Source organism: Octopus bimaculoides, chromosome 23 (assembly GCF_046866305.1).
Source record: "Octopus bimaculoides isolate indiv1 chromosome 23, ASM4686630v1, whole genome shotgun sequence".
NCBI lineage: Eukaryota > Metazoa > Mollusca > Cephalopoda > Octopoda > Octopodidae > Octopus > Octopus bimaculoides.
In genome coordinates, this window is record NC_142950.1 from 18010481 (window position 1) to 18128822 (window position 118342).

General features: G+C 37.2%; 3 protein-coding genes across 13 annotated transcripts in view; 1 reads left to right on the forward strand and 2 right to left on the reverse strand.

The window, feature by feature from the left end:
- Positions 1-18103: 18103 nt before the first annotated feature.
- Positions 18104-31951, forward strand: LOC106875849 (galactoside alpha-(1,2)-fucosyltransferase 2). Of its 6 annotated transcripts, none has more exons than XM_089340234.1 (4): positions 18104-18335; positions 25015-25118; positions 27037-27151; positions 30291-31951. In XM_089340234.1, the coding sequence occupies exons 3-4, from the start codon at positions 27076-27078 to the stop codon at positions 31241-31243; spliced, it is 1029 nt and encodes a 342-aa protein (XP_089196360.1). In that variant the 5' UTR covers positions 18104-18335; positions 25015-25118; positions 27037-27075; the 3' UTR covers positions 31244-31951. The 6 variants fall into 6 exon arrangements, with proteins under 6 accessions (XP_089196360.1, XP_089196359.1, XP_089196358.1 ...); XM_089340233.1 differs by having other exon boundaries at positions 25079-25118; XM_089340232.1 differs by lacking the exon at positions 25015-25118 and having other exon boundaries at positions 25349-27151.
- A 2100-nt stretch (positions 31952-34051) lies between these two features.
- On the reverse strand, positions 34052-86799 carry LOC106875851 (N-acetyltransferase ESCO1). Of its 6 annotated transcripts, XM_089340231.1 has the most exons (13): positions 86371-86799; positions 85765-85830; positions 80103-80147; positions 76215-76295; positions 61804-62822; positions 55041-55104; positions 54432-54504; positions 53872-54003; positions 51783-51878; positions 50360-50437; positions 41098-41163; positions 37961-38139; positions 34052-34560 (listed from the first exon to the last, which is right to left on the reverse strand). In XM_089340231.1, the coding sequence occupies exons 5-13, from the start codon at positions 62357-62359 to the stop codon at positions 34425-34427; spliced, it is 1380 nt and encodes a 459-aa protein (XP_089196357.1). In that variant the 5' UTR covers positions 62360-62822; positions 76215-76295; positions 80103-80147; positions 85765-85830; positions 86371-86799; the 3' UTR covers positions 34052-34424. The 6 variants fall into 6 exon arrangements, with proteins under 6 accessions (XP_089196357.1, XP_014779630.1, XP_014779628.1 ...); XM_014924144.3 differs by lacking the exon at positions 76215-76295 and having other exon boundaries at positions 85771-85830; XM_014924142.3 differs by lacking the exon at positions 76215-76295.
- A 15615-nt stretch (positions 86800-102414) lies between these two features.
- LOC106872262 (DNA helicase MCM9) overlaps positions 102415-118342 on the reverse strand; it is an 89397-nt gene continuing 73469 nt past the window's right edge. Inside the window, exon 12 of the mRNA XM_089340719.1 lies at positions 102415-105253. Within this exon, the coding sequence (XP_089196845.1) occupies positions 105053-105253 (201 nt within the window). The 3' untranslated portion in view covers positions 102415-105052. The remainder of the gene's footprint in view (positions 105254-118342) is intronic.

Consider the following 118342-nt stretch of genomic DNA (forward strand, 5'->3'; position numbering starts at 1 on the left):
TCAAACTCTTCTCCGCTGACATACTACGACGAAGTCTCCAAGATGCAGATAAGATAGAGATTTTTATTTATTTACGGCCTCAAACATCTCATACCTTCGCGATTTAGTCTGCCCTCTATTATTTATCTTGTTTCTCTCCATGAAATTCAATTGAATTCAGTTTTTGTCTTAAATTCATACTTATTCATTTTCTAAGCTTCCTAAATTCATGCTACGTATATATTCTATTCACCTAGATTTCATTGCTCTTTTAAAAATTACGATTTATGCATTGTTGTCTCTCAAATATTTAAAATCTACGATTAAGAGCCCTATCTCCTCGCTGATGGTACACCCGCCCTCCCACCCCCTCCACCGGAAGTGCAATCCTCTGTCATCCTGTCATCCTCGGCTGTCTCCCGGAACCCATCTAGTGGCCTTGGCCATCCTCTCCCCTACCTTTGGGTAGCGCATTAAATTTGAGTAATGTTTGAAGGTTGTAGGTACTGTTTTGCTTATGAATTCTTCCAATTGCAAGTTTTCTTTTCAGGTACACGACTCTGCTTTTCCCCTTCCCAGGCTACAGGCCCACACCCCCAACACCCATACTGTTAGGATTGGCACTCTCAACGTCGGCACGCTGAAAGGTAGATCTGGTGAAATTGTTGTGATGCTTGAACGGAGACGCGTAGATATGTGCTGCATCCAGGAAGTAAGATGGAGAGGAGGTTCTGCGAGGTTCCTCACAGGCAAAGAACACAGGTACAAGATTTTCTGGGCAGGGAACACTGACGGGGTCGGGGGCGTAGGAATACTTCTAGCGGAGAAATGGGTGGATAAGGTAATCGAGGTCGTTAGAGTAAGTGACAGAGTACTTAAGATCAGACAAGTGCTTCATCATAGATTAGCTACTGTCATCTCAGCCTATGCACCTCAACCGGGGCTACCAGATGGTCTGAAAGACCAATTCTATGACACCCTCTTGCAAACTACCTCGTCGACGAGTGACAGGGACCTTCTCTTTGTGGCTGGAGACTTCAACGGTCATGTCGGACGTCGTGCTGGAGGCTTCCATGGCATACATGGAGGCTATGGCTTCGGTTCCCGCAACGAGGAGGGAACCAGACTGCTGGAGTTCTGTGATGCAACCGATCTTATGGTCTGCAATACCAACTTCAGGAAACCTGCCTGTCACCTAGTCACCTACCGCTCCGGCAGACACTCTAGCCAAATCGACTACATCCTCGCCAGAAATAGGGAAAGAGGGCGGCTTATAAATGCCAAAACCTACCCTGGCGAAGAATGTACCCCACAACATAGATTAGTAGTTAGCGACTTTGGGATCAAGACAGAATGGGTGCCCAGAATTAGACAGGCTTGGAGGAGAAGGGTATGGAAACTTAAAGACCCTGCAAACGGACAGAGACTTAGAGACAAGTTACTTGAAGCATTTAACGAAATAGAAGGGGATATAGCATCATACAACGTGGAAGACAATTGGAGATTTCTGCGGGACAACCTGTTGAAAGCCACCGACCAGATTTGTGGGTGGTGTAAGGTCCCCTCCCGACCCAGAGTAACGTGGTGGTGGAACAAGGATGTAGACGGGGCTATTAGACAAAAGAAACAGGCTTGGAAGGACTGGAAGAACGGTGGTAGCAGGGAATTGTACCAATGTGCCAGAAGGGAGGCTAGGCGACAGGTTTATTTAGCCAGAGGGGAAGCAGATAAGGAAAGATTTGCCAATGTTCTGCGCCGTGAGGACCAAAGACTCGAGGTATTTCGTCTTGCAAGACAGTGTAGGAGAGAGAATAGTGATGTTGTAGGAGAGAAATGTGTTCGCATGGATGATGGTACGCTTGCACTAAATGAGGATGCAAAGAAAGAGGTCTGGAGATGCCACTACGATAGATTGCTTAATAAAGAGAATGAATGGGAGAAAGAGAGCCTGCCGTATGTCGACCCAATAGAGGGACCAGCTATCCGAGTTGATAGTACCAGGGTAGATAAAGCAATTAAGAGTATGAAGACCGGGAAAGCCCCCGGCCCATCAGGAATCACTGCAGAGATGCTCAAAATATCTGGCAGTGTTGGCTATAGCCTAGTCACCCGTATAACGAACCAGGTGATACACGAAGGAGTCATACCCAATGACTGGTGTAGCAGCATCATAGTCAACTGCTACAAAGGTAAAGGTGACGCTTTAGATACAAATAATTACAGAGGCATCAAGCTGTTAGATCAGGTTATGAAAGTTACAGAGAGGGTTATAGCCCAACTAATTAGGGAGCGAATCAATTTAGATGAGATGCAGTTTGGGTTCGTGCCCTGGCACTACTGATGCCTTATAGCTTGCACTACTGATGCCTTATTTCTAGTGAGACAGTTGCAGGAGAAATACCTAGCTAAGGATAAACCTCTGTACCTGGCTTTCGTTGACATGGAGAAAGCCTTTGACAGGGTCCCCCGATCCCTTATCTGGTGGTCAATGAGGAAACTTGGGATAGAAGAATGGTTAGTGAGTGCTGTGCGAGCCATGTACAGAGATGCTGCCAGTAAGGTGAGGGTTGGAAATGAGTACAGCAATGAATTCCGGGTAGAGGTAGGGGTCCACCAAGGTTCCGTCCTCAGCCCCCTCTTATTTATCATAGTCCTCCAGGCAATCACAGAGGAGTTCAAGACAGGTTGCCCCTGGGAGCTTCTCTATGCTGATGACCTTGCCCTAATTGCGGAGTCACTATCAGAACTAGAGGAGAAGTTTCAGGTGTGGAAGCAAGGTCTAGAATTGAAGGGCCTTAGAGTCAACCTAGCTAAAACCAAAATCCTAATAAGTAGGAAGGTAGATAAAACACAAACCCCTTCAGGTAGATGGCCCTGCTCAGTATGTAGAAAAGGAGTAGGTAGTAACTCTATAAGATGTACCCGGTGCAAGCTATGGACACATAAGAGGTGCAGCAACATCAAAGGCAGGTTAACTAGCAAGTTAGTTTTTGTTTGTGGCAGATGTTCAGGTGCAATAAAGACTGTAAACAAACAGGAAACAACTTCTATCTCATTCCAGGGTGAAAAACTAGAGGTAGTCGATAGCTTCCGCTATCTGGGCGACCAAGTTAGTAGTGGTGGTGGGTGCGCTGAAAGTGTAGCTGCTAGAATAAGAATAGCCTGGGCAAAGTTTAGAGAGCTCTTACCCCTGCTGGCGACAAAGGGACTCTCACTCAGAGTAAAAGGCAGACTGTATGACGCATGCGTACGAACAGCCATGCTACATGGCAGTGAAACATGGGCTGTAACTGCTGAGGACATACGTAAGCTCGCAAGGAATGAAGCCAGTATGCTCCGTTGGATGTGTAATGTCAATGTGAATACCCGTCAGAGTGTAAGTATCTTGAGAGAAAAGCTGAACATTAGAAGCATCAGTTGTGGTGTGCAAGAGAGACGATTGCGCTGGTATGGACATGTGGTGAGAATGGATGAGGATAGATGCGTGAAAAAGTGCCACACCCTAACAGTTGAGGGAACCCGTGGAAGAGGTAGGCCCAGGAAGACCTGGGCTGAGGTGGTGAGGCAAGACCTTCGTACATTGGGCCTCACCGAGGCGATGACTACTGACCGAGACCTTTGGAAATGTGCTGTGCGTGAGAAGACCCGGCAAGCCAAGTAAGATCGTTGCCAGTGCCCCTGGACTGGTTCTTGTGCGGGTGGCACATGAGATGCACCATTTTGAGCATGGCCGTTGCCAGTACCGCCTGACTGGCTTGTGCGGGTGGCACATAAAAGACACCATTTCGAGCGTGGCCGTTTTCGTGCGGGTGACACGTAAAAGCACCCACTACACTCTCTGAGTGGTTGGCGTTAGGAAGGGCATCCAGCTGTAGAAACTCTGCCAAATTAGACTGGAGCCTGGTGTTGCCATCCGGTTTCACCAGTCCTCAGTCAAATCGTCCAACCCATGCTAGCATGGAAAGCGGACGTTAAACGATGATGATGATGATGATGATGATGATGATGATGATGATGATGATGATGATGATATATATATATATATATATATATATATATATATAGATAGATAGATAGATAGATAGATAGATAAATAAATAGATAGATAGACAGATAGATAGATAGATAGATAGATAGATAGATAGATAGATAGATAGATAGATATACCCACCTTCTCTCTTCATTGAGTGTCAAACTAATACACCTGCTTGTTGTTCATACACCTGTCTTTATCTCTTGTTTTTCTGTAAATTTCAACTATATATATATATACATACATATATATATATATATATATATATATATATATATATATATATATATATATATATATATATATATATATATATATATATATATATATATATATATATATATATATATATCATCATCATCATCATCATCATCATTTAACGTCCATCATCCATGCATGCATGGGTAGGATGCTTGACAGGAGCTGGCTAGGTAGAAAATCTACCCTAGGCTACTGTGTCTGTTTTGGCAGGATTTTTACGGCTGGATGCCCTTCCTAACACCAACCACTCTGCAGAGTGGACTGAGTGCTTTTTATCTGGCACTAGCAAAGTGAAGTTAGTTTTGGCATGATATTTCACAGCTGGATGCCCTTCCAAATACCAACCACATTACAGTGTGGATTGGATGCTTTTAACATGGCACCAGCATTGTCGGGATAACCAAGTAACTCGCAAGACAAGGAATTATGAGAGAGGGGTAGGGCATTTGAGGAGGGGAACTTGTGTCGGAGGATGAAAGGTTAGAGTATGACAAAGAGACAGAGAGACAGAAGCAGGTGTTTTGCCACAACAGAGGGGGCATTAGAGAAGGTGATCCAGTATCAAATGATGAAATGTTAGAGTGTAACAGGGAAATAGAAAAACAGAAATAGATGTCTTGCTATAGAGGAGGTACATGGTTACCCAGTGAGAGAGAGAAAGAGAGGTAGAGAGTGAGAGAGAGGTAAAAGAAAGAGGCTAGAAACAAGTATGCTGATGTAAAGGAGATACTTGGTTACCTGGTCATAGGAAAACAAGAGAGAGAGAGTGACAAAAGAGAAACAGAGAGAGAGAGTAGAAAACAGTCAAAGTGTAAGAGGGAGCAGAAGAGAGATGGTGTAGTGCTAGGGTATACTCACAAGTAACAAGAACATGAGTGTAGAACCTGGTTAGAAAAATCGGGTGTAGGTGTTGGGGGGTGTTGGGGGAGCAGCGATACAGTGAGGGCAAGAAAGGGGATTGGAAAACAATCATAATTTATGAAGAGGAAATGTGAAGAAGAGAAAGATGCAGTTAGAAGAGGAGTTGTAGTTCAATTTCTTAGGGTAGAGTGGGTGGGACACAACTCTTGTAGCACTCAGTTTTGTGGATGGGTCATATCTCCAAATATTTCAGTCCACTGTCATTTCCTCAATGAGCCCCAACATTCTAAGATCAGTCCTCACCACTTCATCCCATGTCTTCCTGGGTTCCCCACTCCCACAGGTACCATCCACTTTCAGTGACAAGCACTTCTGTATACAGCTGTCTTTACTCCTACACATCACAAGTCCAAACCAATGCATTCTCCTCTCCTGCATACCACATTTAATTTCTCTTATGTTTTTTCTCTCAATACAGTTGTGCTCTGTCAGTCACATACATTGATGTTGCAAATCCAATTGAGCATACTACCTTGTCCTCTGTAGTCAGAGTCCCTGTCTTACTACCATGTAACATAGCCATTCTCTCACAAACATCATACAATCTACCTTTCACTCTGAGAGAGAGCCCTTTTGCTGCCAACAGAGGTAGCAGTTCTCTAAACTTCCTCTACCCTATTCTTATTCTAGAAACAATATTTTCAGATCATCCACTACAATGGTCACCTAAATAGTAGAAACTATCTACTACCTCAAAAGATCTTCCTGAGCATTTGAGAGAGTTTAAGTCCCTCATGCTCATAGTACTTACTGTTCCTGTGCATCTGCCACACATGAAAGTGACCTTATCTGATAACCTTCTCACAATTCCACTGCATCTCTTATGTGTTCATAGCTTACACTTAGTACAGCAAATTTAATTACATCCTACTTCTTTCCTACAGAGCCATTTGTCAGCTGGAATGAAAGAGTCTTATCTCCTTTCTTGTTAATAACAACATTAGTCTTAGCTAAGTTAATTTTAAGGCCCTTTCATTCCAGGTTTTGCTTCCAAATCTGGAACTTCTCCAATTCTGCAATAAGAGCAAGATCATCAGCATATAGAAGTTCCTATGAGCATCCAGTTTTGAAATCATCTGTTATGGCCTGGAGAACTATGCTGAATAAGAATTATGATGAATATATGCACACACGCATACATACATGCTCACGTTATATCACTAAAAATATACGAAACTTTGATGCTTTCTTTAAATACTCTCTGTTTTGTTCCACATACTTTATTCCTACAATTTAAAATTCTTTCTCTCTCTAAAAATTTTCCAAAAATTCTACTTGTATGGATGCCAAAATATAACTTTGCCAAAGTACTTGCATGTGTGAGGCCAAGGACAAACTCTTTTGTTGCCAATTTGCACTACAAATACGTATGTATATTCCTAGTGTTCATTTACAGAACATACTTGACGTAGACATACACATATACATATGTCTGCATAGACACATACATATGTACATAGGTAGACATATACACATACATATCTGCATAGCTATACATCTCCACACACATATATATCTGTATGTATGTATGTATATGTGTATGTATGTATGTATGTATGTATGTATGTCTCTTCTATTTTTTTATTATTATAATCTTCCACTTTGTTTCCAACAAAGATATAAGGCTCCATCTTTGGGATGTAGTTAATGTAGACAAATTCACGTTTGGAACTTGAGAAAAGTCTTGCATATTTTTACTGTTCCACTCACAGATTGCACTTGTAATGTATGAAACAGCCAGTCACTTTCTCTTTCTAAAAATCCCAGTTTATCCAGAATCTCCTTTTAGCATTTACTAAAAAAACCTAGTGCTCCAATTATTATTGGTATGACTATGAATTCATAGTCTGAATATAGAAGCTGGAGGTTTTGAAGCAGTTGTCCATAGATATCCTCTTTTTCTTTGATTTTCAAAGAGATATTTATATCTACAGAGCAGCTAACCTCTATGATGATACATGCCTTTGCCCCTCTATCCCAAACAACAATATCTAGCCTGTTATGTTTACATTTGACAAGTTTTGATGAGAATATTCTACCAGTATTCTTTGAGTTGGTGTTTATAAATGCATTCCATAACAGAGAGATTTTCTAAGTTTATTTCAGGATAGTCTTTTTTGCAGATGGTATTGTAAATTGTTTTAGCAACAACATCGTGCCCCATAGGGTGGTAGTACTGTGACAACAGTTTAGAACAGCTGCTAATCACATGCGTACATGCATAATGTCTTCCACGGAAACATGACATAGTCTATACAAGCGGTTGCAACTCGGGATTACAAGAGCATCACTGTCTCTCTTGTTCACCAGATACTTTGTGGCAATCTCCTGTTTCTGGATTGCAAATGCATAGCCTTCAAAGTGTGATGTGATGTAGTGGTCTTGTGTCCAAGAGAGGCTGCACTTCATGTCAATTCTATTGTCTTCTTCAAGCTTCCAGGCAACATACCCATGCATGGTCCTTTTTTATTTTGTATGCTGAGTGCTTTCCATCCAGGTCTTCTCTGAGGTAAGAGAGCCCAGCTGTTTTGTGGCTGTGTAGGAGATCATCAGGAAGAGAGTGTTTCTTCAGGAGTTCACTGCCAACTCATACAATGTGGCTCATTTCACTTTTCAGCTCTGCATTAATATATTTATTTTTGCTGCTGTTGTTTAGCAGGTGTTGCCAGGGGCCATTCAATCAATTTTTTTTAACAATCTAAGTATGTCACGAGGTTTCCAGATATGAGTTCTACTCACATGTCAAGTTTCATCAAAATCAATAAAACGATGTAGGAGGAGTTAGCTAACAACGCCACAAACAAACACGCACCAATTTACCACATATGTAGTAGATGTATGTATGTATGTATGTATGTATGTATATATGTATGTATGTATGTTCAAATTACATGGTTCATATCCTGCAGTCCAACAGCTTACAGTTCATTTACCCCAACAGCAATACATTTACTTTAATGATGATGATGATATTGAACATGTTATCCACACAAATGACAGGTCCACTCTCACTGAATGGATGAAACTTAACCGGGAATCACCAGCTAACTCACTTGCACGTACATTACACTATACTGATTTCCCTGAGTTTTACACATGGAATAATAGTGAGAAAATGTGGCATCTCAGAAAAAATAATATACACTCAATTGGGTGTGTCTCCTTTGGTTCACCAAAGGAACAAGAGTGATTCTAAGAGCTTTACTATATCATGGTATAGTTTGCCATAGTTATAAAGGAGCTGCAATGGAACTGGATTTAGCACATGATGACCATGAATACTATCAGACAATGGAGTTTGCAAATATTTCAGCTACTCCATATCAGATGCGAAAACTTTCCTGCTTCATTCTTAATTACTGCATTCTATATGTATACTTATGTATATATCTTACACAAATATATGATACAATGTAAAATATGCTATCTTGATATTTGTGAGTGTCTATTGAGCGAAAACACCCAAAGCTCCACGAGGCTCCGGCAGAGGAGTGGGGTAGTGAAGCCTGCTGTACACTTTCACCACAACTTTCTCTCACTCTTTCTTCCTGTTTCTGTTGTACCTGTATTTCAAAACACCAGCCTTGTCACACTCTGTGTCACGCTGAATCTCCCCGAGAACTACATTAAGGGTACACATGTCTGTGGAGTGCTCAGCCACTTGCACGTTAATTTCATGAGCAGGCTATTCTATTGATCAGATCAACTGGAACCGTCGTCATAACCAACAGATCATCACTTTGAGAAAGTATATGATATGATATGATATGATATGATATGTATGCATGCGTGTGCATGTATATGCACATGCATGTGTACATGTATGCACAATCATATAAACACATACATGCGCACACTAAAATACACATACATCTACACGTACGTACATACATATTAATCTATGTACACTCATACAATTATATATAGCTACATATATGTATTTTAGTATCATGCATCTCAACACCTATGCATAGATTTCTATATGTAAAGGGGTGATTATACTCCCAAGTGGAATCTGGGTGTTACCCCGTTCGGATTTACAGTTGAGAGTGGATTTGTATTCCTGTATACAGACAGCTTCAGTGACTTGTCTCAGTATTGCATCAGTGGGATGTGTAGATAGGATGTCTGACCTAAGTTTCCCTAAGGAGCCATTGTGACTGTCTACAGCATGCTGATAGAAGATGGAGTTTGGTTTTTTATCAATGTAGTTGTCCAGGTGTTCTTTGAACCTATCATTGATGCTCCAAGAAGTCTCACCAATATATGACTCTGAGATAATCGTGCAAGTCTCTTCTTGGCACTTAATCTGGTATACAGTGTTTTCCTTTTTGCAGTTCACATGTGGATTTGTAGAAAATACTGCACAATTATTCTGACACATGATTTTATCAAATGGGTATGACTTACTTAATACAGATTTGATAGTCCTACCTGTCTTTTCTACAACTTTGATGTTAAGGCCAGTTGTGCACAGGATAAATGCCCTACTTAATTCTATATATATATGCTTATGAATATAACAACATATAAGCATAAGGATCTAGTTTCTTTCATTCGCAAAATATGCATTTTTTAAAAAGAAGTAAAAAAATTTGAAAATCGGCTATAATAATGTAGCCTTCCAGTCTCATTGCTTTGAAGGTATGATATTGTGGAGAAAAAAATTGGAGAAAAAAGGTACAGAGGTTTAAAAATCGAAAAAACTGGGTATTTTTAGCCAATAGCGAGGCAGAAATTTTCTGCATTTAGGGAGCGGTGTCAACTTTAAGATTGTATCCTGTAAAATTTATAGTTTAGTGTCTAACCTGTTCATTGTAGGTTTCTAAATAAATAGAAATACCTAATTTCATTGTAGGTGTAGGTGCAGTTACTCCCCTTGACAGCGGGGTTAAACCAGTTGAACAATGGAGGGCATACGCTGCAACATTAAGGTTCAGAGACTCATCTCTTCCTCTTTCTGCATCGGAACATGAGACTGTGAAGATGTAACCTAACTGTCTCTTTCTCATACCACACGCCAGTAGCAAATAGGAGCTAATGCACAGAAGACCATGGCCTCCACGCATCAAACCATTTTCATTTATCATTCGGTTTGTGTATGTACGTGTGGCTACATTAAAGGTATATAAAGTCACAGCTTTGGTTTACGTATTCTTTATACCAGGTTTCCTGTCAAATAATATTACAGCCTTCTGAGTAGAGTCACATTAGATGGAATACAATCTATTCATGATGGAATACTTAGATGGAATAATGTGCATTAGCTCCTATCTGCTACACATTAGATGGAATACAATCTATAGGTTTCTAAATAAACAGAAATACCTAATAAAATCAACACATATCGTTTTACTGTTTCTTTTGTCTCTTCATTGATTTATGTTTTTATCATTTTTTAATATTTATTATATTAATATATTTGTCAGCATGTGTTTACTTTATGCATATTTCAGTATTATGTATACCTGTCATGTATTTGTGTACATCATTAATATGTAAGTGCGTGCATGTGTGTGTGTGTGTGTGTGTGTGTGTGTGTGTGTGTGTGTGTGTGTGTGTGTGCATATGTATGAAAAGGGGGTGTCTGTCTCCAAAACTCCAAAGTTGAGTAACGTTTTCATGCTTGGATTTGTAAACTATGATAAGAATAACACTGGTCAACAAAGAATTTGTCCCAAGGAAAAGAATACCTGTATCTTATATGTTTCTGCATGCAGAATTCAAAAATAATGTCAGATTATCTATATCACCCGTAGTTTCTCTGTTCCACGATATCTCTATTCCTAATTTAAATTTTTATGAATAGAATTAACCTCATGAAATCATAAATCCAGCTATCTGAGCCAATGAGTCCTAAAAATTTATGAAATGAAAGATATGTAAAAATACTAACACACAGAAAAAGTACAGAAAAATACTAACACACAGAAAAATATGTAATATACTAACACACAGAAAAATTAAAACAAAACATGCGGGTGAAATCAACATAGACAACAGCACTGACAACAGTGAACCACTAACAAGGTACTAATGCCACACTGTCTGTTGATTGGCTGAAATTACCTGAATTTCCCAACTTTAATTTCAAATAACATCAGATTCTTTACTTTGCGAGATAAAGTAATTGGTTGATTGTAATCAAAATTCAGAGTTGTATCGATACTCCAAAATTGAAAGCAATCTGAGCAAAATGAAGGGATGGCTCATTTTGCGAATGAGAAAGACTAGATCCAACCATAATACACACACACACACACACACACACACACAGACACATACACACACTCTCTCACTCTCTTTCTCTCTCTCTCTCTCTCTCTTTTTCCATGTGAACAAGCAAACCCCCACACACACACTCTACATTCTTTATTTCATGAATATATTACACACTCTCATAAACACATATACATATACATAGATGCACATATATACATACACATTAGCATATATCTCAGAAAAAACAACCTACATTAAAACTTGCCTGTTTATATAATTAAATTAATCACTCTCATCTTATTTAACAACTACAACAGTAACAACTAAAAAAAAAGAGAGAGAGGAGAGGGGGAGGAGGAGGAATGAAGGGTGTGTAAAAATGTAGGAAAAACCAGAAATTGAGAAAGATGGTAATAATGATGATGATGGTAAAGATAATGATGATAACAACGATGCTGTTGATGATGATGACAACAATGACAATGAAGAAGAAGAAGAAGAAGAGGTATGGTTGTGAAAAGAGAGAGGGTATCTTCCCCGGCTCCCACCCTCAGTTTGCTCCTCCTCTCTACCTGCATTTCACTCACCACCACCAGCCTGCACTTGAACTGCCGGAAACATCTCAATTAAGTCAATAAACATTGAGCTCTGGGTGGGGTGGAATAAGGGTGGTGTACTGATGCATATAACACATGGTGGTAGTGCTATATGTGTATGTGTTAGTGTGACAGTGTGTAGCTGTAGTGTATGGTGGTGGTGGCAGTGGCATTGGCTATAATGGTGGTGGTTGTAGGGAGGTGGTGATAGTGTGACAGCATGTATGATGTTGGTGTGGTACTGGTTTTGGTGGTGGAGGTGATGGTGATGTTAGCAATGGTGGGTAGTGGTGGTGATGGTAGTGATGATGATGATGGTGGAAGTTATAGTGACAAAGAAATCAATGAAATTTTCATTGAAACATAGAGAATGAGATTTGTAAAAGGATTATGTGAGGATGTGATGGGGTGATACACAATAGTGTATAGAGTTGTGGTGGAAGCAATAGTGGTAATGGTGATGGTAGTGTCAGCGGTGATGATGGTGTATAGCATGTACAGTGCTTGTGTTGGTGGTAGTACATAGTGTATGCTGTTGGTGGTAGTACATAGTATATAGTGTTGGTGGTAGTACATAGTATATAGTGTTGATGGTAATACATAGTGTATGGTGTTGGTGGCAGTACAAAGAGCATAATGTGATTGAGATAGATTATTTACTGGTTTGAACACTATTCAAACTTAAAAAAGACAGGCAAGCTGTTGAAATATTGTTCAAATCAATAAGCAATCGATTTCAATTGCTTAGTGAAATCACGAGTCAATCTTTCCAATCCCTAAGAGACAAACTTTCTGTTGGAGCTCTCCTTCAGTCATTTGTCTATATCTTGGCTTTCTATTCACAATGCACCAATTATTATAGGCATGACCCTTACTGTTCTCATGCTCCAAATTCTTCCTATTTCAAATTTCAAACGATTGTATTTTTTTTGTTTTTCTTCCACTTTCTTTACAATCCTTGAATCAAATGGGCATGACAGGTTGATAAGCAAGCAGCTTTGCTTTTCTTTATCTATAATCGTAATATCTCATCTATTGTTTTTGTTGTGGGGATAATAGTAATAATGGTACACCCCTCCCATGTGATAAGTGGTATATGCTATTCACTATAAATAAGGTGACGTTGGTCAGCGTAAGAGAGAGTACAAAGTAGAAGGTCTTAGACAGTCATGGTCTTTACTGGTCTAACAACTATATTGCTATGCCAAAGTGGGTGTTATAACAATCTAACATTTAAGGATTGCAACAGTGGCAATGAGAAATTAGCAAACTCACAAGGAATTAATAAACTCACAAGGAGTTACAAAATGCACAAAAGCTTTTTGTGCAAATTTTACGGTATAAAAAAATCATAAAATTATGGAAAATTTGTTAGCCAGTTTGCTTGAGTTGCAAAAACAGCAACAACAGCAACTGAAAGAAAAATAACAGAAGCAGCTACAATTGCAAGAACAACAACAACTGAAAGAACAATAACAGTGGCAGCTGCAACTGCAAGAACAACAGCAGAAACAACAACAATTACTATTACAGTAACAAATGTTACAATTAATGAATAGTCAGTTGTCAGGAAATGCTGAAAAAAATGTTCTTGCCAGATTATGTTGCGAACTCAATAACAGAGTTTTTTAAGTACGAACCAGAGGAAGGAGTTACCTTTGAGGCTTACCATAGAAGATAAGAACAAATCTCCAATAAAGCGTGCAAAGATTGGGGTGACGATATGAAAATGTGTTTAATCATAAGAAAACTGGCAGTAGGAGAACATGAGCATTACAGCAATTATGTACTTCTGAAAAACCTAGTGACATAAACTTTAAAGATACCATAGAAATATTGTGTAAAATTTTTAGTAAGAAAAGCTCGTTGTTCAATTCATGTTGGAAATGTTTGAATCTAGAAAAGAACAACGAGGAGGACTACATCACATATGCTGGTAGCGTTAACAGGGAATGTGAAAAGTTCAAGCTGGACAAATTAATGCCAGATATGTTCAAGTACCTGATATTAACTCAGGGACTAACTGCAGAGAAAGACAGCAGTTAGAACAAGAATTCTCACTAAGCTGGAACAAAACCAAGCTGTAAGCTTACAACAAATGTCAGAAGAGTGGGAAAGAATAGTAAATTTAAGACATGACACAGAGAAAATTGAACATAAAGATTGCTCCCAAGTAAAACAAGTGTAAAATAGAGAGCAAGTATGCACTAAAAAACAGTACAAACAACAAAAATCAAGAAATAAACCCATGATTTGCATGTGGAGGTCAACACCTGAGAAAAAACTGCCCATTTAAGAAAGCGAAATGTTTCCATTGTGTAAAAATTGGACATGTAAAAGCACACTCTAAAACAAAGATAACAAAACGTTGGAACAAAGAAAAAAGAATAAACAAGATGTCATCAAAATAAAATAGTAATATAACCAAGAAGAAATTTGTAAATGTGAAAATTAAAAATAGATTAAAAATACAGTTAGATACTATGAAAAAACTTGGAAATATATCGGTAAACCAAAATTAATTAAATCTACAAAAAGCTCACATGGTGTTCCAGGCAAAAGATTGTGTTTTGTCAGTGAATTTGTGTAATGTAGAATTTTATGACCAAATGAAAATGTCAAAAATATATGTACTAAAAAATTCAGTTAATCTATTTGGCACAGTGTAGATAGAATTGTTCAAATTGTGGAATATGCCCATAAGTGATTTTTATCAGTTCAGTTGAAGGTTCAAATGTGGCTGAGGAATTGAAACAAAACATTTCCAAATGTTTTCTCAAAGGAACTGGGCTGTTGCACGAAAACAAAGGCCAAAATTGCAATAAAACCAAGTGCAACACCAGTATTAAACCAAAAACGGAACATACCATGCGCAGAAAAATTACCAATGATAAAAAGTGAACCTTGGCCAAAAGTAGATGTTCTGTGGTCAAGACTACACATTAATTTTGCTGGTCCTTTAAATGGTTCTTACTTCTTAGAGGTAGTTGATAGTTTCTCTAAATGGCCAGAAATTTGTAAGTGTAAAAAACCAACCTCCTCAACTGTGACAAATTTTTTTACACAAGCTGTTTGTGAGATTTGGCATCCCAGACGCGATAGTGTCTGACGATGGAACAATTTGAAGCCACTTGATGCGACCCTCAGGCATCAGTATGTCGACCAGTGTCATCGAATATAGTCCTACTTCCACATGGTGCCTCTTTGCTTTGCTGTGCCTTTCCTCTGTTCGTTGATTTTTGCGATGGCAGAAATGAAACAACGCACTTCTGTGAAATTCTGTTTTCTGCTGGGGAAAACGGTGGCTGAAACAGTTGCCATGCTTCAAACAGCTTACAAGGACGCTGCAATGAGAAAAACACAAGTTTACAAGTGGTTTCCAAGCTTTAGGAATGGTCACTTCTCACTTGAAGACCAACCTCGTTCAGGGTGACCATTGACCTCCGGAATGAATGAAGACATCATGAAAATTCATGAACTTGTAGCGGAACCTTCTCTCTCGGGTATCTATTTACAAATGATAACGTAGCGGCTAACATCTAGCTTCGATGGTCCTGAGGTGGGAGCTGCATACCATCTAGCTTCTGTTTTGCGCCAGGGTGCATATCAACCAATCGTGGCCTTCTGTTAAGGTCACGTGAGAGAGTCTTTCTGCCTTTTCTGGTGAGCCCTTTTTTATCTATAAATAAGCCTTTTATCCACGCCAGTTTGTCGCGACTTCAAACCTTTTCAGGTCTAGTCGTAGACCATCTCACAGAACACAGCTCCAGCCAGTTTCCAGCGACAACGTCAACACCACCGATCTACTGTCTACTACAGTCCCGTCGCCAGCGCCAACACCACCACCAGAGTACACACCAACAACAGTAACCTCGGTTCCTTCTCAATACTGTGTGGATTGTTTCCACCATGACGATAACAGTCAGAACAACCTGCGAGAGCCTTCTGTACCAAGTGGCCAGCTCAGTATCGACGCTCAACTTCACACACAGCATGTGACACCAGCTCTGCTATTCGCCCACAACTTCTTGCATACGAACATTCTACCTAATGTGTAACTCTTCTATGAACTGGTACTTCTTATCTTTGTTCAGGACGCTTATCTACTGTGTTACAGACTCTCATTCCATGTTCTGTATTTCTCATTCACATATGCACACATTTATTGTATACATACTCTTGTACAAGAAGGCCTGTCTTATGCATTGTATTACTTATATTGCCGCATGCGCGCGCACACAGACACACAGTTGACTACCCTAATAAAACTTACTCTTTATATATCTAACGGTTGTCTCTCTCTTTCCTTACTGGCATTTCCTCGCATTACACATGTGAGCCCTCGCATGTCATATATTATGTTTTTGTGTCGACCGTGCAACACACTAAAAGGAGCCTCTTCCGTTCATCGCCATTCTCCTTTGGTTCGCACGGTCGTTCTCCACAAACTGATCATGGAGGACCATCACTGACGAACTTGTTGATATGACTGGTGTGTCTTGGAGCTCCTGCCAACGAATTTTGAGCGAGGAACTACGAATGAAAAGAGTTGTAGCAAACTTTGTGCCTCACTTGCTCACGGAAAATCAAAAGAGGTCACTACTGAATGCGTGTCGGGAACTGAAAGGACAGTTGGAAGTTAATCTGAACCTTTTTTCCGAAGTCATCACTGTTGACAAAAGCTGGTGCTACAAAAAACGATGGAGGCATTAAAAGGTTTCACTTCGCAAGAGTTCTAGGACTGTTTCGAATCATGGAAAACGTGCCTGGACCAATGTGTAGTGAAAAGGTGTATCAGAAGATGTTGGGGTAACAGATGCAATAGGCATGTGGATGCCTTCAAAGTAAACAATGGAATAACATCAGTCTGTAGTTTAAATAATTTATTTAAACGACACATGCATTTGCTTGTGGTATACACAAATTTTCTCAACATAAATTTGTTGCCAACTATTTTGAGCAGGCAAAGAAATCAACAGGATACATCTGTGGATATGATAGGGTAGAAATGAACATGTTGGTCATTCATACCGGTCGTTCATGTTGAATATTGGCCTTCTATCTCGTGCGCGTCTCTCTCCGTCCCTGACTTGACTGTCTGTCACTTTATCACTGTATTTATAGAAGGACAGACATACCACAGGAGAAATTGTGTCTCAATAGGTCAACTCCTGTCCATTTGAACTTCAACTGACATGACTGAGGTCAGACAATGAAATTTCTTTCGCGCCTATTTGGTCAGTGGTGAATCAGACGAGCGAGAATCCTTAGATTTGGTTTCGAATCTAAGCTCCGAGGGTCCAGATGGACTATATGTAATCTGAACCTTTCCCCACTTATTTTTTTTTTTTTTTTACGGAATCCCACGTTTTAGGCTATGGAGATTCCGATTCTGAAAAAAAAATTTCAAAAATCTCAATTTCAAAATTTCGATTCCACCCCCCCCCCCCCCCAGGTTTTTATATAGATCCACAGGGTAGACCTAACCCTAACTCAAACCCTAACCCTAACACTGCTTGGTGGGGGGGGGGGGGGAGAATTGAAATTTTTCAAACAATTTTTTTTCAGAATCGGAATCTCCATAGCCTAAAAAAAAAATTAATAAATAAGTGGGGAAAGGTTCAGATTACATATAGTCCGTCTCTACCCTGTAAACATATAAAACTAAATGAATAAACTAATGCAAAATTCTGGTTTCTTTTTGATACCCCCTAGCATACTGAGAGCGAAATGTTAAGTCGATAATGATGGTGATTGTAGAGGTGGTAGACATTGACTTCCTGGCGTTGATAGAGAACAGCAGTAAGCAGAGGAATAGAGAAAGACAGAGATAAGCAGATGATGGTGGGAGGGTGGTGGTGACGAAGATGTAGTAGTCTGCGTAGAGGAAGGAGAATAGTTATCCTAGATAGAAAGGAAAAGAAAACGAGTAATACAGAAGAGGAGAGAAAGATTGAAATGGACAGAAGAACAATAAACAGACAGAAAGACTGAAACAGAGGGAGAAGGGAGAGGACATGAATGTGTGAAATAAGTTGCGCGTGCGCTTATATATATATATAGAGAGAGAGAGAGAGAGAGTGAGAGATATAGACACGTAAAATGTTTACAGATAATAAAGAGAGAGGAATTGGTTGAGAGAGCTTTTAACTTGTGGGATGGCAGTACGCAGCTTCCGTTTTGTGGAATTTTATTTTCAAAATGTTGAGAAATGATTTGTAGATTGTTGAGGGTAATCATGACCCGAAGATCAATTTGGTTTGTTAGAGAAATCTCCTCTGGAAAAAGGTTTTTAATACGAACTGGCAAAATGCATCGCTTCGGTAAGATCTCTTCTGCTTGTATACAGATATAATTATACGCACACATATATACCCGCGCATGTTCATTATATATATATATATATATATATATATATATATATATATATATATATATATATATGTATGTATGTATATATGCGTGTGTATACATACACATGTGTGTATATATATATATATATATATATATATATATATATATATATATACACACACACATACACATGTATTATGTATGTATATATATATCCACCCCTAGGGGTCAGCCACGCTTAAGTGGCAATATACTACACTTTATCGTACAGTTACTGTTAATACTTCATTTAGAGAATTAACATTGCTTATATATATATATATATATACATATATATATATATATATATATATATATATACATATATATATATATATATATATATATATATATATATATATATATATATATATACTTTATTTAAAAGCAGCAGAAATATAACAAAAAAAACGTTACTCTGAGTTTCACGTTCCCGTTCATCGGACATACGTACCCACGCATATACAAATGTGTGCGTGTCCCCATATACACATATGTATCCATCTACATATACACACATGTATAAATAGAAATATATTCATGCACATACACATAGCTATACATCTACGCCTATTACCTAATCAAATAAACAGATTCGCATATACATATACATACATGAATACATACGCAAACACACGCATGCACATACATACATACATACAAATACATATACATATATACATATATATATACATATATACATGTGTATATATAAAAGAAAAATAACTCAAGTGTTTTATATATACATACATACACACACCCACATACATACATCCACATATCCATATATGTGTGTGTGTGTATGCATACATATACATATACACACACATACATATACATACATATATATTTTTTGTACACACACATACACATATATACACATACACACATGTGCACATACATATACATACATAAACACACATACACATATACATACATAAATACATACACACACATACATATAGAAATATGCACTTACATACAGAACTTAATAACGTATATATATATATATGGTTTTATACAAATACATACACAATTATACATACTTACATAGACGTAGATTTGTACACATATACACACACACACACATATATATATATATATATATATATATATATATATATATATATATATATATATATATATATATATATACTTTATTTAAAAGCAGCAGAAATATAACAAAAAAACCGTTACTCTGAGTTTCACGTTCCCGTTCATCGGACAGTTTTTCTAACAAAACTGTCCGATGAACGGGAACGTGAAACTCAGAGTAACGGTTTTTTTGTTATATTTCTGCTGCTTTTAAATAAAGCATATTACTCTACCTCTGGTATTTGAGTACTCTTTTTTCCACCTTGTTGCACATTTCATGTGCTTACTCCGGTATATATATATATATATATATATATACTTACAAACATACATACACCCCCACACACAGGTATACATGTATACATACATACATACCGATACACTCATCCACACACCTATATACCCATATACATATATATATATATATATACACATACACATACATACATACATATATATATATATATATATATATTCTTATACATATATATATATATATACATACACACATACACACAAATACATGTACATACACACACATATACACATGCATACATACACATACACACACATACAGATACATACACAGACACACACATATATATATACACACACATGTATATATATATATATATATATATATATATATATATATATATATATGCGAGTAAAAATAAATACAAAAAAGGTGGGTTTTTTTGTATGATTGTGTATAGAGGAATATATTATTTTGCTTAAAAGAGTTCCAACACTGTCTGTTTTTTATGTTTTATTTATATTCCTGCAGAACTAATGTGGGGTATAGAATATGGAATATACAATATATAATATACAATATAAAATAAAATAAAATAAAAATGGATGGCACCATGAAAGAAAGTATTGAATGTAGATGAAATATTGAGTGTTCAATATAAAGGATCAAATATATATATATATATATGTATATATATATATGTGTGTGTGTGTGTGTATATACACATGGATACACATGTGGACAGGCACATTCACATAAACTTGTATACGCAATCATATACACACATTTATATTTACACATACATAAACATCTAAACGTTTACTTATATTTTTAAAAAAATAAAAATAAAGATAAAAAATACATCTACACAAATATGCTCCCATACTTATTCACAACTACATTCAAATTTGAACATATAAACAAACCTATGTTTTAATAAATACATTTTTACACAAAAATATCCATACATCCAAAAATCATACGTAAATGCATATTTATATATTTTTAAAAAATAATATTGATAAGAGTCGGAACAAGGGTAAGAGTGAAATTATAAATGATAATGCGTATATGTACACAGAAAAATCAATTAAAAGGTACTACTCAAGCAGAGCGGACCCGAACGCGCAGTCGCGCGTCCGCGCTAGCTAGTCGTGAGTGGTCGATCCTACGAAAAGTGCGCACGGGCGCGCGCGCAAATGAATACATGTGTGCGCGTGCGCGCGTATGCAAATTAGTAAATAATTTCTTTTAAACAAAGTAAATAATTTTTTTAAAATTACTTTTTTCTTTTCTAAACAACGTAGATAGGTAGAAGGAATAAAAATAACACACTATCTATTTTTGTTAACTTCATACATTTCTTTTCTTTTAATTAAATTTTGTGAACAAAATAATTTTTATTTTCTAAACAACGTAAATAAATTTTAAAAAAAGGTGCACATTGGGATTAGACACTGAGGGAAACTTGATATGCTAGAAATAACAGCTAAACGCGGACAATCCAAATCTTGCATTTACTCAGAAAGTTGAACTGCGAATTTCACGCTTTTTACCAAAAATTTTTATTTCCCTAAAACTAATATATATATATATATATATATATATATACACATGTATTATGTATATATATATATATATAATATTAGGGATAAGATCCAAAATTACAGGTAAAATCTCAATTAAAATAAGTTCATGAACCTTGGTTCTTTTCCCTAAAACTTTGGGGATGGTCATATTGCCAGTTTAGCCAATAAAAACACACGCACTGTATATTTGGTGTTAATTTGCTTCAGCTTTATATTACATTAATCTTAATCTTATTTCGGCCAGAGTTCTTTCGTCACACTTCTGTGACCTCATCAGTGGTCCTTTGTTTCCTTCCTTCTTATGTGTGTCTCACCTTGCTAAATATATATATATATATATATATTAAATATATACTTTTATAAAACAAAATTTTACAAAATATATAGTATGTGTTAACAGTCTTAGCAAAAAGCTCACAGGTGAGTTTTTGTATATATATATATATATATATATATATATATATATATATATATATATATATATATATATATATATATATGTGTGTGTGTGTGTGTGTCGGCATAACTACAGGGTTTTATCCCCCAGCGGCATAACTATGTGTCTCTTAAAAGATAGAGCTCAAAATCGATGCAAATCAATATATATATACACACATACACATGTACTATGTATATTTATTATATGTCTATGTGTATAAAGAATTTTTCCTGGGGCTAAAACAGTAACAGGACTGCCATGTTATGTTGGCATATAAACATTACTATATATATGTAACGGTAAATGTTAATGTCGGGGGTTACCAATTGTAACGGTGAGGTTTTGTTTGTGTTGTCGATGTGTCACCAGTTGTACGATAATAATTTTGTGTTGTTACCAATTGTAACGGTTATAAGATGAACGATGAACAGTGATTGAAGTTGTAAAGAAATTTTGGTGGACATTGGAATTAGACACTGAGGGAAAATGGCTGTAACTTTTTTATTTTTTTATTTTCTAAAAAAATTTTGGTTTACCCTAACCCTAACCCCGTTTGCCAAAGCACATTTTTTCCTTCATATTTATTTACATATAGTCCATCTGGACCAATGCAAGATTTGGATTGTCCGCGTTTAGCTGTTATTTCTAGCATATCAAGTTTCGTGGTGGGGACTCCATATATGATCCTTTTTCTGTTTCAATATAAATGTAAGCCGTTCATTTTCACATCTAAGTTGCGAAAAGGCTATTCGTACGACCTGAACATGTAGAACACAATGTCAAAAATGACCCCCCCCCCCCGTGTGGGGGGGAGGGGAGGGGTGGTCCAAATTTCTTTTAGGAGGAATCGCATGACCGTGACATATAGAACACATTATCGAAAACGAAAATCATCAAAATTAAAAAATAAAAAAGTTACAGCCATTTTCCCTCAGTGTCTAATTCCAATGTCCACCGAAATTTTTATTTACCGTTACTTTAATAAATGCCATATCACGACGGGTCGGTTAGTGTAATAATATGTAACGGTTGAATGTTAGAGTCGGAGGTTACCATTTGTAACGGTTTTATGTTAGAGTCGGAGGACCAATTGTAATGGTTGTTTGTTAGAGTCGGAGGGTCACCAATTGTAACGATAAAGGTTTTTAGTTGTAGCGATGATAATTTTGTGTAGTTACCGATTGTAATAGGTTATATGATGAACAGTGATCGAAGTGGAAAAGAAATATTTATTTACCGTTACTTTAATAAATGCCATACCACGACGGGTAGGTTACTGTAATAGTATAACACAGTTCGTAAAGCATGCAAGGTAAAGAAAGTTAATTTCGGCCTGTATATGTGTGTACACGTTCTTGTAGTAGTAAACAGCTAAAGATGGGGTAATGTTACTGAGAAAAGGAACTTAGCTAGTGAAAGTTGTAGAGTGTGGGACGTTGTGTCTCATAGCTGCTGGCAGTAAACTTCATTTTTCTTTCTAGCCAAGGTTCTAGCTGGTCAGCCAGACTTCGTTCTCATTGAGTCGTCACCGACTGGTACTAAACTAAATTTTTCTTGGGGTTTCCTCGCTTTTATAACAATCCAGAAGGATAGATGTATTATTGAGAACAATAGATTTAGTTGGTGGTCTTGTTATCTCTATTCTAGATTTTGGTGATGTAGAAGAGGTTAGAAAGGGTCAAGTGGTGAAGACATTGTTTCGGCCTAGCTAAAGGCATCTGGAAAATATTAAACTGCTGTCAGAGAAAAACTTTTACAGAAAGGCCATTTATGGCATATGGTTGAAATATTAATAACAAGCTTATTGTCTCTGAAGTCAATTCCAACAGAATTAAGTTTATGTCTAGTAATTCTAATATTAAAAACAATATATACCAGTGTAAAATTACTTCAGGTACCAATGTCTTTTTTTTATATAGGTGGTTCTTCTTCTCAGTTATCGAAAAGAATTTCTAATCATTTCTCTACATTTAGGGATAGTAATAAACGCAACAGTTAATTTGGTATCTAAAAGACCATAATAAACAATTTAATTTAGATTGATTGATTCTCTCCATTTCATTCCCATATCATAAAGGAAAAGAATTCTGCCAACTCTGTAATTCTGAACTATTTTCTATTCTTTTTTCTAAGAATCCCCTTGTAAATATGGTTATAGAGCGTGCTTATCGATGTAAACATTGGCAGAAACATACCTTTAGTTCATATAAGTGATATCTACCATCTATATATATATAGCTGAGTTTGTGAGTGTGTGTATGTGTATCCAATTCATACATTTACACAATTCCAAATTTCTTGAATGAAACAATCGGAATTAATATTCTAAATACCATAACCTAGGTAACTGCATCATTTTTTTCCGTCAAAATCAATCACAGTTACCAATAAAATCCATTAAACTGCGCAAAATAACATTTCCCCCCTCTAATAAAACCTAAATTTCCTCTTCCTACGACCTTTACAAATCCTTTCAACTCCTACTTTCTCTTATGAACGTTTAAGAACGATAACTTTCTCTTATGCATACAATGTCATAGATTAAACTTTTGTTTTAGTTACGCTGTATGTAAACAAACAAGTTTGTTTTTCGAAGCGCTGAAATGTATGGTAGTACAAGTAGAAAGATATATTTTATTCAACGCATAGATACTGAACAGTATACATATAAGGGATAAAATCCTTTTTTTCTTTTTAAAAGCATTTATTACACTATTTTCCTTTTGTTTCTTGACTCCCGTAAGGCGTCTCAGAACATTCACGCTTTAGTTTGACCGACAGGACAACACATTGCAAAATCACTGAACTTCATTACAAATGTGGGTAATTTTTCAGATTAACACCCGCACGATTTTCACTAGGGTGTTAGGGAGTAGTCTTCAAATTTAGGGATAAAAAAAAAAGTAAATAAAAATAAATCACACACGTGATTTGATTGAAGTTAACTGAGAGGTCGAAAATGCCTCGTGGAAGACCGGAATATTTTTATTTACTTTTTTTTACCTCCCTAAACTTGAAGATTACCTTATTTTCATCTTATCTACATGAATTTTTATGGCGGAATTCAACCCCAAAAGAAAAAAACATTCGTTTATTTTTTGGCTGCCATTTCTGACGTTTATAATGTTGAGTAAGTTAATTTCTAGAACTGCATGCTGACCCTTGAATAAATATCTAATATCTGTTGAATTTCATTATCATTTCTCTCCTTCTGTCGCATGCTGTTTTAGAAAAAAAAAATCCGTGTGTAAAAAAAACAACAAAAAAACACGTGTGTGATTTATTTATAAACAGCTAAAAGAAAACACATTTCAGAGTAGTACGGACAATACTGGTAAGTCGTTCAGTTATTTCCCTTGAATATTTTTTGTTTTCTTTTTTTAACTCCCTAAACTTGAAGATTACCGGGTTAGGCTTAGTGTTACGGTTACAATTTTAGGGTCAGGGTTAGTGTTAGGGTTAAGTAATTTGTGCGGATGTTAATCTGCAAAATTACCGAAATGTGAAAACTACCGACCCTGCCATCTATTATAAATTTTGTTGTTCTGTTTAATATATACATAGATTATGCCTCCAAAGAAGAGAGCTTGCTGGAGAAAGAAAGCAACCGGTTTAAAATGACAGCAACAGACTGCAGCAATTCACCACATTCCAGAAGCTACTTTGAACATAATGCAAAATGGTGCATCAACATCTTCTGCTCAATCTGTTAGAATTCTGGCAAAAATGTGTAGCAACAGATCGCCAGCAATTGCTTCATCAGAAATTGCCGTCCTAGCTCCTGCGAAAAAGGATTACCCTGCTATGTATAATCAGGGCAGTGCAAAAAGTTGTTTTGCACATATCATTTGTATAGCCAATTAGACGGATGAAATTTACGTACAATTAATAATGTTACGCAAAACAGCCTTCAAACTTGCCCTTTTCATTTCATCGTCTTTTGAATTACGAACATATTTACATCATAAGGGTTTTTTTCGTTGTAAGTTTTTCTTTTTTAGTTGATTTTCACCTAGCAAGACTTATCGTAGATGGCGTAATAAGTCACACCCGGACAACGTCGGGTTATACTGCTAGTTATATATAATTTGAACATTGATTTTCTTCTTACATTTGACTTCCACTAGATATATCTTTTTCCAAGCCTTTAAGCTTTTATTTAATTCACATATCGCTCTATATTTCTCATTTATTAGTTTTCTGCTTATTTCTTTCCTTTACCCCTCCTCTTTCTATAGGCTACTTTTGATGTTATATCCTCTAATGGTTTTTAAAAAAACTTAATAGCGTTCCGTTCATCATTATACACATCCATCACATTCTGTTAAAATGTCTTGTTGATGAGTTTGGTTTATTTCTTTCTTTCCCTGATGAGATTAAATTGTTTTACACTATTTTATTCCTTTGGAATAATACCAATGTTGTCTTTGAAACATGTGTCAGAAGTAAAAGAATTTGAATAACACCTGCGTTTAACTCCATTTATTTATTTATATATATTATACAAAATATTTCACATCAACCCGGAGTTTCTACCTTTACAAACAGGGTGTTACGCCCTCATTACTTGTGTGATTTTTTCCTGCCCTGGTAACTGTTTATTCTTAACGTGTTAATTGTAAACAATGGAAAAATACACACATCTATTTATATGTATATATATAACCTCACTTAGGTTCTATGGCATATGTACACTTACTCATACAAACTTACATGAAGATATAAGCATGCACACACACACACACACATGCTCACACAGCAAATTAAACAGATGCTTTGTCTTTATGAAAAAGGTGAGGTTGCAGTTAATTCATGCATGCCTTAAAGTAAATTATGATTATCAATTTGCTTAAAGATTACTCAAATTCATCGCCACTGCATTGTTGAAAGCTCATTTGTAAGCATCTTGACAGTCTTTCAGGAATCTTATTAATGATCTTCTTATTGGTCCACAAAGTAGACAGGGATTCTTCAGAGCTGAGTCTACATCTACTGGAATGGATATTATACAGTTGTTGCTGCTTTACTATGGACGAAGTTATATCATATTTAATTTTATCCTCCTTAAATCACCACAAAATCAGTCAGTTGAATGCCTTTTGTTGACTTTCTTGAATGAATCAGCTGTTATCCCAATGTAAACATACAGTCCCCCACCCCCGTGTGTACAGTACATTTATATACAAGATTCTTGCACGTAGAGAGGTTCATTAACAAGCATTTTGTTTTTTCTCTGCATGAGTATTTTTTAGATTTAGTTGCATTTGTAGCAGTGCTGACTTCATTTTCTGATGCTGTTACCATGTTGGCTCTATCACTGTTATTGCTTCTATCATGATGTGGCTGCAGTGGGTGTTTTTCATTCTGGTTAGTATTTCCTTTCTTGACATTTTAATGTATATGATTGTCTTTTCTATTTGTTGAGCCAGAAGTAGTTCGCTCGTCATAAGTCATAGTTCCAGTAGGTGGGTTATTCAACAGTTGGTTCATTTTACTATTATTAATGCAGTGCATATGGTGCTCTAAATTCATAGTTAACATATGATACTGTGTGTCTATTAAAAATAGCATGGTATTTATTTGATTTGGGGAAACATCTGTCTAAAGCAGCCAAAAATATCATAACTGTCTTCATTGAAACATGTAAACCTTGGATTGGGTTGTACCAGTGTACATCATGATTTTTATATTTGTTGGCTTATTTGTTCTGGTGTGTTGCACAGGGTTGAGACAATTTATTGTTACGAGCAGTAGTATGATTGTGTTGTGTGTCTGAGTTTTGGTTTGTAGTTTATTGCCTTGGTTAATTCTTTTTTGAGTGTTTGTTTACTGTAACATTGTGTTGATGTTTAATGTGTATTATTAGTGGAGGAATTGGCAGAGTTGTACAGGGTGTCCACAAAAATACTCCCTGATTTCAAACAGGTATAACATATAACTTTATTGTAATAATCTTTCACAATAAGTAGCTTCAGATGCAAGATTTCATTCAGATTCATGTGGTATAGGGTAGCATTAAAGGCACTCAATATGCGTCCCTCTGGTTGCTCAGCAAACATCAATGCAATAGTCCAGTCCAGTCCAGTCCAGATGCTCTGCAGCATATTTGGAGTTATGCGAACTGCTACAGTGATCGAAATTTTCACCTTTCCAAGGTTACAGGTAGCAGTGGTACCCCTAAAAAAAAAAAAAGTCACAAACAGATCCAGTGACCTCGCAGGCTGCTTGCAGAACACCTGATCATCTTGTCCAGCATGACCAATCCATCTGTTTGGCAGCGATATGCCAGTGCGGTGGAGCACAATCTTGCTGGAAAAGGTAGTTATCACCCTCAGCAGTTAGTTGTGGAAACATCCAATTGGTCAGCATCTCCAGGTAACTTTGACCAGTAACAGCAGTTCCTCCTTCAAAGAAGAAAGGGACCATACACTGCCCTCTCTGATACGGTGCAAAACATTAAATTTTGGTGAATCTCACTCAATTTCCTGGGTAGTGTGCAGATTTTCAAGCCCCCATATCCACATGTTATGCCTATTGACTTTGCTGTTCAAGTAAAATGTCACCCCATCACTGAAAATGATTTTTGACAGCAGGTTATCATTATCCTCCATTAATTGCTGGATATTCTCACAAAATTCAAATCATGTTCCATTAACTTTCGGGTGGAGTTTTTGGATTAATTGCAGCTTAGGTGCTTATGTAGGATCTTACAAACTGTGCTTTTGGTGGGGTGTAACTCTTGGCTAGCTCTTCGTATTGACTCTTTGGCTCTGTGCATGAATTTTCTTGTAACTCGATCAATCATTTCCTCTGAGACTGATGGTCAGCCAGAATGTCCCTTTCTTTGATCACAGATACACCCTTTCTGACTAAAATCCTTGTACCATTGACTTTGGTATAAGTGGAGTCATGATACTTGAATCTGAAAGCACGTTGCCTGATACCAGCTGTGTTGCTGTGGGGTGGCGGCCATTTTTAGATTTCCTTGCACCCCTGTGGTTTTCAGGTCAAAGATGCCTTATCACCTGAAAAAAAAAAAAAAAAGGAAATAATTGTTGTTAGAGAATCGATTCACAACATGTTTATCAATATATTTGAATTGGTTTAAATATAACACCGTGAAATCAGGGAGTGTTTTTGTGGACACCCTGTATATATCTCTGTCTTGTATATATTGAATTTTCTCTCAGTAACCAGCGCTATTGTAATAGGGTGCATATGATGCAAACATTTCTTTATTAGCAGATAACCTAGATATTATTGAGGGTGGATGCTACATTTATATACTTAATATGATCATTTGGTTTATGAAAGGGTTCATATAATCCAGTATCAAGACAGAAGGTAACACTACGGTAATTTTTCTCTGTAGTCATGTTGAGTCCTAAGTTCTTAAATAGTCTAAAGAATTGTCTCTTATGTCTTAGTAGTTGTATTTTTTGTCCAGGAAAAATAGAGCGTCATCTCTTTATAGACATCCTGCGACTTCCGGAAAGGAAGACTGGATTAAAGAAAGGATATGTGACTTATGCAGAGTTGGATGATGCCATCGCAATATCAAAAGTATTCTCTAATCTACCATCAGAATCTACTAAAGTGGCTTGTACTGCAAGTATTATATCTATTTTGTGTTGGGACATATCTGAATTTTTTATACTATAAATCAGAGTTTTATTGAGGATGATCAGGGTAACAGTGGCATAGTAACTATCTATGTCTAGTTGTAAGAATTTACTGGTTTTGTTAATTTCTAGATGCTTAAACCATCCAATTACCTCTTGGGTATCCAATCAGAGGGCTAATTTAATTTTAGACTTAAGGGTGGGTAATACTCTATCAATGATCTTCTTACTAAATAATCCCTATATCTAATTTAGATGGACAAAATTATCTGAGGGGTCATTCAGAAAGTTAGGTTTATGGTCTTTAAGCATAACCCAGGGTTTTCTAGGTTTTCAGTTCTCTTATCTCTATCTAAATCTCTGGCAATTTGTAATCTTCTACTGTCTATTCCTTTTAATGTCATTAGATATATTTGTAGGCATGTTTGTCTTTGCTTGACAACTGGGGTTGGTTTGTTTACATCCCCCACAAAAGAGACTGATCGAATAAGTACTAGAGTTGATTTGTTTGACTAAACCCTTCAAGGTAGTGCCCCAGCATGGCTGCAGTCCAGTGACTGGAACAAAAGATAAAAAGAAATACTTCTACTGATACAGTAGAAAGACATGTATTATTTAGTTATAAAAATATATATTGGGTCAGTCCTAAATATTGCTTTCATATCTCCACCCCCAAATCTAACAGGAAATGTCGAATAAAAAAAAAAAAAAGAATTCCTCACATGGTTTGTCAAAAGAAACCCTTCAAGGCAGTGCTTCAGCATGACTGAAACAAGTAAAAGATAGTTAAAAAGAAATGAGTTAAATAACATTTTTGAGTAGAAAAATTGATTTCCTAATATTTTTTTCCTTCTGTAAATTTAATTTTCTCTTGTCTTTTCCAGCATTCTGTGTCAAATTGCTAATTTTCTTCATCGTTTTCTTCCTTGGAGTGATTATATTCCATTACCTGGATATCCTTGGTGTTATCTATACCATCAACTACTTAGTGCACAGGCAACAAGATGACACTAAAGTACTGTGCCCAAAATTTGTTGGTGGCCTCGGTAACCAAATGTTTCAGTATGCATCTCTTTATGGAATAGCAAAGAGTAAAAACATGACACTACTGATTGATGCCGAGTGTGAACTCAACCAGTTGTTTAGCATATCAGCAGTGACACTGCCTCACGTTGCATGTTGGTTCTTAAAAACACGCACTGATTACAGACCCTGTGCCTTCAACAAAGACACCATGAATTTTTCTGCTGACCAGAACTACCAGATGCAAGGTTACTTACAATCTTGGCAATATTTCCATCGTGCTGAGCCAGCTCTGCGCCAGATCTTCAAGTTTAAAGCTGCAATCAGAGAAAAAGCAGAAAGCATTTTAAAACAAGCTATTGAGGTTCACCAGAAGCAAGTCAGAAATCAAGCTCTTACTTTCATAGCAATCCACATCCGTCGAGGTGACATAACAAAAGACAATTTCAAGACCTACGGCTATAATACAGCTTCACTGGATTATATCCGTAGAGCGATGCAGTACTTTAGTGAACGTTATCACAGAATCCTCTTCTTAGTTTGCACCAATGACATGGAGTGGGCTAAGAGGTACTTGCATAAAAAGAACGTTTACTTTGTCGAGAACCAGCCACGAGAAGTGGACATGGCATTGATGGCTAGCTGCAACCACACCATCATGACGGTTGGCAGCTTTGGTTGGTGGTCAGCATGGTTAGCCAATGGAGAAGTAGTTTATTACAGATACCCAGCTTCTCGGGGATCAAAACTGCGCAAGGCCTTCAGCAAAGAAATGACTGATTATTATTACCCCAAATGGAAACCAATGTTGTGAACCCCAGTGCACACTCACATTGGACAAGACTTTCCAGTCTTTTTACAAATGTTATTTTTACCAATGTATTGCTCATATTTTCTCCACAGCACAACTCTATCCAATAGATTATAACTGGCAAATTGAACATAATTATTATTAAGGCAGTGAGTTGGCAGAATTCTTAGCACAAATTCTAAGTGGCATTTCATTAATCCTTACGTTCTGAGTTCATATTCTGCCAAGATCGACTTTGCCTTTCATCCTTTCAGGGTCAATAAAACAAGTAACGTAAAGACGAATACCACAAAGCATTGTGCTAACGATTCTGCCAGCTTGCTGCATAATAATAATAATAATTATAATAAACAAATTTGCCAAAAGTTTCTAAAAATGAAAGTTATGAGGTCATGGGGTGGTTAAACCAGAATTCTGCCATCACATTTCCCCCCACAAACTTTTAAACAGGTGCTATAAGGTTAACTATCGCTCTCCTGTGAAGCATGACAATCATCACTTCACAGATACTTTTCCTATTACTGAGGGCATTCATTACAGAAACATCCCATGCAACACATTGTGTAACTTCATCACTGTTGAAACAAGATAATCACTGGGTCAGCATGAATCTGGCTCATATATATATATTACCATGTTGCTGTGGACAAGAATGATTGACACCACATCACATGGCAATCATAAAATCCAATAAAAAGATTGTTACAAAAAGTTTACGTTTATTTTTATTTAGCTCCAGGTCGGCTATGATCCAGTTGATCTCGGATCAATCATTCCACTTATGCTGACATAGATTTTTTTTTATTGCAGATGCAGTGAGACATTATCCAATTGCCCTTTCCCTTCTTTTTAAAGCCAGGTGGGATTTAGTCGCTATTTCTAACCTTGTTTTTTCCAGTTTCATGTCTAAGACCATATTACATAATCTGCTTGTTTTTAAGATACTATGATGTGATTTTGCTATTTCCAGCATAGAATATTTTCAAGGGAGATAATTCATTCAGCAATTTAATTCCAAAATATGGTTATCATGATGACCACAATTTGATTGTAGTCATTACTCAAAGCAAACCTGGGGTTAATCAAACATATATTGAAACAGATATGTACTCAGATACAGAGGTAGAAAGGTTGACTCTACATTATCACCCTAGTTACTGGAAATAGCAGCCAAATCTCAACCTGTTAGCATTCAGATTACTTCATGAAATGCAACATTCAGTTTTCAGTTAATCATGCATCATCTCATAGCTTTGAGATTTTAATGGCATAATTGTTTATTTTTAGAATGACATTGTAGAATATTTGAGCCTGATACAGCTGGTTTAATTCATAAAGTAGTTCCCAACTTTTTCATAAACAAGAATTCCTTGGATCCCAGGCTTTTTGAAAGGCCTCTACTACATAAGCTTATTGACAAGTCGTGCTTTTGAATTAGAGGTACAATGCATTTGATGGCCTACACCATGGGTTCTCAACCAATCCATATTGACGGATCTCTTTGATGTTAAAAATAGTTTTCTAGAAACTTTTTTTCAAAATTCCTATTTTGCTTTACACACATTGACTTGTGTAAGTTGAACTGTGTAAAATATTATAGAAAGAAACTGAGCTGTTCCTTGCAACACATCTAAAGCCAAACTTTTTCAGGGGGCCTCAAAATACTATTGTGGATGCCCAGTTTACTATTTCATTATGTGGACCCTAGTTGAGAACCACTGGCCTATACAGTTCCTGTTGAATCAATTTCACACACAGGGCTCGACTCAACCGAAGGGTATACAAAATGACATTTGCACAAGATGTCACACAGGAGGATTGAACTTGGAATTTTGTGGATGCAGTAGGACAAACATTTAGCCACACTGAGCTTCCTTATCTCTCTCCCTCTTTATATATAAACCAAAGTCTTAATAAGTAGAACCTTCCCTCATTGGACACTAAACTCAGCTTGCAAAGACCTGTTGGGGCGAGATCGAAACTGAACCAAATTCAATGACTGGCACCTGTGCCAGTGGAGCGTTAACTGCACCATCAGAGCAGCGGTCTCATTTCCGTGCCAGTGGTACGTAAAAAGCACCATTTGAGCACGATCGTTTCCAGCTTTGTCTTACTGGCACTTGTGCCGGTGGCGTGTGAACAAAACATTGGACTGACTCCTGTGCAGGTGGCACGTAAAAAACACTATTTGAGCATGGCCGTTGCCAGTACCGCCTGACTGGCCCTTGTGCCGGTAGCACATAAAAAGCACCCGCTACACTCTGGGAGTGGTTAGTGTTAGGAAGGGCATCCAGCTGTAGAAACTCTGCCTGATCAGATTGGAGCTTGGTGCAGACATCTGGTTTGTCAGTCCTCAGTCAAATCGTCCAACCCATGCTAGCATGGTAAGCAGACGTTAAATGATGATATATATATATACATACACACACACTAGGCACTGCAAACAGGTGCAGGCATAGCTGTGTGGGTAACAAGATTGCTTCTCAACCATGTGGTCTCCTTTTCAATTCCATAGAACACCTTGGGCAAGTGTCTTCTATTATAGCCATGGGCCAACTAAACCTTGTGAGTGGATATGGTAGATGAAAACTATGTAAAAGCCCATATCCTATGTATGTGGGTCTGTAGCCCATCCCCCTTCACAACCAGTACACTAACAAAAGGGTTACAATGACCTAAATTAAAACCTTACATCAAGGAGTTCTGAACATGAACTTAATGACAAAATTATTTTTTTTAAATTCTTCAGTATTTTCCAAACTAATTGAAACAAAGGCAGAGTATTTCAAAAGAAATGTGGCAACAAAAAAGGATTGAAGAAAAAATTTATTTTACAACCAGGAGAAAAAAAGAAAGGAACTTGAAGCTGTAACTGTGGTCCTACAACAAAGATTGAAAAGTCAGTTCATGCCCAGTTGGTGGTGATTGTAATAAACCAGTGAGTGCACAGGTCCACAACCATTTGGTGGGGAGGAGGTGATGATACGGCAGCAACAAACTCAGGATACAAGTAAATACCATGACCACTTAGGTCTTCATGTAGAGAACGGTGGTGGCAGTAGTAGTATATACATGCTACAAAGACAGATTCTGTATTCAGTTGGTAGAAGCATTTGCAGCAACCCCATGTGCTGCAGAAATGGTCCAAAACACCTAGCTCCAACGTAGCAGTTTATTGTTGATTTTAATTAGTTTTGCATTTATAGACAAGGAATGACATTGATCCTGTATATTTGGTGGCTAACAACATCCCCTCAGGAGTTGGATCAGAGAAAGCCAGCTGGTTTCTTGGCACAGGCACGCCATATTGGAACCAGTGTCTGAAATAAAAAAGAAAACAATTCAATGAGTATCTTGAGGCTGTATTCATGAGTGATGGAAAGTCAGAGGCTGAATTAGATGTTAGAGTTGCAGGTTCTGACACAATATGCACCAGCTTGCAATCTTCAGTTCAGTTTTCAAGACCTAGAGTCATTAAATATTGGGGAATGACCAACAGAGTATGACTATGCAAACAAGTGCATGAAATGGGATTTCTCTGAAGTATCTCAGGAGAAATGTTACTTGACAGGGTGTATAACTCAGAATTGTTGTTTTTGAGTCAAGATGGGAATTTAAGGAAGATCTGGAGTCCGTTTAACTGCTTGGTTACACATTTTTAGAAAAGTAGATATTTTTTCTAATTCCTAATAATAATTAGTAATTATTTATTAATCAATAAAGGCAGTGAGTTGGCAGGCTCATTAGCATGTCGAACGAAATGTTTAGTGCTATTTCTGGCTCTTTAGGTTCTGAGTTCAAGTTCTGTTGAGGTTGACCTTTCATCCGTTTTGGGGTCAGTTAAGTACTAGTTGGGCACTGGGACTTGATCTCTCCAGATCAAGCCACTACTACTCATTCAGGTCAGTTTCGGTAACACAGACATATGATTAGAATGTTGCATGAAATGATCACAAGATAGATTCTTCAAGCTGAGCCAACCAACAGGAGACCTAGGGAGAGATCAAGAACAAGATGGTTGAATTATACCATCCACAGTTTCAGTTGGTCATGCTTGGGAATCCAGCTGGATGGTTGCTTCTGACAGAACCCCATGGGGAAGGTCCTTAGGACTACCTCCAGGAATAGAATGCAGAGAAGTATGACTGGAAACAATTCTTTCTATAGGCATAAGACCTAAAATTTTAGTGTCTTTACACCTTTTACAGAAAGAATACTTCTCCACAACAAACTGCAGTGAATAGCCTTCTTACAGGTTCAAATATTCCCCCAAACATTTGAACTGGTGCCAAGTTTAATATAAGGTTGCAACTGTTACATAATAAATTACGTTGATGGAGGACATAAGAAGCATCAGATGTGGCATGCAAGAGAGAGGACTGCATTGGTATGGTCATGTGATGTGTATGGACAAGGACAGCCAATCTCTAACTGTGGAGGGGGTAGACCCAAGGAGACATGGGACAAGGTGGTGAAGCATGATCTTTGAATGTTGGGCCTCAAGGAGGCAATGACAAGTGACAGAGACCTTTGACGATATGCCACGTTTGAGAAGACCTGTGAAATTGTAGTCATGGCAAAAGTCACCCATTACACTCTTGGAGTGGTTGGCATTAGGAAGCCAAATCAGATTGGAACCTGGTACAGTTTACCAGCTTCAGTCAAGCCATCTAACACATACCAGCATGGAAAGTAGACATTAAATGATGATGAGGGGAAAGGAGAGATGATACATGAAAATAGTGAAAGAACACAGGTTATTGCAATGGACTGACCCCCCCCCCCCAAATTTTAGTCTTTGTGCCTATAAGGTAGCAAGCAGGCAGAATTATTTGTGCGTGTCAAGCAAAATGCTTAACAGCATTTTGACCAAGTTCAACTTTGCCTTTTGTCCTTTCAGGCTCGATAAAATAAAGCCCCAGAGAAGTACTGGGGGTTGATGTAATTGACTCACCCACTAAAATTGTTGGCCTTGTATCAAAATTAGAAAGAACAATTAAGATGGCAGGCTGGCAAAATTGCTTGCACAGTAGATTTACATTATCTTTTCATACCTTTGGGATTGCTAACATTAGTAAGGCAGAGAGCAGGCAGAAATGTTAGCTTGCCAAACAAAAGTCATTGCAGCATTTTGTCCTCCTTTATGTTCAGAATTTAAATTCTGCCAAGGATGACTTTGCTTTTCATAGTTTCAAGGTCAATGAAATAAGTACCATTTGAGTACCAGGGGTCATTCTAATCAACTAGCCCCCTCCCCTAAGGCCTGTAGTAAAAAAGATTATTATTATACAAAAGCTGACATAATTGTTAACATGCCAGGCAAAATGCTTCATGGCATTTTGTCCATCTCTATGTTCTGAGTTCAAATTTTGCTAAAATCGACTTTGCCTTTCATCTTTTTGGGGTCAATAAAATAAGTACCAGTTGAGCACTAGGGTTGATTTAATAAACCTATCCCTTCCCCCAAAATTGCTGGCCTTGTGCCAAAACTCGAAAGCATTATTATAATACAAGCCTTGCCATGCATGAGTCCTTGTTTTTTCAACCACAAACAAATATTATTTCAATTGTGATTAGCACTTTAGCATTCAGATTTTTCAGTCAAATGTAATACTCTGTTTCAAATTAATCACACATTATCTTGTAGCTTAGAGATTTTGATCATGTGAATGTTTATATTTAGAATGACATTGTAGGATAGGTATGAGAATGCAGACTTGGCTCGTTGAGCATAATTCAAGAATATTTGGGCTGGATATGGCTGGTTTGGGATTCTGCAGTTGTGGTCCAGCATTTAACATAATGATTCTTGTAAGTTTATCCCTCTAGCATTCAGATTAATGCATCAACTGTAATGCTTATTTTTTCACATTGTTTTGAATTATCATGCATTATGTCATAGCTTTGAGATTTTGATGTGACTTTGGTTTTAGGATATTATAGGGTAGGTGTGTGAAGCAGAATCTGGTTTGAATATGCTCAGAATTGTTGAAGCATAGAATAAAATAACTCCATCAGTTGTTAGCTCTCAAGACATGACATTCTGCAAAACCTCGAGAAATTTGCCAACAGTACAACCGATGCCCCACACCCTTTTATTTTTTATAAATCAGGTAGAATATTTGGGCTGGTTATGGCTGATTCAAATTTTGTTAAAGCTTTGATCAATAACTAATATCCCCAATACAATCAGTTTGTTGAGGAGGATGTGTACAAACAGTGAAATAGTTCAGACATGAGGTCTGTGGCTCAATCACACTGCTTGGCAACTTGAGCTAGTCACCTTCTGTCATAACCTCATGTCAGCTTGAACTTAGCGAAATTCGGTAAACAGGAAATGCTTATTTATTCACATTGTCTCAAATTAATCAGGAATTATCTCAAAGCTTTGAGATTTTGATGACATAATTATTTTTAGAATGACATTGCAGGGTAGGTGAGAGAGGCCAGATCTGACTGGTTTGAACATACAACAGGTAGAATATTTGGGCCAGATATAGCTGGTTTAAATGCTAAAGGACTAAAGAGACGTTGCAATATGTAAAGAATCTTTCCCTACAAAGATTTGTAGAAGACCTATCCATCTACAGTAAGTAACAGATTTTGATGTGATTGCTTATTTTTAGTATGACATTGCAAGGTAAGTGTGAGAGGCCAGATCTGGCTAGTTTAAACAAGAATATTCTATCTCCACCTTTTGGTTATGTCTCCATTACTCACCGTACACAGTCAAGCAGTTTACTAGCAATACCAGTCCGTCGGCTTGGACCATACACCCAGATTTTACTGATTCCAATGGGACAGGCTTCTGGCTCAGTGCGGCAGCAACAGGGTCGACGCCCCTGCTTCATCTGGGTTTGACTCTGCTCGTTGGGACTATTTGGTACAACTCGGAAACCCTGGCAACAGAAAGAAAAAAGATCCAACTTCATTACTCTTACTACCATCACCATTTTGAAGAAAGAGGCAGCCTCAGTATGGTCACTCAGACCATGTCTACCTTTCCGTCTTGCACAAGTCAGATGGAATTTATTGAGGCAGATTTTCTATGGCTGGATGCCCTTCCTGTCACCAACCCTCACCTATTTCCAAGCAAGATAATATTTCCCCATGGCTGGACAAAGTTTTACAGAAAATTGAAAAACACCTCTTTGATAGTTTACCACTATCATATGATGTCAAGACGATGATGGAATCACACACATCATTTCAACACCCACTTTTCCATGCTTGCATGAGACCAAATTTTGTTGAGGCAGATTTTCTATAGCAAGTTGCCCTTCCTGTCACCAAGCCGTACCGGTTTCCAAGTAAGGTAATATTTCCCTGTGACTAGACACGACTTTATGGGAAGAGTGGAAATAAAGAACACTGCTTTCATGACAGACATCCATTTACAGCTATCCTGTAATGTTGAGGCAAGGAGACAATAGACACACACACACATACAACAGGCTTCTTTCAGTTTCCGTCTACCAAATCTACTCACAAAGTGTTGGTCAGCCAGGGATTATGGTAGAAGACACTTGCACAAGATGATACACAGTAGGATTGAACACAAAACCATGTGGTTGGGAAGCTTATTAACCACAAAGCAATGCCAACAACTATGCATTACACACACAGATATGTGTGTGTGTGTACTTATATACATACACCATACACACACACTTTATAATTCCCAGTAGGTTATCATTGTCCAGTTTACTTCAGTACAATGATTAAGCAAAACTATGTCTAGTAATACTAGTTATAATATACACCCAAAACCACGATAATAGTTTAGGAGTGAAATTTAGGATTTCTCAGTGTTCTGTGAATCAATTTTGATAAAACCTTTTCCAGCTGGTTTGCATCCTATGGCAACACCATTGTTATGTTTTCATTATTCTGTTTTATTTTATTTTTATTTCAAATTCTTCAGTTTTTTTAATGAAAATAGCCCATCTAGATATTTTTTTTCAGCATACATTGAGTATATATTTAACAGAAAACCATAATAATATTATAACATTTACTAACATGATAAATTATTTAGCCACATGAGCACCAAGAAAGAAACGATCTGATTGTGGGACCTCCAAGACTATGACAGCTAGGATTTAAGGAATATTGGCTCCAAGTTATGTGGGAAACCTGGAGAAACAAGCAAAGTTATTTTCATTGCCTCCAGACTTCATGTACCAAACACCAACAGAAATCGCATTTTGGGACCATTGTGCAAGGACCCCTGAAACTGCCTCCTCATAGGAGTTTGAGGCTTCAGTGAACCCAAAATTACATGATGTTAGACACGAGTTGTGTTCTGTTCAAACAAAACCAGGATAGCCCTTGACAAACCTGATGGTTGGGTCTATTTTGGAGATGAGTATCACCATCATTTACGTCAACAACAGGGTGGTCGTGGGCTGGTGTCATTGGGGACAGACTTGTTGACCCAGTCAGGGTGCCTGAAGAGGTTAAAGTGACTACAGCCACCTACCGCAATCTCCTGAAGGTCTTGGATCACTGGCTAGATGACATACTGCTGTCACTTCTAAGGAATCTCGTATTCATGCATGACCATATTCCCTCCCACTCTGCTAGGACCACCCAAATATTCGCAGTCTTACAGCATACAAGGTAAAAGGTTGATGGTGTGGCCACTAGCATCTCTGGATCTCAACACTATCAAAAATCTTTGGTCCCTCATTAAATAAGATGTTTATGCTGATGGACTCCAACGTGCTACTATCAAGAAATTGACAGATTCCATGACTAACAGGGTTTTTGAAGTTATCCGTCGAAATGGCACTCATGTGGCTAAATAATCATTATGTCAATAAATGTTATCATATCGTTATGGTTTTGTTAAATATATACTCAATGTATGCTTAATATGTATCATTACCCTTCATTTTCTGAAAAAAATGTCTAGATGGGCTATTTTCATTCAAAAGCTACTGGTGTGGTTCACCCAAAAACTGAAGAATCTGAAATAAAAAGGAAAGGACGTTACACAGAATAATAAAAACATAACAATGATGTTGCCATAGGGTGCAAACCAGCTGGGAAAAGTTTTATCAAAATCAATTCACAGAAAACAGAGAAATCTTAAAATTTCACTCCTAGGCTATTAGCATGGTTCTGGGTGCAGAACAAATGTAGAAATTATTCCTTTTACAGTTGTCCAACTTAGTTTTCCTTCTTCCCTTTCCTCAATTACAATCTTGATTTGTTCTCTTTTTTCTCTATTGTTGTCATTATTTTTAGCCCTTTTTAACTTTCCTCGCTAATTGCTTGCTTTCTACTTTCCTCACATAATACAAATTGTCTTGACATCTAGTCAATTCTAGACAATCTTTGTAGCAGAATGTAATAAAGTATTCCTGGTGATCTATTGTAATTAAGCATGTAATGCAGACTTCCTAACAATCACAATGATGAAACATATAAAGCAGTGGTTCTGAACCATTTTTTACCTTATGGACTCCTTTGATTTGTTTTACTCTTGTGGCCCTTTATGTTAAGAAAATGTCTATTGTATTCTTATAATTAAATATTATAAAGAATTGTATAAAAACAATAAAATATTTCGAGTATAGTAGAAGCATAACCAATTTATTGTTAGAATTTAACAATAAAATCTTGTATGGACCTTTGTTGAGAACCACAGATATAAAAGAACAAATAATATAAACTTGTGTTTATTGCAATTTCTCCTATACACACGCTTTTCAGACTGAACACTAGCCACATCAATGCCAACTGCACCACTAATGGGAAAAGAGAGTGAGTGGGAGAATAGCCTAAAAATATATCACGACTCCCTCTCATTCCCTACAAAACTTCCTTAACACACACTGATCCTGACATACCTCTTTAATTGCTTCAGCAATACAACAACCATCAATTCTTTTCTCATCAGAGATATACAGGAAGATCTGCAAGTAGAGAGTGAGAGAGACTTGAAAATATTAAAATATTTTTTTTTTAATCTGCCAATTCATGTAATATAAAAAGACAAAAAGCTGGTTCTGAAAGGGGCTACTCTATCAATTGGAATTAACCGTTTTCATTAACAGTTTTTTTTCAACCACCAGTGTAACTTGGAGTTTATGTAAAGGAAAGCTTTCTATTACTCAGAACGTATGAAACAAGAGTTAACTAACAGTCAAAATAAACATTGATGTTTAGGACAAATTTATGAAAATGATTTGGACAGGAAAAATGTTAAAAACAATGTGCTCCAGTACTCAACATCTCATTAGGGGCCACCACCACCATCATCATCCAGCAACAAGAGGATATCTTAATAAAGAGGAACATTATTATTAATTAACCCTTTGCTTGTCCAGAGCATTTTCATGAGCATTCTAAATGCCCATGCTTGTTTCCAGACTTTTATTCAGCCCTTGTTTCTAAGTAATATAAAGCTCTCCTTTCCTAAGTTACTCTGGTGATGGAAAAAATTGGAAATGTATCATATATGAAACATGGGCACCAAGGAAGTATGTTTTGTGTATTATGTGATACACAGGACAGGCAAGCTCCTAATCCACAGCCAAGTAGTAAGGTGCCCTGCCCCCATGAAGACAGCATAAAAAAATGAGGACTTGTCAGCTCAAAAAAACACCAACCCCATCAAAACTTTTTGTAAAATGAAGAACAAGCATTCTTTTTAGTAACAAAGGCAAAGAGTACAATTGTGAATATAAGTGGCCAAAATAGGGTTGCTGTGAAAGATTTCTGGAATAATGTCATCATTCAACAGTGTGTGTAACTAAGGGATGAGAGTCTCTCCTATTCAACCTTTAACCTATCCATATTGAAAAGTCCCAGTTCCAGTACTACAGATGTGAGTAGCATAAAGTAGAAAAGAATCACAAGATAGAATTTCAAACTGAGCCAATTGGCAAGTGATTTAGGGGTAGACCAGAACAAGATGGTTGGGTAATATTTGTAGTCTTAGTTGGTCATGCTTGGGAATCCATCTAAAAAGAGTAATGATGGTTGCTTCTGATAGGGCCATATGGAAGAGTCATCTAAAGACTCTACAACTTGCAGAAGACTGATAAGATGATTTTGGATAATGACCATAGTTTTTGATGGCTAAAATTGACGATGAAAGTTGCTCTCTGGAGAAGGTGCCTAAGAACTATCCGCATGTCTGCTATAAGAATAGTGAGCAGAGAAGATGAATCGACAAATCATTAAGATGTGTTTAACTTTATTAATAAACTAGCAGTATAGCCCGGCTTTACCCGGGATTAAGCTAGGATTATTAAGGTAATCAAGTTCTTTATTTGAAACCAACTAAGTAACATCGATGTCAAATTTGGGCAAAATGTGTTGAAATTGGTAAACTTTTGGCTGAAAATGAGTTGCAGACAAGTTGATTGGGTTATCCCATAAAGAATTGGTTTATCGATTTTTTCCAGTCATCGATTTTTTTTTTTTTTTTCATTTTTGGAGAACTTAAAGCATTGAAAGATCTCATGAGTCCTAAGTAATGCTGGCATCAAGTTTGAACAAAAAACATCAAAATTTGGTAAAAGTTATGATTGAAAATGGGGTGTAGGCAATTTTATTGGGAAATCCTATAAGGAATCGGTTTATTGATTCAAATTTTATCCTGATTAAATGGAAAACTCCATAAGGAATCAATTTATTGATTTTTCACCCCAAATAGGACTTAACCGAACACAATATTGCTGATTCAAAAACATCTAAATTTACACTTTAAAGTTTGTTTTCACACTCAACCCTGTTCTGCAGAATCAGTGTCGCGACGGGAGGTTTGTGCCCATCTCTACGTTCTGAGTTCAAATTCCGCCGAAGTCAACTTTGCCTTTCATCTTTTCAGGGTCTAAAAAATAAGTACCAGTTGGACACAGGGGTCGATATAATCGACTATTCTCCACCTTCCCCAAGCCGCCCTTGTGGAAAAAAAATTCAAATAATAATAATGACCTCTGCCAATGAAATAATAATAATGACCGCATGGGTTGGGAGTTTGATCAGATTGCACATGCCAGCCCTTTGAAAACACCACCCCCATCATCAATCCCCCTTTGCCTATGGGTCGGGAATCCTTCTAGCAAGGAAAATTAGATGCCCAAAAGGGCTCCTGATCATCTGTGTCAGAAGCGGTTATGTTCAGATCACAACTAAGTCTTAAGTGTATTGTGTTTTTGAACTATATGACGTACACTCACACGGACCCTGGCCTTTCAACTGGATTTTATGTACCCAACCGCCGGATTACCTTGGATTACTGTTCCCGTTGGATCTGCCTTTCCTGAACCTTGATTGAACATCAGCAAAATTTGTCCGTGACTCTTACACTTTTTTCGACTTGTTTCACCTTTATCTGTTCTCCTTCTACCTTTCTCGTCCTTCCCTTGTCTCACCACTAATAACACCCACACCGACATTCACATCCTCTCACCATGCCTGACCTTCACTCCTTCACCCAACATCTTCAGTCCCTTCTTCGCCGTTTTCTTTCTTTTTTTCCCCCACAATGCTTGCAACCCACAAAAAACCTCTCTTACTTGCTCTTCAAAAAGACCCGCCACACTAGCCATCTCAACTTTCTCAGCCGCTGTCTCCGCCATCACGTCATACCCCGTGGCTTCCTCTTGAAATTCCACGCTCCCCCTTCATCGAGCCCACCCTTGCCCGCACCTCCCGCCTCATCATCCGTGCCACCATCCGTTCCCTCCTCCACTCCATTGACCACCAACTCTCCCAAGCTTACCTCCTCCTCTCCTCCCTCTGCCCTCAACCCTTCACCCAACCTATCCTCCGCTTCCTCCTCAATCTCAATCACCAACTCCACAATTTCCTCACACACACAAAAAATAAAAAACTCCACAACCTCCACCCTTCCGCACCCCTGACACCCTCCCCTTCAGCTCCCCCTCCCGATTCCATGCCCCCCTCCACCGCCCATTCCACACACTCACACTCCTCCCACCCGGACATCCTAACCCCCACGCCATCACCTCCCCACACCTCCAACAACCCCAACCCCACCCCACCTCTTCTCCCCCTCCTCCTCCTCCCCCCGCCTCTACACCTCCTCCTCCCGACCCTACTCACCCTACCACCTCGCTTCCTCACACGGTTGTGACTATACCACCCAATCTCCCCCTGTCCGCCGCTGAGCGCTCGCTCCTTGGTAGGGGCCTCCGCTTCACGCCTCTCACGCCCCATTGTGACGAATTCGGGACTCGCACTGATGTCAGCCAGTTCCTGCGCCGCATCAAACTGTGCGCGTTCTTCCATACGTCAACACAGCGTCCCGACAATCGGGACTACTTCTCGGACCTGGGACGCCGCCTCCAGGCCAATTCAGTAGCCTAGACTTGTTCGTGGATGACTGTAAGGCGTTGGTCGAGCGTTTCGACTTTAAAAAAAGACCCCTCCGGGCCAATCTCACCCGGGCCGAATCGGTCGCTCTCCGCAATCTCCGCCGCCGTGACGACATCGTCATCAAGCCGGCGGACAAAGGTGGAGCAGTGGTGGTGTGGCGCACGGACCTTTACAGGAGGGAAGCGCTCAGCCAGCTTCACAATCCCCTATTCTACCGCCTCCTCCCCTCCGACCCCACCCCCTCCTACCAACGGCTTGTGTCCTCCACAATCCATGACCTCATCTCCTCCTCTGCTCTCCCCGCTACCGCCACCAACCTCATCGTCCGCACACCTCGCACCTCCTCCATCTACTTCCTTCCCAAGATCCACAAACCTAACAACCCTGGCCGCCCCATTGTCTCTGCTTGCAATTGCCCCACCGAACTCATTTCAAAATACCTCGACCATATCCTATCCCCGTTAGTTGCTGCCCTCCCATCCCACATACACGACACCAACCACGCCCTTCGCCTCTTCAATTCCTTTTCCTTCCCTCCCGGCCCCTCACACCTCCTCTTCACCCTGGACATCAAATCCCTATACACGGTGATTCCACACAACGATGGTCTCTCAGCCCTCCAATACTTCCTTGACCGCCGCCCTGACCCCACACCTAGCACCCCTACCCTGCTTCGTCTGGCAGAACTCGTCCTCACCCTCAACTGCTTCACGTTCGCCGGAGATACCTACCAACAGGAATCTGGGGTCGCGATGGGGCCCAATTACGCCAACCTCTTTGTTGGTTACATTGAGGCCCAAGTATTCTCCCAATTCTCCGGTCCGACCCCGGAACTATACGGTCGCTACATAGATGACTGTATAGGAGCCACCTCCCTCTCCCGCGAACAGCTCTGCCTTTTCATCTCCTTCCTCTCCAACTTCCACCCCGCTCTTGACTTTACTTCCACCATCTCTGACACCTCTGTCAACTTCCTCGACATCTCTCTTTCCATCAACCCCCCCTCCAACTCTCTCACTACCTCCGCCTTCTTCAAACCCACTGACTCCCACCTCTACCTCAACTTCTCCTCCTCCCATCCATACCACACCAAACGAGCCATCCCCTACTCCCAGTTCCTCCGCCTCCGACGTTTGTGCAGCCTGGACCAGGATTTCGAGACCCAGTCCCAGTATCTTGCTCGTCTGTTCATGCATCGAGGATACCCCTCCCACCTTGTCCAATCCGCCCTCGCCCGCACCGCCGCCCTCTCTCCTCCCCCACACCAATCCCCTAACCGTACCCCCTTCCCACTCCGTTTCCACCCTGCCACCCTACCCCTTCGTCGGAGGATCCTACGGGCCTTCCGTCGCCTCCAGCTCGATCCCACTACCCACCCCATTTTCCCCAACCCACCCCTATCCGCTTTCAAACGCGCCCGCAACCTACGCGATCTACTGGTCCACAGTACCTTCTCCTCTTCCTCCCCACCCGGCTCCTTCCCGTGCTCCAGATCCCGCTGTCACACCTGCCCCTTCATCACCAACACTACCTCTGTCACCGGATCGAACCTACAAACACTTCACATTCCACACAGTTTCACCTGCACCTCCTCCAACCTTATTTACTGCATCAAATGTACCCTATGCAACCAACTCTACGTGGGGCAGACGGGCCGCCGGCTGGCCGACCGTTTCACCGAACACCTAAGGGACGTTCGGCTAGGTTCGGACTCCCCTGTCGGCCGTCACTTCCAACTGCCCAACCACTCTCCCTCTAACATCTCCGTTTTTGGCCTCGCCCTGCACCATGGGTCCACTCCCTCGCGACTCCACTTGGAGCAACGCTACATTTTCAACCTTAATTCTTCTTTCCCCTTCGGACTCAACACAGCCTTCTCTTCCTTATGACTCTCCCCTTTACGTCCCCGCAACACTTTACATAATTTTTTTTTTTTTAACCCCCCCCTCGTCCCCCTTACATTATATCCATTATTCTCTTGTTATTAGACTTACTTTTTTCTACTTTTTATCTCACCACTACTTACACGCACAAATACCCACACACCTTACATATATACCGCCCACATACATATACCGCCAACATACATGACAAACATACATACGCGCCCTCACACACACATAGCCGAACGCACATATATACACACACACACCCATATATACGCGCACGCCTACATACACATGCACACACATACACACAGGAGTGCACACACAAAATAACACACATACGCACGCACACACATAAACACACACATACACACCCCTCACATACATAAAACCACACACACACACACACATACACACAGGCACACATACACATATACACACATGCACACACACACAATACTCACTCATATACATAACACATACGCACGCACGAAAACATACACAATATACACATACACGCACGCACAAAAAATATACACACACGCGCACACGGAAACACATACAGACATACATAAACACACACACACCCGTTCCTAACACTCACTATCCCACACACACACGCACATCCACACATATACACACACACGCACACACCCACATACACACACACTTCTCACCAACACTACACACTCACACAGACACGCATACAATCATACACACATGGGCATAAACAACACACGCATATACAATAGCAAACGCACGCACACACACGTACACAGCAACGCACATACACACAAACACACACGCACGCACAGAAAACATACACATACACACACGCGCACATACAAAATACACACACACACGTACACGTACCTAACACCGACAACCCCACACAAACACGAACACACACACCCAAACAACCACCTGCTGACCTTCTACCTACACTGTCTACAGCGTCCACTAACCAGTCCTGCTACTAATTTCTTCCACTACGTCATACACACACACACACACACACACACATACATACGCACACACACGTTCTGTTATCACACACACACTCGCAGACTTTCGCACGCGCACCGATATTCATCTCCCTTTTTCACTCTCCTATCTTAGAAAGAACTTTTCCCCCACCACCTCCTCTTCCGGTCTTTTCATCATGTAACCTCGTGGGCATCGGTACCATTTTCCTCTTTCTCCGTTCTTCCATTCTCCGAACTTTCCATCTTTCCGACGAAGGGCTACGCCCGAAACATCATACACTCTCTCTTTCCTTTCCTGAGCGTCCAATAATACTATCCATATCACGTCCTCACTTTGTTGTTTTTTTCTTATTGTGTTTCTGAACTATATATATATATATATATATATATATATGGGCAACACACACACACACTAAAAAAAAAAAAAAAGACAGGTATTTGTATGTATGTGTGTATTAATGTGTATTCTGTCTCTCTCTATATATATATGGTAGTAAGTAAATGCATTTTTAAGAAAGATATTAAAAAAATTCAGTTTGTAGAGAATAAATGTTTGACTGTTGATCGTATTTGGAAGAGAATGACAGGTATTTGTATGTATGTATGTATGTATGAGTGTGTATTCAAAAACATCTATATTTACACTTTAAATACTCACTCATATACATAACACATACGCACGCACGAAAACATACACAATATACACATACACGCACGCACAAAAAATATACACACACGCGCACACGGAAACACATACAGACATACATAAACACACACACACCCGTTCCTAACACTCACTATCCCACACACACACGCACATCCACACATATACACACACACGCACACACACACACACACACACTTCTCACCAACACTACACACTCACACAGACACGCATACAATCATACACACATGGGCATAAACAACACACGCATATACAATAGCAAACGCACGCACACACACGTACACAGCAACGCACATACACACAAACACACACGCACGCACAATAAAACATACACATACACACACGCGCACATACAAAATACACACACACACGTACACGTACCTAACACCGACAACCCCACACAAACACGAACACACACACACCCAAACAACCACCTGCTGACCTTCTACCTACACTATCTACAGCGTCCACTAACCAGTCCTGCTACTAATTTCTTCCACTACGTCATACACACACACACACACACACACACAAACACACTAACAGATAAACCACCAAACCATGCACACACACACACACACACACACATACGCACACACACGTTCTGTTATCACACACACACTCGCAGACTTTCGCACGCGCACCGATATTCATCTCCCTTTTTCACTCTCCTATCTTAGAAAGAACTTTTCCCCCACCACCTCCTCTTCCGGTCTTTTCATCATGTAACCTCGTGGGCATCGGTACCATTTTCCTCTTTCTCCGTTCTTCCATTCTCCGAACTTTCCATCTTTCCGACGAAGGGCTACGCCCGAAACATCATACACTCTCTCTTTCCTTTCCTGAGCGTCCAATAATACTATCCATATCACGTCCTCACTTTGTTGTTTTTTTGTTTCTTTGTTATTGTGTTTTTGAACTATATATATATATATATATATATGGGCAACACACACACACACTAAAAAAAAAAAAAAAAGACAGGTATTTGTATGTATGTGTGTATTAATGTGTATTCTGTCTCTCTCTATATATATATGGTAGTAAGTAAATGCATTTTTAAGAAAGATATTAAAAAAATTCAGTTTGTAGAGAATAAATGTTTGACTGTTGATCGTATTTGGAAGAGAATGACAGGTATTTGTATGTATGTATGTATGTATGAGTGTGTATTCAAAAACATCTATATTTACACTTTAAAAGTTGGTTTTCACACTCAACCCTGTTCTGCAGAATCAGTGTTGCGACGGGAGGTTTGTGCCCATCTCTACGTTCTGAGTTCAAATTCCACCGAAGTCAACTTTGCCTTTCATCCTTTCGGGGTCTAAAAAATAAGTACCAGTTGAACACAGGGGTCGATATAATTGACTATTCTCCACCTGCCACAAGCCGCCCTTGTGGGAAAAATTTCAAATAATAACAATAATAATGACCTCTGCCAATCAAACTCCCAACCCACAACTAAGTGTTAAGTGTATATATATAAATATGGGCAACACACATACACACACACATATACACTAAATAAAAAAATGTTAGTAAGTAAATGTGTTTTAAAAAAGATCGGTAAATTGTAAGATTAACACCCGCACATTTTCATTAGTGTTAGGGTTAGGTAAGTAATTGTGCGGGTGTTAATGTCAAGATTTACGAAAAGATTTTCAAAAAAACTCAGTTTGTAGGGAATAAATGTTTGTTGATCGTATTTGAAAAAGATGTCTCGCTATTTTTTTTGTTGTTATCATGGAAAAGGATGGAATTAGAAATAACAATTCCCGCCAATTAGATTGAGGTCATTGGTAACCATAGGTACATATATATGTGTGTATTTACGTATGATTGGTAGTGTGTCTGTTTATTTGGTCTCTCACTCTTTTTCCTTCGTTTCTTCGTCTTTTTTCTTGGATCGTTCGTAAGTGTTCATAAGAGAAAGTAGCAATTGAAATGATTTGTAAGAGGAATAGAAATAGTTAAGTAGATTGTTTTAGAGGGGCAAAGTAATTTTGTATGTAGTTTTATGGATTTTATTCGTAATTAGGAGTTATTTTGACTGAAAAAATGACGCTGTGACCTAACTTATTGTATTTAGAATATTGATTCTGATTCTTTCATTCAAGAAATTTGGAATTGTGTGAATGTATGAATTTTAATAATATACACACACACAGAGAAAATCTGCCTTTTATAGATAAGATAAATGTACCTTGTAGTTACATTGGAATGATAAAGTGCTATCAGGAAACCCAAGTTCTTGGCCCATTACTTCATTGAGGTCTTCCACCTGAAAGAAAGTAACATATATCATCATAATTATAACAAGCGATCAGCTTTACAACTCACCACGCACTGCAAGAAATAAACGCTAAAGCCCCTATTACCAGTTTTAAATCTCCAAGAATAACACACTATATTGTAGGTGAGCAAAAGAAAAATAATGAATCAACAAGGTTTGGTTAACTGCGTACAAGATCGTGTTTCAAGCTTAAAGTAAAAAATATTTTACCTTTTGCTCTCATCAGCGACAGAATTCCATAGCATAAATTTACGAGTATCTGAAAATATGCATGCGATCAGCAACATCGTATGACCAATATTCATCCACACTCGTAAAAATATACTGCAAAGTAGAATTCACATCTTTCTTTTAAGGTAGTAATAAAAGCTTTAGCATCTATTTCTTGCAGTGCATGGTGAGGCATAAAGCCAATCCCTTGTTATAATTATGTATATAATTATAAAATATTTTGTAAAATTTACCTATGAGGTTTTTATTTCTGCACTGACCACCTGGTAAAATTGTTGATTTTACCCTTTTATTACAATTAATATTTGAATTATATATATAAATGAATATACATCTTTAATATATTCCTGACGTGTGGGTAAGGGGATGTCTTTAAGAGATGCTTCCAGATTTATCTTCTCCATTTTTAAATATTTTATTAGAAATCCACTTCTACTATGTCTCTCGAATCATGACCTCAACAACATACAATTCTTGCTGGTAAGAACAAAACTTTTAAAATGGTTAGAGAAATTCAAAGGATTGCTTTGACCAAATGGTAGAACAGCTGTCATATTTATAGAAAATCTGTGTCTGGATCCCAGGGGCAGCCTTCAACTTTATTTATTTTTTTTAACCCAAGCTATTATTTATAGCTTTATCTAATTCAAGCTTCACCATTCTGAAAAAGACGTTTATATAAAATCATTTCAATATCTATTTTCCCATGCTTGCACAGATCACAACACCACATAAAAAGATCCTGTACTCTGTAAAGTGGTTGATGTTAGGAAGAGCATCTAGCTCCTGTCAAACTGACTCATGCCAGCATAAAAAACGTATGTTCAGTGATGATTACAATGACGATGATGCAAATTTTCTACAGCTAGACACCCTTCCTGTTGCCTTACTTTCTTTTAAAGATGGTCAGATGTGATTCGAGTGAATTTGGTTACCACCTGTAGCAGGTTAAACATTCACAGAAGATCCCAAGATTGGCCTATACCATAGAGTTAAGTACATTTTAAGGGTGACAGTTTGTGGTGAAAAATTTCTGATTTACAACAACAAAAAACTAAGAAAAATACCCAAAATAGTTTCTGACAGCACAACCACAACTTACCTTGCGGATAACATATTTTGGGTCATCGGGGAGAACAAGTATGATGCGACATCCTGTTTCAGAATATTCTTGGACAACTCTTTCTTTCTTCCAACCCTGAAATTAGTAGGAAGAAAATCAATAAATAAATAAAAACAAAACAGAATTACAAGTAAATATGAAGATTGTGGGAAGGAGGGGTATCATCATCATCATCATCATCATCATCAATACACTGTAGATAATCTGCTTCACAGCCACATGGTTCCAGATTCAGTCTGTATGGCACCTCAGGCAAGTGTCTTCTATTATAGCCTTGAGCTGACCAACACCTTGTGAGTGATTTGATAGGTGAAAACTGAAAGAAGTTTGTTACATATAACATACATACACAAACACATATACATGTGTCCATCCCGTTACCTTTTGACAACCAGTATTTGTTCATTTACGTCACAGAAACTTAGTGGATCAGCAAAAAGAGACTGACAGAATAAGTAGCAGACTTAAAAAAAAATAAGTATTGGAGGCAATTTGTACAACCAAACTTTTCAAGGGAGTGCCCAAGCATGGCCACAGTCGAATGACTGAAACAAATAAAAGATAATCCTTTTATTGGACAGTGGATCTCAAAATGCATAAAACTATAAATAATGACGTAAATATCGAATCCACATCTCCTGTAGACATGACAGGCATAGGGCAGTCATTAACTTTTCCTAGCCAAAAGAGTCTTTCAACCCAATATTTACATGGTATTAGACATAGCTTTATGCACTTTAAAATCTATTTAAAAAAAAATTTTAACGTGTTCTTTGTCAGCAATCATCTGCAAAAACATGTCTAGTCATGAGGAAATATCTTACTTGGAAACAGGTGAGGGTTGGTGACAGGAAGGGCATCTGATGTAGAAAATCCACTCCAACAAAATCCCATGCATGAAAAAGTGGATGTAAAACCAAGGATGATATCTAGCCTTGGTCTCTGTTAAAGAAGCATCTACATCTGTACTTCTCAAACTTTCAACTGTTGTCTCCTTTCTTTTACTAACCGATTTTTAAACTACATCAATTCATCTTCCTCACTCTTCCATGCTTGCATGAGCTGCACAAAATTTGTTGAAATGGAATTTTTAAGGCCAATACTTGTTTACAACCCTCACTAGTTTATGAGTTGGATGGAATTTATTGAGGCAGATTTTTCTAAAGCAGGTTGCACTTCCTGTCACCAACCCTCACCCATTTTTAAACAAGGTAATACTTGTCTCTGTCCAGACATGTTCTCACAGGATATTTGAAATGAATGAGTGCTTGCATGAGAGACACTTATTCACAAGCATATGATATTAAAACAAGACTCACACATTTGATGAACTTCTTCAGTTTCTATCTACTAAGTCCACTCAAGGCTTTGGTCAGCCCAAGGTACCATACAGTGGGACTCCATTTGGTTGGGAAGCAACCACATTATTATTGTGGCTAGTAAGCTGTTTATCATAAAATTGCATTAAATATATTTTTTTAAATTAATATGAATGGTTAAGTCAAGATGTGAACAAGTGAAGGTTGGGACATGAACAAGTGTAAGTTGGAGTGCAAATGACTCAGCATGTAAATGAACATAGTTTAGGGTGTGAATGAGTGAGAATGTGGATCACAGTGTGGACAAATGTGAGTGCAGAGCAAGATGTGAATGAATGTGACAAGATTGTAACAACACGGATCAAAGTGTAAAAAAAAAAATGTGATAAGGTATCAATGTGTTAAACGTAAAAAGGTGGATCTAAGCTTGATTAAATGTGAAAGGGTGGATCAAAGCCAGATTAAGTACGAAAAGGTGAATCAAAGTGTGAACATGGATGAAAATATGCAGAGCTTAACTCATGAATTACATGTGAATGCATGGTTATCATATGAAGGTTTGAAAATCAATCAAAAATGTTGGTGTGAATAAATACAACATATATTAGTCCATTCTGAATATAAGTACATACAAGTATTTATGTGAATAACATCTGAACATCCTAGAATATGTAAGTGAACTAACCATGTGAACATGTTGCATAGACAAAAAAACCACAAGTCAACAATATAAGTCAAACCAGACTGACCGTAAACTTGAGAGTGGTCAACAGTGAGTAGTGGAATTTGGCATGTGTTGTTTCATCAATAGGGTCAGCTCTTGTATAAAACATGCTGCATTGAGGACACTGTACGGCACCAAACCTTTTCTGTCCGGCATCCTGTAGAGAGATAAAAAGACGTGTGAGCCTGTCCCTCCAATGTACTTTAACCACTACAACTACCCCACAAAGAAAAACAGCCTTTGCCTTTCCCTTAGATAACATTGGTGTGGAAAGGGGAGGCTGGTATGCATGAGTAACTGCTGGTCTTACATAAGGAACTTTCTAGTTTGTAATCCCATGGTCATTCATGACCAAAGGTGGTCTTTTTTTGTAAATCTAACCCAAATATTTGTTTTATGTTTAAACCAGCCAGGTCTGACCTTTTACACCTATTTTAGAATGCCATTCTAAAAATAAATCATCACATCATCAAAATCTATGAAATAATGCATGATTAATTCAAAGCATTGTGAATAAATAAAACATTGCATTTGACAAAGTAATTTGAATGTTAAATGGTTAAGGTATATGAAAATGACACTTACCAAAGTCAACTGTTTAGCATCAGCACTGTCTTTAATGAATTTCGGCAACAGAATGCTACTCTCAGAAGCAGCCCTAAATTTGGCACCAGATGGGAAACAAGTTAGTTTGGTGGCAGTGGTGGTGGAGAAAGAAAATTTAAAATTAAATGAAAGAATTTAGTAAATACTAACATCTGCACAGAAACTTGAACAGGTATGTGAGTGAGTGTGTACGTATGAGTACCCAGCTCTAGTAGACAATTTTCCAGCCTTTGAGAAAATGAGAGAGCCTGAGTGCAGGAAATAAACTGGCTAGAAATAATAGCTAAACCATTCAATAATGTAGTCTTTCACAGATATCCATAAAAAGCAGAATGGTCATGGAAGGAATATATTTCCTGAGTCTGCTGACTCAGGACCAGCCTGGGGTTATGTATCAACATGCATTGTCATTCGTACTATTCAAAAGACTTAACAAACAAAAGGTTGATAGTTCACAGACTGAAATATGTACTTTAAAAAGGTGGTGTTCCAGCATGGCTACAGCTCAATGGCTGACTAGCAAAAGAATAAAGCAATATGAAGGACAAGAGAAAGTAGGAACAAAAGCTGTGGTTATTAAAAACTCACTTTAAAGAAGCTTGACGTAGCATGTTCCTTCTGTTGGAAAAGATTGGAAATAGGCGAGGCTTTTCTGCAAAAGAAAAAAAGCATGTTCCTGCATTAATATTATTACAACTATATGCCCTGGAGGTATTTGATCAGAACTTAAGGACAGATGAGAATTAATTCTATAATGCAATCATTCTATTGTTCCAGTCCCAATTTGAATTCCAACTGTTGGTCAATTTTCCCAAAGTTCTTATCTCAACATAAAAATTAATAAAGTTAATGTCCTTTATCTCCCCCTTGATCTCTGATATCATCTGACAAATGCCAACCAAGATGGCATGAATCAGCCAAGCTTTACCTGCTAAAAATAGCAACCCAAATGCTTTTAAATCAGATCTCATTGCTGGATGTTCAAGAACCAAATGAAGAGCAGATTTTCAATCCCGGGATCATGCTAACTCCCAAAAGGTATAATATGTCTATGTAGAGCAAATGTGGACTGAGATACAGGGGCCCCGGACAGACAGAATTTTGCTGGTAAGACAGCTGCAGGAGAAATACCTAGCCAAAGATAAACCTCTGTACCTGGCTTTCGTTGACATGGAGAAAGCCTTTGACAGGGTCCCCTGCTCCCTTATCTGGTGGTCAATGAGGAAACTAGGGATAGATGAGTGGTTAGTGAGAGCTGTGCAAGCCATGTACAGTTTAGAGAGCTCTAACCTCTGCTGGTGACAAAGGGCCTCTCACTCAGAGTAAAAGGCAGACTGTATGACGCATGTGTACGAACAGCCATGCTACATGGCAGTGAAACATGGGCCGTGACTGCTGAGGACATGCATAAGCTTGCAAGAAACAAAGCCAGTATGCTCTGATGGATGTGTAATGTAAGTGTGCATATTCGACAGAGTGTAAGTACCTTGAGAGAAAAGTTAGACCTAAGAATCATCAGTTGTGGTGTGCAAGAGAGACGATTGCGCTGGTATGGACATGTGGCAAGAATAGATGAGGATAGCTGTGTGAAAAGTGCCACAGCCTAGCAGTTGAGGGAACCTGTGGCAGAGGTAGATCCAGGAAGACCTGGGATGAGGTGGTGAAGCACGACCTTCGAACTTTAGGCCTCACCGAGGCAATGACCAGTGACCGGAACCTTTGGAAATATGCAGTAACGAAAAGACCCGGCAAGGCAAGTGAGAACATAATCTGTGATCTCTGCCAGAAGTGTAGCCAGCTCACTAATCCATATCTTTACTTCATTGGACACTAAAAACCCTGCTTGCGAAGACCTGTTGAGACAAGTCAATTTGGAATTTGAAATTTAAAATCTGAAATCAAAATCAAACTAAATTCGACGACTGGCACCCATGCCAACCTCTCCTTCATTGGACACTAAACTCTGCTTGCGAAGACCTGTTGGGGCAAGTGAATCATAATTGAACCACACTCGATGACTGGTCACCGTGCCAGTGGAGCACTAACAGCACTGTCGAGTGTGTTCATTGCCAAAGCAGCTGTCTGGCTTCCGTGCTAGTGGCCTGTAAATAGCACCATTAGAGAGTAATTGTTACTAGCGTTGCCTTCTAGCACTTGTGCTGGTGGCACGTTAGAAAATCATTCGAGCTAGGTCGTTGCCAGTGCCGCTGGACTGGCTCCCGTGCAGGTGGCACGTAAAAAACACCTCTTTGAGTGTGGCCGTTGCCAGTACCGTGTGACTGGCCCTCGTGCCGGTGGCACGTAAAAGCACCCACTACACTCTCGGAGTGGTTGGCGTTAGGAAGGGCATCCAGCTGTAGAAACTCTGAGAGATCAGATTGGAGCATGGTGCAGCCTTCTGGGTTGCCAGTCCTCAGTCAAATCGTCCAACCCATGCTAACATGGAAAGTGGACATTAAACGATGATGATGATGATGAAAAGCTATAATTAAGAATTGAAATATTTGAATGCCTTTCAAAATTTATGGCAACATCTTAATTAATTTAGAAGTAATTATATGATACATTTCTTTGGGGCAAAGATCACATGGAGAATTACCAATATTTTACAATGGTGCATAACTAATAATGGATCACTTTAAATCATGCTTAAAGTTCCTATCTTTTAAATCCCAAATGCATTTACTAAGATACCTAGAATTACATTTTCTTCTATACTTAAATGAATGAGAATGATTATGAAATCTAGATTTCCAAATTGTAGCAGATGAACCAATGTAATAATACTTACGATTCCCTGTTATTTCCTTACATTGATAGACTATATTTTTCCTTAAAAACAGATTTCCTAAATGGCGTACAATTTTGTTTTTACAATTGATTTATTCACTTGAATGTGGTACTCATATTTAAAAGAATTTCTATAAGGTCACTTCAAATTAGGCTTTAAGGTGGGATTATTATTATTATTATTATTATTATTATTATTATTAATACAATTAATATCAAAATAAGGTGATGACCTAACTGCATGATCCAAGTCATAATTACTTCTAGAAGGTTGAATACTTTATACTACTTGTTTTAATCATTAGACTGAAGGTAAACTTCAGGAAGACAAAGGTGACAGTGAGTGGGTTAGAAGAAGTGTTAGTAAGGTTGATCCATGTGGTGTATATGGGAGGAGGATAACGGCAAATGCGGTGTTGTGTACGAGGCACATGTGTTTGAGGGATGTAAAGAGTATGTTCTTTACTTGTTTTAGTCATTAGACTGTGGTCATGCCAGGGCACTGCCTTGATGAATTCTTAGTTGAATGAATTGACTGCAGTACATTTTTTTTTTTTATAAAGGCTGGTACTTATTTATTAATATCTTTTGCCAAACTACTAGGTTACTGGGATGTAAATACACCAACACCAGTTGTCAAGTGGTAGTGGGGGACAAACACACATGCACAAACATAAAAGCCCATCGTATATATATATATATATATATATATATATATATATATATACACATATGACAGGCTTCATGCAGTTTCTGTCTACTAAATCCATTCACAAGGCTTTGGTCAGCCCAGGACTGTAGAAGACATTTGCCCAAAGTGCCATGTAGTGGGAAGCAAGCTTTATACCAAACAACCACGCTTGCGCCTAGTATGACGATTAAATAATTTCCCATTTTTACTTGAAGGTGGAAAATACTGATCTAGTGCAGCAAAGAATTTTCGAGGGATATTGGTAGCTATTGAATGAGAATGGAACATTACACCAAATAATATTTATTGATCTATTTTTTCTATTATCTATATCATCATCTAGTGTTTTAAATCCAGGTTTTGTCCCCATTAACAGAGATGGCCAGATCTACCTCAATGCCATAGCAACCGCCCTCACACCATCTCACCGTTTTGAGCGTCCTCCCTTCTCAAGCCAACCCTCCCAATCTCTATATGTCCCCTCCACGTTTTCCTCAGTCTACCTCATTTTCTCAGTCCATTTATCTCAAACACAAGCACCGTCCTCAGAACATGCTCTTCATCCCTCAAACACATGCGCCTCGTAAATAACACCACATGGATCAACCTTACTCATTAACACTTCTAACCCACTCACCATCACCTTCGTCTTCCCAAAGTTTACCTTCAAATGCTTTCTTCCATTTCCAAAACTACACCCTCAATCCCTCCGTCGTCTCATTCATCAGAACAAGGTAATCTGCATACAGTATCTCCATTATCAATTCCTCTCTTGCACTCTCCATTATTGCAAACAACAACGGTGACAACAAAGATCCCTGATGCACACCAACTTTCACCGCAAACACCTCTGATCCAATTCTAACTCGTCTTTACCCACCTCATATAAACTCATCACTGCCTTCATTATTACCTCTAGTACACCTCTCTTCCTCAATCACCTTCCTTGGAACCCTATCAAATGCCTTCTTCAGACCAACGAAGCACATGTACAACTTCTCCTTATCTCAGTATTCCTCTTGCAATCTCCTTACAATGAACACTGCATCTATTGTCCCCCTACCTGGCATAAAACCAAACTGCATCTCATCCACGTCCACCCACTTCCGAATTCTCTCCAACACCCTTTCCACTATCTTCATTGCATGCTCCAATAGCTTCATTCCTTATACACCCTACAACTCATCGCATTCTCTTCCCCTTGAAGATCGGTACCACCATACTTAGTGCCCAATCATCTGGCATTCCTCTTCCATCCAGCACACCATGGCAGAGCTCCATAATCACAATCCCTATCTCACCACTTGCAGTTATCATTTCCACACTTACTTCTGATGGACCAGCTGCCTTTCCTGTTTTCATTGCCTCCACTACTTCTTCCCAACTAACCCTCTCCACTGGCCCCTTCACCACAACTTCCGCCCCCTGATCCCATTCATTCTCCTCGTTCATAATTCCCTCCATATGCTCCTTTCAAACTCTTACCCTGTCCTTCTCACTAAAATTCAACCTTCCATTGTTCCCTCTCATGCACCTTCCTCCCTCAAAATCCTTTCCATCTTTTTTCATTGATTTAATAAACCTAAACACTATCTGGGCTCTCATCCAGCCTGCTCAACCTCTCTTCAGCTTCCTTCCTGATAGATCTCGCAACCACTCTCTTTGCATGATTCTTCATGTTATTATACCTGGCTTTCATTTGCTCAGTCCCTTTATTACATAAAGCTTTGTGTGCCTCCTTCCTCACTATCACAGACTTAACCTCCTCTTTCCATCACCACGTATCTCCTCAACCACTCCTATCTTTCGTCCTTCCACACACTTCATCACATGCCTTTAGTACCCTTTCTTTAAAAGACTTCCACAAATCCGGTGCATCAATGCTTACCAACTCTCTCTCCTCAAACCCTGCTCTTGTTTCTTCTTCCTTCAGTTTCCAGACCTTTCTCCTCTCAAATGTTCTCTTTCACACATTTTCGTCTTATCCAAGTCAGCAACCACCAACCTGTGCTGCAACTCCCCTGGTATTGTCTTCACATCTCTCAGATATTTTCTGTTTTTCCTGCCAACCAATATAAAATCAATCTATGTCTCATTCCCTCCTGTGCTGAAAGTCACCTTCCTTTTCTGTTTTCCTAAACCACGTGTTTGCCACACACAACCCTTTCTCATCACAAAAAACTCCAACAGCATCCTTCCTTCCACGTTTCTCTCCTCATATCTATTTCCCCTATGCACACCCTCAAAGCTCTGGATCCATTTCCCAACATCTCCATTAAAATCACCCATGCCCAAAACCAATTTATCTACCTTATGTAAGTCCCATTCATTCACCATTTCATCAAAGAACCGCAGCCACAAATCACCCGCTTCCTCAAATGCTAACACTACTGTCACTTTCTCCTGACCTCCACCACCTCACTTTATACACTCTTTTTATTAGTATTAACTTCATTAATATTGGATTTTTTCCCTACCATAATTTTTATTCTTAATTTTATAATAATAATGACTATTCTTATTATTCATACCAACTACATATTCAGTATTTACAGATTCAGACCTATATTTATTAATATGTTCATCTTCAATACTTAAATTTTTGCCTATCACATTTGTATCGTTATTGATCTTTCTTTTATTTAGCTTAATTAAGAAAGATTGCTTAACCTTAATGAACCAATCAAAAACCCCCAAGGAATTGGACCATAAAAATAAATTAATATATTAAGCCTAGGAATATGTTTATCAATAATAAACCTAGAAATCTTACCTATATCTGATTTCAATGGGCAAATCAGCCTTGTGGATGAGTATTAAAATTAGGTTTGTGGTCCTTAAAATTTATTCTAGATGTTTTGAAAGTGTAAAGTTCAGTTCAATCTCTAACTATGTCTTTCACAATTAGGTTAATGTTAAGTAAATTTTCTTTGGAGGTAATTTTATAATCCTTTGTAATTTGTTTTTCAATTAAAGATGAATCTTTTTCATAATCATTTTCATTTATTTAAGTAATAGTCTGCCGAATGTTGACCCAACAGAGGGACCAGCTATCCAAATTGATGATGATGACGATAGAAAAATTAATCTACAAATTTTAGTAAATGCATTTGGGATTTAAAAGATAGGAACATTAAGCATGATTTAAAGTGATCCATTATTAGTTATGCACCATCATACAATATTAGTAATTCTCCATGTGATCTTTGCCCTGAAAAAATGTATTATATAATTACTTCTAAATAAATTTTATTTATTTTTAATAAGAACTTTACAATAAGATGTTGCCATAAATTTCTGAAGCCATTCAAATAGCTTTTCATATTATATAACAAGGTTAATTCTTCTAAAAGGTTTAATACATTTAATAAATAGATAACTAATAGTTGTGACGTAAAATCTGTTTCTAATAATCATAATGTAGAATTCTTGTTTATTTTTGTTTAGTTATCCAATTATGTTCTCAATAGTTGAATACAAAAAATGACTTTTCTTAAATGTTTATTTTTTATCTTTATAATTTTTTCATTATCCACCATTAGTTGAATACAGCAATGTCTTGGATAGAATTGCCTTAAGCATTCTTTTTGTAGGGGTTCATGTACTGTATTCAATATTTCATATGATCAATTCAAATTTCATTAATTTTGAATCGCATTGATAACGGCTTAACAAAAATTTTTGGAAATATTACTTTTAATATTTTTGGAGTGTATGTGTTAATGCAATAGAAACAATTGTCATCTTTATAAGGTGAGATCTATAATAAAGATGTAATTTTCTCTATATGTACTTTTTATTGTCATACACACGCACACACACACACACACTCTCATCATGAAACCAGAGAATATATTCAAGAGAACTCACCTGGGGGGATTGAGCTTTCTGAGCTGTTAGAGTCAGATGAAAAGAGAACCAAGGAAGAACTAGAACCACCGCAAGAATTGGAATAAGTATAATCATCTTCAGCCATAGATAATTGGTCGTCATGTTGTTGTTGAGGATTTATGAGGTGATCACAGGTGTTTGTGGGAAGGGGTGCAACAGTCACAGGAGAAGAAAGAGGCTGAAGATCAAGTTCGGGAAATATATTTGAAAGTGGTGGTAGTGGTTTCTCATCCTTGACACAGCCATTGCTGTTGCTTTTTTTCCGTTGTGGACGACGAAGATTACGTGACTTCCTCTCTTTCCGCCTCCCCCTTTTCTCAAAACTAGCACTGAGTCGACGAGGTACAAAATTCAAGCTGAATCCTCGACAAACAACAGTGGTGCTACCAGCTCCACCAAGTTTTGTCAACATCGGGGACTGAGAAGTGATAACTGAGGACGGACGATTCTTAAAGAACTTGCGCTCACTGCCACAGCCACCACTGTTATCTGCAGTGGTAGGGCTATCTGTGACAATACTCGGAGTGCGTGGCATTACAACACTAATGTTCTCTACTCCTATACTCCTTATGATGTCTTCACTTACAACTTTGGTTGATGACTCTTGTTGTGCTGAATGGATGAATTTTAATCGTTTACTTGGTTCAATGTAATAGCATGGTCGGCGTCGATGTTGAACTCCAGATGCAAGTCTTGAACCTTCGGGATGACAAGAAGTTGATGCAGCAGAAGAATGCGGAGGAGTTACTGTATCAACCTCCCAGTGACCTTCAGGAACTGAATGTAAACCTGTCTCCACATCTGCCAAGTGAGATGTTTCACTGTGATTCCCTAAGTTGCTTTCACCAAGAGAGTAGCGGAGGTAAAATGGTAACTTAACCCTGGGCTTTGGTGTTGTGCAGCTGTTCCCATAGAAAGACTTAGCAGTGAATGATGGTTTATTATTCACTTCATCAATGCTGCTACTTAGCAATGGTTCTTCATTAGTATCAACATTGCTGAAATGAGAAAAATATAAATATAAAATATCACAGACAAAGGCTCTCATTGACTAAATCGACGACAGCATTTACTATCCCACCAAGGTCTTCATTATCATCACACCTGTGTGTATGTTAACATCACTACTTGCATCTACACTAATATAGATGCAGGAATGGCTGAGGTTAACAAGACAGAGTATGGAAGATGACTTTTGTCTAATGTGCCATGCAATAGGATAAAAGTGGGGATAGTGATTTCTTATCTTCAACAGAACCAAAGGGTTATGAATAAAACATGCATGCAACTCAATATTTATTTCATTGAGCCCCAAAGAGACAGAGACCTGCATGCTAATTTCACGAGCAGGCTTTGCATTGGAAAACTCATCATCATAACCGATGGAAAGTCAGTTCATAAAAACAGAGCATTGAAAGTGACCACGCTTACCCATAAATAAAGACGAAACTGAAACAAAGCCAACATTTTATTATATTTTAAAGTAATTTGCAAGTAATGACACTAGTCATGTTACACTCTTAAATAGAAACAAAGTTCAGATCTTGTAAAAAAAAAAAAACTGTGTTGTACTCAATGTAAAAAAAAAATCACTGCTTAACAAAACACACAAGTCATATGGCACACAACAGCTGTACTTGGTGGAATTTTCCTGGCATTTTGTGGAAATTACTATTTGTGATGCACAGAGTCAGCATTCACAAGTCTTTTTTGGAAGAAAGATTTTCAGCTATATTACTAATAATATACCTCAGAAGTAATTGAAAAAAAACAACATACAAACAAATACATAACAACCCTTAGATTTATAAAAAAATATTCATAACATACAAAAAGTAAATCTGCTATGCAGTGCATGGGTACTTTCAAAACAAAAACACCAAAACAAAACACAGCACATACCCAATGAACAGAGTTGTGCCTGGCACTGCAGTGTAAACAATAACAATAAGACAACTAAAAAATATTAATAACTAACAGAGATACCCAGCATTCGACACAATTAAAATGGCATACTTTTTTATTCTTTGAATTGTCTCAGTCATGTGACTGCGGCCACGCTGCAGCACCACCATGTTATGGGGGGGGGGGGGAGACACACACACACACATTATATATAAACAATGGGCTTCCTTCAGTTTCCGCCTACCAAATCTACCCACAAGGCTGTGGTTGGCTCTAGGCTATGGAAGACACTTGTCCAAGGTGTCACACAGTAGGATTGAACCCGGAATTATGTGACTGGTAAGGAAGCTACTTACCACACATATATATAATATATATATATAATACACATATATGTAACATAAAAAACATATCTAACATATCATACATATATAATACATGTATAATAAATTAGACATATATAATATACAATACATATATACATATAATGCATAAATAAAATATAATATATATTTATAATCTATAATATATATAATACATATATAAAATATAATATATAATACACGATATATAGCATATATAATTTACATATACACATATATATAAATAGTATATAATACATGGCAGACTGTATGACGCATGTGTACGAACAGCCATACTACATGGCAGTGAAACATGGGCCGTGACTGCTGAGAACATGCATAAGCTTGCAAGGAATGAAGCTAGTATGCTCCGATGGATGTGCAATGTCAGTGTGCATATTCAACAGAGTGTAAGTACCTTGAGAGAAAAGTTGAACCTAAGAAGCATCACTTATGGTGTGCAAGAGAGATGATTGCGCTGGTATGGACATGTGGCAAGAATGGATGAGGATAGCTGTGTAAAAAAGTGCCACAGCCTAGCGGTTGAGAGTACATGTGGAAGAGGTAGACCCAGGATGAGGTGGTGAAGCACGACCTTCGAACATTAGGCCTCACTGAGGTAATGACTTGTGACCCAGACCCTTGGAAATATGCTGTGCATGAGAAGACCCGGCAAGACAAGTGGGACCAGAAGCCGTACCTTTCCTTCTTTGGACACAAAACCCTGCTTGCTAAGACCTGTTGAGGCAAATGAAATTGAACCAAATTTGATGACCGGCACCCATGCCAACCTTCCTTCATTGGACACTAAACTCAGCTTGCGAAGACCTGTTGGGGCAAGTGAGATCGAAACTGAATCAAATTCAATGACTGGCACCCGTGCCAGTGGAGTGCTAACAGCACCATCCTAGCCGGATCACTGCCAGAGCCGCAGCCTCGCTCCCATGCCGGTGGCACGTAAAAAGCACCATTTGAGCGCGATCATTTCCAGCTTCGCCTTGTGCTGGTGACATGTGAACAAAACATTGGACTGACTCTTGTGTAGATGGCACGTAAAAAACACCATTTGAGCATGGCCGTTGCCAGTACTGCCGGACTGGCCCTCGTGCCAGTGACATGTAAAAAGCACCCACTTCACTCTCGGAATGGTTGGCGTTAGGAAGGGCATCCAGCTGTAGAAACTCTGCCAGATCAGATTGGAGTCTGGTATAGCCATCTGGTTTGCCAGTCCCCAGTCACATTGTCCAACCCATGCTAGCATGGAAAGCGGACGTTAAATGATGATGATATATATATATCTTTTTCTCTTTACTCTTTTACTTGTTTCAGTCATTTGATTGTGGCCATGCTGGCGCACCGCCTTTAGTCGAGCAAATCGGCCCCAGGACTTATTCTATCAGAATCTTTTGCCGAACTGCTAAGTTACGGAGACTTAAACACACCAGCATCGATTGTCAAGTGATGTTGGGGGACAAACACAGACACATAAACATACACACACACATACATATATACAACGGGCTTCTTTCAGTTTCCGTCTACCAAATCCACTCACAAGGCTTTGGTCAGCCCAAGGCTATAGTAGAAGACACTTGCCCAAGGTGCCACGCAGTGGGACTGAACCCGGAACCATGTGGTTGGTAAGCAAGCTATATATATATATATATATATATATATATATATATATATATATATATATAAATATAAATATATATAATAATATGAATACTATATAAATATATGCATATATCCATACATATCTACATCTGTAGGTATGTATGGATATATGAACTTTTTTTGAACAACAAAAAAAAAACAAACAGAGAAACAAGACATGCAATATAAAGAGTGTATCACTTCGTCAGTTGTCCGTGTTTCAAAGGCAAGGACAATATACGACTTCGTTGAAACAGTCCTTCCCACAAAGCAGGATTAAATAAAATTTGGGATTTTTGCGGAGGGTGAAAGTGTTAACAAGAACAGGACAGTGAGAACAAACGGTGAGGGCTGTTGAGCCAAGACGATAGAAAAATTATTATGAATGTTAGGTAGACAAGCCATGAGGAGACAGGAAAAGGCACGTCTTTTCTTTAGCAAGGAGGTAGACAGAAAGAGAGATCCCCCTTTGTTATGTGTCAGCGACGAGAGATCCTTTTCCAAGTAAGTTTTATCTTAATAATTACGATGCGCACTCTTCTACTATCTCTCTCCCTCTCTTGTTCTTCATCCTTTCTGTTTTTCTCTCCCATCCTTTTTCTATTCTCTCCCTTTCACCGTTCCCTCTCTCACTCTTCTTCCTTGACTCTTTCGTCGCTGACACATAACAAAAGGGGATCTCTCTTTCTGTCCACCTCCTTGCTAAGGAAAAGACGTGCCTTTTCTTGTCTCCGCATGGCTCGTCTACCTAGCGTTCATAATAATATTTCTATCATCTTGGCTCAACAGCCCTCACCGTTTGTTTTTACTGTCTTGTTCTTGTTAACACTTTCACCCTCCGCAAAAAATCCCAAATTTTATTTAATTTGCTTCGCAGGAAGGACTGTTTCAATGAAGTCACATATTGTCCTTGCCTTCAAAACGCGGAGTAGATGAAACAGACAACTGACGAAGGGGTACACTCCTTATGTTGCATGTCTCGTTTCTCTGTTGTTCGAAAAACTTTGTTTTCTATGTTTTCGTCTCATTATGTTTAACATTTTTTTGATGTCCTGTACCCATATATGCATGCATGTATACATATAGATGTAGGTATGTACACATATGTATGGATATATGCATATATTTACATATTATTTATATTATATGATCGAATGCCACAAATTCTTTTCCAAGTAAGTTTGATCTTAATATATCATCATCATTGTTTAACGTCCGCTTCCCATGCTAGCATGGGTTGGACGGTTTGACTGAGGATTGGTGAAACCAGATGGCTACACCAGGCTCCAATCTGATTTGGCAGACTTTCTGCAGCTGGATGCCCTTCCTAACACCAACCACTCAGAGAGTGTAGTGGGTGTTTTTATATGCCATCTGCACGAAGGCCAGTCAGGCGGTACTGGCAACGGCCATGCTCAAAATGGTGTATTTTATGTGCCACCCACACAAGAGCCAGTCCAGGGGCACTGGCAACGATCTTGCTCGAAAGTCCTTACACACATCGCGGGCACAAGTGCCAGAAAGGCGACGCTGGGCACAGGTGCCATCACAATTTCGCTTTTGCTTGCCCCAATAAGTCTTCGCAAGCTGAGTTTTGTGTCCAATGAAGGAGACGACGTTGGCATGGGTGCCAGTCTTCGAATTTAACTCGATTTCGATTTCACTTGCCTCAACAGGTCTTCGCAAGTGGAGTTTAGTGTCCAATTTAACTCGATTTCTGTTTCACTTGCCTCAACAGGTCTTCGCAAGTGGAGTTTAGTGTCCAATGAAGGAAGGTACGCATAAGTCGACAGGCTGAGGCCTTAGATTTAGGTCTCACTTGGCTTGCCGGGTCTTCTCACGTACAGCATATTTCCAAATTGGCAGAATTTCTACAGCTGGATGCCCTTCCTAGCACCAACCACTCAGAGAGTGTAGTGGGTGCTTTTACATGCCACCGGCATGAAGGCCAGTCAGGCGGTACTGGCAACGGCCATGCTCAAAATGGTGTATTTTATGTCCCACCCGCACAAGAGCCAGTCCAGGGGCACTGGCAACGATCTTTCTCGAAAGTCCTTACACATGCCGCAGGCACATATATATATATGTGTATAAATAATATAGAATGGGACAAGGACACAAAACATCCAGACAATTAAGTGATATAAGAAAGGGACAAAACATACAGATAGACGATACAAAGGAAACACGGACAGGTCATTCGGAGTTTTCTCTCTTCGGTCGAGATATATATATATATATATATATATATATATATATACATACACATATACACAGGGCACCTATTCACCTTCAATTAACAAAAATTTTAATTTTAAATTTAAAAGTATCGCTCTCTTAGGCTTAAATGAAATAAAAATGCATGAGTAATTCAGAATCACTAGTCGCATTGAACAAAATTTAGTAGAAGAAAAGTTATGAGGTAAAATGTTACGAAATTTCATGTCAGTAAGAGAGTAAGGAAATATCACCTCAACTCTAAGAATAAAATCAATGTTTACTTTCTAATGCGGCGAGCTAGCAGAAACATTAGCACACCAGGTGAAATGCTTAATGGTATTTCGGCTGTCTTTACGTTTTTGAGTTCAAATTTCTCTGAGGTTGACTTTGACGTACAGATTATTTAACTAAACAGTTTCAAACTTCCGATACTGGTAGAATGTGTCACATAGAACAGGGTTTACTCTCAATGTTTTTGACAAAGCTTTGTATTTCGTCAGAAGTTACAGAGTAACAATGGACAAATTCATGTCTGATAAGTGCCAATACATGAAACTCTCAGCTTTTGATTTACTCTCTAACTTCTGCCAATGATATATATATACACATTACATACATGTGTAAAAAGTCTCACCATCCAAGCGAACCAATCTGGTCGCTTGACACGCTAAAAATAGCAGCCAAAGTATCCCTCTACCTAAATCACACGCCCATTGTATGTAATGTCCTAGATTATCCCTAAAAAGACGGTTTGCTGAAGGTTGGAATGCCTTTGATAATACGTTTGCAGTATCAGGGTTGATTTGAGGCTAAATAACATTATGGTCAATTTCTATATTAACACCCACACGATTTTCACTAAGTAAAAAAAGAACAAAAAATGATTTTTTTGACCTCCTAATATGCTGCAAATGCTAAATTTTGGTTCGGAAAAAATTAGCCCCTCACAACCACCAATCCCAGAATCAATGGAAATTTTTTTTTCATTGAATGAATTTCTGTGACCTCCTAATATTGCAAAATTAGGTTACTTAAGGTGAGCCTGGTAACTGATGGGTTTTGGGATTTCATTGTTTGTAACTTTTGGTGAGCCATGGTGCAACCAACATGATAAAAACCCCTGCTATTAATTCAATCACAACATATATTTAAATTAAACACAAAAAAAAAAAATGAAATATTATCATCACTTACATGGAAAACTCGAAATATTACCTTTCAGTATTTTATAAGGAAAAAATCTTAAATTATTGACACATTATTAATTATCTTATAACAGCAATGCCTGGAAAAATGCAAGCATGGAAAGTAATATTCTTAAGATTATAAACCTGGAAAAGTACAGGACAAGCTATAACTTCTAGTAAAGAACAAGAAACTTTTTACTTAAAATATTGCAGCTAAAATTAAAATTTGAATATTAAAAATTATTTTATTCTAGTTTACAAATAACACTATACTTATATAAGTAGAATTTGGCTAATTTACTACCTTAAATACAGAAAAAAGTGACTAATTAGACAAAGCTGAACAGTTTTATACAATAAATTTTAAAGATGAGAACTGTAAAGAGTAATAAATTAGAAGAACTGGTATTCTTTGCTGCAATATTTTAAGTAAAAAGTATCTTATTCTTTACTTTACTAGAAGTAATAGCTTGTCCTATACTTTTTGTAGGTATAATAACCTGTCTTGTACTTTTCCAGGTTTATAATCTTAAGAATGACTTTCATGCTCAAGTTTTTCCATCTAATACACACACACACATATATATATATATATATATATATATATATATATACATACACACATGAATTCATATACATACATATATGCATATATACAGGGGTTGGACAAAATAATAGAAACACCAAGCATCATAATTTTGAAATATCTATAAAACCGTCAAAAGCTTGTTTATTTTTGTTTTTTCATTTATTTATTAGTCCTGCTTAATATGTTTTGCTAAAATTGCTGTTTCTTTTCAGATATCATCAGAAAAAGGTAATTAAAATTCATTTAATGACAGATCTATCGGACTTTCAATGAGGTCAAATTGTTGGTGCTTGTATGGCAGGCACTAGCGTAATGAAAACAGCTGAAATGTTTGGTATATCAAGAAGTACTGTCTCAAAAGTAATGACAGCCTTTGAGAAAGAGGAAAAAACCTCCTTGTCGAAACAAAACTCCGAAAGAAAACCAAAACTTTCAGACAGGGGCCGTCAGACTCTTACATGAATTGTTAGAAAGGATCACAAAAGTACAGCTCCCAAAATCACTTCAGAGCTTAATGACCAGCTCGAGAACCCAGTTTCCACAAAAACTGTTCTCCAGGAGCTGCACAGGAAAACTTTCAAAAACAAATGTTGTGAAGCAATTGGTCCCTAGAACAGTGGAAGAATGTTATTTTCTCGGACGAGTCATCCTTTACATTACCTCCAACCACTGGCCGAGTATATGTGTGGAGACAGCCAAAAGAAGCATTTGACCCAGACTGCCCTCTTCCAACTGTTAAACATGGCAGAGGACCTGTGATGATCTGGGAGGCTATATCTTGGAAATCCACCAGCCCAATGGCTTCCCTTCATGGCAGAATTAATAGACAAGACCATTTAAGCATTTTATCTTATCAAATTCAACGTATGATTGCACAACTGTTTCCGGAGAGAAATGCAATCTTTCAGGATAATGCACCAACTCACATAGCGAAAGTTGTTACTGAATGGTATTAGGAACATTCTAGGGAAGTTGAACATCTTTTCTGGCCACCACAGTCCTCAGATCTCAATATTATTGAACATTTATGGCGCATTTTAGAAAAACAAGTAAGGAGTCGATATCCTCCACCATCACCACTACAAGTACTGGAGACTGTTTTAGCTGAAGAATGGACAAAAATTCCTTTGGAAACAATTGAAACTTTGTATGAGTTCATACCTCATAGAATTCAAGCTGTAATTACTGCCAAAGGCAGTCCTATCCCATATTAAAATAAATTTGTTTGAAATTTTAAGGTGTTTCAATTATTTTGTCCAACCCCTGTATATGTGTGTGTATATATATATATATATATATATATATATACATACATACATATACATAAGGCAAATAAGAAAATGGAGATGATATAAAATCGACAAACATTCCTTTATATGTATTTATTAAATAATAAGCATGTTTTAGTGGTACAAATAAGCGAATGAGATCAGCCAATAAATACGTAAACAGATAGAGATGAATGAATAACAGATGAGTGTACACAAGATGGAATACCATGGATTATAATAACACCCTAAGATGAAGTTCTTACTTTTCCTTACCACGTCTATTACATTACATTATTTTTACCTATTTTACTCTCTTATTTACCCTACTCTATTATTCTAACTGAACTTCCCACATGTTAGTTTCCTAATATTTGTACTCTCTGAAGAAGCCTTGAGGCTCAACCATTACCCAGTCTCTGTCCACTGTTTGTTCATCTCTGTATATCACTGATGTCATGAAGAGGACTTGGAAGGGATTTGTATCTGTACACTCATCTATTGTGGAGGTGCAATGGCCCACTGGTTAAGGCAGCGGACTCGTGGTCATAGGATCGCGATTTCGATTCCCAGACCGGGCATTGTGAGTGTTTATTGAGCGAAAACACCTAAAGCTCCACGAGGCTCCGGCAGGGGATGGTGGTGAACCCTGCTGTACTCTTTCACCACAACTTTCTCTTACTTCCTGTTTCTGTTGTACCTGTAATTCAAAGGGTCAGCCTTGTCACACTGTGTCACTCTGAATCTCCCTGAGAACTATGTTAAGGGTACACGTGTCTGTGGAGTGGTCAACCACTTGCACGTTAATTTCACGAGCAGGCTGTTCCATTGATCGAATCAACTGGAACCCTTGACGTCGTAAGCGACGGAGTGCCAACAACAACTCGTCTATTATTATTCATCTCTCTCTATATACACCTGATTACGTATTTATTGGCTGATCTAATTTGTTTACTTGTACTACTTATACACATTTGTTTCATTTAATAAATATAATGTTTACTGGCTGATGTTTATCTATTCTATATCCTCTCCATTTTCTTATTTGCCTTATAAATCCTGGGTAAATTTCCAACTTATTTGAACCCATACCCAGTATTCAATTGCAATATTGCCATGTAATCGTAAGCACTTGATTAAAAATACGTAGGCACACATCCAGTAGTATATTGGATATTTAATGTTCCTTAGATGGTTTATTAACCTCTAACTCAGACATATATATAAAATACACTATAATTGACACAAAGTTTCCTCAAAATTAAATATACCTAATATAATAAATCCTTTCTACTGGAAGCATAAGGCCTCAAATTATGGGGGAAAGGATTAAGTCGATTACATAGACCCCAGTATGTAACTGGTACTAATTTTATTGACCCCGAAAGAACGAAAGGCAAAGTCAACCCCGGCAGAATTCAAACTCTGCCCAGCACGCTAACGACCGCCAGCTCGCTGCCTTAATATAACAGAAATGTAAATGTCAGTGAGTCACAATTTTTCAACTGTACTCCTAGAAGCCATAGCCTAACATATACCATTTTGGAATCAGGCTGGCTCCATGAGTAAATCAAAAACATTCTGGATCTACAATCCTGAAATTTTGGATTCCAAAGTTTTCATTATTGTGATTGTTCTTGGCAATTTTTTTACATGACTTTTTGCGACAAATTTTTTTGTATGATAATAATTCTTATAATCTAAAGGTCAAATCCATGACTAAATTAAAAACATTCTGGGCCAAATCTGAACCTGCAATCCTGAAATTTTGGATACTTATGCTTTCATTACTGCAGTTGTTTGCGGCGATGTGGTTAACATGATTTTTTGCAACAAATATGATCGTCATTGGGATAGGACTCTGGAGTAAGCAATTGCAACAAATTCTCCAAAACACATAAGTACTGGTGATGATTAAATTTGATTATGTGATTAAAAATTCTTCAAGGTGGCGCTCCAACATGGCTGAAACAAGATATGTGTGTGGGTATATACACACACATACATCTACCCATATAAAAACTTAGTGAATAATGTCACAGTGAAACATGACATGCCACCAAAGACCATGTCTCATAATGGATTCAATACCACACGCCACTACCCAGTGTAGTATGATGCAGGGCTAGTGTTCAAAATACAAGCCCAGGAATAAAAATAACATACAGATATGGTATTCAATTGAATATGTTCTAGAAACCATTAAACACCACACCAGTTTTCTTTATACAGGGTGTGGTGAATAAAATTATGCAAAAATATAAATAACACTGACATCTCATTTTGACAGATATATTTACCAAAATTACATAATTTCTTGAAATACAAATGAGTAAATTTATTCAATAAAATCGCCATTGGCTTCAACTATAGCCTAAACACAACTTCGTAATCTGCAACTCTTCTGGACGATTTCAACTACAGCCTCCAGACGACTTCGGAATTTCCTGCAAGTCTCCTGGATGGTCTCCCTGTTTAAGTTGGTGAATGCTGCCATAATCCTTGCTTTCAGTTCATCTTTAGTATTACAAGGAGTTTTCTTGGTTTCTTGCTCAACTACACCCCACACATAAGGAAGGGGTCTGCAGTCTGGGAAGTTAGGTGACCAGATGTTAGGGGTGATGTGGTCGCAGAAATTGTCTGACAGCCATGACTGGGTTCTCCTGCTTGTGTGACATGGTGCAGACTCCTCTTGCCAGACATAAGGTCTTCCAGCAGCCACCCTCTTCACCCAGAGCAGCACCACCTCCTCCAGGCACTTGATGTAGGTCTCCGTGTTGAGTGTGAAGTCGTGAGGGAAGGTGAGTGGAGGCATAACATTGCCATCACTAGTGATCACTCCAAACACCATGATGTTGACTGGATGTTTGATTCTTATCACTCTCAGTACATGTTATGGGAAGACAGCAAGCCAATGGTTGTTCTGTGTGTTCACCATCTGATTCTGGAAGAAATTTTTCTCATCAGTTGGAGGGGGATGCTTGAGTTTGTTCAAAAGCTTCATAGCGTGGTCCTTGATGGCCTGGGATAAAAACTGGCCCTTTCTTGTCCTTGATGGCTTGGGATAAAAACTGGCCCTTTCTCATCTTATATGAGGAATACCAAATGTCTTCAAGCACTACCTGCCTGATAAGAAAATCATACACTCCCATATCCCCAGCTATGGACCTGATTGACTCGCAGGGATCATTGTCAATCATGGCCTGGATCTCGCCAACAAATTTAGGAGTTCTTTTCTTATCAGAACAATCAGTGTGAGTTTTCTGAGCTGCTGTACCTTCGCAATCACCATTAGACTCATCCAACTCTTTCCAAATCCTCTGCACTCTCCTCAGATTGACATCCAAACTCTGAAATGTTCATATTGGAGCTTCCAGCAGTACAGCATGTCAATTGCAAATTTCTGGCAGAAGGAATTGCGTCTTGATGCTGCTTTTCTCAGACAATGCTCAACTGACACTACTACAGTGTGTAGTTAACAAAAAAAAAAAAAAAAATGTGCATGTGCAAAATTAAAAATATAAAATAGCAATTTACCCATCACACCTATATGTGTACATATGTGTGTGTTGGCACTCCGTCGCTTGCGACGTCGAGGGTTCCAGTTGATCCAATCATCAGAACAGCTTGCTCATGAAATTAACGTGCAAGTGGCTGAGCACTCCACAGACACATGTACCCTTAACGTAGTTCTCGGGGATATTCAGCGTGACACTGTGTGACAAGGCTGACCCTTTGAATTACAGGTACAACAGAAGCAGGAAGAAAGAGTGAGAGAAAGTTGTGGTGAAAGAGTGCAGCAGGATTCGCCACCATCCCCTACTGGAGCCTCGTGGAGCTTTAGGTGTTTTCGCTCACAACGCCCGGTCTGGGAATCGAAACTGCGATCCTATGACTGGGCCATTGCGCCTCCACGTGTACACACATATATATATATATATATATACACACACACACACCATATGATGGATGGAATACCAGATGGGGCTCCACTGCATCTTGCTTGTGCACTGTTTGGCTTGAAAAAACATCTGCGCGAAATGCCAGTGCTCTGAATATAAGCTGACTAACCCATACTGGCATGGAAAGCAAGCATAAAAACAATGATTTTTTTACATATAAAATCAATGATCTTACACACACACAAAAAATGGCGGCGAGCTGGCAGAACCGTTAGCACACCGGGCGAAATGCTTAGCGGTATTTCGTCTGCCCGCTACGTTCTGAGTTCAAATTCCGCCGAGGTCGACTTTGCCTTTCATCCTTTCGGGGTCGATTAAATAAGTACCAGTTACGCACTGGGATCGATATAATCCGTTTGTCTGTCCTTGTTTGTCCCCTCTGTGTGTAGCCCCTTGTGGGTAGTAAAGAAACAACACACAAAAAATTTCTAGTTATGTGTCCCAATTACGTGTTAATTAGCATGTCATGGGATTGCTTCCAGAAATATGTCGCTCACAGACACACCAGCAGACTCAGCACAGATGAGACCCTTCAGCTCTAGCTCCTCAGCTCAGATGAAGGTTAACTCCATACACATCCTGCATACTAATAACTACTGGGCTCATGGTACTTGTTGCCCAAGACCAATACAAGATTAAATGATGAAAAAGTGGCACTGGCTCTGCACAAACCAAAACCCTTATACTGTGTTGTCCCCTATATGTCAGTCCTGGTGCCAATAAATGAAAGAATTATTATTATTATTATTAAGGCGGCTAGCTGGCAGAATGTCCTGCTGTGTCCTGGCGTAATTTTCAGAGCTTTTAGCACAAGCTAGGGGAGTAAATCTCTACAAAAAATCCAGCAGAAGGGATCCTTTGATGGGTATCCATTAGTGGAGAGGTGTACTTGGGACTAGGAAACTTGCACCTGGAAACAGCCTAGGTACAGCAGAGGTGGTTAAGTTACCATCTCAGCAATACCATCAATAAAAATGGTGAAACCAACCATATATATTCCAGAGGAATTTGAAATCAATTTCTTGATTTGTTAGCAGGAAATGTGAAACAAATAATGCCAGTTACAAGAGATCTAATGTCAACAAGTATTGCAAACTACAATCAGTAAATTTAGGAAATTAGTAAAAATGGAACAGAATAAAGAAATGTTTCCAACAGGTTCACCAGAATTGGTGTCAAAATGAAAAACAAGAACCAGAAAAACCAACAATGAACATACAAAATTTCATATTAAATCTCACTTTTACAATTTTTGGTCAAATTTCTTAAGGCCAACAATGTTTCCTCCAGAATCCTTTTCAAGTTAGATTGTAGAAAGAAAACTAGATGTTATAAACGGACGATAAATGTGGAGACAATATTAGAATACATAAAAATATTGTAAATTTCATGGATGTATTCAATTATGTAACATTTAAATTATATTTTCTTATATGGAGGAAAGGAAAATGATAAATAAAGCCTCTGAGTCATGATAAATATTCTAGTTGGGTGATCATCAACAGAACTACCTAATCATTGTATTCCAAAGATACTACTATTCTTAATTGTGAAGCTAGACCTATGAATTTCAAATACAGTTTACCCTGCATTTATAACATAAGTGGCTGAATATATTACACTTCCCCTTTCACCCTTTAGTGTTTTGATTTATTCAGGTTCAAGTGGGGTGTCCACAATATTTGCTTGTAACTTTGTTAATCTTCTACATACAGATTTGAAATTTTGTAAATGGGTGTTTATATGCCAGTGGTTCATAGTTACGAAATTTTAGCTGATTATTATGATTAAATTTGACTTTTATGGGCAGGTAAATTTAATTAACAGGTGTAAAAACAGTAACATTATGAATAAGCACTAAAATTCATATTAATACATCTTACCTGTTTGATTTGTTACTAAAATTATCCCAGATGTCAACCACCAACAATTTTACATTTTTCAAGATGAGGTACATTAATTTGAATTAAAATACAGGTGTAACTTGTACAAGATTTTATTCTTTCTCTATAAAACTCTTTTACTAGTCAATTGGCGATGTACTCTTATACAATTTAATGAATTCATTTATGTAACAGAATGCATCTGATAAAAAAAGCTCATTAACAAGGGAGACTAAGGTAATACAGGTGTGTAACATACTGAAAATTGATATGTATTTCTCACTTTCACATAATTTATAATAAAATGAAAAGGAATAGATGATAAAATAATATACTTATGACATACTTCTGTCTTGAAACTGTCCAAAGCACCTTTACACAAGGACACTTTGCAAAAGGAACACATTTACGAAGTCTCAATCTGATACCCTTTTGCAGTTTTTCTTTGTTTCAGTGAATACAGTCTGCAAACTTTTTTCTTCCATTTATCTTTTTGACTTCAGGTAAGTCAGTATTTTTCTGTTGACATCCACCTCAGTTAATTTTGCTTTTCTCCCAGTTCTGTGCTTTCTAGAAGAAAAGCCCTCATGTAACTGAGATGTGATGTCAACCCGAAATTTCAAATGGTCATAGTCCTTTGGTGGCAGATGTACCTTGTGGCTTTTTACATATACAATATATGAATTAACTATAGTTAAATTAACTAAAATCCACAAAAATGTACCTCCTCCATTTCTTCCCAGGTCGATCAACTGTGTAATATGCCCAATATTGGTCAGATTTTTCAACCCCACCTATACATTTGTTCTATCAAATATTCATTTAGCACCAACACCAGGTTGTTCATTAGTAGGCAGAAATAAAATCTGTCTTTTGTCAGGATAAATTACAGGTCCAGTCCATCTTCGCTCCATACAATTTCTTGTTTACCCAATTTCATTCATTAAGTTCAGGGCTGATGTGAGGTTATGATAGGTGATTTGCTCAAGTTGCCATGCAGTGGGAGTGAACTAGGGACCTTCTGATTGAACTATTCCACTATGTCTGTACATCCTCAATACATTGATTGTATTGAGACAGGTTATTGATCAAAACTACTCCTTTAGCATTTAAACCATCCATTGCCGGCCCATATACTTCTTTAATATACCTGAATTTGTCAATGTTGTTCAAATCCATGCCAGAGTTATTTCTCTTGGCTCATTTCTGTTCACAACGATCAGTCCTCAGCCCACTCAGAGTGAAAGATAGACTGTATGATGCATGTGTATGAACAGCTATGCTAAACGGCAGTGAAACATGGGCCATAACTACTGAGGACATGCATAGGCTTGAAAGAAATGAAGCTAGTATGCTCTGCTGGATGTGTAATTGTCAGTGTGCATGCATGACAGAGTGTCCTGAGAGAAAAGTTGGACATAAGAACCATCAGATGTGGTGTGCAAGGTTCATGTGCTGCATATGGATGAGGGCAGCTATGTGAAGTGTCACACCCTAACAGTGGAAGGAACCTGTGGAAGAGGTGGACCCAAGAAGACATTGGATGAGGTGGTGAAGCACAACCTTCGAACATTGTGTCTCACAGAGGCAATGACAAGAGACCAAGACCTTTGGAAATATGCTATGCTTGAGAAGACCCAGCAAGTAAAGTGAGATCGCAGCCATGGCCAATAAATGTCACATAACCAGCCCATTTAAAAGTACCCTTGAATCATCAGGCGATACGCTGTGCTTGAGAAGACTTGTTGAGTCAAGTAACATCATAGTGATGGCTGATACCAGTGCCGCCTGACTAGCACCTGTGCTGGTGGCACATAAAAAGCACCATCTGAGCGTGGTTGATGCCAGTGCCCCAACTGGCTCCAGTGCTGGTGACATGTAAAAATACCCACTACACTTTTAGAGTGATTGGCATTAGGAAGGGCATCCAGCTGTAGAAACCTTGCCAGATCAGAGTGGAGCCTGGTGCAGCCTACTGGCTTGCCAGTTCTCAGTTATACTGTCCAATCCATGCCAGCATGGAAAACGGATGTTAAACGATGATTCTACTTGCTTAAGGTGAAACCAGCCAGATCCAGCCTTTCAAACCTACCTTACAATGCCATTTTAAAAATAAACAATCACATCAAAATCTCGAAGACATGAGACAATGCATGATTAATTCAAAACAATGTGAATAAATGAACATAACATAGGACAGAGTAATGGGCTAAACTAACTGCTTAGTGATCAGGACTGCCAAGTTTGTGTAACTATAGCAGTGCAGAATAGAAGAGGAAACAATGGGCAGTAAATACCAGTCTTGGAAAATGAGTTCCTTACCCATGAATCCATCAACTACTGATCACCACATACATCTATTCCACTCCTTTAGGACCTAAAAATACCTTAGCTCACAACAGTTTTCAGCCCTCTTACAAAGCTCACTTAAGATCTGCAATGGGATGTTGCATACACACCTAGGACATTGTTGCTGCAAAGAGACGTCCAAGACTGTACCCAGAAAAAGGTAACGTAGCTAGTTGGCATTGTCAACATTGAATTTCTACTTTTTCATGTTGGCATGGGTTGGATGAAATTTATTGAGATGAATTTTCTATGGTCAGTCACCAAACCTCACCTGCTTCCAAATAAGATCGTATTTCCCCATGGCCAGATGTTTCTATGGAAGATTGGAAATAAAGAACATTTGCATGGTGGTGACACTTGCTTACAACTATCATGTTATATCAAAGAAAGGAAGCAGCATCACACAAACATATACATAACAGGCTTCTTTCAGTTTCCATCTACCAAACCTACTCACATAGCTTTGGTCAACCCAGGGATATAGTAGAAGACACTTGCCCAAAGTGATAGGCATAGGGACTGAACCCAAAACCATGTGGTTGAGAAGCAAACTTACCACATAACGTCTGCAGGTATTAAGTCCCTAACACATTCAACCTCTACCCCACATACTTTATCCTCATCCATATTGTAACCCTCTCTCCAGACTGCAAAAAGCCACTGTACTTCAACCATGAAAATCAAACACTCTGGAATGTCCTTCACTGCAGGTTTTCTAGGAATTATTGGATTCCATTTGTCCAAAAACCAATTGTAATAATCTCAGTGAACCCATGATAGTCAGAGGTGGTGGTGTTTCCTTCTCTCAGACCAAGTTATGAAATAAAAGGGTTGGCAAAGACTAATAATCCTGTGATTTATAAGCTAACGAAGAAAATTAATTGGCTCTTCACTCACCTAATTAAACTGGCTTCCATGATGCTGGATATGACAGGCAGGATGCTGTAAAGAGACAGAGAACATATATTCTTTTGTTTGTCATTTGACTGTGGCCATGCTGGAGCACTGTATTTAGTCAAACAAAATCGACTCAAGGACATTCTTTGTAAGCCTAGTACTTATTCTATTGTTCTCTTTGCCGAACCACTAAGATACAGGGAGATAAACACACCAACATCGGTTATCAAGCGATGGTGGGGGACAAATACAGACTCATAAATACACACACACAAATATATGGCACGTAAAAAGCACCCACTACACTCTCGGAGTGGTTGGCGTTAGGAAGGGCATCCAGCTGTAGAAACTCTGCCGAATCAGATTGGAGTCTGGTGTAGCCGTCTGGTTCGCCAGTCCCCAGTCAAATCGTCCAACCCATGCTAGCATGGAAAGCAAACGTTAAATGATGATGATGATATATATACTAGCAGTATAACCCGACGTTGTCCGGGTGTGACTTATTACGCCATCTACAATAAGTCTTGCTAGGTGAAAATCAACTAAAAAAGAAAGCCTTACAACGAAAAAACCCTTATGGTGTAAATATGTTCATAATTCAAAAGATGATGAAATTAATAGGGAAAGTCTGAAGGCTGTTTTGCGTAACATTATTAAGCATACGTAAATTTCATCCGTCTAATTGGCTATAGAAATGCTTGTGCAAAACAACTATTAGCGCTGGGTAATTCCTTTTCGCAGGAGCTAGGACGGCAATTTCTGATGAAGCAATTGCTGGTGATCTGTTGCTACACAGTTCTGCCAGAATTGTATTAGGCAGTAGATGTTGATGCACCATTTTGCATTATGTTCAAAGTAACTTCTGGAATGTGTTGAATTGATGCAATCTGTTGTTGTCTTTTTAAACCGGTTGCTTTCTTTCCCCAGCAAGTTGTCTTGTTTGGAGGCATAATCTATGTACATATTAAAGAGAACAACAAAAGTTATAACAGTTGGCAGGGTCAGTAGTTTTCACATTTCGGTAATTTTTCAGATTAACACCCACACAATTACGTAACCGTAATCCTTAGACCCTAAAACCGTAACCATAACACTAACCCTCATCGTAACCCTAAAACCCTAACCCTGACCCAAAAACTGTAACCCTAACACCCTAGTGAAAATCGTGCGGGTGTTAATCTGAAAAATTACCCAGATTTGTAATGAAGTTCACTGATTTGCAATGTGTTGTCCATAAGCTCCGTAGTTTGTATGTATGAGTGTGTATTCAAAAACATCTATATTTACACTTTAAAGTTGGTTTTCACACTCAACCCTGTTCTGCAGAATCAGTGTTGCGACGGGAGGTTTGTACCCATCTCTACATTCTGAGTTCAAATTCCGCCGAAGTCGACTTTGCTTTTCATCCGTTCGGGGTCTAAAAAATAAGTACCAGTTGGACACAGGGGTCGATATAATCGACTATTCTCCACCTGCCCGAAGCCGCCCTTGGGGGAAAAATTTAAAATAATAATAATAATAATAATAATAATGACGTCTGCCGATCAAACTCCCAACCCACAACTAAGTCTTAAGTGTATATATATATATGGGCAACACACACACACTAAATAAAAAAATGTTAGTAAGTAAAAGTGTTTTAAAAAAGATTAAGTTTTCAGATTAACACCCATACGATTTTCACTACAGTGTTAGGACGAAAAAGTGGAAAATGTGGATTTCTATAAACTTTTAAAAAGGCTTCACACACACTAAATAAAAAAATGCTAGTAAGTAAAAGTGTTTTAAAAAAGATTGTTAAATTTTCAGATTAACACCAGCACGATTTTCACTAGTGTTAGGGTGAGGACGAAAAAGTGGAAAATGTGGATTTCTATAAATTTTTAAAAAGGTTTCACACACACTAAATAAAAAAATTAGTAAGTAAAAGTGTTTTAAAAAAGATTGTTAAATTTTCAGATTAACACCAGCACGATTTTCACTAGTGTTAGGACGAAAAAGTGGAAAATGTGGATTTCTATAAACTTTTAAAAAGGCTTCACACACACTAAATAAAAAAATGTTAGTAAGTAAAAGTGTTTTAAAAAAGATTGTTAAATTTTCAGATTAACACCCACATGATTTTCACAACAGTGTTAGAGTTGGGGTTTTAGGGTTAGGTAGGTAATCGTGCGGGTGTTAATCTCAAGATTTACGAAAAGATTTTCCAAAAAACTCAGTTTGTAGGGAATAAATGTTTGTCGATCGTATTTGAAAAAGATGTGTGACTATTTTTTTTCTGTTGTTATCATGGTGAAGGACGAGTTAGAAATAACTTACAATTCCCGCCAATTAGAATGAGGTATGTATGTATGTATATATGTATGTAGTATTAAAATGAAACCATTAAAGTGAAATTGTCATTACAGTATCGAAATGTGATTGTTTCAGTTTTGATACTGAAATAGTTTTCTTTTACTGTCAGTGTTTCTCCTTCCTTTCTTTTTGTATTTGTTGTTGGATTGTTCGTAAAGGTTCATAAGAGAAAGTAGGAGTTGAAAGGATTTGGATTCGTTATTAGGAAATTTTTGGAGTGAAAAATGACGCAGTGACCTAACAAATTGTATTTAGAATATTAATTGCGATTGTTTAATCCAAGAAATTTGGAATTGTGTAAATGTATGAATGTTAAACATACACACACACAGAGAACATCTGCCTTTTATAGTATAGATACACATACATACACGACGGGCTCCTCTTTGTTTCTGTCTACTAAATCCATTAACAAGGCTTTGGTTGGCCAGAGGCTATAGTAGAAGAGACATGCCCAAGGTGCCACGCAGTGGGACTGAACCCGGAACCATGTAGTTGGGAAGCACAATGAGAAATTACTTGATGTAGAAATTGCGACTGTTAGAACAACAGTCACTATATGTGGACAGTCGAAAGTGGGATGGGAGTGTAATAACATCAAAGAGAAAAATAATATTCACAAATTTTATTCGCCAGCACTGGTTAGTAATACAAACTTAGTAGTAATTGTAGTAAATGACAATGGCAACAATTTGTGCTGCTCACACACTTTCAGTGTGTTGGAAGCCAAGTTAACGGTCTGTTGTCAGAGAGTAAGAAAGAATAAGAATTGCGTTGTCCCTTTCCATTTGGCCAAAACATGCTCTCAGTTAGCAGGCAGTAACCAGAGAGAGAGGAAAATGCAAACTTTTAATTCAGTTATATAAGGTTTGTCCAAGAAGTAGATCAAACCTAAAACAAAGGATTGACCTTTCCACAACCACTGAAGGTCTCGCAGAACACATTCTCATTAATCTCTAAGCATAGAGATAAGACAGAAAATATCAGACAGTCGTCTGACAAGCAACAGGTACATGGATTCAGTTACAAACATGTTCTAATTGATGTGCAATGCTGCATAAATTAGCTGAAGTAGAAAATGGATTTTTAAGAGGAACTGATTGTGGTGTGGAAGATTTGGGTTAATGTTTACTTTAACATCCGGTCACCAAAACAAAAAAAAAAATGTGTATTAAACGAATATGAAGACAAATATTTGCGCCAATGAACCAGGCAATGGGGAGAGGACTTTCAGAAAATTCACATCTAATTTTTTCTCTCATAACTTTTAAGAAAATGGATATCTTTCGGTGAAATTTCAAACGGCATAGATTATAATTATAAAGAAATTTGTGGGGAAATTTTTTTACTGAAGGGATGGAAAAAAAACTCAATATGTTAGCGTTCCGAAACTTTTTTTTCAATCTTGCAAAAACACGAAGATTAAGAATAAACAGAAAAAGTACACAAATATATTTTACATACCTGTCGTATACGTCGGTTTTGTTTTTTTTCACTTTAAAGGTGGATTAATCCCAACAAAATAACAATCACCTTTAAAGTGAAAAAAACAAAACCGACGTATACGACAGGTATGTAAAATATATTTGTGTACTTTTTCTGTTTATTCTTAATCTTCGTGTTTTTGCAAGATTGAAAAAAAAAGTTTCGGAAAGCTAACATTTAAAAATTCTTCGGGAAGCGACACTGTGATAGTTTCTATATTTAACCGTGCGTGTATATTCCTATTTTTGCTACTGTTCTCTTCTACTTCTCTACTAGAAACGTTTACTTTGGAATTTACTTCTATTGAGAAAAAAAAATCGTGTGCATGTTATTTTTAACGAAAGTTTTCTTATGACGGCTTCTCTTCACTGTCTAGAAATCTACGGATGCACATACGCACATAATAGAGAAAAATTAAACAAACATGGACGACTTGCTCCGAAACACCACCGAGTGGGGAACGCTTCTCAAAAATAACCTGCAGTTGTTTCCTTCCTTCAAAATTCCTACATGCTCGAAATGTACATACATCAAGGTATATTTGTAGAAAATTTCCCGAAAAAATATTAATTTTCCTGGAAGTTAAGAAGAATTTAAGTGGACTCTGTTGGAATTTCCGAAAATTGTCCCCCATCCCCATTCCAAAACATTTCACCGGAAATTTTTGTATATTCGGATTCTACATAGTAAATACTATATGCATAGAAAATTTCTTTAAAAAATATTCATTTTTCTGAAAGTTATGACCTCCCAAAGTCTGGGGGGTAAAACCCTGTAGTTATGCCCCGTTTTCTTCTAGCTGTTTATAAATAAATCACACCCTAACCCTAACGTCAATCAAATCACGTGTATTTATAAACAGAGATGTACGGAGAATACTGGTAAGACGTTCAGTTACTTCCCTTGAATATTTTTTTTTTGGCACTATCATGATATCTCTATCATGATAGTGACTTTTTTTTTATCCCCCTAAACAAGATTACCTACTCATATATACAGTTATGAGGGAAAAACGGTAGTGATGGCCTATATGTAATCTGAACCTCCCCCCCCCCTTATTTATTAATTTTTTTAACGGAATCCCACGTTTTAGGCTATGGAGATTCCGATTCTGAAAAAAAAAATTTTGAAAAATTTCAATTCCCCCCCCCACCAAGCAGGCTATTTACATGCTAGAAATAACAGCCAAATCTCACAAAACTAGTGTTAGGGTTTGAGTTAGGTTTACCCTGTGGATCTATATAAAAACCGGGGTGGGGGATCGAAATTTTGAAAATTTTTTCCCAGAATCGGATTCTCCATGGTCTGAAACAGGATTCTGTAAAAAAAACAAAATTTAAAAGGGGGGGGGTATACCCAGATTACATATACTCCATCTCCACCGGAAAAACTTTATCTTGTGAGTTTTCCAAAGTCCTCTCCTCACCCCTTGGAAAAGATTTCCCCCACAAATTACTTTATAATCGTAATGTATGCCGTTTCAAAGGTATTTCTATAAAATTTCGTTGAAAAAAACCCCATTTTCCTAAAAGTTATGAAGGAAAAGCTCGGATCTTGTAAATTTTCCGAAGTCCTTTTAAATTTAATTTTGTTGTGCGTGTATGCCAAAAAAACTCATTTAAAAATGGATCCTTCTATCCTTTATGGCGCTTCTTTAGAAACGCACCTCTCCAAGAAAATGACACTTAATCGTAAAAAAAGGTTAAGAAAATGGGAAATATATCCAAAATAAATGAAGCAAGCAAAAAATTAGGAAATGAAAAAAAAACGGACACTCGCGAATATAAACAAGCATGAGAAGATACAAAGGGCAGTAACTTACTTTTACCTGTCAGATATTGTTCATGATATGAGGGGCCAAATAGCCATAATTTATTTTCTCTGTGAACTGAAAACAAAAATTAAAAAAAAAAACTTGCATACGTCTTAAACATATTTACTGTATTGTTTTATAATTATTTCTGTCGTATATCACAAAATCATAAAATGGGCGAATGTAAAGCGAGTGCACCTTAACCAGTGTGCGCAGTAAAAACAATCAAGAGTTTGCAAACGATATTGTCGAGATCCACGCGTATCATTGACTGGTAAAAGTTTCCGCCCAGTTTATATTTGCCAGTGTCCGTTTCCAGTTTTACTTTTTAGTATAAAATATTCAAAAATAGAGAATCTTCCGAATGTTTTGCATACTTCATTTAATTTGGATATATTTCCCATTTTCCTAACTTTTTTTTTACTGTTCAGCGTCATTTTCTTGGAGAACTGCGTTTCTAGAGAAGCGCCTCATTTATTTTGTATATATTTTCCATTTTCATAACTTTTAAAAAATTGGGCGCCATTTTCTTGGAGAGGTGCGTTTCTTAAGGAGCGCCGAAAAAATATTCTAAAAATATATTAAGAAAAAAAACAAAATGATTAAAATACTTACCTTAACTGTTGATTAACTTAAATGGAAACTACACAACAAACAAGACAGCATCAACAGACGTAAATACTTCCTCTCTCTAAAGTATGTCGGTATTATAATTAATAACTGCCCAGGGCCCTTTTAAAAACTTATTTCAAATTCAGTCATTATCGGTTCAGTTATTTGAAGAGAGCATACGTTGCGAAACAAACAGCTCCCTAAAGGAGTGCATTAAGTCGGTGGTGATGGTAATTAAATGTTTACTGTCTTTAAAATATATGTGTGTTATAATAACTAGCTATTTAACAAACACAACTGCCCATGCCATTATATCGAATTATACAAATAAGCTTCAATTTCAGTCATTATCCATTTACTATTAACATTAATATTTTAAAGAGACGATACATTCATAAACACGATTTTCTCTCAGCCACAACAGTCCTTAGTGACGCGGGCTTTCTCTTGAATCAAGCGCCTTGCAAATTGATTGGTGCTTTTGGTTGTAGTAACAGTTAGTGCCACCTAACGGTATTTGTTGTAAGAAAAGTTTTCTTTTGATGGTGAATGTAAGTTATCTTTCCTTGAATACTGGCGCCGATAGTGTTTGCTCACGCGTACACATATACATACAAGGATGTATATATACGCCATATATATATAAACACACCAAAACAATATGAACATGTATATATGTGTGTGTATGTATACCAATGTCTGTGTATATACACAGACATTGGTATACATATATATATAGAGAGAGAGAGAATAGAAAAACCTCTGACACATTCAACCAGTATCCGAAGTTTCAAACTGTTTAGTTAAAAAAAAATTAATTAAGCTGTTTCATCATTCAGTGATGAATATTGTTTTAACCACAGGATAGCTCTGATTGTAAAGGATCTGTAAGAAAAGGCGTTCCAGCTATGACCATTTCGTCTTATTCTTTTCTAGAAATAATGAATTCCTATGCGAACATTATAAAATAATATAAACTTGAATTATTTTTTTTCTTTTCGTCCGGAAGATTTGGTTGCTCTTTCTAGCAACTCGAGCGACCAGGTAAAGGCTCTCTCGTTCCCTTGGTCACCTGTTGTTTAGTCCCGAGTTAGAGCTGATTGAAAAGATATGATCAAAGACGTCCCAACTGTGACCATTCCGTCTTTCTTCCCAGACATAATGAACTCTACGTGGAAAGACTCCTCCCCCCCAATCAACTACGATAAATTATTGAAAGAACTATTTACGAAGTTCACAAAGATCTGATCAATTTGGCTCACAGATTTTTTTAATTATTTTTTTTAACTAAACAGTTTGAAACTTCGTACACTGTTCTAATGTGAAGTGGTATTCTACACCTTCGAATACCTATCGTGGATTACCCACACAAATGTGCTCCACCACCAACTTTTTTACTCATAACTTTAAAGAAATGGATATCTTTCTAATGAAATTTTTTTACAAATGCCGTTCAGATGGTGTAAATTACTATTTTATCAGAATTTAATGTGAAAAACGAAAAGAATAAAATAAAATTGGTTGGCACGCACACAGACGTACTGACTCAGACCACATTTGTTCAAATTTTCAAGTTTCATTTTTTCGACATCGATTTTTCTGAAAGTTATGAGGAAACAAAGTGGGGGGGGGGGGAACACTTATATAGGTATGGTCATATCTGCCAAATTTAATTAAATAACATGAATGTTATATGAAATTAGGATATATTCCATCTCATGCACAGATTTATTAATTATATTTTTTTAACTTAACACTGGTAGAATGTGTCACGTAGAACAGGGTTTTAAAGTTGTCGTATTGGTAATTTTAACTAATCAATGACATGTATTCAGGCTGAAGAAAATTACTGCTGCTGTTTGCGAACACCAACTTCCGGGTCCATTGACAAAGCGATGAATCTTCGACAACAAAAAAATTTAAACTGAAAATCTCCCTTAACAAAACCTTTCTTTAATAACCAGAGATGTTTTTATAGCAACATATATGAGAATGTGTCTGTCTGTCTGTCTGTCTCTCTCTCTCTCTCTCTCTCTATATATATATATATATATATAATACAAATAATAAATGAGTACATGCATATATACGTACATGTATGTACATACTTACATCTACCTGTATATATAGATGCATATCTGGGTACAGGGCATTGTAAACAAAGCGTAGACAAAATGATAAACGAGTACAGAAAACACAAAGGCCACATAGAGAACATCTCCTTCATCAGCTGCTCCCATTCTAACACAGGCGTTTCGAAGAGTAGGGCAGGATGCATCGTTAAAATGGCTCTTCCCACGGACCACAAATTAAATTTAATTCAAATTAAACTTGTAACGTGGAGGGATGTCGTAGCGGACAAAACAAAACAGTGAGAACAAACAAGAAGGCTATACGGCCAGACGTGAAAAAAATATATGTGCTGAACGCTGTGAAGCAATGAACTGGAAACGAGACGAAGAATTGCTCGTGCTAGCTTCGTGAAAGCGAAGATATGAAAGAAAGATGAGTAGTCAGACACGTGACCAGGGAAGGGTAGGAGAAAGCGTGGGTGCTCCAACATGGCCACAGCCATTGGACTGAAACATATAAAAGAATATATATATATACACACGCACACATTAATAATAGGTAGAAGTTACAGAGTGACAACTCGTCTAGTCGCTAGACGCGCTAAAAGATAGCAGCCAAAGTATCCCTCTACCTAAATCACACGCCCATTGTACGCAATGTCCTAGATTATCCCTAAAAAAACAGTTTCCTGAAGGCTGGAATGTCTTTGATGACAGGTTTGCTTATCAGGATTGACAAGACTTCCGCCCCTCCCAAAACCACCCTTAAAAATTTTTTTTTTTTTTTCGGCTACGGGGAATATGAATCTGCAAAAAAATTGGCAAAAATCGACATTTCTAAATTACCCCTCACCCCACCCCCACTTCCATCATTTTTAACTTTTCCCAGAATTTTTTTTTTTTTTCAAAATATGCAGAAAAATACGGAGATTATGATTCTGAAAAAAAATTTCCAAAAAGTCTTTCTAAATTATTTTTTAAGAATTTTTTTTTTCTAAATATGCCAAAAAATATGGACATCATGATTCAGACAAAAATTTCAAAACATTTCTGTACTTACGGTTTTAGGGGTTAGGGTTAGGGTTTTAGGGTTAGTATTGGGGAAAAGGTCAAAATTGAAGAAGTTATGAGGGGGGGATTTCACAATGCCAATTTTTGACAATTTCCCGGAACCTCTGTATCCGAAAACAGAGATTTTTGGCAAAAGAAAATTACAAAAATAAACAAATTTGGGAGAAAATAGGTGGGGACAGGTGGAAGTCTTTCCGAAACCTTTTTAAAGGTATGAATTATAAATATAAAGCAATATATTCTTTTTTTTTTTTTTAATGAAATGAAGACCCTATTATATGTCCGAAGTAGCAGAGGTAAAGGACATGGACTGCACCCTCCTTTCAGTTATTTTTTTTCTACAGAAACCCAACTTTTCGACTGCGGAGATTTTGAATGTGCGAGAAAAATCAGCATTTCAAAAAGTTTTTTTGCCCACACAATAAAATGAAATTTGAAAAAAATTTTTCTTTTTTGGTAATTCGTATTAAGAAAGTGGATCTTCGGTTTAGCTGTTGTTTTTAGCTTGTCGGGCTTTCCAGTTGGAGCATACTTAGAAATTGAAGATTTTGAAAACCCCAAAAACGTTTTCAAAATTTTAATTTTTTTCTTCTCTGGCAAAGAAGAAAAAAAGGGTGGAATTAAAATTTTGAAAACGTAATTCGTTGTTTAGCTGCTGTATGTCAAGTTTTTTGTTTAGATACATTTTACACCAAGTATTTTAGTAGGAGGGGAGGGGTGTTTATTTATTTACTATTTTTTTTTTGGAAAAATTGAAATTTTACAAAATTTTTTTTTCGGAATTATAATTTCTGTATTTTTCTACGCATTTTGCAAAAAAAAAAACCAAAATTCTAAAAAAAGTGAAAAATTGGGGGGTAGGGGGAGTAAAATTTGGAAATGCCAATTTTTTTTTTTTTTTTTTTTTGTATATTCGGAATCATGTAATGTAGAAATCGCCTATAAAAATGGCAAATTTTCGTCTTGAGTATAACCAGCTGAAATTGCAAGGATAATCTGAAAACTCCAAATGACCCGTCCTTGTTTTCTTTGTATCGTCTATCTGGATGTTTTGTTGTTCCTTTTTTGTATCACCTAACTGTCTGGATGTTTTGTGTTCTTGTCCCATTTTGTATTTTTTATATATAAATATATATATATCATGGGGGAGAATGTACGAAAAAAAACAACAACGGACGAGGACAGGTGGTGTAAACAACAAAAGGATGTATTAGTTTGACACTCGGGAATATAGAAAGTCTTTAACGTTTTGAGCTATGCTCTTCAACAGAAAGAATACGGAGAAAACAAGGAGAAGAAAAATTGAATGGTGTTTGGTCAACAATCTATCATCATCATCATCGTTTAACATCTGCTTTCTACGCTAGCATGGGTTGGACGATTTGACTGAGGACTGGCGAACTAGATGGCTGCACCAGGCTCCAATCTGATCTGGCAGAGTTTCTACGGCTGGATGCCCTTCCCAACGCCAACCACTCCGAGAGTGTAGTGGGTGCTTTTACATGCCACTTGCACGAGGGCCAGTCAAGCGGTACTGGCAACGGCCACGTTCAAATGGTGCTTTTTACGTGCCACCTGCACAGGAGCTAGTCCAGTGGCACTGACAACGACCTCACTCAAATGTTTTTTCACGTGCCAGTAAGGCAACGCTGGTAACGATCACGCTCAAATGGTGCTTTTTACATGCCAGACAGATGCTCTGGCAATGATCAAGCTCGGATGGTGCTGTTAGCCCTCCACTAGCACAGGTTAGACATACATGCAGGAAGAGTGAAGCTGCTTGGCAAAGATTGACCTTGAACCCTGCTGTGCATGTGCACTAACTTTTAACATTCTGGCTCACTTCCACTGTTTGCAGCAGTGCTTGGAGGAAAGTGTGTAGCATGTGGTCGTCGTATTGACTATGACAGAGTAAGTTGTCATGGTAATACCAACTCAGAGGGCTACACAAAGTTGCAGAAAGTGTATGGAGAGAAGTGTATGAGTGGTTGAGATGTTTCCAAGATGGCCGAAAAATGTCAATATTGACGAACATTCTGGGAGAACCGCAACCAGCAGAGCTGAGAAAAGCATCACAGATGTGCGTGCAGCTGAGAGAGTAAATCATTGCATCACCATCCATGAGTTATCAGAGGATGTGCAGATTAGTTACAGTTCACTTCAGTCCATTATCACTGAAGATTTGGGTATGAGACAGGTGTCTGCCAAAACTGCTTTCAGCTGACCAAAGAGACACTCAGGTTTCAGTTGTACAAGATCTTGATTGTGTTGAGAACAATGAAAACTCTTTGAAAACTTTGCAGAGGTCTCTGAGCAGGTATTGCCAAGATTTTGGCAAAATTTGATGCAAATTCTCTGCTCAACTTACCCTTTCATGGTCAATATGTCGATCACACACTACACACCTTCCTTCCAAGCACTGCTGCAAATAGCTGAAGTGAGCTTGAACATTAAAATTTAGTGGGCATGCATGGTAGAGTTCAAGGTCAATCTGTGTCAAGTGGCTTCTCTCTGTGTACTTTAGCTTCGTTACTATGGCAACAGTCCAGATACTTATTGATCAGACCGCATATATTATAATGGAGAGAGCTGCTTATTAATTAAGTATGTCATAGTTACTAAAAGAAGGCAACTATTAAAGGCTTGAGGATCTGGAAATATTTTTATAAGAAATTTTCTGTAATTTCTGAAAAACTTGTACTTCAAATATTCAGTAGAATATTGGAAGTACAAGTTTTTAACAAATTATTCTTTGCATTCACTGTGAAGTAGATTTTAATGTTTAATATTAATTCATTGCAGGCAAAATTTTCCTTTTTCATTTGCAAGTTTCTCATTCTCTCTTGCCTCTGTTTTCATTAATGATAATTCAATATATATTCATTTCAATGTTTTCATTTCAAGTCTTAATTCACTACTTGAAAAACCCACAGTTTATTCTATATATGTAATGTAAAAAAATTATTTATTCAATGAATGCTATTAGACAAAATAGCTGTATAACTTTGATATGAGGCACAATTTCATGAATAATATGTTTCCGGAGTTTGTTAAATGAATATTTTTGATAAAATGAAAATTTTTTAATATACTGGTTTATTTAAAAAAAAAAAAAAATTATGAAGTGGTTTTATTGGTATGGCTGTTAGGAATACTATAAGCCTTACAACAATAACTATGTGATCACTGCTATTTGTAGCATGCTAAATGTGGTGCAGTTACCTTGAAGTTTGTTTAAATTAGTGACATATTACAACTACAATAAATTACTGAAAGAAATATTTATTAAGCAAGTGAGATTTTTTATAAATTGAAGTTTTCAGGAAAATTTACTTTCTGAACTTCCTTTTATTGTTGACTATTTCATGTTCACAAATTCAAATATTTGGTACAATATAGTTTTAAATGAGCTTTTATTAATATGACTTTTTCATTTCGTGTTTACTTCATTCATTGTTTGTAAGTTTGTAATGTTCTCTCTCCCACACACACATGTGACTTATTTCCTTTCTGTTGTTATTTTAGAATTATCAAGTGAATTTGTTGCTATGGCTACTTGATACGCTATAGGTATTAAAATATCTCGATGTGATCACTGCTATTTTTTGGCAGGGCATCTTTTGGTTGTTGACTCAGAAATATCAAAATGAACAGTTGGTTTTTATTTATCCACATTTGTTTTAATGGGAAAGAGAGGAGAAAGTGAAAGATGTATGTGTATATGAAATGGACGTGTGTGTGTGTGTGTTGTGTGTACGAGAGAGTGAGCGAAGAGGTGTGTTATCATATATACATACATGAATATGCATACAGCTTTTTGCATGTGTGCGTATGTGTATGAGAGAAAGAGAGTGAGTGCCACTTAGACATCACTCTCTCTCTCTCTCTGTCTCACACACACATACATACATACATACAAAAAAGATGTATGCATATGTATTTATGAATGTATGTATACATGACAAAACATCCCTTCACTCACTCTCTCTCTCTCTCTCTCTCTCTCTCTCTCTCTCACACACACACACACACAAGTCCATTTCATATACATGTACATTCATCTTGCACTTTCTCCTCTCTTTCACTTTAAAACAAAAGTAAATAAAAAAAAAAAATATGGAAATTAACGAACAACAATGACATACAAGTCAAAATGAAAGATTTGCTTCCTGCACACTATATGTACTTGGACTACTTTGATGATTGTTTAAAAAAAAGAGAGATTATGACTGTTATAAAATAATGAAAGCAATATTTACTAAGCAAGAGAGCACTATTATACAAAGAAATAATGAGAAGTAAAATATCATAAAAATTATTAGAATTGGGAATCAAATGTGAAAATATTATCAAGTGGCTTGCACAAGCTGCCTAGAGGGTGGTCTTTCTGCTAGTATATATAATGTACTTTCCATTTTCCCTCATTTTAGTCCATTTTTCCATGCTTGCCTTTTCTTAGTCAATCCCTTATTTCCATTTCCAAGTAAAGGATAACATATTTTACTGATTTCATCTATATAAAAAACGTAAAGAAATATATGCATGCACTCACACATGTGTGTATATATGTACATGCATAGGTGTATAAACATGTATGCATATGTGTGTGTGTGTGTGTGCCTATATATATATATATATATATATATATATATATATTATTATTAATATTATTATATAGTGGTCATCCCTTATACACGTGTAATACAATTTTTTCTGAATTTTCAGATTTTTTATATGCCAGGCCTCTTGGTTTTAGATTGAGTTAATATGCATTTTATCACCCTATCTATATAAATAATTTAAATAGTTATGTTCTCCAACCGGCAACATATACTGCAGTGAATTATTCTCTGCAGAATTGTTTCCGGAATTTTGCAGAGTTGTTTCCGGAATATACGCACATATATCCAATGTAATCGGTAGAACTATATGCAAGTCTTGTTTCATGAAGACAATTTGTGTATAGTTCTGCAAATTATATTGATTCTAGAACGTCTATGCTGATGAGAACACGGATGTTGTTACGTAAGTAAAACGTTAATGTTCGAAACTGCAGTCCATAGATAATTCTTTATTCTGTATATTTCTCATTTTGTCCTGTTCTGGCGTTTTGCGAAATTTTTCTGGAGAACATTATTTTTCTTTGTGGCTGGGTCGTTGATGACCACTTTCTAGCATATTGGATGTCCACCTAGTGGTCATCCCTTATACACGTGTAATACAATTTTTTCTAAATTTTCAGATTTTTTTTATATGCTAGGCCACTTGGTTTTAAATTGAATTAATATTCATTTTATCACCATATATATATATATATATATATATGGAGAGGAAGATCCTCATGAGACGACGGACAAAAGTTGCAAATCGACTCAACCAGCATCCCAAGAATGGCCAAAGGTCCCGCCTAAAAACGACACTGATGGAGATCGAAAAAAGGCTGCAACAATCCTATGTGAAGGAGAGAGCAGACAAAGAAGCCTGGGTTATAAAAAACATTAAGTCAAACCCAAAGGCCTTCTTTCATTACGCAAAAGAAACAGCCTCAGTACGCTGCAAGATTGGACCCCTCTTCGAAAAGGATGGCTCCCTCACAAACAGTCCAACTAGGATCAGTGAGGTACTGAATGAGCAATTCAAAAGTATCTTCACCACTCCATTGGAGCACAGACAAGTGAACAAACCAGTGGACTTCTTTGCTACCTCCCCTATAACCAGTGAGGCAGTTACGATGGAATACATCAACATTAGCGAAGAATATGTACTACTAGCTATACATGAAGTGGACACAAACTCAACTGCTGGCCCTGATGGTTTCCCAGCAATCCTCCTTAAATCGTGTAAGCATGCCCTGGCAAAATCCCTCCAGATCCTCTTCCAGAGCTTTCTCGCAAATGGAAGACTGCCAAGCAAGCTGAAGGAGGGAATAGTATGCCCAATCCATAAAGGGGGAAGCAGAGCAGATGCCAAAAACTATAGGCCTATCTCTCTGACTTCACACATCAGCAAAGTCATGGAAAGGATAATCAGAGGAAAACTGATCGCATTCCTTGAAGAAAATAAATTGCTGAGTGATACCCAACATGGCTTTCGACCAGGTAGGAGCTGCCTGACCCAGCTCGTACAACATTACGACTGGGTGTTGAGGCAGTTACTCAACAACTCAAATGTGGACGTAATATACCTTGATTTTGCAAAAGCTTTTGACAAAGTGGATCATGGTGTGATATGCCACAAACTGCGTGATCTTGGCATAGCTGGAAAACTTGGAGAGTGGTTACATGACTTTCTGAAAGATAGAAGTCAGGCAGTAGTGGCTAATGGAGCCACCTCTATGAAAACACAAATAATGAGCGGTGTTCCACAGGGCACTGTCTTGGGACCATTGCTTTTTATAGTCGCTCTCTCAGATATGCCTTCGCTCAATAAACACTCACAACGCCCGGTCTGGGAATTGAAACCGCGATCCTATGACCGCGAGTCCGCTGCCCTAACCATATACATACACACACACATATATACATACACACACATATGTAGAGATAGATAGATAGATAAGAGTACACATACATCTAAAAAAACATTTTAATGAATAAATAAATAAGCAAATAAATACATGTACTAACATATATACAAATAAATACATACATAACTACCTACATACATAAATTTAAAAAAATTAGATATACGCACATATATATATATTTTTCACTCACACATATTATCATATATTCGAATAATTAATTAGAAAAAGAAATAAAATATAATCAAAATAGTTAAAATAAGTTATCATATGTTAGTATATAATTTATAAATATATAAACCTAATAAATAACATTACATATTTATAGCAATTAATGTCCATTAAGTAAACTAGCAATGTCTGCCGGCGTTGGCCGGGTATTATGACCTAGAAGCACGTTGTATTATTTGGTCCTTTCTTATGAGCAGAATCGGCACAACTGATATATAGTTAATGGAAGAATGGAAGTTATTTTTTGTTTAATAGTGAAGGGCGAGGGTACAATTTGCATGGGTGTGCATGAAAGTGCTTTCTGTTCTTAAGAACGATCAGAAACTATGTATTGTTTCATTGTATAAAAGAGGGTTAATACGATTTTGTCCAGAAATCACATTTTCAAAATTTTAATTTCCCTCTATCCCCATGGCAATTTCTTAATTTGTAACTTTTTACAATGTTTTTTTTTTTTGTTATCTACATAGAAAAATACAGAAATTACGAATGTGGAAATATATATATATTCTTTTACTTGATTCAGTCATTTGACTGCGGCCATGCTGGAGCACTGCCTTTAGTCGAGCAATTCGATCCCAGGACTTATTCTTTGTAAGCCTAGTACTTATTCTATCGGACTCTTTTGCTGAACTGCTAAGTTACGGGGACGTAAACACACCAACATTGGTTGTCAAGCAATGTTGTGGGGACAAACACAGACACACAAACGTATATACACACACGTATACATACAATGGGCTTCTTTTGGTTTCCATCTACCAAATTCACTCACAAGACTTTGGTCAGCCTGAGACTATAGGAGAAAATACTTGCCCAAGGTGCCACGTAGTGGGACTGAACCCGAAACGATGTGGTTGGTAAGCTAGCTACTTACCACACAGCCATATTTTTTATAGTTTAATTTTTCTTAAAGAAACACTCAATGCCCCTTCCTCCACCTTGCCCACCCATCACACCTACCAGCTTTCAAAAAGCTAAAATCTCCCAATCTTTCACTTTTGTCTGATGTTTCTTGCAGGCGTACAATTCTACTAAAACAGTAGACTTAAAAAATACCATCCCACCACCAGAAAACCTGACATGCTAGAAACAACAGGTAAATGGCATTATTTCTGAAGAAACTTCCCTGCTTTCCAAAAAGCTAAAAGTGAACATTGGGAGTGTGTAGCTTTTTAAGTGGTGAGGCAATGGGTAAAATTCTGAAAGATTTGTACTGTTTTTTTTCCATGGGTTACCAAGAATAAAAATTTGAAAAAAGTAAAACATTAATTTGGTGTGGGGAGGAAGAAAATTAAAATATTGAGAATGTTTTGTGGGTGAAATCCTAATCTCATGTATCGCAAACACCGGAATCAGAAGAAATTTCGGAAAAAAATAAGGGGAGTGGGGCGGAGATGTCACTTCAGACATGCTAGAAAGGACAGGATTTTGGGGAAAACTTCCTTTTAAGTCTATATCAAAGATCTGGTTTTTAAATACGCTCATCACAAACACAAACTACACAGAAAAAGATCATTTTAATTGGGTTTGAGCTGTAAATTTGCATGTGCACACTGCAAGAATTAACATAATTCGCACAGAAGTTTTACCTAGAGTGTGTGTATGTCAAATGAAGTTATTTTATGGCATTCTTTCATTTGAAGAAGCAAAGTTGTCAACTCAACATATTTGGGATCATATGGTTGTTTGTTAATTTCTCTAAAATTGTTTTAATTTTTGTATGCTTTGAAGAAAGCAGAAATTGAGGGAGAGGATAAAGTGAAAAGGCAACATTTGCTTTGAAGTGAGAGGAAAAGTAAAAGAGAGGAGAAAGTCTAAGATGTACATGTATATGAAATGGACGTGAGAGAGAGAGAGAGAAAGAGAGAGTGACTGAAGGTGTGTGTTGTGATGCATGAAATTCTTTGCATGTATGTGCAAGTGGCACTTACTCTTTCTCTCTCTCTCACACACACATTATCTTTCATATACACATACATAAATAGGCAGAGGTGAAGAATATGAACACCACCCATTTTTGGTGTAACCCTAATCCTACATACTGAGAGTGTGTATTCTTGACATTTGCCCATAAATACATATGCAAACATCTTTTTTATGTGTGTGTGAGAAAGAGAGAGAGAGAGAGAGAAATAGAGATGGAGAGTGAGGCTGTATTTCCTCATAACATATAGAGAAATGGATGTCTTTTAGTGCAATTTTTTTGGTTGGGGCTTATTTCAATACAATATTTATGTGTACACTTTCATAAATGTTTGAGTAGAATTCTACATATGTGTGAAACATCGGACGAAAATGATACGTTAGAAGCAAATCAAAATATTGTCTGAAAATGAACTCAAAATTGTGTAACCCAACCTAGTTGCCGAGGTTATTTTAGTTGTAAAAAAGAGTTGTTGAGTCAAAAAAATAGTTTATTTGGTAGATAGATAATAAGCAGCTTTCTTTATTATAATACACATGTGACTAATTCGGAGAAACATTACTTTCATTATTCACACATCGTCACTCTCGTAATGCAACACTTTTTAATTTTGGTTCAAATTGAAAGTGTGAAACTATTTTCATTTTCTAATGAAACCTGGTCATTGTAGAGAAGTGTATTTGAATTAACTATAGCTGGTTATTGAGATAACATAGAAAATATGTAAATGAAAATAAAGTTTATTTGACAATTGTAACTGATTTGATTGTTCTGGAAGGTGGCAAGCTGGCAGAATTGTTAGCATGCTGGGCAAAATACTTGAGCGGTATTTCACCTGTTCAAATGCCGCCGGGGTCAACTTTACCTTTCATCCTTTCACGGTCAATAAATTAAGTACCAGTAAGACTGGGGTCGATGTAATCGACTGGCCCCCTCCCCCGAAATTTCAGGCCTTGTGCCTATAGTAGAAAGGATTTGATTGTTCTGGTCTTAACATCAGATGGTAAGAATAGAAGTCATTTGATGACACCCTTTTGTTTGTAATTGGCTATCCTGTTGCAGGTTCAATCCATGGAATATTGAAATGACACCCATCTTGTCCATTCCACAGAATAAGAATATACAGGAGAGCAAGATAAGAGGGAGTAGTCTGTGAAACATGTTTAAGGTTGTTATCTCGAACATGAATGAGAATATCATGATTTTCATGGGGATCACCAACCATAAGGATGGCTACTTCATTAGATGTGAGCTCATTAAAACAGTGTAAAATGTACAATTGCAGATATACACACACACTCATAGAATTGATAATATTGAAAACAGCAAAACGTACACACATGAAGTTCAAGTGAAATGAAATGTAGTCAATATAGGTGCAAAACATACTTTCTGTAGCATAGTTATGCTATAAAAAAAATAGAAAGTCAACATTTATTTGAAACATGCATTAAATGTTATAAAATTCACAACTGAATGAATGTCATGGTGAAGAAAGTGAAAGTCTAATAAAATTCAGAAGGCATAATTCAATATTACATACAAAAATAATTTATTTTGCAATTTGAAACGAACGCTGAACCAAGTGTATAGAAAGGAAGATGCTGTTGTTGTAACGTTAATTTAAAGTATTTGCTGAAGGATGTATGTAGCAAGATATAAATTAATTTGACATTACATATTTTTTTTAACTGTGTAATGTTAGAATAAATACTGTAGAATAAATACTGATTAACGCAGTAAAAAGGTTGTGTGACGTTGATACTCACAGTGATGAAGAATACAAGGACTGTTAAAAAAACATTATCTTGAAACTGGTTAGAAGGAGTGGAATAACATTTCTGTAATTATATTGAAAGAGCTGTGGTTTTCTACTTCGCCAAGTTTCTGAATTTGCTATAACCAGAATGATTTTTTTTTTCAGATATATTTGCGAGTATTGTGAGAGGTGTTAAATCAGGCAAATCTTCATGTTGGTAGTATTTGAAAGTGAACGTTTGTTTAAAGTCCAAGCCACAAGTAAACTTTCAATATCCGCATGGGGGAGGGGAAGTTACATATGCAAACTGTTGCGGGGAGAGGAAGTTACATATGCAAACTAAGAGACACACACACGTGAAGCCTATCTGTGCCTGTATGTGTCTGTCTCTGTCTTTAGATGCATCTGTGTATGTGTGAGTCATCACAAAAATGTATGTATACTGACAGACATATACTTGTCAATCATCGGCCTAATATAGGTAACAAACGTGCGAATACATGCATAAAGAAAATATGACGTCATCGTCATTATGGTGGTGATATAAAATGTTGATAGATGACTAAAAGAAAAATGATAATGTTAAATTTTTGTAATGCACATATGTGAATGAAAATATAGTTTGGTTGGTAGCCAAAAGCTTACGGAATCTTTTGATACTCCTTACTTGAAAATCGGCAAACTCGGTTTTGGAATGCATAAGGAACATACGCACACACACAAACTCTCTTTTATAGTTATAGATAATTAACAATAATTTATTCCATAAAATGACTATTCTGTATCTGAGTTATATCATCTGTATAAATATTAATACTGAAGATATATTAATGATATATCAACTTAATAAAAAGATTACAAATTCAGTCAAATTTATTATTTATTAATGCTAATGAAATATTAGAAAACTATTTATATTTTGCAAAAAGAAATTTATCATATTTTTGCTTGGGTACTTCTGTGTTAACATTATTGTTATCTAATTAATTCATGACAATAACTATTTTTATAACTGTATATTTTTTTTAATATTATGTATTCATTATTTTTCTTGTTTGATTGTTTAATGTTTTCGTCCTGTTTTCAATATGATATATATGAATTTCTTTGTACATTCTTCCCTGATGATATTCTGGCTTGTAATAATTAACCAAATTGATTTAATTAAATTAAATTTGATTGATTTCATACTATAAGAGATGAATTGAAACAATTATAAGTCTTGTGAACATATTAATAAATTTTTATTAATCTTATCTCCATCTTTCTTGGTTTTTATAGTAATAATATACATATGTGTGCCTATATTATAAGTATTCAACCAGGCTAATCTTGGACATTTCTATCCTTCTGAGGTTTTTATATCCCATTCAAGCATGGTCGTTGCCAGTGTTGCCTGACTGGCCCTCATGCTTGTGGCACATAAAAAGCACTCACTACACTCATGGAGTGGCTGGCTTTAGGAAGGGCATCCAGCTGTAGAAACTTTGCCAGATCAGACTGGAGCCTGGTGCAACCTTCTGGCTTGCCAGCCCTCAGTCAAACCATCCAACCCATGTCAGTATGGAAAGCAGACATTAAACGATGATGATGATGAAATATATATATATATCATCATCATCGTTTAACATCCATTTTCGATGCTAGCATGGGTTGGATGGTTTGACTGGGGTCTGGGAAGCCAGGAGGCTGCACCAGGCCCCAATCTGATCTGACAGTGTTTCTACAGCTGGATGCCCTTCCTAACACCAACCACTTCTAGAGTGTAGTGGGTTGCTTTTAACGTGCCACCAGCACAAAGGGCCAGAGGAGTTGGCATTGACCATGATCAGATGGTGCTTTTTATGTGCCACCGGCATGGAAGCCAGTCAAGGCGGTACTGGCATCGGCCACGTTCAAATGATGCTTTTTACATGGTACTAGCATGGGGCTCACAACTACAATTTCCATTTGATTTGATAATGATATTGCTGATGTTGATGTACTTGACTCGGCATCAACCATGTTCGGATGGTTCTTTTTACTAGCACGGGGCTCACAACTACAATTTCCATTTGATTTTGACATTGCTGATGGTGATGTACTTGACTCAATAGGTCTCCTCAAGTATGACATGTCGTCTTACAATCCAAGGTACTTTTGAGTGGGCTGGTTATGCGACACTGGTGTAGGTTACAGCTGTGGGCTCACTTTATTTGTCGGGTTTTCTCAGTCACAGCATACCTCCAGAAGTCTCGGTCTTTTGTCATTGCCTCTGTTATATATATATGTATATACACATATAGAATATGAGGGGTTTACTTCACTGGTCATCTAAACGAATAGGTACGCTGTGTAAGTGCTATAATTGGTTATCCATTAGGTTCCAAGTTCACGGCTGAGGCTGGATCTGTAGTAGGTTTTTGAGTTAGCAGGCATATATTAGAGTAAAAAAGACAACAAAAATGAAGGCAGGATGAGTATCTCAAGTCATTTAGAATATTTAATTAGAGTAAGATGAATTTGAGGTAAATAATCAATTAATTATTGGATGTCTTACAGCTGTTTCTGGAATATTCCAAGTGATAGGTTAGCATCTCCATACACTGGGTATTCCCTCATCAGATGCAAGGTGTGTATGAAATTTCTAGACAGAGAATTCACAGTTTATAAAGGAATAAAATAGTAGATAGAAGAATACAGACAGGAGAATAAAGTTCACAGCTCATCTTCCAGAGGGTATGGAGGTTGGTTCATACTTCCATGTTACTGGGGCCACAATTTAATGCACCTAGTACACTCTGTGCAGTGAGTGGAGGACAAGCATCGACAACATATGTTGAAAGAATTGTTTAACTTGTTGAAAATATGCCATGATAATATAGTGTCTAGTATTTTGTGAAATAGATGGTGATAGCATGGACATCCAGCCATGGGAAACAAACCAAAAACTAACGTATGAGTGATATATAGGCCTCTAGCTCATCCAGCAGGGCAATTACTCTGAATAACAACTGACTTGGACTTTAACAATCTAATCAACCCATGGTAACATAGAAGGCAGACATAAAATGATATGATGAATATTATCATCATCAGCAGCAGCAGCATAGTTTAAAAGTTTGTTTCACAACCAGATGGTTCTAAATTCAATAGTACAGCACCTTAGGCAAGTTTTGTTTTTCCACCATAGTCTTGGATTGACCAATAATACTTAAGGAATATAAATTTGGCAGACAATTACTGTATGGAAGATCCTCCTGTGTTTGTCTTTTGGCAAAAGATGTATATAACAGCAAGAAAGCTCAATAAACCTGGCCATTCAAACATCAATACCTTGTGATATTTATTCCGCTCAACTTATACAAACACTCTTTTGTCACTAAGGTATTGTCAGAAATGCAATGGGATATCTACAACCAATGGCATTTATTGCTTACATGAGACAAAATATGAGTTCCGTAACAGAACCTATGACATTTTTAAAGGAATCAACTAAAACTATTTCTGTATCAAAGAAACTCCACAGAATATCATTTCATGCTTGAGTAACTTTAGTGGAGTGGATTTTGTTGGAAGCATTCAGACTTGACCTCTAGTTTAAAAAGAACTGCCTTCTTGCCATTAGTTTTTGATGCTTTGGAAAATAAAGAGCCATGGGTACCTGCCCCTTTACTTTCTGACTAACCCCACCAAAAGACCATTAGCAACCATACTTTTGTATTGTTATTCCAACCACTTAAATAGCATCTAAAGAATGACAACACAAAAAAAGAAAAAAAAACAAACTCAGAGCAACAAGTGAAGTTTTTAAACTTCCAATAAAACTACATCATCTTTTAATGCCTGTCTTTCATGCTGGCTCTGAGCTCCAACATCTGATTTACCAACTACTTTACAGAGTGTGTTGGGTGCATTCTTTGTAGCAAGATTTCCATGTAACTGGCAAGACAAAAGTATTGATCTCTCAACAGACTGGAGTGTGTGTGTGTGTGTATTCAATAACAAATTAAAAGCAGTGCTAGTGTTGTAAACATTATTGACCACACATACTCAATGTATGTGTTTTGCTTGTTCACTACAGTAAAGCACCTAAAGGGTGACTCCCTCATTGCACTGGGTGTCAAAACACCTGAAAGTCATAGAAAGACAAGACAACTCACCCCAGATCATATTCAGGAGTGATGGATACTGATATTTCACTCTTTTTGTAGGTTATCAACACCATCATGTACCTGAATCAAACTGGAGACAAACAGAATCACCAGATCATCACTCCTGAATGGGATCTGGAGCAAGTTGTCTTGCCTGTCTATGACTTTCAGATGTTTTAACACTCAGTGTAATGGGGGGGGGGGGGGTTAATCTTTTAGGCACTTTACTGCAGTGAACCAGCAAACAAGCAAAACATACAGAATATGTGCAGTCAATAATATATACACATACAAACACCATTTTAATATCCATTTTTCCATGCATGCATGGGTTAAATGCAACATATTGACTGGATGCCCTTCCCGTCACCAATCTGCATCTGTTTCCAAACAGACATGATTTTCATGGAAGACAGAGAACAAATACCATTTATATGATAGTGATGCTTCTTTATAATCATCACAAGACAAAGGTAAACAAACATGTAGACACAGACATATACAGCAAGCTTCTTTTATTTGCTGACACTAAATCTACTCACAATCCTTTGGTCAGCCCAGTAAAAGACACTTGCCCAAAGTGCTGTGAAGTGGGACTAAACCCAAGACCACATGATTGGATAACAAGCTTAACTAGCTAGCCATGCCTGTACCATGCAAAAATTTCAGAGAAGGAAGTAAGTCAATTACATCAACCTTGGTGCTCAACTAGTACATATTTTATCAACCACAAAAGGATGAAAGGCAAAGGTGACTTTGGCAGAATTTGAACTCAAAACAAAGACGGGCAAAATGCCACTAAGCACTTTGTGCTTAGGAGTGCTAACGATTCTACCGGCTTGTTGCCTTACCTCTAAATATATTAAAATATGTACCTATAAATTTATTAAAATATGTCCAAATGTTTTGCTAACTCATGTTCGAAGCTTGAGAAGAATTACCAAGAAAACTATGTCTCCTGTTTGAGTTTCAACTTGTGCCTGCTTCATTTTCAATGACACTTGTATTAGAGAGGTTGAATGGGGTCTCACTTGCCAAAGACTGGAATGTCGTGTTGTTTTTCATCAAGTAAGAACCAGCTTCCACTTCAGTCAAATGGTCCATCAATTCTTCTATTTGAAGTAATTTCAACACCATTTGGGCTGCAAAGAACAAACAAAATTTTTTAAAAATTCAAGTACATGTATGACAATGTTTTGGTTGTTTTAAATCTAAAACAACAAAGAAATAACAGTAACCATTGACAAAACTAACGAACTTATGAAGGAAGCCTCTACATGCTTGCTTGAAATGTTAGAAACAGAAGCCAAATCTGTCAAATTACACCCTACCATCTTAGAAAGGAACTCATTTGATAATGAACTCTTAATGCCTGGCTTGAGAAAGAGAGAGAATGGTCACAGCTCGAATGTCTTTGATCGTAGATTTACTTTGTCAAGGCTGACCTGGAGAATCAAGAAATTTAAAATTCTAGTAATGTCTGTCCATATGGATAAATGAAAGTGAAGTTAAAGTTTCAATTCTTCATTTGGTATTTATTAACCCTTTTGTTACTATTTTTCTGTTGAAATACACAGCCTTTATTCCAATTAATTATGAAAATAATGAAAAATTTAGTAAAATAACAGTCATAAGCTGGTGTTTTGAAAAATAAATTTTGAAATTTTAATGATATATTTTAATTTACATTACTTTAAAAGGGGTAGTTTGTGTAATACAACCTGAACAAGTTTCAGGTGAGTTGGTATCAAAAGGGTTAAAAGATGAAAATTAGCCATGACAGTCAGACAGAGAAGCAGGAAAAGAGAGTGCGAGAGTTGTAATTGTCTAACAAATAATTTGATCTGAGACTGTATATTCAAGCTAAAACAACTGCAGCTATTTGAAAAACACACAAAAACTGTCAACTCTTAAACATTTATTACTTGGTGTCAAAGGTTTTGCTGCACTAACAGTGACAAAGTCAGTGACACGATTCCACTGCACTGCATCTTGCTGAAAATTTACTCAAACAGGAAAAACTTGAAAGCCTACATAAACAGATTAACAGTTGCAATGGAATTGCATCAAAGACCAGATTGCAGAGAGTGCAATGAAAATTTCTACATCAAATAATAAATGTGCAAATGAAGTTATGAGGCAAAAACATGGCTGTGTAGTAAGAAGCTTGCTTCTAGGTTCAATCACAGAAGCAAACTTCTTGCCACCTAGGGCAAATGTTTTCTACTACAGTCCTGGGCTGACCAAATCTGTATGAGTGGATTTAGTAGGTAGAAACTGAAAGAACCCATTCTATGTGTGTGTATGTGTGTATATATACACACACACACATATACATACATATATACATACACATATGCACACATATATATATACATACATATGTATATACACACAGACACACACACATATATACACAGTAAATTCCGCTTTATAAATCCACTGATAATAAATCCAACTGCTTAATGTATCCAAAATGGGTTGAGATGGAATTTTTACACATAAAATCTATTGATTAATAAATCCAAACCATCGCTTAATAAATTCAATTGTCACTGCTTCTTCCTAAAGTGTCAACAAGTGGCAGTGAACGAATGGAGTGAATTTTTCGCTCTTAAATACTAACAGGTAGGCACCAGCAGCCATAGCCAGCCAGCCATGTGGTACACTCCATCATCCCAAAATAGATCAATGAATATGTAATAGCTGGTGGTGGCTGCTGGAGCCTACCACACAACCCTGTCATTCAAGTGAAAAAGTAGGCTCTGGGACACCTCTTGTCAAAATTATGTATCCTTGTCATTCATTGGATGATGGAGTGTACCACATGACAGCTGGATCCTACCTGTCAGTATTTAAGGGCAAAAAATACATGTTGGTCACGCAGAGAGGCAGACACACAAACAAGTTGTTCAAAATGAAAATAGAGAGGCAGTACAAATCCATGACAGAAAAAGAGAGTTGGTATCAAAAGGGTTAAAAGATGAAAATTAGCCATGACAGTCAGACAGAGAAGCAGGAAAAGAGAGTGCGAGAGTTGTAATTGTCTCACAAATTATTTGATCTGAGACGGGCATATGGCGTAGTGGTTAAGAGCATGGGCTACTAACTCCAAGATTCCGAGTTTGATTCCAGGCAGTGACCTGAATAATAATAATAATAACATCAAAAGATACCTTAGGAATGAGAACCCAGGTTCGAAATTTCCTCAAGACACCTCATGAAGGCTGGAAGGTATATCAGCCGAAACGTGTTAACAACAAACAAGATGAGGACAAATATCTGTCAAATGTAAATAATGTACACTTTAGGCGTGGGAGTGGCTGTGGTAAGTAGCTTGCTTACGAACCATATGGTTCTGGGTTCAGTCTCACTGCATGGCACCTTAGGCAAGTGTCTTCTACTATAGCCTCAGGCTGACCAAAGCCTTGCGAGAGGATTTGGTAGACAGAAACTGAAAGAAGCCTGTTATATATATGTACATATATATATATATGTGTGAGTGTGTGTATATGTTTGTGTGTCTGTGTTTGTCCCGCAACATCGCTTGACAACCGATGTTGGTGTTTACATCCCTGTAACTTAGCGGTTCAGCAAAAGAGACTGATAGAATAAGTACTAGGCTTACAAAGAATAAGTCCTGGGGTCAATTTGCTAGACTAAAGGCAGTGCTCCAGCATGGCCACAGTCAAATGACTGAAACAAGTAAAAGAGAAAGAGAAAAGAGAGAATTCATCATCTCTTAAATGTAGAACTGAAAGATTCAATTGTTAGAACATTGAAGAGCTCTTGGGAAAACAACTCAGTGGGAAGCAGCACAGAGTTGGGGAATTTCAAGAGGTCTGCGCCAGAATTTGCAAAAGAATGAAGCTGACCTTTGTGCCAAAGAACATGATGGCTGTTCATCAAAAAGAAAGCATCAATGAGAGGGAAAGGGCCATCTACGATTGGTTTCAATTTATTCACTTGAGAAATGTCTCCATCAACGGCCCGATCCCAATGCAGAAAGCCAACACTATTGCTCAAGCTGCTGGACATGATTTTAAGGCATCCGAAGGTTGGTTTTACCATTGGCAAAAAAGACATGGAATCTCTTTTATGGTTCTAAAAGGTAAGCTTTGTAGTTCACTAGTTCACATTTTTCTCTTTAGAGAACACAAACTAAACATTTCATAATTTGCAGGTGATGCAGCTGAAGCTGGCATCAATGGAGCCCATCAATTTCATGAGACAACCATGCAGCTTCTACTGAAATCGTATCAGCCACAGGACATCTACAACGCCAATGAAACTGGGATCTACTTTTGTGCATTACCAGGGAACACACATGTCAATGAGAGTTGCAAGAAATCTGTGAGGGGCTTTAAGATGGCAAAGGACCGTGTGATGGTAGTCTGCAACATGAATGGAGACCAAGAAGACTTGCTCTTAATTGGAAAGGCTGGTTCAGCAAAATGCTTCAAAAATGTCAAAATGCTCAAAAAGAAATTGAAGAACTTGTTGTCCATAGGTGATGATGGTGTTGTTACTCCAGAGATCATCACTGAAGAAGAAAAACTAGATGAGATCATCCATGACATTCAGCAATCTGAGAAGGAAACCAAAGGAGATGAAGATGGCGATTCTGATGTTGATGAAAGAGTTCTGGAGCCTCCAACACCAGCTGAAATGAGACACTATCTCACTCGATTAGAAAGTGGCCTTGAAAGTTTTGATTTCAGTGACACAACTCTTTTTAGAACTCTTAAGGAAAAAAAAAATCAATGCAGAGCCGCAAACAAAGCATCCAGCAAAGCAAACAACACTTGACAAATTTTTCATTCAATGACATTATTTATAATGTTTTTGTGTATTTGCATATCTATGTATTTTAATAAATACACATGTTTAATCAATTGGCGAGTTTTGTTCCCTTGGTTAATAAATCCCCCATTTAATTAATTCGAAATAGGCAGTCCCAAGATGGATTTATAAAGTGGGGTCTACTGTATGTGTATATATATAATTAATAAGTTTGAAAATGGAGAGATTTAATGGATATAAATTAATTTATTAATTATTGTTTCACATCGTACCCAATTTAAATTACAAATCATATATAATAATATAAGTTTGCATTTTGAGTACCCTGGGTGGAAAATGGGTATTACAGAGTTTACATTTTGATCAGTTGAAATACTCCAACAGATTAAGCTTATGAAAATATGTTTATTGTGTGCATATGCAAATCTGCACATGCGTTAACATTTTTATTTTTATTTAAATACCATAATAATAATAATGAATTTAAAATATATAAGAATAAAGATAAAGGATAAAAATAAAGATTAATAATAGATAATGAAAATAATGAAATATTAATAATAAAATAAAATGAAATAAAAGTTTGTCCATGGTCAATTTTGGTTTATGTGTGAGTGTATGTTCATGCATTTATATGTGTACTTGTATGAGTATACACGTATGTTTACTTCCTAAGTTAATTTATGTGTGTGTATGTGTGTCAGCATAAGGCTACTGAATACAAGTATGAATGTCATCGTTTATGCATGAGTATGTGTGTGTGTGTGATTATGGATCCTTATTACTTAAGTTACTTTATTAGTGTCTATGCAGATTAGTAAAAGGTTATCGAATATTTCTATAACTATATATGCATTTATATGTATGGATATTTATAGCCCATTTCAGTTTATGTATGATTGTTTATATGTGTGCATATATAGGTGTTTATTGTCTATGTTGATTTATGTGTGCGTAAGTGTGTATGTATGTTAGTAACATGTTATGAAGTCAAATCAGTTTGATAATATATATATATATATATATATATATATATATATATATTACGTTTGAGAATTTAAAAATCACTTCTTTAACTTTCTAAGACATCTCAACAGTTATAAAAGCAAATTTCGTTTGTTTGTTTACGTTTATCGTAATTTGAATTTATATATATATATATGTATATATATATATATATATATATATATATATATATATATATATATATATATATATATATATTCCCTTATATGCTTGAGTCTAATTCATGAAACAGTAAGATAATTAGTAAAGTAATTATATTTGTATTTAGTTACTGATTCATAGTTTATTCTATATAACATTATATATTTAAGTGTGTGTGAAAGAGAACACATATAAATGCGGCTGATGATACACATATTTAAAATTAATATGTAGATATATTAAGTGCATTATGTCATCAAGATTAGTATTATTGATAGATTTATAATATTTTCATCTAAAATAAGATGTATTATATTATCTGATTAATTAATAAAGATCAATACTCACTATTATTATTAAACTGATATTTAAGTATTACATAATATATAGTATATATTATTTATATCATTTTTATCCAATGTTTGATCTGTAAATTATATTATACTTATTCTGTGGGTGTGTTTGTGGAGTTGTTAGTTAACTCCTCCTACATCATTTTATTGATTTTGATGAAACTTGACACGTGAGTAGAACATATGTCTGGAAACCTCATGGCATACTTAGATTGTTGAAAAAAAATCGATAATAGGGCACCTGGAAGGGATCCTTATATATATCTAATATATTTCATTTTAACAGTCAAGGGAAATAACCCATTCACCCAGATTTTAACAGCCAAGGGAAACAACCCATTCATTTTCCTAAATCATTTAGTATACATCAAATTGAGTATGCTTATTTCTTAGTATTTGAACTGTTAGAGTTATTTTCGCAATTTACCCAGTACAACCCCTAAACAAGTAAATAGTATTTTCCTAAATAATAGATCCACTTATTTCAGTTAGCGACTTATTCACGAATATACAAACATTAGCGCAGCTGAGGGTATTATTCTCTGGGAACACACAAAAGCCCTTTTCAGAGTTATTCATTTTGAATTGTTATCTCATATCTGATTAGCCTGTTATTATGTAACATGCTTCATGATTTTAGTATACATACCTTATTAACATTTCTTCCTAAGTTCTATATACTCTGGGAATGCATTAAAACCTTTTTCAGGGCTACTTTATTTGAATTTTAGTATCGGGTAACTAATTTCATGTTATTACATAACTAACTTCACACTTTGGGTTTTCGTAACTTATTGGGAATTCCTAAAAACAAGATCCTGTGTAAGACAGTTCGCTGTTCTCTGTAAATGCACAAAAACCATTTTAAGGGCTACATACTTTGTATTGCTGTTATTGGATTAGCGAAACAATTATGAGAACAGAACCAAGGGATAAGCACCGCTTTCCTGGGAATTACTGGGTACGTCAGCTAATTTTCTAAAATATACCTAAGTAGGGAGTTCCGAAAGGGGTCTCAGGGAGTAGCGTCCCTGCCTTCCTGAGCTAGGTTTCCACCACATTTCTTCAAATTCGTGGTCGAGGCCTTAGTCTCAAGAGCACTCATGTCTAGAAACTGGGTTTGGAGGTAAGCAAAGGCATGTTCCCCATAGAAAATCCAGCTCCAAAAAAGCCTCATGATAGCAAAGGAGAATGGACACCAGCCAGCCCAAAGGTTGGGGAGGGCTGCACCTGCCTATCTCAGTTGCTATGGCATTGAGGTAGATCTGGCCACCCCCGTTAATGGGGACAAAACCAGGATTTAAAACACTGGATGATGATAATGATGATGATGATGATGACGTAGTTTAATTCCAACAAGTTAAAATATTCACTCTTCCTGAGTTAATTGAGTTTAGATATATATTTTATGCTTATTATACATTATGCTTACATTTCTAATGTTCAGTTTTGTTATTTATTATTCATTTATCAATTAAATTTTTTAAAAACATACTTTGAGTAGTGACACCAAGCTAAAATATTTTCTTTCTTAGAGTTAATCAATCTTTGTTTAGATTTTATTATTTGAAAAATTTCTTCAGTAGATAATTTACATTTACTACCTGAAATTTGATAAGCTCTGGCACGACTTACAACCTCCCATTTAATCTTATACTTTTCCCATCATCTTTTAACATCCATATAAATTTGCTGAGACTAGTGTTATTGATTTTGTGCTTATTTCTAAAACAACTCCCATGGTTCACAACTTTTTGTTTAAATTGAGTTTCGGTTGAAACTTTGTAATGGTATTCCTTCCTTTCAAATTTAACTACACACTTATATACCAGGTTATCTTGTTTACAATTATTATTAAGTTTGCAATTTTCTTTAATCCTGCAATCACAATTTTTATTAACGTCATTATTTATACAATTCCTAATGTTGATTATTTCTATTATTTTCATTTTTATCATTAATATTATTTGGGTTAGAAAGGGAGTCAATATGGGTTATTTCCCATTTACTTTTATAAATTGCATTAACATCATTTTTAATTGAATTTCAATTGTTATGAAAAATATCTAATTTTCTGTTAGTAATTGAAGATATTATTCCAAAAAGATTCATTGACAAGGAATGACCAACATTTATAGATTTAGAATTAATAATTTCACTATACTTATATCCTTATTTAAATGTTTATGAATTAATCAATAAATTGATTTAATTATGTTACTTTTCATTTGACTTTCAAAGGTGATAATAAACCACAAATTATTGATTTTATTTGGACAACCATAATCTATATTAGATTTATCAGAATTTATGCAAGGAGTATATCTATTTTTATTAATATTATATTTACGATTATAAGTATTATCGTATACTAGCAGTATAGCCCGGCTTTGCCCGGGATTAAGTTGGGATTATTTATTTCAAACCAAACTAAGTAACATGACGTCAAATTTGGGCAGAATCAGTGGGGTTGAGAGTTTGATCGGCAGAAGTGATCAGGTTACACATGCCATCCCTTTGAAAACACCACCGCCATCATCTAACCCCTCTTTGCTCATGGGTTAGGAACCCAGAGAACATTATTTTTCTTTGTGGTTGGGTCGTTGATGACCTCATTCTAGCATATTGGATGTCCACCTAGTAGTCATCCCTTATACACGTGTAATACAATTTTTTCTGAATTTTCAGATTTGTTATATGCTAGGCCACTTGGTTTTAAATTGAATATTCAATTTATCATCCTATATATATATATATATATATATATATATATATATTTATTTATTTATATGAGCAACACACACATACACACATGCACGTATGTACACCAATTGTATACATATTTTTTGTACGCATACATGTTCGCATGTGTGTGTGTTGCCCATATATCAACAAAACACACACACCTTGCCTTACATATATATACGGATAAATGATTAGAAATAAATATATTTGGGAAATGGCGATTTACGGTACAATACCTAGAAACGTGAAAATCAGACCACATGGGTTTGTTTACATCAATTCGGCAGAGATAGAGAGAGCGCGCTCTCCCTCCCTTACACACATTTATCTCTCTTTCTTTCTTTCTCTTTCTCCCTGTCTCACACATACAGCAACATTACACACACACACATGCTGCTCTCTCACACTAACAAAAGAACTTCACATACACACCACACTTTCTGTCTCGCATACTCACTATAAAAAGATAGCGTCTATTTCTTTTTGGCAACATGTGTTTTGTGTGTAATGTTGCTGTGTGTGTGTGTGTGTGTGTGTGTGAGAAAGAAAGAAAGAAAGAAAGAGAGATAACTGGCATGTGTATGTAAGGGAGGGAGAGATAGAGAGAGGGAGAGATAGAGAGAGAGAGAGAGAGGGTATTTTTTTGTTTGATAGCTGGCAAACAAAAAATGTATCTTTCCTTCACCCTCCCTCTCAGAAACATACAATTTTTCTCTCTCTCTCTCTACTTCATGCGCGTACGCACAGATTTGACTTCGCCATGTCAACAAACTTCAAAATTTGCAAAAGTTTATCGATTTTTACAGGTATACGCGGGTACCTCTGAGAGAGAAAGTTCACTAAAATGCACATAGGGTCATTCCGAATCTTCTCCTAAAATTGGAGCGACATGCGTGCTAATTTGTGGACGTGCATAAACGACATTCACATACACACACACACACAAACATCATCTGTTTTATAGATATTGATGTTATTTGTTTTACTACATCTTTCATTTTCGTATTCATTACCATATTCACGTTTCATGCATTTAGAATCAAATTTAGTATTTATTAATACTCTTTTACTTGTTTCAGTCATTTGACTGTGGTCAAGCTGGAGCACCGCCTTTAGTTGAGTGAATCGACCCCAGGATTTATTCTTTGTAAGCCTAGTACTTATTCTATCAGTCTCTTTTCTTGAACCGCTAAGTTACGAGGACGAAAACACACCAGCATCGGTTGTCAAGCAATGTTGTGGGGACAAACACAGACACACAAACGTATATATACACACACGTATACGTACGATGGGCTTCTTTCAGTTTCCGTCTACCAAATCCACTCACAATGCTTTGGTCAGCCCGAGGCTATAGTAGAAGACACTTGCCCAAGGTGCCATGCAGTGGGACTGAACCCAGAACCATGTGGTTGGTAAGCAAGCTACTTACCACACAGCCACTCCTGTATGTGTATGTATATGTATGTATGTATATATATATATCTATATGTATATATATATGTATACATTTGATAAATAAATTCAAAAAGGGATAAAACACTTTTACAAGAATTTTATCAAGAAGCCAGTGTGTAAAAAAATTCATAAGGGAAATTTCTATTCCCAAGAATATAATTATTCGTTTATATTTATATAAAGAGCATTATTACAGAAAATAATAACGCCACACAGTGGACTTCTCAAAATAACCACGTTTAGTACCTAATGCGAGGAAAAAACAACCAACAGAAGACGACCAACTTTCTTTTAAATAAACTTAACTGTGTATCGGCCGATTTCGCGATTACTAGAATGAATCTAGATTTCATTCATCAGAACAGTATTGTCCCAAAAATATATATAAATAAACAGAATTCTCACCTCACCAAAAACGAACACACTACGTATCCGACAGAGTAAAGGGAATGAAGTTTATCTGTATATATCTTCATCAAAGAAGCGGGAATACTTCCGGGTTGCTTCTGGGTACCCATGTGGAGACAGGAATAAAAATTCAACATTGAATATATTCCGTGTATATATTTGATAAATAAATTCAAAAAGGGATAAAACTCTTTTACAAGAATTTTATCAAGAAGCCAGTGTGTAAAAAAAATTCATAAGGGAAATTTCTATTCCCAAGAATATAATTATTTGTTTATATTTATATAAAGGGCATTATTACAGAAAATAATAACGCCACACAGTGGACTTCTCAAAATAACCATATTTAGTACCTCATGCGAGGAAAAAACAATCAACATATATATATGTATACATATATATGTATGTATATATGTATGTATACATATATATATATATATTGTTGTACTTGGGGATGGTCATGTTGCCAGTTTAGCCAATAAAAACACACGCACTGTATATTTGGTGTTAATTTTCTTTTTTTTTTTTTTTTTTTTTTCAGCTTTATATTACATTAATCTTAATCTTAATCTTATTTCGGCCAGAGTTCTTTCGTCACACTTCTGTGACCTCATCAGTGGTCCTTTGTTTCCTTCTTCTTTCTTATGTGTGTGTCTCACCTTGCTAACTATCAGCCATTTTGTATTTTGTATTCCTATTGTATGTGTCTACGCATGCGTGTCCTTCAATGTGTCTGTGTCTTTTGTAAGTGCATGTGTGTATGGGGAGTGTTTGTATCACCTATATTCTCTGTTAATACGTGTTCGTTTGTATTAGTTTTTATTTATTTATATGTTCATGTGTGTGTGTGTGTGTGTGTGTGTTTTTTTTTTTGTTTTTTTTTGTGTTTAATTAAGTTTTGTTAACGTATGTAGTATTTAATTCCATTTGTTTATCTATGTATTGTATTATACTTTGTTCCTATTATTGGTTTATGGGTAACATGTCACATGCTGTGGTTTGTTAGTGGCGTATGTTAGTGTTCCATTCTAGTTTCCTATTCAGGCTAGGTTTCCCTTCTATTATGTGTGTAGCTTCAGTAATTTGTCTAAGTGCTGCATCACTGCTATGTGTAGATAAGATTTTAATTTCTATGTTGTTGATTGAGCCTCTATGTTCTTGCTCAGCGTGCTGGTACAGAACTGATGAGTTCTTCCCTTCCTTAAGTTCCCTCCAATGTTCGTTTGCCCGCTCCCCTATACTCCTTGCTGTTTCGCCTACATATGTCGTTGTCTTATTTCTGCATCGTCCCTCTGTACATCTTATACTATAGACCACATTTCTGGTTTTGCAGTTCGTTTGTGGGCTAAATCTACATACGATACAGTTCCTATCAGTGCAGGGGGTTCTACTGAAAGGGTATGTTCTACTGATAAGGGATTTGATAGGGTTGCCTGGCCTTTCAACAACCTTAATTCTTAGCTTAAGTTTGTCTAGGGCCCTTCTAAAGCGGTACGCCAGTTCGCCTCTAGGGGTGGTGTCGACGAACATGACGCTTTGGTACTTGTGGCTATTGTACCACGAACTTGCCTTCCCTATTTTCTTCTTAGTTCTTTCTATGGTGTTCCATGATTTGCTCCTATAGAGTGGGCAAATCCCATTCCTATTGTTGCGTTTGATTGTTTCAAACTTCTTCATAGCTCCTTTGTAAACCCTGATCCTTTCTTTATGGCTGTAACCCGAGAACTGCATGCGGTGGACGAAATGTTGTATATGTCTCTTTAATTCTGTAGGGTCGCACATGCAGGAGACATTTCGCATTACTCTGACGAGGTCTGCCATCAATATGTTGAATTTGGCATTGTCCGCAATAGCCGAGTTCCGGTGGATCAGGTACTTGGAGGCCATAGGTTTTGTATAGTGTGAATGGAGGATTCTGGTTTTATTGTTCTTAGTTTCTAGCCAGAGTTCAGTATCTAATATAGGTAATCTATGGTTAGGGTGTTTAGTAGGGTAGTCTATCGTAACCCTAATACTCTGGTGGATGGAGTTAGCTATTTGCTGGATGCTCTCCATAGTCTTAGTTTCTATTTCTATTTCAGGAGCTAGTATAAAGGTCACCCTAAAAGGCCACACCTTTAAATTTAACAACAAATTATACGCCCAGGACGAGGGGGCAGCCATCGGGGTTAGTATCGCTGGTGATGTGGCCAATCTTTTCATGGTATGGTGGGACAGAAGGCTTAAGGAACGCCTGACACAGAACTCCATACTCGTGAATGTGTACTCTCGATATGTCGATGATATCAACTTAGTGGTAAAGACACCCCCACAAGAGAGTAAGGTCCGGATACGTTCGTGCTGCTGATCGAGGGCTAAAAGCAACAGTAACATCCACCCCTAGGGGTCAGCCACACTTAAGTGGCAATATACTACACTTTATCGTGCAGTTACTGTTAATACTTCATTTAGAGAATTAACATTGCTTGTTTTCACCTTTTCAATATCAGTGAAGAATTTCACTGGAAAAGAAGATATAAGGTTTGCCAGGTTTTTGTCTCTCTCACCAAGGTAATCAGCTGTCGAACGCCGACGAAGGGAAATAACCCTGAAATCCGGATACGTTCGTGCTGCTGATCGAGGTGAGAGGGATAACTTCCCTTGGCAAACAGGACACAGTCGTGTGTCGATAAGCCAGCTGGAGGAGATGTCCTCCTGGGGCTAAAAGCAACAGTAACATCCACCCCTAGGGGTCAGCCACACTTAAGTGGCAATATACTACACTTTATCGTGCAGTTACTGTTAATACTTCATTTAGAGAATTAACATTGCTTGTTTTCACCTTTTCAATATCAGTGAAGAATTTCACTGGAAAAGAAGATATAAGGTTTGCCAGGTTTTTGTCTCTCTCACCAAGGTCATCAGCTGTCGAACGCCGACGAAGGGAAATAACCCTGAAATCCGGATACGTTCGTGTTGCTGATCGAGATGAGAGGGATAACATCCCTTGGCAAACAGGACACAGTCGTGTGTCGATAAGCCAGCTGGAGGAGATGTCCTCCTGGGGCTAAAAGCAACAGTAACATCCACCCCTAGGGGTCAGCCACACTTAAGTGGCAATATACTACACTTTATCGTGCAGTTACTGTTAATACTTCATTTAGAGAATTAACATTGCTTATATATATATACATATATATATATATATATATATATATATATATATACATATATATATATATATACATATATATATATATATATATAAACATATATATACATATATATAAAATGTATATACATATATATATATATATATATATATATACATACATATATATATATA

What these genes read in the sequence shown, in the direction of transcription:
- LOC106875849 (XM_014924140.3), top strand. Translation starts at nt 18,224, where the DNA reads ATGATTTGTAGATTGTTGAGGGTAATCATGACCCGAAGATCAATTTGG. An exon ending in TGGCAAAATGCATCGCTTCG is followed by an intron (nt 18,336 to 30,290) that starts GTAAGATCTCTT and finishes TGTCTTTTCCAG; the next exon opens with CATTCTGTGTCAAATTGCTA.
- LOC106875851 (XM_089340230.1), bottom strand. Translation starts at nt 84,473, where the DNA reads ATGTATGTACATTTCGAGCATGTAGGAATTTTGAAGGAAGGAAACAAC. An exon ending in ATGCTAAACAGTTGACTTTG is followed by an intron (nt 54,004 to 54,431) that starts GTAAGTGTCATT and finishes ATCTCTCTACAG; the next exon opens with GATGCCGGACAGAAAAGGTT. An exon ending in TTGCTGAAGCAATTAAAGAG is followed by an intron (nt 38,140 to 41,097) that starts GTATGTCAGGAT and finishes TTCTGTTGCCAG; the next exon opens with GGTTTCCGAGTTGTACCAAA.